This window comes from Anolis sagrei, chromosome 6 (genome assembly GCF_037176765.1).
Source record: "Anolis sagrei isolate rAnoSag1 chromosome 6, rAnoSag1.mat, whole genome shotgun sequence".
Lineage (NCBI taxonomy): Eukaryota > Metazoa > Chordata > Lepidosauria > Squamata > Dactyloidae > Anolis > Anolis sagrei.
In genome coordinates, this window is record NC_090026.1 from 29324276 (window position 1) to 29468454 (window position 144179).

Below are 144179 nucleotides of genomic sequence, written 5' to 3' on the forward strand. Positions count from 1 at the left end.
GCGCAGTGGGTTAAACTGCTGAGTTTTTGAACTTGCTAACCGAAAGTTCACAGGTTTGAATCTGGAAAGCGGGGTGAGCTTCCACTGTTAGCCCCAGCTTCTGCGAACCTATCAGTTTGAAAACATGCTAGTGTGAGATGATCAATAGATACCGTTCCGGCGGGAAGGTAATGGTGCTCCATGCAATCATGCTGGCCACATGACTTTGGAGGTGTCTATGGACAACGCTGGCTCTTCGGCTTAGAAATGGAGCTGAGCACCATCCCCAAGATATTACCTTAAATAACTTAAATATTATTATTTAAGGTAAAGGTAAAGGTAAAGGTTTTTCCATGACACAACTGGACTTAATGTCAGGGAAAAACTTTTACCTTAAATAATAAATAAATAGTTAGTTAGTCCAAGAACTGAAGAATTACCACCAAAGCAGGAAAATATCTAGGAGTCCTATTTACCTGCATATTTATTTAATTAACATCTGTTTGTGGCAACTTTGAGTACAGTACAGTTTCTATTAGTTTAGCATTTTGCAGCATGCTGCGTCACATTGAACATCTTGTATGTGCATTCTTCTTTCTCATCCCTTTATGTGTAATTTTGTAGTCTCTCACTATTGTGGTGTTTGTGTGATGATTTTGTATCCTCGGCCTTTTGTGTATCAGGATTTCATAATTGCAGAATTGATTTCAAAACTTTGCAGCATTTCAGTTGTTGTTGTGGTCAAGACAAGCCAATTATTCTGGCTCTTCCAGTTCCCTAAGTACCGTTCCATTCTCTGGCCGTGTCGATGGGGCCTGAGAGTCTACTGTACTTTCTTATGTTTATGATTCTTCAGTACTAAAAATAACAGTATCGTTTTTATAGGCTTAGCTATTTGTGTCTCTGTTTCCTGCACTGGAAACCTTCTTTTGCAGCTTTTTGCTCCAGTGTTATCAAGATAGCTCTGTTAGCGAAACTTTTTGAAGCAATCCTTTTTTGTTCCAGGCTGAACGTCAGTAGCTCTCTTGAGATTTAAATTTTTGTGGATTTTTTTCCAGACTAAAACAGCTGTTTTATGACTCCAAAGGGAAGCTTGGCTTGGGAGCTAGAAGGCAGCACCGGAGAGGACTGGGAGAGGACTGGGCGAGATTCCTCGGATCCCCAAAGACTTGCATTTCTGCAAGGGGAGGAAGGAGGGAAGGAACAAACAGTGGGTGCCTCAACTTCCTTCACACAACATTTGAAAGGAATGTAGTGGTGAGCTCATGGCCCCCTCCGCCCAGCCTCCGTTGGCGCTGGGTCTTAGCTTCCCTCTGATAGTCAAATATTTTAAATTTAACGGCCCCAAATACACTTCCTTGTGATGCCAATAACCTCGGTTGTAAGGCCAAGCCTATCCACACATCTGAAACACAGACAGTCTATCCAAGAGAGCTGTTTACAAGACTGTGGATGCTGGAAATTGATCGCTTTGAGCAGCAGATTTTTGCAGGCCTTTATTTCAGTGTTAAACTCCTTTACATCAAGGGCCATATCAGCCTTATGTTTGCCTTCAAAGGACCGTTTAATCCATGGACAGAGAAACAGTGGATACAGCGAGCCAAGTATATATATTTTTTTACATATTTACTTTGGTGATCCCTTGTTGTCTGAGTAGGATAGTCTTCCAAGATCAGTGTACTGTTGGGTCCGTAGGTGACTGTGGAGCCCTATTCTTGATCTACATCTTCTCCCGCAGTGAGGGCATTGGTTTCCAGGTGGAAGGCGGTCCCTGTCGGGGTTGGTGCCTTCCTCTTGGCATGTTTCTCTCTTTCGCCCTCCATTTGTGCCTCTTCAAATTCTACAGCAACTGCTGGTCACAGCTGACCTCCAGCTGGGGGGCTCAAGGGCCAGGGCTTCCCAGTTCTCAGTGTCTATGCCAGAGTTTGAGCTTTGAGCTCATCTTTAAATCTCTTTTCCTGCCCACCAACATTCCCTTTTCCATTCTTGAATTCGGAATAGAGCAAGTGCTTTGGGAGACGGTGGTCAGGCATCTGAACAACATGGCCGAGTTGACGGTGGAGGATCATTGCTTCAGTGCTAATGGTCTTTGCTTCTTCCAGCATGCTGACTTTTGTCCATTTGTCTTCTCAAGAGATTTGCAGGATTTTCTGGAGGCAGCACTGATGGAATCATTCCAGGAGTTGCATGTGACATCCAGGAGTTGCATGGTATATAGCAGGATTGGGAAGACAATAGCTTTATAAACAAACACCTTGGTATCCCTACGGATGTCCTGGTCCTCAAACACTCTCTGCTTCATTCGGAACAATGCTGCACTCGCAGAGCTCAGGTGGTGTTGTATTTCAGTGTCAATGTTGACTTTTGTGGAGACGTGGCTGCCAAGGTAGCAGAAATTATCAACATTTTCTAGTAGTCAGTGCTCTATAGTTTTTTTTTTTACCTAACTTGGATTCCCTGATGTTGTTGAACAACAACTCCCATCCCTTTTGATGATCCACAATGTCGGGATAATGGGAATTGCAACCCAACAATGCTTATGGCTCTGAGGGTGGGGAAAGGCTAAAGGATATTTTAAAATCAGATATACATACAAGCCTTGTATCTAAATTAAAACCTCACTATCCTGAGCCCCCAGTGGCACTGTGGGTTAAACCACTGAACTGCTGAACTTGCTGACCAAACAGTCAGTGGTTTGAATCCAGGGAGCAGGGTGAGCTCTCACTGCTAGGCCCAGCTTCTGTCAACCTAGCAGTTTGAAAACATGCAAATGTGGGTAGATTAATAGGAACCATTTCGGTGGGAAGATAATGGCGCTCCATGCAGTCATGCCGGCCACATGAACTTGGAGGTGTCTATGGACAACGCTGGCTCTTCGGCTTAGAAATGGAGATGAGCACCAACCTTTCCCTTAACATTAAGACACAACTAGACTTAATGTTAAGGGAAACATTTAGGTTTTTATCCTGACTTAATAGAACAAACTGTAGCCTTCCTGTTGCTACTGTATCACAGTTACCATCCACTCTAGTAATTATGTTTTATGATAGGAATACAGGAGTTGTAGTCCAGCATCTGGGAGAACACATAAAATTACATGGAGGGACAGATTTGGCTCGCAGGCATTGAGTTTGACACATGTGATCTACACTGTAGAACTTATACAGTTTGACATGATTTTAACTGCCAAGGCTCAATACTATGGAACCAGGGGATTTCTAAGTTGGTGAGGTACTAGTAGCAATAGTTAGAGATCTCCTAAAACTGCAACTCTCAAGATTCTATTGCATTGAGCCATGACAGTTTAAAGAGATATCAAACTGTGTTAATTCTGCAGTTTAGATTCACTCTTACTCTGCCTAATAATAGGCAGCCTGATTCTACACCGTCAGAGGGAGGTATGTGAGCAGCTAAGGTTGCAATCCTAGGCACTTTTATTTAGGAATAAGTCCCTTTGAACTCTGGAATTGGAGCCTCTGGTGATGCAGTGGGTTTATTTATTTATTTATAGTATTTATATTCTGTCCTTCTCACCCCGCAGGGGACTCAGGGCAGATTACAATGTACATATACATGGCAAACATTCAATGCCATAGATACACAACATATATAGACAGACACACAGAGGCTATTTTTTAACATTCCAGCTTTTTCATGGGGGTATTCTTGCCAACAGGGGAGCTGTCGCTTCACACACTTGTGACACTTATGGAGTACTTTCTCATTCTTTGCATGCTTGCTGGAGATTTTTATGGTGTCGTAAATTTGCCTCCCCACATAAGCGGTACCTACATTTCCTGCTTGACCAATGCAACTGCCTTTCAGGCTGCAAAGGTCAACAGCAAGCTACACAAATTGGTCGGAAGCTCACTCCGACCCAGGCTGGCTTCGAACTCATGACCTTTTGATCAGTAGTGATCTTAATGCAGCTAACTCCTAGCGAGCTGCGCCACAGTCCCAGTGCTCTGTACCAGCAGGACTGCTGACCAACAGGTCAGCAGTTTGAATCCGAGGAGAGTGCGGATGAGCTCCATCTGTCAGCTCCAGTTCCCCATGTGGGGACATGAGAGAAGCCTCCCACAAGGATGGTAAACATCAAACATCTGGGCTACCCCTGGGCAATGTTGTTGCAGACAGCCAATTCTCTCACACCAGAAGTGACTTGCAGTTTCTTAAGTTGCTCCTAACATGAAAAAAAAAACCTTTGGAATTTAGCTATCAGGATCAAGTAAAGCTGAGAAATTGATTAAAATTAAAAAAGAGAAAGGAAATAAATTTTCCAGCATTTGGATGATGCCAGCTTCAGTCTTCCACATAATGTTGCGTATCAGTCTGTCAGGACCTGTGGATATGATGGAAGTGGTTAACTTTTACCTTCCTTTGCAAGTTGAAACGAGTAAAATCACTGGTGAACAATGCTGAGTCCTACAATTAAGCAACTAATACAGATCAAATGGTATGGAAGACTACTAATCTGTCTTGGTGATAAAAAAAAATCTTAATAACACAGGAGAAGATTATGAAAGTGGGGAAAAATAGACTAAAGGAAAAGAAGGCAGTTGTGTGGTCATCCCCCCCCCCTCAAAAAAAAAGGCTTTGAAACTTGAGGGTTGGATGAGTAAATGTGCATCCAGGTTTCTCTTTCCCACTTCCTGCTTTTTCTTTTAAAGCATTGTTGAATTATCATTTCAGTACCATTCTTAGCACACAGTCCTCCATGCATTTTTTACATCTGATCTCTTATCCTTCCACCTAGCAGCCCATCGTATATCTCTACATAGTTACTGGTTATATTTTTATCCTACCTTTCCTCCAATGAGCTGCAGGTGGTATATGCAGCTCCTTTCCTCTCCAATTTATCTTCATGACAACTGTGAGGGAAATCAGGATGAACGACAGGGCTGCAGCTAGTATTTAATTACTATAACCTGGATCTCCCAGTCCAGCACTTTAACTGCTACACCACACTGATTCTTTTCTTTTTCTTCTATAGTTTGATAAAAAATTTGTTTGGTGGGTGAATCTGAGCTATAGTCACTGGACACAGGGTGCATCTACACTGTAGAAGTAATGCAGTTTGACACCGCTTTAACAATCATGGCTCAATGTGATGAAATCGGAGTATTGTTTTCTGGGGAACAAGGGCAATAAGACTGATCCTTTCATGTCCTGTTTGTGGGCTTTTCAGAGGCAGCTGCCTAACCACTGTCAAAAACAGGATGTCAGTGCTCTTTCATGGTACAAATTGTAGTAGTTTGATTCTACTGTAACTGCCATGGCTGTATCCTAGGGAATCATGGGCTTTGTAGTTTGGTGGGGCGCTTGAGCTCTATGGATGAGAATTCTAAATATCCCTCCCTAAACTGCAAATCCATAGGAGTAAATCATAGCGACAGTGGCATCATAGGCTCCATCTACATTGTTATATAATGCAGTTTGTAGTGCATTGTAATTATCAGTGCAAATTCATATAATGCAGATTGAACTGGATTATATGAGTCTACACTGCCATATCATCCAGTTCAGTGCAGGCTAGATCAACACTGCCATATAATCCAGTTTCTGGATCCAAATTATCTGATTTGAACTGGATTATATGAGTCTACACTGCCATATCATACCGTTCAGTGCGGGCTAGATCAACACTGCTATATAATCCAGTTTCTGGATCCAAATTATCTGATTTGAACTGGATCATATGAGTCTACACTGCCATATCATACCGTTCAGTGCGGGCTAGATCTACACTGCCATATAATCCAGTTTCTGGATCCAAATTATCTGATTTGAACTGGATTATATGAGTCTACACTGCCATATCATCCAGTTCAGTACGGGCTAGATCTACACTGCCATATAATCCAGTTTCTGGATCCAAATTATCTGATTTGAACTGGATTATATGAGTCTACACTGCCATATCATACAGTTCAGTGCAGGCTAGATCTACACTGCCATATAATCCAGTTTCTGGATCCAAATTATCTGATTTGAACTGGATTATATGAGTCTACACTGCCATATCATACAGTTTAGTGCAGGCTAGATCTGCATTGCCATATAATCCAGTTTCTGGATCCAAATTATCTGATTTGAACTGGATTATATGAGTCTACACTGCCATATCATCCAGTTCAGTGCAGGTTAGATCTACACTGCCATATAATCCAGTTTCTGAATCCAGATTACCTGATTTGCACTGGATTATATGAGTCTACACTGCCATATAATTCAGTTAACTGTCACCCATGGGGATTGGTAGATGCCAGATAAATGTAGTTTCTGGTTGTTTGAGACTTGCTATTTAAAATAGGTTTAACATTCTATACCCATACTATACCATACACTCTGTACTGACTTGATATTAAAAATAAAATATGGGTATTCAAAGAAAATTAAGACAAACTTAATATAATGTAAAGTTTCCACTAACATTTATTGTATTTTAATTTTTCTTTAAAGCATTATTTTTTCTAATTTTTGCCAGTTGATTGAGAGTTCTGGTTTCTTAAGTCTACTGTATTTAAAATGAAGGAATAGAAATTTATAATTTTACACTGACTTAGGGGATACTCCAGGTGTAGCATAATGCCATGCAATCACCAGGTAAGCGTCTCCTTTTGAATGCTTGCAGGCTTTTCCTCTTAGATTGTATCTCAAGACATTATGCAGATAACATCATTCCGGGAACACTTCTTCCTTGTCCCTGCTTTTTGACACATCTTTCCTGAAAGTTTCCTGAAAGTTTGCACACGTTCTGTTTGGTAGGCTACAAAATTTATTTATCTTAATACAGTTTTTGAGATCGGTCTGAGAACTAGTATTGCATGATTTTAGCTATCTGCTAAAGCTGCAGATTTGGAGTCTGGCACACTTTGCTACTCTATAGGGTTGTACAGTTGTACAGGGTTTATCAATTAATCTCAGGAAAGTGCACAAGTGGGCTCAGGAGCAGAGGAAAATCCCTTTAAATTGCTCTTTACACATAGAAAATACCAGTCTGGGGGTTGGGAGGTATGCAAACATTTCCTGTGGAGCATTTCCCTGAGACTATCCATGTATTCACAATGTTTCTGGACTGTGCAGTCAGTCAGCACTTCAACATCACAATCAATGCAAGTAGGGCAAAGAGCAGAACAGAAGGATGTCACCTTCCTGGCATTGCAAAAGTGTTTAAAAAACTAAAATTGAAGTAAACATTAATGTTTAATCAAATTGAGCTTGCATTGAGACCATACTTTAGGAGGAAGGTCTGATTTCTCAATAACACTATTACTCTTGTTCTACCTACCTATTATTATGTAATTTTGAGTCATTTCAAACTTATGGCGGCCCTATCTCAGGGCTTTCTCCACAATATTTGTTCATCAGGGTCTGGCAATGCCTTCCTCTGAGGCTGAGCGAGTGTAACTTACCAAGGTTTCAATGGGTGAGTAGAAATTTGAATCCTCAAGTCTTTCTTCAACAGTTCCCTCCATGGTTTCGATGCTGAAATTTGGAGGTTTTTCTATATCCCGTGGATAGCTGAGGAACTCCTGGCAAGCTTCACTAACCACAGATGATTAATCAGGAATCAGGAACTGAGAATCTCACCAGGTTGAAGGCAAACGACAGAGACTTTATTACATTTGCGCAAAAGGGACACTTGTACAGCATGGATGCTTGAAAGGTACAAGTGTAAAAGCATAATCATAAACATACATTTTTATAAACATAAGTTTCCATGCACTAACATTGTTTGGTTTTTGAAATTCCCTCCCCTTTCGGTGATGGGCTGATGCTGAGAATCTGGCCAATGTCCTTCTAGCCTCTGATGGAGTGGTGGAGGCGGTAGTGACGTAGCTGGAGATTTCCTTCCACCTGGATAGGGAGGCTCTGAGGCTTCCAATGGCAAGTGGAGATGGTCCAAGGGAGGGAGGGGACTCCAGAGGATGTGGCAACCCCTGGGTAGGTGGCATTGGAATGTGTAACACAAAGAGAAGTCCAAAAGCTGATCTGACAGGATTATGCAGATACCGGATCCAGTTGGAGAACACAATGGGAGTTGTCCCAAACATCTCCCCATGCCAGGAGAAAAAGGAAGAGTCCCAAAGATGTATATTTGGTGATGTTATCATAATCACAGTTTCATCCAGGACCTTTGTCTTGTGGATAGTTGAGACACCTGAAGGGGAACTGCTGGGCAGCTGGCAACTGGATTTCTACTGAGATTCAGGAAGGTCCTTTGTCCCACAGATTATGTCCCATCACTGGTTCTCACACAAGTTGAGGAAGGGGCATCTGGAGTTGCTCAAGAGAGGTGACTAGAGTTCATAGGTTCATGAACATTTGCCTTAATTTCATAGAAGAGCGTCCATGTGGTGCTTGTTATGGACTCATAGCGAGAGGGAAAGGGTGTGTATGTGTGAAGAATGAGGGTTCATGTGGTGCTTTTGCTGTACTGGTTTATATTTATCCCCTGCATTCTTGGATACATTCACAGAAGGCCAAGAATAAAAAATAATATTTTTTGTCGTGTCAGGAGCGACTTGAGAAACTGCAAGTCGCTTCTGGTGTGAGAGAATTGGCCGTCTGCAAGGACGTTTCCCAGGGGACGCCTGGATGATTTGATGTTTTATCATCCTTGTGGGAGGCTTCTCTCATGTCCCCGCATGGGGAGCTGGAGCTGATAGAGGGAGCTCATCCGCCTCTCCCCGGATTCGAACCTGTGACCTGTCGGTCCTCAGTCCTGCCAGCACAGGGGTTTAACCCACTACGAGATACATAGTATTGGGTGATTGAAGTGTTTCAGATACATTGGCTTGCGTGATGGAAGTGTTTCAGATACATTGTAACTGTCCATCTTCCTTCTAGGCTGAGAAGGAGGGAGGAATGAGCTGGGCGATCTCTGCTGAAGCCTCCAACATCCACTGGAGTGATCCAGCTTGTTGGTCAAATGGGCTTATTAACAAAAGACCCTCCCCATGAATGTATAGCAGAGTAACTTACTAGCAGCAGTTTTTAATATTTCTGTCATGGCTTGGGTTATGCTGCTGAGCTGGGGTTGTGTGCCAATGTGCGGGGGATTGGGGCCTATGGAGTGTGGGCTGCTAGTGGTCCTTGGGAGGTTCAAGGGCGGGTCATAGGGATGGAGCCCATTTCCCATTCATCTGGCCTTCTGTCCTTGGAAAACTACAATTTGTGCACCAAACTATGTCTTATTTTTATTTGGGAAGGGGTTGGGGATTTTCGATAACACTTTCAAAGTCCTTTCTTCCAGCTTTATCCAAATTTAAGACACAAATAAGGACCTCCTCCTTTTGGAAAGCCTACCGAGTCAATTTTGAACTATGAATTTTAAATCTGCATTGTATTAGTAGTGAAGGGGATATCTTTGAACTATATATTTTTAATATTGGTATATTTGTAACCATGTGTTTTTTAATTGTGTCTGGATTCACACTGCCATATACAATCCAGATTATCTAACCTGAATGGAATTATATGGCAATGTAGACTCATATAATCCAGTTTAAAATAGATCATGTGGATTATCGGCTTTGATCATCTAGATTATTTGGCAGTGTAGATCCAGCCAAAGTCAAGCACTGCCCACAAATTCTTCCAAAATGTACTTGTTTGGATTAGGATTGATTGGAATGTGATTATAGTTTGAATACAGTGTAAGATTTCCTCTTAATTGTTGATACTATAGATCAGGCATGGGCAAATTTTGGCCTTCCAGGTGTTCTGGACTCCAACTCCCACAATTCCTAACAGCCTCAGGCCCTTTCCTTTTCCCCCTCAGCCGCTTAAGGGCCTGAGGCTGTTAGGAATTGTGGGAGTTGGAGTCCAGAACACCTGGAAGGCCAAAATTTGCCCATGTCTGTGATAGATATTATTATTGCAATATTTTAAAAAAAGATATTGTGTAGATAGAACTGTAGTGATAAACATAGTATCACACAATGGCCAGTAAAGTGGGAGAGAACTACATCTCCCACCATGCCAAGAAGCAAAGAATGAATGGCATCTCTTCTCTAACAATCCCATTAGTGTCGCCCACACTCTGGGAAGTGAGTTTTGGACTTCACTTCCCAGAATCCCTGATCATCAGCCAAAGCAGCTGAGGCTTCTGGCAGTTGAAGTCCAAAACACCTGGAGGACTAGAGTTTGAGAAGCCCTGCCAGAAGAACTTGTCTCATTGCAAAGTGTAGCTTTATCCTGATGAATGACATGAAATATTGGTCAAGGGAGGCTAGAAAAAGGAGCAAAAACAGCACGACTTTATAGGCCGGAACTACAATTCACGTGATGCAGAGGTCTGAGGAAGTGATGCTCATAGTACAAAGAGATATATCAATGTGGAAGCATTTCATGCCACCTCCATTTCCGGTTTCTATTAGACATCTCAATTTACAAATTGAGCTATACCTGAAATGCTTGAGACCAGAGAGTTTTTGGATTTCCGCCCCGGATTTTGGAACATTTGCATGTATTTAATGATATAGTTTTGGAGGTGAGACCCAAGATACCTCATCAAATTAATTTATGTTTCATACATACCCCCAGTGATGCAGTGAGCTGCTGAGCTTGTTGACTGAAAGTTCACAGGTTCAATTCTGGGGAGCGGCGTGAGCTTCTGCTGTCAGCCCCAGCTTCTACCATCCTAGTAGTTCGAAAACATACAAATGTGAGTAGATCAATAGGTACTGCTCCGACGGGAAAGTAACGGCGTTCCATGCAGTCATGCCGCCACGAGTCGCCCTAGGGCTGAGAGTGGCGGTCAATAAGTGCAAAATAATGACCTTGAAGATGTCTACGGACAATGCCGGCTCTTCGGCTTGGAAATGGAGATGAGCACCACACCCCAGAGTTGGACACAACTGGACTTAGTGTCAGGGGAAAACCTTTAGCTTTACCTCATGCACACTTTATACAAGCTGCCCAACCATCATTTTATGCACATCATTTTTAATAATTTGTGAATGAAGCAAAGTTTGTGTGCATTGAACCACCAGAAAGCAAAGGTGTCACTCCTTGCAGTCATCCATGTGAACAATCTTGAATTTTGGAGTATTTTGGCTTTCTGGTTAAAGTATACGCAACTGGTATTTAAAACACTAAAACTTTTTTGGGTGGGGATTTGGAAGAGTTAAACTTTCTTTATCATTGTATATTTAAAAATAGGCCCCTTCTATACTGCCATATAAAATCTGGATTGTCTGCTTTGAAAAGGATCTTTGCCTCTAATATCCTTCCCTCCAGTAAGCAGTTGGGCTTTATTTCCTAGCGTATGGACTGGTTTGATCTTCTCACAGTCCAAGGCACTCTCAGGATTTTTCTCTCAACACCACACTTGACAATAAGTCTAGTCATGTCCGATTCTGGGAGTTGGTGTTCATCTCCATTTCTAAGCCGAAGAGCCAGCGTTGTCTGGAGATGCTCCCAAGGTCATGTGGCCGGCATGATTGCATGGAACACCATTACCTTCCTGCCTAGAGCTGTACCTATTGATCTACTCACATTTGCATGTTTTCGAACTGCTAGGTTGGCAGAAGCTGGGGCTGACAGCGTGGTTCACTCTGCTCCCTGGATTCGAACCGGTGAACTTTCAGTCAGCAAGTTCAGCAGGTCAACGGTTTAACCCGTTGTGCCACCATGGGCCCTATTGTACTATAGTGCGATATTATTAGTAATCTATATAAATAAAAATGTAATGTTTGTTTGTGGGATTAACATAACTCAAGAACCACTGGAGGAATTGACACCAAATTTGGACAAAATACATGTATCAGGCCAACAAGTGACCATCACTCATAAAAACACTGAAAAACACTGCAGAAGAGATTTTAAAAGTAAAAAAAAACCCACATTACAGCTCATGTGCATAACCATATATACATATACACATGCAAACAGACACATATACATATATACACAAATATATACACACACAAAGCACATACACACAGACTGGGCCACAGCAACGCATGGCAGGGGATGGCTAGTATAATATATAATAATTATATTATATATTATTATATTGTACTATATTATTATATTGCACTTCCCGTATGATTGAACATTAAAAGTTAAAAACAATCTATATTATTATATTGTGCTATATTATTATATTGCAGTTTCCATATTATTGAACATTAAAAGTTAAAAACAATCTATATTATTATGCTGTACTATATTATTATATTGCACTTTCTATATTATTGAACATTTAAGGTTAAAAACCATCTATATTATTATATTGTGCTATATTATTATATTGCACTTTCCTTATTACTGAACATTAAAAGTTAAAAACAACCTATATTATTATATTGTACTATATTATTATATTGCACTTTCCATATTACTGAACATTAAAAGTTAAAAACAATCTAAACTTCCCCATATGGCAGTGTAGACACAGATAATCCAGTTCAAAGCAGATCAAGTGGATTATCTGCTTTGTAGAAGGGCCTTGATCTGCATGCTGCAACTGGATGATATGGCAAGGCAGCTCCAGCCTGAAAAATTCCATCCAAACGACTGGAGACTCGGGAACCTGAAATGTCGTGAAACAACCAAACCTAGACCTAGGCTTTCCTCTTGGGCTTCGGGCGGCACTGCGGAAGCGGCCTCCTCCTCGCTCTTGGCCCCGCCCGTCTCCGGCACTCCGCCTCCCGTCGGCCCCCGCGCCGCTTCCAGGATGACGCGAAGGTCTTTCCGGGAATCGTAGTCCTCTCTCTGGCTGCGCGTCGCTAACTGCCGCCAGCGAGGGACTACATTTCCCAGAGTGCCACCGAAGTCCTGTGGCCCCGCCCTTCCCGCAGTCGGGCCGAGAGGAGTAAAATGGCCGCCGCAGAGGCCGGGCCCGGGCAGACTCGGCGGCAGTGGCCGCGCCTCCTCCTCCTCCTCCCGCTTTTCTTCCCGTTCTCCTGAAAGTGGGCGGGCGGAAGGGCCTACCACCCGGAGGAGCCGGGTAATAATGGCAGCTCTCTTTGCGGGGGAGGGAGGGAGGGAGGCCGCGGGGAGGGCGGTGCAGCTTCCCTGGGCGACGCTGGGGGTCTGGTCTTGTTTTCTCCTGAGGGGAGGCCGAGGGGGTGCGCGTAGTGCAGGCGAGAAGGCGAAACGGGGAAAGAGCGTTTCCCTGTCAGGCAAGGGGAGGGTCGGGGAGGTAAACCCGCTTGGGATCGTGGCCCCATCTGCACTGAGCAGTTAACGCAGTTTCAAAGCGGTATGGAAGAAAGTGGTTTCGCCCTGCAGTCGATTGCATAGGAAAATCCTGGAAGCACATTGACACCCCTTCTCCCCTTGCATATGATCTACGTTATGTGGATTATCTGCTTTGAACCGGATTATATGAGTTTACGTTGCCATATAATCAAGATTATCAAAGCAGATAATCCACATTGTTTGCTTTGAACCGGATTATTTGGGTCTACACTGCCATATAATGCAGATTATCAAAGCCGATAATCCACATTGTCTGCTTTGAACTGGATTATATGAGTCTACACTTCCATATAATACAGATTTAATAATCTGTATTGTATGGAAGTGTAGACTCATATAATCAACATTATATGAGATAATCTACATTGTCTGCTTTGAACTGGATTATATGACTACACTTTCATAGTCATATAATTATTAAATCTGTATTATATGGAAGTGTAGATTCATATAATCGACATTATATGAGATAATCCACACTATCTGCATTGAACCGGATTATATGAGTCTACACTGCCATGTGATCCAGATTATCAAAGCAGATAATCCACATGGTCTTCTTTGAACCGGGTTCTGTGAGTCTACACTGCCATATAATCTATGTTATCAAAACAGATAATCCACACTATTTGCATTGAACCGGATAATATGAGTCTACACTGCCATATAATCCACATTATCAAAGCAGATAATCCACATTGTCTGCTTTGAACTGGATTATATGAGTCTACACTACCTTGTAATCCACATTATCAAATCAGATAATCCACATTGTCTGCTTTGAACTGGATTATATGAGTACATACTGCCATATAATTCAGATTTTCATATCAGATAATATACACTATTTGCTTTGAACCGCATTATATAAATCTACAATGCTATATAACCCACTTCAGTGAAGATAATCTGGATTTCATATGGCAGTGTAAATGGGGCCTGAGGCCCATAAACCACAGATGCGCATTGAGGGCTTTCTTTCTTTTTGTGCTTCTGTGGGAGTTGGTGGTTTGAAGTGAGCTGCATTAATTGTTCAGTGTAGACGGGGGCCCTATGTCAGTCATGGCTTGTTACTTTGTGCCTGTGTCTCTTTGCCTCTTCTACACTGCCATATAATCCAGCAGATAATCCACATTTTCTTTTTTGAACACGATTATGTGAGTCGACATGGCCATATTAAGCAGTTCCCAAAACGGATAATCTGGATTTTATATGGCAGTGTAGAAAGGGCTTACGTGGTCCTCACTTTGGTCCATTTCAGGGATTGTGATGTCTGTGGAAGTAAAAAGGGATGAGATGTATATGGATATAACCCTTTGGAGATTTACCTGGATTTTAAATCCCAATGGAACCCATGAGATTGAATTTCCAGGTCCACAAGGCCTTTCTTATTTGAGGGTGTACCTACACTGTGGAATTAATGCCGTTTGGTACCACTTGAAGTGCCAGGGCTCAAGACTATGGAGTCTTTGGAGTTAAAGTTTTACAAGGTCTTGCACCTCCTCTGCCAAAGAGGCCTGGTTGCTCACCAAACTACACCACCCATAATTCCATAGCATTAAGCTGTGACACTGAAAGTGATGTCAAACTGTATTCGTTCATCAGTGCAGATGCACCCTTTGAAAAGGAAAGTGGGCATTTTAGGGGCTTCTAGACTGTGAACTTTGAAGTGTTTGAGGGCATAGAAATCTATAAAGGAAAAACAGGGCACCCCTTATATTTTGGATGTGATGTTTTGGAGGTGTTTGAGCAAATTATCAAGAACTTCAGGCAAGGAGTGGATTGTGGCAGTGGGATGTTAATTGGAATTGGAGGTGCAATTTTTCTGGAGGAGACAGAATTGGATCAATATAGGATAATTGAGTTGGAAGACACCCCAAGGGCCATCCAGTCCAACCCCATTCCGTCAAGCAGGAATACAGAAAGCATTCCTGGCAGATGGCCCTCCAGCCACTGCTTAAAAACCTCCAGAAAAGGAGACTCTCCCACCCTCAGAGGCAGCAGCATATTCTGCGTAAGAAACCTCCTTTTTCCAGGTCAGAATGTTTGTCCAGCAATGTCAATATTGTCTCATCAATGGATGGACAACTTGTAGGTCTTTAGATGTTGTTGACCTGGAATTCCATTAGCACTTTTGGCTGATTGGTCAAGAGTTGCTACTCTATAATATCTGGAGGGCTGCCTTTCCCCTCATCCCTGGGCTGTTCTGTTGATTCTCATACTTTTCCCACTTCCTGATCTTTTGACTGGGCGACAAAATCTTTACTGAGCTAAAGTAGTGAATAATGTAGGAGATGATATACATTGCGGGAGTTGTAGGTCTGAGAGGCAGTTTTGATGAAGGAGAATTGTGTTGACTGGATAAGGAGTGGGGAGAAAAGGTAAGGCATAAAAGCAACTCAAATTTCAAAGTGGTCAAGTTGAAAGTGACGAAGTGGCATGACGAGTATTGTTTTAAGTGTTATCAGTGTGATGATTGGAGTAAAAAGTTCAGAGTGGAACAACAACATTCAAAACAAGGGGTTAGTGGAATGGCAGATTTGCTAGTCCTGTAGTTGGGTCCTTATTATGGTATATGACAGGTGAAATGGATGATCACAATCTTTCTTTAGGGGTTTCTAAGGAGAGATTGAGAGAGCCAGTATGGTGTAGTGAAGGTATGGGCAAACCTTGGCCCTCCAGATGTTTTAGACTGCAGCTCTGGAGTTGAAGTCCAAAACACTTGGAGGGCTGAAGTTTGCCCATATCTTGTGTAGTGGCTTGAGCGTTGGAGTACGATTTGAGATCAGGGTTCAAATCCCTGCTTGGCCACAGAAAGTCGCTAGGTGAATTTGATCAAATCACACTCTCTCAGGCAAAGGAAACCCTCCTGTGAACAAATAATGCAAGCAAACCCCATAATAGGGTCACCATAAATCAGAAATGACTTTAAGGTACACAATAACAAGGAAGATAGATTGGCTGAGCACCTTTGGGGATGTTATGGTGTAAGATGATTGTGGGGTATTGAATACAGTACAGAATGTGTTTGATATCTTCTCTAGTTCAGGTAAGTGAGAATGATAAGGACAGAGAGGTTTTCCTCAACCTGATGCCTGTTGACTATTTTGAATCACAACTCCCTTAATATCCAAACATTTGTCATACTGGCTAGGACTTACGGGAGTTGCATGTGAGAGCACCAGCTTAAGGAAGATATAGGATACTGGAAGCAACTTAATTTGGTATGTGAAATATATTATGAACTGTACATAGGGAGGAGGGAGCAGGCTTATTTTCTGTTGCCTTGGAGACTAGGACGCGGAACAATGGCTTCAAACTACAGGAAACGAGATTCCACCTGAACATTAGAAAGAACTTCCTAAGTGTGAGAGCTGTTCAGCAGTGGAACTCTCTGCCACAGAGTGTGGTGGTGGCTCTTTTTTTGGAGTTTTTTAAACAGAAGCTGAATAGCCATCTCTCGGGTGCTTTGAATGTTATTTTCCTGCTTCTTGGCAGGGGGTTGGACTGGATGGCCCATGAGGTCTCTTCCAACTCTATGATTCTATATTAAGTAATCAGTTATTTCAATAAAGAGAAAATGGGTTGATTTGCTTTTCTTCTTTGTGCATTAGAAAATAAAGGCTTCAAATACTTTCATACTCCACAGATCCGTGATACCATTTTGCCAGGAACTCATCCTTCTATTGCTTTCCAGTTTGGAGTCCTGCCATTTTACCCATGATTCTGTGTCTTGGACAGCTCCAGCATCAAATGCCATTTAAGCTTTGGAACAGACTGAGGTTTACAAATGAAATTTGGGGAGGGTGCTTATTCACTGAAGAAAGGGAAATAGGTAGAGATGCTTCCTAGCAGGTCTTATATGAAACCTTGATGCAGCAGAAGAAAAGGATCTGACATATGGATAGGTTATGATGATGGGAAAGGAAAGTTGTGGTTTAGTGGATTCAGTTGCAGTTGCTGTTGAGGAGGAAATTAATAGGAGTAGGGTATGTGAATATGGAAGGACTAAACAGTCTGGACATACAACTGCCGACTTCTAGCTCAGCATTGTAATGCATTCAGGCAATTTCTCCTTTAGAAACAGAATCTCACTAATTAACTGGAGAGATTTCAGTAGGTTATTACTAAATACAATCACTGTATTCTTTCTCTATGAATCTTTTCAATGATATTACTCTCTCTCAGAGGTTTTCTAGGTATGTCCTGGGGTGCCAATAAACTGGCTGAGATTTCTGGGAGTTGCAGGCCAAAACACTTGGGGACCCACAGGTTGAGAACCACTGTGCTCCGAGTCCCCACTGGGGAGATGGTGACGGGGTATAAATAAAGATGATGATGATTATTATTATTATTATTATTTCAGAGCAGCAGTATCTGACTCTCTGCTTAGCATGAAAACCCACTAGAAAACACTAGATAGTTCACATTCTCTCAGTCTCAGAGGAAGACAAAGACAACTCCCCTCTGAACAAATCTGTGTTAGGATTGCCGTAAGACATGAAGGCACACAGGAACAGTGCTAAATCCTGGATTTTGTCCTTTTGTGTCACTGTCTTGCCTTGAATACGGCTCAGAAACTGGCCTGAGTCACTACCCTTATCCCAGATACAGCACACTAGAGATGGAGATCTGGGCATGGCATTTGACAACTCCCCCCTTCAGCTGGGCCTGAATTAGTTGGTGTCTCTCTACTTTAAGGATTCGTACTTCAAATGGCTATTATTCTGCCAGAGCAAGCTTTATCTACTTACATTTGACTGACAATTGGACATGCATCTTTAGAAGACTAAAATAGGTTTTCAGGCCAGGCAGTTGATACTTTCTCATCCCAACCCTTCCTTTGTTACCAAAATATGGATTGATGTAGACCTAATCCTGTGTTAGAGTACACGGTGCATGCATAATTTCCTGGGAAGTGGTAGGGTCTGTTACATGAATGAGCAAGCTGGGTCATTTGAGGTCTCTGGAAGGTGCGTGAGGAGGGGTGTCTTGAGTTCTGTGCAAGGGAAGTGTAGTCACTTGAGTGCAGGGATACCTTGGAGATGTTGAACTGCCACACTATTCCTATCTAGCTCCCTATTTGTTTTGCTTACCTTTCTGCTGATGGGAATTGCTGTCCAACAAAATCAACATGTCTCTTTCCGTCCTCGCATGCTATAGTATAAGATATTAGATCTAAAGTACACAGGTTGGTTAGAACCTTGGATTACTGTAAGTCACAAATGACATGAAGGCACACAAGAACAGTGCTAAATCCTGGATTTTGTCCTTTTGTGTCACTGTCTTGCCTTGAATGTGGCTCAGAAACTGGCCTGAGTCACAACCCTTATTCCAGATACAGCACACTAGTGATGGAGATGCCATTGATTCCCTCTTCTCATTGATATCCAGGATTTCAGCTCTTGCAAGCATGGAAGAAGAGGAAGAGAATCCCCCATCACCAGTAAGAGAGGATCCTGTACGAAGTGGTGAGAGGCCACCCAGTGAACCAGCTCTTGATTCGGATTGGGACCAATCAGGTGCCCTATGTGCTGGCCAAGTGATAATTTTGGTAATGTGCATTCTGTTTTTCAAGGGATTGTGGGCTGGAGCAAAGGATATAACTGTTGCTTACTAATTTCCTGTCTCAAGATTTTTTTTACCTGACACTTAGCCACTGTCCACTCAAGAATTCTGCCCTAAAAATGGCTGCATTGTGTCCTGTCAATCTAAGCTTTGTGATAAGTGTCAGTCCAAAGAACCTGAAATCTTTATTTTCCTTCTTCCAGGAGCATACCATGTCTGTAGTAGCAGGACAACAAGCACTCTGAGAATAGCAGAATGAATCAGATTTTGGAGACATTTCTATTTTCAACGATACCTCCAAGAATTTCTTAGCTGACTGGGGAATTCTAGAATATGTAGTTACGTTTCCCCCCAAGGTTTGAAATAAATGAAGGGCATACCCTGACCTTTAAGAACCCACTCAGACTGTTGTCAAAAATCTTGGATCTGTCCATCTCATCTATTTTCTGCAGCTCTAAGAGCTAAATATTTGTCACCCCCTGTGGGGCTGGCACTAGACCAGATTTTTGCACTGGAAATAATATTCTGTGCTCCCTGAAATCATGATCACAGCAGTGAAAATCCCCATCATAAACTTAACAGCTTGTCTGCAAAAGTTGGAAAATGGAAATCAAGTCTTGCAAACCTACCATATACAAAAATAGGAGCTCTTTGAATGCACTTTCCGTTTTGTTGAGTCTAAACTCTTCTAAAGAACAGTGAAATAAGATTACCTGCTGATTAAATCCTATTAAGCAGTAGTGTTCCACGGTGACTTCATTTGAGATTCAACTGAAAAGAAGCCTACATCACAGTGACAACTGAAAGCAGCCACATCAGTCATAGATGCATATGTTACTTTCACCTGATTCTTGCTTTCAAATAAAATATTTTAGTTTCAGTACCTAAAACTTGCAAAGGCATTATATTGACTGGCTAGTGCAGGGAGCCTCAAACTTTTTAAATAGAGGACCAGGTCACGGTCCCTCAAACTGTTGGAGGGCCGGATTATAATTTGAAAAAAAAATGAATTCCTATGCACACTACACTTATCTTATTTGTAGTGCAAAAAGCCCTTTAAAATAATACAATAATTTAAATGAAGAACAATTTTAACAGAATGGAAAATGTAGGACTGATTTTGGCCGATGAGATGTTGCCTGGTTTTGCATTTTCTTTGTGGTTATTTCCTTTCTTCCTCTCTTTCCCTCATACACTTTCTCTCTCCCTTTTTTCTTCCTTTCTTTCCTTCCATTGTTTTCCTTCATACACTTTTCCAGTTTTCTTATTTCTTTTCTCTTCCTTCATCCTTGCTTCTTTTTCTTCCCTTTCTTTCTCTTTCCTAATACCTTTTCCCCTTTTGTTCTTTTATATGTCTTTTCTTGGAAGTCACAGTCTCTCAGCCTCAGAGCAAAGCATAGTCACTCTCTCTCACACACACCTTTCCAAAATATTATTAAACTACTTTCTTTCTTATGGAATGGTTTCTTATTATGATCAGTTCATACCCTCAGTGTGTGTTTTAACTATTACAGTATATGTGCAGATTTTGACTCCAGTTAGATTGTTTGTCCTTCTCCAGTTGTCAGGATAGTTATGCTAGTTTCTTTTCGTCAGTTGCAATTCTTGACATTTCTCAACTGCATTTCCCGTTTTCCTTCTCATTGTAGAAAGCTTTGCAGCAGGCTGTGGACACTGGCTTGGCAGCTGAACTGCAAGAACCAGCAAGTCAGAAAGGTACTTCAGAGCCCAGAGTTAGTACTAAGATTAAAGGAACTGGTGGGATGGAATGGATGGATTGGACCTTGAGCAAAGCTTTCTTCTAGAAACATGACAAGACTGCTTATTGGTTCATGTTATATATATCCTACCTTTCTCTCAATCTGGGACCTGCCGTAGTTTACCATACAAGTTAAAACATTTCAGAATGTCTAGAGATTACAATCTTTCAAAAACAACCAAAGACACTGGCCTTAGTTGCATCCCAGCATTTGTGACCCTTCTTGCCTGTGTTATGATTTCACCTGTTTCCAGATGCTGAATGCAAGCGCCGAAGAAAATGGTGCAGGAGCTCCAGATCTGAAGGGCTTGGAGGAAGTTGGCTGGGAACTGGGGATCCTGCCTTGGCCTGTGATAGGAATGACCTGATGGGTGAGGTATGTTGCAGTCTCCCATTGCAAGCATGACTTGTTTCTAAGAGAATGTGTGGATTTACCCATTTAGTCATAGATCCTGGCAAGGGTGGGATGCTTGATATGAATTTGTCAGGTGGTTGTGTTCTCCTCTACTCCTTACAAGGAGAAATGTTAGTTCTTGGCTCGTAAGTGTTGATGTCACCTCCCTTTTTCCCCCAGGCGCTTGAGGCTCCTTCTTCTGGTTTGATGCCTGCCTTGGCTGGAGCCCTGGATTACCTGGAATGGACGTACCATCTGCCCCAAGTAGTTGAGAGCTCCATGGGGACCCAAACGGTTTAGTAAGTGACATTGTAACAGCCGTAATTTCAAGGGAATCAAGTTTAATTTATTGTGAAGAATGTCCTACTCGCTACATTAAAAGCTTTGAGTTTTTACTGCTAAGGCAAAGTATTTGAGCTGTACTGTTAAGAAAATAAGAAGGAATCCTACTAAATCAGATCAAAAGCCTATCCAGTTTTCTGTTCCCACAGTGACCATGCCCTTAAGCATGAAATTGATGCCATAGTTCTTGCACCCGAGCGATTGATGAAGAAAAGCACATTTCTTTCATCTTTGGAAGTAGTAATTAGCCAACATGCTTAGTAGGCACTGATAACCCTTTCCTGAATAAATTTGCCTAATATTCTTTTAATATCATGTAACCTAATTGACATGATATGTAATGATATTTTTTTATTTTAGAAATGTGTGTTTCATCACAAATATAAATTATCTTAAGGCAGTGGTTTTCAACCTTCCTAATGCTGCGACCCTCTAATACAGTTCCTCATGTTGTGGTGACCCTCAACCATAAAATTATTTTTGTTGTTACTTCACAGCTGTAATTTTGTGACATTTTTTCTAATAAATAGCACTACAAATTGTCTAAGCTGCGTCTGCTCCTCCTCCTCCTGATGCTTCTGCAGCACTCTCAGTCTCACGTCACGTGGGTGCTTTCCCCCCGACTTGAGGGGAGTCAACTACTGGTGCAAGCTTCCATCCAGCCTCACGCACTCTCCCTCATGCATGCACACCATGCTGCCATGTGCTGAGCACGCCTACTTCCCCCTCCCTACTTGGAGTCACAGAGAGGCCAGCTAAGAGGTCAGCCAATCACAGGGGAGGAGGGCTTTTGGTGAGAGGATTCGCCGCTTGATTCCAAAAAGGAAGAGAAGAACAGGTGGAGAGACCTTCAGCCTTCTCTGCCAAAGGGGTTCCTAAGACCATCAGAAATGTGTATTTCTGATGGTCTTGGTGACCCCTCTGAAATGCCCATTCGACCCCTCCAGGGGTCGCGACCCCCAGGTTGAGAAACACTGTCTTAAGGGCTTGGGAATTTGTGTCCTTTCCTGTATCACATGAACAGCCCTTACCAGTGGCTGATCTGGTTGAAGTTAGTAGGATTCATAACAACATCTGAAGGGCCATAGACTCCCAGATCTTGAACTGTTATTTAAAATAGAACTGGGCCCTCTGGATATTGTTGGATTACAACAACTGTCACTATTGGCAATGAGAAGATTTGTATTTCAACATCTGGAAAACCAAAAATTCTCTGCAAGGGGTAAGCAAGTGTGGCCTTTCAGTTATTTTTTTAGCCTGCAGTTCCTATCAGCCCTAGCCATCATAGCCAGTGAAAAGGCAAACGCGGTGCAAAAACATCTGGAGAGCTGCAGTTAGGTGTCATGTCTGAAAATTGGTTTTTAGGCCAGTTCCTAGGGTTATTTAGGGCGCTGATTCAGATAGGCCACATCACCTCTAGTTTCTTAAGATATGGTGTGTCAAATGAATGGAAAGCTAGTATCATAAATCTTTACTTTTAGTACAAAGTAAATAGATTTTCATGTAGTACACTTTTTTAAAATTTTAATATGCTTCCTTCGTGCTTAAAATATATTAGTTTAATTAAACACTACATTCAATTAACCTGATTTTTTATGGACGAGTAGAGAGAAGAGTGGTTTATGGCATGTGTTCTGCATCTCAAAAACTAGAGCTGATGGGGGAAAACTGGAATCAGCAGGTCAAACATGCAGGTCTAACATTTGAGGCACCACTATGTGTGTCGGCCAGTGTAATTGCTGTCTAATTCTGTTTGCGTATGTTTGTGTCCCAACAGTGAAGATGAAGAGATGGAAGAGGTGGAGCTGGTCGCTGAGGTGCGGTTGGGAGATGTTAGTGCCCTGTCAGGCATCTTTAGAAGAAACCTGTCCTGGAGGACGCAGAAGGCTGGTACGTATGTGTATGTTACTGCACATGAAAGAATGGCACAAGGAATGAAATGGATATGGGCATATTACTTTCTTAGATGAATAGATTTTGAGGTGATCCATAGGGAACGGTTCTGACCAAGGCCTCCTGCTTAAGAGATTCCTTGTCTTGCCCAGCCAAAGCCACCAAAGATGTTTATTATGAGGGGAGGGAATGGGCTGCCAGACTTACTAGTAGAATGTTACGATATTAATTTTTCTAAGACCCCTTCTACACTGCCCTATATCCCAGGATCTATTCCCCAGATTATCTGTTTTAAACTGGATTATATGAGTCTGCACTTCCAGATAATCTGGGATAAGCAAATAATCTGGAATCATTTCCTGGGATATAGGGGCAGTGTGAAAGGGGCCTAAGACAGACACGGCAATTGTAAAATAATAAAAATAATAAACTTTATTTATATCCCACCACCATCTCCCAAAAGGGACTCAGGTCGGCTTACAAGGCACCACAAGTGTAGTATATAACATAAGCAGTACATGAGTATAAAAACAATATCACATAAAAGTTATAAAAACACATCAAATAAAATCAAAACAAAAATAAAGCCACCGTTTAAAACGCAGACAATCTGTAGTTAAAACGAACTGCCTTCAAATCACAACTAAAGTGCCAAAGTGTCAACCTCATATGGGCCCATTTTAACCTACTCAAGGCCAAAAACCTGCTTAAAATCCATGTTTTTAGGCTGGATGAGAAGGAGGCAAGGGTGGGGGCTATCTCTTTTGTATTTATTTGTACAATAATTGTACTTATTACCTCTATTCATAGTTAAGTACTATATCTATTTAATGAAGTCCTTACACCCTAGCCACATTGGATTGATTAAGATGCCAAGTTCATGGCTGATTGGTTGGAAGGAATTTCACATAATTGAGTTTGGAGCTGGGTCTAGCTGATTTAAAGTTAGGAGGCATGGCATCTGAAACAATAAATGCAAGACATCTCACCTCTAGGAGTTAGAACTCTCCAGAGTGTTGGCTTTCTTCAACTCTTATTATTCTCACGTAGCCTTGCTTGTTGGGATGCCAAGAACTGCAGGGCACTAGGTCAGTAAAATGGTTGAGGCACAAATTTTTATACTCCTGACTGTTTATTTTCCTCTCTACAGCTTGCCTTGGATCATCTGCACCCTGCTGGAGAGGAAGCAGCACCTGCCCTGTTGGCCAGCCTTTACTCTCAGAGCAGTCCTACTCTTTGGACCCACACAGAACTATGCCTATCATGGACAAAGCTTCTTGGACTTCTCTTCTAAGTAGAAGCAAGGCTTTGCAGGACCCTAAAGCTGACAGGACTTCTCCTTCACCTTGCTTGGGCATGACTCTGGGCACTGGGATGGGGATATCCAGTGGGGGGCAGCAACGCCCCCAGAACGCCACTGGTCGGGAATCTGAATCCCAGCAGCGATCTCAGCCACCGCCCTCCAACTCCTTAGATAAGGCTGATTCCAGCACCTCTTCTTCATCATCCTGTTCATCATCGACCTCCTCCATGTCCCACCATCAAGATCTGCCTGGAGAAGGCGGCAGTGCCGGCTCCTTGAACCCGTGCCCCCCAATGCATTCCCCGGACTTAGATATTTATGATCCCTTTCATCCTACTGATGAGGATAACCTTAATGGTGACTTTGGCTTTGGCGACTCTCCCCACAAAGAGGCAGAGGGTGGCCGGCATGACCAGAAATACGATCCCTTTGATCCCACAGGCTCCAACCCTAGTTCCTCTGTTAGTACTCCTTCTCCTGAGGAGGATGACGATGAGGACGACGATGAGGAAGACGACCAGGACCAGCATCCTCCAGACATGTCCCATAGCATTAGTCGCATCTCAGAAACGTTGGCTGGAATCTATGATGAAAATAGCTTGAGCCAAGATTTCCCAAGTTCAGACAAAGGACAGGAAGATTCGGAGCCAGAAGCAGAGCCTGATAGGGAATATGAAAGCAAGGCAGCATGCCCTGCCGAGCCCCTTGAGGGCAAAGACCTTCCAGGCGCTGACTCCACGCTGCCCGAGGAGCTTCCCTCAGAACAGGCTGAATCCCAGGCTCCTGAGCCACGTCGCCGGGTATTTGTGGTCGACTTGGCCCCCAAAGGTCGCTTGGATGCTGAAGCCAAGACCCAGCTGGAAGGAAAGGTGTCCTTAGAAGTAGTGACAGTTGGAAATGCCAAGTTGAGGAGTGGGGAGAAAGCATCCAAAGGAGGCGGGCATCACCGAGTTGGACGCCGGTCATCAATGGATTGGGATGGGAGTGGTGGTGGCGATTCAGAAATTGAAGAAGGTGAGATTGTTCAGCCTGAAGATGAGCGGTACAGTCCCATTCGACTTTTCCGGAGCAGATGCCGGGCTCCTGAGCAGCGTACCTTGCGGGTGGTGGAAGGAGATGATTTCTTGTCGCTCCATGCAGACTCAGATGATGAAGGAGCTTTACAGATTGACTTTAGCGAAAGCCAACCCGACCCACGTTGGAAGGGGGTGGACTTGAGGCGGAAGATTCTGACTCAGCGTCGAGAGCGCTACCACCGAGCTCCATCACCCTTGCCTCCACCTCCACCACCACCCGCCCCAAAACGACCCGCCTCCAAATCTCACTCGGGCTCTAGTTCTGGCTCATGTAAGAAATCCAAACGAGAGCGCAAAAGGTCCCATGAACGCAAAGCCTCAAAAACCAAGGAGTCTTATACATCTTCATGGAACCCCAAGAAAAAATCCAAGTCACGCTCAAAATCCAAGGAGCGTCGACATTCGCATCACAGGGCTTCAAGGTCTCGCTCACATCACCGAACCTCCCGTTCCTGGTCACCATCCATTAGCACCAGTTTGTCAGCAGTTGGGTCCTCACACACTTCTGCAGAGCGACGGAAGAGCAGGAGTTCTAAGTCCAAGGAGAAGCGCCGTGGCCGGCATTCCCGGTCTCCCAGTAACAGTCGGGCTCATCGCAGTCGGCACAAAGACAAACATCGGGGAGATGGTGGCAGGAAGAAGAAGAAACGCTCCCGATCCCGCTCACGTGAGAAACATTCCTCTCATCGGTTATCCAAGGACAAGGAGCGAGAGGTCCACCTACTGGATGAACCCAAGTCTGAGAAGGCTCTGATGGAGCGTCGGAGAGACTCACGGACTGTGGTGCCTCCCTCAATCCAGGACCTCAATGACAATGACCTCTTCACCATCAAGAGGACCATCACAGTCAACCAGCAGGAGAAAATGGAGGGGCTGCTGGAGACACCAGAGAGAGCTAAGCGGGAGGTTCTTTATGATTCTGAAGGGATGAGCTTCGATGCTTGCTTCTCAGATCGTGAGCCTGCTGAAGAGTCCAAGTCCAGTGGAGTGAGGCTCACAGCCAAAGAGGATGCGGCCCCGTCCCGCAAGGACAAACGGCCTGAGGAGGACACCAAGCCGAAGATGCCCAAGGAGAAAGAGCGCAAGAGGGCCTATCTCGAGGACCGCCCTGGTACCCGGGACAAGTACAAAAAAAAGCTAAAGGAGGCACCACCTACCTCTGAACAACTAGAATTGCCTAAGGCTGAGAAAAAGGCCCGACCTGAGCGGGACAAGGCTGGGAAAAAGATCAAGGCCGGAAGTCACAAAGAGAGTGGCAAGTTAGGCTCAGGCCGGAAGGTGAAGCTCCAATCCAAGGTAGCCGTGCTGATCCGCGAAGGGGTAAGCAGCACCACCTCAGTGAAGGAGGTGGGTTCAATTGGGGTGAAGTTTAGCCGGGATAAGGAGAGCCGTTCGCCTTTCCTCAAATCAGAAGAGAAGGTGTTGATGGTTGGGGCTTCAGCAGCAGGCCAGAGTGAGATGGCTGATGTCAAGGAGCCAGGCTTCAAACCCAAGAAAGTCAAAGGACTGAAGGCTAAAATGGGTGTAAAGAAGCTGAAGGGCGTCAAGCCAAAGGGAGCTTCTGAACCCAAGAAGAAGAAGAAGCTCAAGGTGAAGACTGGGCTGAAGAAATCTAAAGCTGACAGCTGCAGCCAGGGTGCAAGCAGTCCTTTGAGAGTCAAGGAGGAGCCCTCCTGGTCTGGGTCAGAGAAATCAGAAGGCACAGCCAAGCCCCCAAGCCCTCAGCCATTGGTCCCTGAGCAGGAGCTCACTCCTGACTCCCAGACAGTGGACAGCAGCTGTAAGACACCTGATGTCTCCTTCCTCCCCGAAGCCCCTCCGGCTGAGCAGCCTAGGGAGCCAGCAGAGGAACCTGAAGCAGATAGCTTGTCTGAGACCAAAGAGGAGCAGCCACTTCAGCAGCCGTCCCATCCTCCCCGCAGCACACCCCAGCCTCCACCTGCTCCCATGTCCTGGAATCTACAAGGTGGAGTGGACTGCACCAGTGGTGTACTGGCATGTAGGTATCATGAACCAGTGATTATGTTGGCTGAAGGGATCCTTCAGGATGTAGTAAAAAAACACTTTTCTTGGCTGTGCTCTTCAGGTCTCAGCCGAAATCAGATGTAACTAAGAAGGAGCTATGTGTGCTCTCACTCAGCTTCAAATTACAGCATGTTTTTCAGATGCTATTCCCAAAGCTGAAATCTCTCCATTTTTAATGGGTTATACCACTCAAATGTGACTCTAAGCACAAAATTCCAGTTCAGATCTTCTGAGAAAAGCCCCAGTTTTCATTCTAGAAAGCAAGCAAGTTCTATATAATAATAATAATAATAATAACAACTTTTTTATATACATCTCCCCAAAGGGACTTGGGGCGCCTTACGTGGTGCCAAGCCCCATGTAATCGTAACCTACTCTTCCTTCCAAGGGGCACAAAGTAACATGACTCCATTTCAGTTATCACAAAAAACAACCTTGGAGCAGTGTTTCTCAACCTGGGAGTTGGGACCCCCAGGGGGGGTTGTGGGGAAGGTTTCAGAGGGGTCGCCAAAGACCATCAGAAAACATATTTCTGATGGTCTTAGGAACCTTTTTGGCAGAGAAGGCTGAAGATATCTCCACCTGTCTTTCGCTTTCTTTTTGGTGTTGTTGAACTACAACTCCCAGAATTCAAAAACAGCACCCCAACCCCGCCAGTATTCAATGTTGGCCATGTAGGTAGTATGCCAAGTTTGGTGCAGATCCATTGTGGTAGGGTTCAGAGTGCTTTTTGATTTTAAATTAACTATAAATCCCAGCAACTCCTAAATGTCAAGGTCTATTTTTTCCAAACTCCACTAGCGTTTACATTGGGACATATTGAGCATTTGTGCCAAGTTTGGTCCAGATCTATCATTGTTTGAGTCCACAGTACTCTGGATGTAGGTGAACTACAATTCCAAAACTCAAGGTCAATGCCCACAAAACCCTTCTAGTATTTTTTGTTGGTCATGGGAGTTCTATGTGCCAAATTTAATGCCATTCCATTGTTGGTGGAGTTGAGAATGCTCCTTGATTGTAGGTTAACGATAAATCCCAGCAACTACAACTCCCAAATGACAAAATCAATCCCCACAACCCCACCGTATTAAAATTTGGGTGTATTTGGTCAAGTGAATGAAAATACATCCTGCATATCAGAGATTTACATTACGATTAATAACATAGAAAAATTACAGTTATGAAGTAGCAACGAAAATAATTTTATGGTTGGAGGTCACTATAAAATGAGGGGTCGCAGCATTCGGAAGGTTGAGAAACACTGCCTTAAAGTTTGGTTAAGCTCAGAGGTTGCAGTTTCTAGAATCTCCCAACTTGAGGGATCTGGAAGTTACAGTCCAGACAGTTAGCTTTCCTTCGTGTTGGTTAAGCTGGAAGGTGGTGGCTCGCTCATGATCACTCATTGAACATCATAGCCAAATGGGGATTTGAACAGGCTCTTTGGCGTTTTCATCCAATGCTTTTACCACTTTTTTGGTCTTCCTGTGTCTTGGGGTTGAGGAGACAGAATTGTCTAATGAAGAGTCAGAATTTAGAGCAGGAGTAGGAATGCTTTCCAAATGTTAGATTGCAGCTCCCAACATTTCCCACTTTGGTTGTGCTGGTCAGGACTACTGGGAGTTGCAGGCATTTGAAGGAATACATGATTGTAAATACTGGTTTGAAAGATAGACTGGAGGAGGAATGTAGCAAGTAATTATCTCTTCTCAGCCACAGAAGTTCCAAAATCTTTGCACACAACCTTAACCTTAGTACAAGAGAAATTGTGTGAAGGGTGCATGCCTGCCAATGGTTACCATTTTGCCTAAATATATGTGGAATTAAGATTCCTTTGGGCAGAGTGTCTCAAACTGTGGTGCCATGGAGACCCGAGAAGCCACAAAATAGTGGCTTTCATTAATTTTGTGCATTTCTCCAGGATCTAGTGGGTTTTTTTTTATTTTGTTTCTGGCAATACAAAGAAGTTGAGTGGGTACATAGATTTGTAGAATGATGAGTGCCAGACAATAACAGCCAGCACAGTATGTTTTCCTGCTTGAAGCAGAGGTCAAAAGGACACTCCTTGCCTTTGAAATCCAGAAGCAAACTAGACTGGCGATTAGATTCTAATGCAGTTATGTATCAGAGCCCTGAAGGTAGCCAGGTAGTTTAGCGTATTTAAGACTTCTTATATGGCCATGCAGCTCTGTCAAATAGAGAATCAGGCAAAACAGAAAGGGGAATGAATGCCTTATAGGTAAAGATAAAGGTTTTCCCTGACATTAAGTCCAGTCGTGTCTGACTCTGGGGGTTGGTGCTCATCTCCATTTCTAAGCTGAAGAGCCGGCGCTGTCCGTAGACACCTCCAAGGTTATGTGGCCAGAATGACTGCATGGAGCACCGTCATCCAAAAGATGTCCTAGGGTATGGTTGGAATCAAGAGTTAACTGATAGTGGATAATGGGTTGACGGCAAGAAGTCAAACTGGTCTAGGAGCCACACCTGATTAAGAAGCTTGTTCCAGAAGGACGTAGCTTCTGGAAGACCATGGGACTTCATGAGGTAGATTTGCAAAATAGCCAGCCTAGGAGAGAGGAAGGCTTGGCCTGAGAAACAGGTGGATTATTTTTCTTTATGCCACTGCAAAACAAAATGATTAGGGTTAAACCATAGCTGTATGTAATGCGAGTGATTCACAGGTTTTTGTAGTGTGCTAAAATATTTATCTAAAAAGCAGGCTGGTAGGAATGGCAACTAGAACCAGTCTGTTATGCTGGGAAGACAATTCCTAACCCTTCCCTTGTTCTCAATTTTCTCTGCCTGCAATAGTCAGGATAGAATCACAGAATTTTGGAGGCTCTATAGTTCATTCCCTGCTTCGTGCCCAAAATTCAGGGCTAGAACATGCCAGCATCACTTGTCATATTGAAGGACTGAGTCTGGAATGGAAGAGGGCCTTAGCAGCTTGGAAAAACATTTTTATTTCTTTCTTAGTGACTGCTCTGCTCTTCAAGATGGAGGAGGCCAACCTTGCAAGTCGGGCAAAAGCCCAAGAACTTATTCAAGCAACCAATCAGGTTTGATGTTGTGAAAGCGAATGTAGAGTTTGGGCGCTGGACTGAGCATTCACTGTTTTTGCTTCCCTTAGTAAAAGGAAGTCAGTGTTGATGTTTTAAGTTTTAGATGCAGCCATCATTTTCTGCATCCCAAATCAGGAATATGGGCAAAAATATAGGGTTGTCATGGTTCTGCTTTTAAATTTGCAGAATATTTGCGTTTTATATGAAATATTTACTTCTAAGTCTAATATGGCTTTTTTAAAAGTTGTATTTGGGGAGGTTTGGGGGCTTTAAGTCTCAAATTGCTTGTGGGAAATAACTTAGTTTTTGAAAGCCTTATGCAGGAGTTTCTTTCATGGGAGGGCAAATCGTTGAATGATGTAGGACAGGTCCCTGATGATAAAAAAAAGTCCCATCTTGGCTTTCACATGCCCAGCCGTAGAAGATGAGGGGATGGTGAAATGCCAATCTAGCTTTTCCTTTTGCACATCTTTTCCTGTCTCCAGCAGCTGAACTTCACGCCTGGACAAACACTCTTCTGGCTATATGGCATGATTTCTATTAAATTTTCTTCCTGATCAGGGAAGGCCTGGGGCAGGTGGAGCATTAGGAATCTCTGCAACTGGGTTGTCGTGTTTTCTGGGCTGTATGACCATGTTACAGAAGCATTCTCCAGAATGCTTCTGGAGCATGGCCATACAGCCTGTAAAACTCACAGTAACCCAGTGATTCCGGCCATGAAAGCCTTTGACAGTACATCTCTGCAAGGATTTCTATCATTTATAAGAGCAGGGATTTTTATTTCTTCCCTCTGCCCAAAGAAAACTAGAAAGGGGCATGATGCAGGCCAAATGTTCCCTATCGCTGGTATAGTATATTCCTAAGGTGTACAAATAAGCAGTTCTAACAAACTAGCAAATTGATTACTGAATTCTGGCTGCAGTCCTGCACACAACTTCTTGGAAGTAAACCCCATGGTAGGAAACAGAACTTGCTTTCCAATGAAGCATGTGTTGGATTGGACTCTAAATTCTGTCAAGTTGCAGATGGGAGTTTACTTGATTCTGCTGACAAGCAGATTTTTCTCTTCACATTTACGTGGCATTTTGGACCATTTAGAAGTCATTTCTGTTTCCTCCAAAAGTTTGGTTATTTCCACGAAGGCCTTCGATTCAAACCACATTGAAAGCTTTTCTGTTAAATGCTGGAGCTGTTTGATAATATCAGCTAACAATCCCCCTTCTTTGTAGGATCCATTAACTTTTTCCCTTTCCAGTTGTTCTCTTAAGTTGTAGCTTTGGTTGAAAGGGGAAAAAAGCTGGGTTTTTGGAAATGAAGAAATATTGATTTGAAGTAGAGGTGTACGATTTCAGAATGCTGCGAAGCCCCATTTTGTTAACACCACACACAAGCGGTTGTACTCTATTCCCAATTCTAAATTCAGTGCTGCAGCTAAATTTCCTCATTTTATGTAAAGGAGGCATGTGACCTTTGTGTGCCTTATATATATATGTAAAAAAATAATCATTTCTTTCATGCGTTTCTGAAAGTAGCCAAAATTGCAGGGGTTTTTTTTTCCACGTGGAAGTAAAAATGAACTTCCAAGAGTATTGTCAAAGGCTTTCATGGCTGGAATCACTGGGTTGCTGTGAGTTTTCCGGTCTGTATGGCCATGTTCCAGAAGCATTCTCTCCTGACGTTTCGCCTGCATCTATGGCAGGCATCCTCCGAGGTTGTGAGACCTCACAACCTCTGAGGATGCCTGCCATAGATGCAGGTGAAATGTCAGGAGAGAATGCTTCTGGAACGTGGCCATACAGACCGGAAAACTCACATCAACCCAACTTCCAAGGGGTTTCTGAGAGTATCTTTCTGTTCAGAAAAAAGACATCCACCCTGTGTATCCAGTGATTTGCTGATAAAGCAAATTCAGACAAACCCAGCAGGGGCTGAAAAATCACCTTTAATTCACAGTATTTTCCCTCTCCCTCTTTTGTCTAAAAATCTCTTAAATTTGGCTTGCAAAGCTCATTGGTATAATTGTCCCTGCCAGTCTAAAAGACACTGGGAAAAGAGGATAGAAAGGATGTGGTCAGGGAGCAAAGCTCAGATACCAGTGATTGAAGTGACATTCCTTAGAGAGGTCAGACAGGGTAGAAATAATGGAATGGGTAACTGTTCATTAGGTGACATTTCAGGAAGAACTGGGAGCAACTGATCTCTTAACAGAAATGATAGAATAGCTCAGTTTTGCTTCTTTCCTCCTGGTTTTTTATTTATTTATTTCCAACAGTTCTACCCCGTCCTTCTCAACCCCCAAAGGGGGACTCAGGGTGACTTACAATGGCAGCAATTTGATGCCGATGGCATGCGAACATATTATATACAACATTATACAAAAGATAAAACATTAGATTAAAGTACATTTAAAACATTATTATTCCTCATATAGCCGAATCCAAGTCTGATTTAGCAACTGACGACTCAGTCCAAAGCCTGTCGTAGTCAACATTCCAACATTTTGATTACTGCCAAACCTACTGTCCAAAAACCATGTTTTGAGCTTCTTTCTAAACGAGAGGAGGGATGGAGCCAACCTAATTTTGCTAGGGAGAGCATTCCATAGGCAGGGGCCCACCACCGAGAAGGTCCTGTCCCTTGTCCCTGCCAAATGCACTTGCGAAGAGGGTAGGACTGAGAGCAGGGCCTCCCTGGATGATCTTAAATTCTAAGGTGGGTTGTAGAGGGAGATAGATAGATAGACAGACAGGTAACCAAGAGGGTGGGACCGAGAGCAAGGCCTCCCCGGACGATCTTAAATTCCGAGGCGGGACATAGAGGGAGATACGTTCAGGCAGGTAACCAAGCCATGGCCAAGTGGAGGAGTTCTAGCATTGAAAGGCGTCATAAGACGGGCCAAGGCATCACAGAAGGAGAACTAAATCATGCCCTTTACCGTAGCTTTCTTCAACTACCATTAATGTGGTTCCTACACATTCTGAAAAAAGTGTATCAGCCCTGCTTATCGAGTTTGCAATGGCACCCAGGGAAAGGAGATTTTTATTTTATTTGTTCTACTACTGCTTTGAAAAAAATCTGTTTTGGGTATTTTAGTTTCCAGAATCCTTCAGAAATCATGACCTGTTGATTGGGAGGTTCTAGCTGTAGTCACCCTAAAGCAGGCATGGGCAAACTTTGGCCCTCCAGGTATTTTGGACTTCAACTCCCACAATTCCTAACAGCCTCGGGCCCCTTCCTTTTGCCCCTCTGCCGCTTAAGCCTGGAGGGCCAAAGTTTGCCCATGCCTGCCCTAAAGTTCCCTTTGGGGTGCTATATCAGAACTTCTAGGCAGAACACTTCAGTCAACATTTTGTTTCTGAGATAAGCATTCCGACAGCTGAACTCCCCACCACTGAAGTTCTCTTCACCAACTTTTCCTTCTCTGTCTTTCCAGATTTTGACACATACCAAGCCTTCCTCTGCCTCCTTGGGCCCTCCTCAGCCACCAGCACCACCAACCCATCCACCTCCTTCACACTTGGCTGCACCACCCGTCTCCTACCTGCTTCAGGGTTCCGTGCCTCTAGGAGGATGTGGTTCAACCCCTGGCACCCCAACAGGAGTGTTGCCTGGGAATTTAAGCCAGACCTCGGCAGGCCCTCCTTCATCTGGCATCTTTGCTTCCTCATCAGCCACCGATCTGGGTAGCACCAGCTCAGAAGGCCGAGGAGACAGTGATAAGGTAAATGTCCCTGGAATTCAGAATGTTTTCATGATTTGGAGTTGGACACGCAGGCCCTGGTTTTTGCACATACTGAACCACAAATCCCAGTCTCTATCAGCATTTCATCAGTTCTAGTTTGATCTCATTTTGTATTTTTTGGCGGGGAGGGGGAAGGATGTGTGAAATTTCATTTTCTCCTGGCACAGAAATTAGTGTGTATTTTTTTCCATTTTTTTAACATATGCACTTTTCTCACTGATAAAACATGTCTATATTTTTTTTTAAAAAATTGTGTACGTCTTTTTCTCCGAAGCTGTTTGGAAGCCACAGAAATGTACAGATTTTGAGGCAGAGTATACTCTGCCAAACATAAAAGGTATAAAATGGGCATTCCCCTAGGAAAATGAGAAGCTCTCTGTGTGTGTTTCCTGTCTCTGCTGGGGACTGTGGGCATTGTAGTTCAGCACACTGGAGAGCACTAGGTTGGAGAGGCTCATTTAACACTTTTTGTAAATTTCTATTAAGGACATAGGACATAATATTGGGGAAGGGAGCTGGTAGTTGGATGGCTGTCCTGTCCCCCAAATTCTAATTAAATGTTGCAATGGGTTAAACCGCTGAGCTGCTGAACTTGCTGACCAGGGAGTTGGCGATTTGAATCCGCAGGATGGGATGAGCTCCCCTTGCTAGCCACAGCTTTTGCCAACCTAGCAGTTGAAAAACATGCAAATGTGAGTAGATCAGTAGGTACCGCCTTGGCGGGAAGATAAACAGTGCTCCATGCAGTCATGCCAGCCACATGACCTAGGAGGTATCTGTGGAAAACGCAGGCTTTTCGGTTTAGAAATGGAAATGGGTACCATCCTTCAGAGCCAGAAGAGGAAGCCTTTACCTTTATCTGCGTTTTGTTGTTTCTAGGCATTTGCCTTAGTGTTTGTGTATGCTGGAACCTGCCCCGAGCCTCCTCAGGGAGATAGGGTGGAATACAAATAAATTATTATTGTTATTGTAAACATCTGGAATTAAAACTGTCCTGGCTTCCTAATTTGAGAGAGCCATAATCACATCATGGGGCCAGATGCTTTCAACCAGAAGTCCGTAATCTAGACTTTTTCAGATTCCTTTTTGGACTGTAATTCTCAGCATTGCTAAACCCTTGTATTTCCGATTGATCAAGCTGGCTGTGGCTAATGCAAATTGTCAGATTTGGAGGGCTAGTTGCTAATTGTACTTGAAAGAGGTTCAGTAGCTTCTGAAGAACAAAGTCAAGATAAAATAAGATTACTGAACCAGTGATTCAAATCAAAAGAATTAAAATAACCAGTTTGGTTGAAGGCTGGAAGATCTTAGATTATGGATTTGGCAGAAGTCTGAAGGGTGATCTGTTCCAAGTCCTTGCCAGTGCATGAATCAACAGTTAAAAGAACACTACCAGTTGGCCAGTCACCTTCTGTTTAAAGGAGACTCCCATCTATTGAGATATTTAGTCCTGCTGTCAGAAAGCGCTTATCGGTAAATTCTCATTTTAGGTGGGATCTCTTGGAATGAGTTCCTTCTGGAGCAGCAGAAAACATGTTTGCTCCATTTGTTGCATAACGGTCCATCAAATATTAGAAAATGGTTATCATTTCACCGATCTGTTATTTTTTTTTCCGGGCTTAATCATACCACGTTCTCTCAGCTGGTTTTCAAAGAACCAAGTTCGTTTTGGTTTCCAGATCCCTTTTCCGTTTTGGTCACTCTGTGGTGTTGTTGTTTCACTTCATGCTGCCACCAGAGCCTCTAATACAGGGATCTTCAAACTTTTTAAACAGAGGGCCAGGTCAAAGTCCCTCAAACTGTTGGAGGGTCGGATTATAATTTGAAATAAGCGTGAATGAATTCCTATGCACACTGCACATATCTTATTTGTAGTGCAAAAACACTTTAAACAATATAGTAATTAAAATGAAGAACAATTTTAACAAATATAAACTTCTTAGTATCTCAATGGGAAGTGTGGGCCTGCTTTTGGCTGATGAGATAGGGTTGTTGTTGTTGTTGTTGTGTGCTTTCAAGTTGTTTCAGACTTAGGTTGACCCTGAGCGAGGGCCGGGTAAATGACCTGGGGGGGGGGGGCGCGTATCTGGCCCCTAGGCCTTAGTTTGAGGACCCCTGCTCTAATAAGTTAGGGTTGGTTTTTGCAGAACCCTTCAGCCAACAACAGGGATATTCTGAGGGCTGTGGTTCATCAAGTTCTTCAAGCACTGGCCATCACCTTTAGATCAGCTTGACCGCTTGCATTGTGCCCAGCTCGTGCCAACTGCCCTGCCTCTGTTCCCATTTCAGTATCTGAAGAAACTTCATACACAGGAGCGAGCCGTAGAGGAAGTAAAGCTGGCTATCAAGCCCTATTACCAGAAGAAGGAGATCACCAAGGAAGAGTACAAGGACATTCTGCGCAAAGCCGTCCACAAGGTAGAAAGGAGGACGGGTTGGTAGGAAAGCAGTCTAGAGGAGTGGATGTGCAAGGAAGGCTACAGTGAAAGAGGATGAAAGCCTAACTTTGTTGTTTCTTTCCCCTTTCCTCCCTTTAGATCTGCCACAGCAAAAGTGGAGAAATTAATCCCGTCAAGGTGAACAACCTTGTCAAGGCTTATGTCCAGCGATACAAATACTTTCGAAAACATGGACGCAAGATGGATGATGAGCCAGGTCCCCCCAAGGAAATAGGGGGTCTTGACAAGTCTGGCCTGCCTATGCCCCCGCTCTGATCTTCTCTGACTGGGCGGAGGGGAGGGGAATCAAAATGGCCCTTTATGCAAGTAGGCTTGGCTGCAGTCCCTCCTGCGCCCCTCCTATACAGTGTGGGGGATGTGGAAGGGGAGTAGAGCAACCCTGTTTTGTTTGGCAAGAGTAGCACTTCGAGAGTGCAGCTGCCTACTTGCCCTGGGCACCCCCTCCCCACAAATACTTTTCATGGTTTTAGCCACAAATCGACTGGTGTTTTGCCCTGTAAATACAGATGGAAGAGGATGGGGCTAAGCTTTAGTTTCATCCCTCTTGAGCACCCGTGATACTGTGGGTGGACACTATTCCTCCTCTGCCCTCCCCATGTGTAGTTTTTACTCATTTAGCATGTTTTTAATTTGATGGTTTCTTCTTACCCCTCCTATCAGCAGTCAGGACACAGCAGTACTATAATTGACCTAGAAATGGCAGCTTCTTGCTGCTGCGCTGGGTGGGTTACACACCCTTCATATCCGCCGCCGCCCAGCTGTAAGTTTTGTCTGTCATACTCTTCCCCACCTTCTTTCTCTTCATAAAACTGCATTTACCCATCTAAACTGGGCTCTGCTTCCATGGTGTTTTAGTGACAGTGTGGATATGCTTTAGGGTGGGAGTTGGCACCTCTTTGTCGGGAGGTTGGAATATCAGCCCTACTGCCTCAGCACAGAGCTATTATAGTTACCGTATTTAGAGATCTGCCTCTCCGTTTTGTTTCTCACAGAAGCAGTCACATCACACTCTTATAAGAAGGCCCTGAATTAAGCACACATCTCAAGACTGGGGCTCACACCCAACTTGGCCTAATAGTCACCAAAACAAGTATGTTCTCTGATGGAGTTTCACAAATATTCCATGACACAGTGAGATCAAGTAGTACATGCACCACTGGGATCCATCAACACTTCTATGGACTCGCACATCGCCCAATATTTGGAAGTTCTTGCAGAAATCCTATACTCTTCTGAAATTGGAACAAACTATAAGAATGGTCAGGAAGGGCAAATCAAATTTTGGATTTTTTTCCTGGAGAAGAAAGCTGATACATGTCTTTCCAAGACTTCAAATAACTCAGATCTCCCGTGAAAGAGATTATGAGATTTAGAAACATGCAAGAAACAACACTTGTCATGTAATCTGCAGTGACTGGCATATGCATGCATAAGTTAAACTTATATCTGTAAATGTCTGTTTCAGAAGTTGATATGCCTTTCTTCCCACTGCCGCAATTGGAACCACTTCCAGCACCACCTGCCCTTCAGCCATCCATGCCTGAAGGAGAGTAATAGGTCTGGGTAGGTCCCAGTAGGCCAGTGGTTCACAACTTGTGAGTCCCTAGGTGTTTTGGCCTACAACTCCCAGAAATTCCAGTCATTTTACCCACTGTTAGGATTTCTGGGAGTTGAAGGCCAAAACACTTGGGGACCCACAGGTTGAGAACCACTCTGGGTAGGCAGTTGTGAAAGTATTATCTCAGCCAATTATGTAATTGTTTCACATCTGGCTACCTAGTTGCTTTAAGCCAGTTATTTCTCTAATCTACCCTCCCCAAGAGATGAAGAGGACGACTTAAGTGGCAATATGATAGGTCTAGATGAGCCATGGGCAAACTTGGGGCCCTGCAGGCGTTTTGGACTTCAACTCCCAGAATTCCTAACAGCCTCAGGCCCCTTCCCTTCCTTTCCGCTTAAGCGGCTGAGGGGGGAAAGGAAAGGGCCTGAGGCTGTTAGGAATTCTGGGAGTTGAATTCCAAAACACCTGTAGGACCCAAGTTTGCCCATGACTGGTCTAGAGAGTGGGGGTGGTAAATGGCTTTGTAACATAGTTCTGCATGTGGAACTATTACACTGCCATGCAGTATGTGCTAATGCACTTATATGTAAGTACATTGGTATTTGCAGCCAGAAGATGTGGCTATTGCCTTAAGTGACTTTAAAAGAGGAGGTTAGACAAATCCACAATGGATCAGACTGTATCCATTTACTATTCCGGATGGATACACTGAATCTCCAATCTTCTGAGATAATTACGGCTCTTGGCATCAGATGTCAGACAAAGGCTGTTTTTATCTTACGCACACCCACCCCTTTCAGTTCTGTTCCTCCTGGCTCTGACGTCGTGGTAGGGTTGTGGGCTGAAACAGATATTTGTCTCTTCCTCCCTGTTTTGTTCATGAAACTACAAGGCATTGTACAGTAAACTTTGCAAAGATTGTCATGGTCAAAATCTGACGGTGATTGCAGTCACACAGACAAAATTCAGATGGAAATCCCGTCTTTGTAAATCACAATACACACAAATGTTCTGCAGCAAAAGCTCAAGTTTGTGGTTAGCAGTGGCCAACAAAACCAAGACTATAAATCAGCTTTAAAGCAGGGTTTGGCATGAGTTTGTGAATTCTCTTAGGCATGTGGAACCATCATTCTGGGTTTATACAAAATTCATATTTCTGTGACTCATACATATAGAATTAAATCAATTTCTTTTTGGGGCACAGCTCTTCTGATTTCAGGTACTCCTCTTTGGCCTGTGAAGCTATAGCACAAGAGTGACTTTGAAATCAACCTGTGTGCGTAAAATTAACCAGCTCAAAAAACAAGCAATCGGGTCTTATTTTTGGCCTTAACTGTGGTTTGGGAGTTCTTAACTTACCTATGCAAGTGAATTAGTCCTTCATATTATGGTACTAAGTTTTAATTCCTGCCCTAGCATAATGTGAACACGGCCAATAACAGGAAACACAAGAAACCAGATGGAGAAGGAAGAAACCAAAAGGAAATTGGAACCAAAATGTAAGAAGTTTCAAAGTTTACAGAAACAAAATGCAGTATAAAGGGGAAAATCAGGCTATGAATACAGACACTTGGGAGTAAATTGCACTGAATTTCATGGGAGTTTTAAATGGGTATGTTTAGGACTGCTCTGCTTAAAATAAGCAGAGACACAAAAGCAAATCACTGCACACAGTGCAGAAGAGAAGGTAGATATAACCTACGGTTTAGGATTTTATGTTTTCAAATAAAGCATGTGTTACTTACTTAAAAAATTAAGCTAGCACATCACTGTCTTACAGGAAAGCTCTGATATAAGTGACAATCTTAAGAAAATTTGGGTATGAGCCCTATTCTTGAAATGGCTACTTATGTCAGTCAATCATTACTTTTAAAGAGGCACATATGGTAACATTACTGACATGCTTTCCCTTAATTACAATTGCTGGAATCCTGTTGGTGATATATGAAGGGACAATACAATAATTACAGAAGAAATTATATCTCCAAGAATGTATGGATGACAAGTTATTGTTATTTGGAACAGTTTACTTCAGATGTAATTAGAGTATTGGAGGTGGGCAAAAGGAAGATTTTGCATCAAATCGGCAGTATTTTGACTTTCATCTAACACGAATAGTATAATTCCTCTTCCATTTTAAATTATATTGTAAAGCAGAGTTTTAGGGCAAGAAGGAAGCAATTTAATGTCATTTTATGCTATTTTCTAGTTTGGTCAAAGCATAGTATAATCAGAACAGGATCCAAGGCTTAGAATTCTTCAGTCCTAAGTTTTCTGAATTAAGACAGTGGCTTAAAAATCACATGCTGAACTGCAAGGGAAGTCTGGTTCGTCACCATTGGCTTTGTAAGCAGGGCTTCTGGGAGCTGCAGTCCAACAATTCCCACTCCTGCCCTATGGTTTTTTTGGGGAGATCCCAAAACAGATTTAGTGCTCTTGTCCTCATAGGTTTTCTGTGAGGAAGCAGTCTGGGCCTATACTATGAGACTTCTGAGTAATGACAAGTAAAAATATGTGCAGACGGAAACAATTTAAAATAGTTTAAATAGACTACAAATATTTAGAACATGACAAGTCAACAACAGGTTAAGAAGTATACTTAAAGTATACTTAAAAGTATGTGCATTAACCTTTTTAAATAAATCAGTGAGGCCCCAAGATATTAGTGGGCAGAAATGTTTTTACTTGGCGCATAAATAAAGCCAATAAGTCATCTGGGAAGAAGGCATTCCATAATCAGTGCCAGAGCTGCTTAAATCTAACAAAAGGGAAAAAAATGAGTATGACCAGAAGAATCTACAACTAAGAACTTGGATAAGTTGGTATTCTGAACATTTTCAACTCCCCAAATATCTCTACATCAGTTACACTGGCTGGTGGATTCTGGAAGTTGTAAGCCAAATATCTACCTTTTCAAGTTGGTGAAAATATATTTACAGATAATATATATCCAAACTGTGTTGTTTATAAATATAGAGAAAGGGCGACCAATACAAAAAGTATGATCTGCATTGGAATGAGAGCAATCCAAAATTTGGATTATTCTCAATGTCATCACAAGCAAGGAGGCAAATGCAAGAAATAGAACATGTTTATATTGAAAATAAAACCCAGCAAGACTTTGCATCAGCACTGTTGTGGTTAAGAGACCACAGTCATGTAATGCATCAAGACTGTGAAAGAGTTGAAGAAAGTTACAAGCAGATTCCAGAAGTGGACTGTTATGATGGGAATTATCAGTTAATATCAAAAGTGCTGCTAGACCTATCCTTTGCCTCCAATTATTATGGTTGACTCCCTGGAAATAATAAAATATATTGTTAAATGTTGCATGCTAAATGGTAGACTAGGATTATCCAGATGTGTGAATTCAGTTTTATCCATCTTGAGCTCCAGACTTTGAGATGACTTCTCACTGCATTAACATAAGCAGAAAACACGGGAATATATTATGTTTCAATAACTTCAGCAGGTAAAAATGGCAATGCAAACCTGCAGTTTCTTCAGACATTCAGTATAGGACACATCAACACTGGCCATGTATCCCAAAGGGTGGATGAATCAGTTCCATGGTGGCAAAATGCTCATAGAGTTGATTTGTGCTAATGTGGCCAAGGCCACCTTAAACTTGAGAATTGAGCAAACTGACTTTGGACCCATATAAACAGTAGGGCTGGATCCGAAGTGGAACTACCTGCAACTGACTACACAGCCATCCCATATTCCATGGGCTTGGGTGGTTCTGTTGCCAAATTTTTGTGACTTCAGCACTGAGCTAAGGGGCCCCTATTTGGGGTAGGAATCGACAATTTAAGAAGCAGTGGTCTATCCTAGGACCCTGGGATAAGTGGTCAGTGTAGATCCAACCATAGAGGATGTGTGGTGTGTTTACTGACCTGCTCTATCATCACTGTGTGTGAGGGCTTTCCTTACAAGGCAGGAGAGTCTTGCAAGATGGAAAAATGTGACTGTTTTGGACTACAATGGCCAAGCTGGCTGTGAAATACTGGGAATTCTAGTCCAAAGTGTTCAAGCTTTAGAGAATACAGTTCTTAGTTGCAAAATGAGCCCTCATAGATAGCAGGTGTTCTTTTTTACAGTCCCTAGTAGAGTGATAATGGAACAGATCCCCTCTGATTTAACCCTGTGGTTCCCAAATTGTAGTCCCCCAGATATTTTGGAATTCTACTCCCAAAAGCCCCAGCCAGCTTGCCCAATTGCCAGAAATTCTGGGAGCTGAAGTCCAAAATATCTGGAAGACCAAAATTTAGGAAAGTGATCGCTCTTAATGCAGACTGCCTGATTAAGGCTCGAGTCAACCAGTTATCAACCAGATATATTGAAGGCAACCTTGAATGTAGAAGGAGCTACTTTTCACCTCGAAGCATGCACCTTTTGGGGGGAAAGGCCTAACTAAGGTCATCCATTGCAGATATGAAGAATTCAGATGACTGGGGAAGATTGATAGATCTACCTGTTTGCAAAATGGGGCAACAAGGTATAGCTAGCTACATTGTACATCCATCTTCTCTTCCCAACTTCGCAACTGTTCCAAAAAACAGGGTTCCTGCGATGCGTCTGATATCCTAAGATCTGGTTCACCCAATGATGATGCTCCTCTGGCCTTGCTTAGCTCATGGAGTAGTTCAAAAACTTTGGGAATGACCTGGAAATGGGAGACAGGAGAGAGAAAAACAGCTGCTGTTTATGTCAGCTCTTTCTTTTTTCTTTTCTATTACCACAGCTTGTATTCTTCCGTCAAATATAGGGAAGTTGGTGCCTTCCAGGTCTTGTTGGATTCTAGTTCTAACCAGCATGGCTTATGATCCGGGATGATAAGAGATGCACTCAAGCCAAACCTGGACAGTTGCAAGTTTGGTCTACTCCTGGGGTATACAACTCGTGGCTTGGAGAACTGTGTGCAGTTTGCCATTTTTTAAATGAGAACCTGAGAATCTGGAGCAAACTGATTTTGGACCCATGTAAACAACTGGGCTGGTTCCAAGATGGAACTATCCGCAGCTAGCAAGATCCCACTTAATTTTTCTCACAGTGGAATTGGGAATTGGCAGGAAAAGGGAGACTGGGAGAAAGGAACTATTGTTTCCTGGCACCAACATAAATGTATATCCAGGCATGTGGACCCTCAAGCCTTGTGTCATAATCTGGCTCTCGTGTGATGCACCCCCCTTAGGGAACCACATGTCCTAAGTTTTTGGATACAAGTATCTCACCAAAAAAGCAAAGGGCTCTCCTCATATTTAGTTATTTGCAGTAACCACTTTAAGCTGAACTGTGCTGGTCTTATCTTTTGGTCATATCACCAAGAAATGCCTGAAAATGACACTGAATTCAGCCCTGGCTGGAAAAGGATCTCCCCTCTTGGCCTACCCACTGCTTGCCATGGAAGGTAAAAACCCTTCTCACTGAATGTTGCTGAGGAGAGGTGGAAGTGTATGGAAATTTTGATGGGATTGTTGTAAGGAGGGAAAATGTGCTTGTGTAGAGATGTGGATGAAGGGAGTCTAGAAGCATGTGCATGTACATTCTCTGGCTAATGGCAGATCTTCTGGACTGAACAGGTAAATTTGGGCTGCAATTCTCAGAGAGATCTGATGTCTGGGTATTCCATTCTGAAATAACAATAGTTCCAAGCTCTGGTTTTCCATCCCCTGTGTACAGTATTTCAGTGTGTGTCCACACTCAGATGGCACAACATTGGGGAAGTCTACTAGAAGCTAACTGCGGTATCTGACCTGCTATAAATTAGAAGTAGATTTTGTTGAGAGAAAAAGGCAAGCTGCTACAACAATTCACAGCAAATACAAGAACAGAAACAGATCCTAGAGTAGGGGTGGGGAACTCTTTTGACCCTCCCATTACTTTTGGATTTTCACCATCAATAGCAAACAAACTAATGATATGAGTGGGGGGGATGGGAGCCAGGACACAATGCCATCAAGAGGAGCAAATATTCTTAAATAGATTAGAAATAGGTACATAGAAACATATAAGTGCTGTGTAATGTTCAGGGGAGAAGAATGATACTCATAATGATATATAGCAAATTTTGTTTACATAATACTAACTTACTAACAGACTATCTTGAACTTTTAGATTCCTTAGGTAATAATTAGAATTAACTAAAGATCTAAAAGAAACAGTCTGACAAGAATAATCAAGATGAACTTTTACAGAAGAAGGCTGGAAAAGAAAAAAGAGCCAAATGAGAAAATGCAAGAAGACATCAGCGGACATGATTATCAGATTTAAAACTAACTGATAATATCACTTCTTTCTTTGTTATAGAGGATGTACATGAACTTTTAAATACTTTTTAAACACTTTAGTGAAAATAAATGCAAAGAAAACAAAAAAAAAAGATGTAACAGATATAAGTATGTACATTGTATTTTTCCCACCTCCACACCCCTCCCTTGTGAAGTATTAGATATTGGTCAAGACTTAATTTACTAACAATGACACCATTATCCTCCCCCCTCTCTTTTTCCCCAACCTCCATACCTCTCCTTTATATGTGTGTAAAAAAAGAGAGAGAGATGTCATTCATACACACACATACACACAACTGAGAGAGAGAGAGAGAGAGAGAGGAGCAAAGATCCCTCATTCTCACTATGAAGAAAGTTGTGTAGTTCTTCCAAATGAGTAGCCGTTTCTCCCTCTCTAAGCCTTGGGCCATCATGTGGGGACTAAAAAGAATTGACACAGGAGAGGGTAACTTGGGACCTTCCTGCTATTCTTGGATGGAAACCTCAAACAGTACCAGTCAATAAACATAGCCAATAGTGAGAGATGATGGAAGACAGAGTCTTGCAGCATCTGTTTTTTGCTAAAGGGGCCTGGCCTCAAGACTATGAGGGTGATCAGGAAACAAACACTTAGAATCATAGAATCATAGAGTTGGAAGAGACCTCTTGGGCCATCCAGTTCAACCCTCTGCCAAGAAGGAAAACTGCATTCAAAGCACCCCCGACAGATGGCCATCCAGCCTCTTTTTAAAAGCCTCCAAAGAAGAAGCCTCCACCACACTCCAGGGCAGAAATTTCCACTGCTGAACAGCTCTCACAGCCAGGAAGTTCTTCCTAATGTTCAGATGGAATCTCCTTTATTGAAGTTGGAAACCATTGTTCCACCTCCTAGTCTCCAGGGCAGCAGAAAACAAGCCTGCTCCCTCCTCCCTATGACTTCCCCTCACATATTTATACATGGCTATCATGTCTCCTCTCAGTCTTCTTTACTGCAGGCTAAACATGCCCAGCACTTTAAGCCACTCCTCATGGGGCTTGTTCTCCAGACCCTTGATCATTTTAGTCGCCCTCCTCTAGACACATTTCAGCTTGTCATCATCTCCCTTAAATTGCTTTGCCCAGAATTGGACACAGTGTGATTCCAGGAGTGGTCTGACCAAGGCAGCATAGAGGGGTAGCATGACTTCCCTGAATCTAGACATTATACTCCTATTGATGCAGGCCAAAACCCCATTGGCTTTTTTAGATGCAGCGTCACATTGTTGGTTCATGTTTAGCTTATTATCCACAAGGACCCCAAGATCTTTTCACATATTTCACCAATTCAGAGAGCAAAGAGACACAACTTTGGATGTACACACAGATTCAAAACATTGCTCTTTTCAACTTCCAACATAATTTCATTCTTTGCCATTTTAATTGTATCGATGGCTACAATAACTGGTTACCTATAGGTCTGATTCTAAGTAAAGTGCTGTGGTATTGTCCTTTTGTCAGTCTACTAAGCACACATCCAAATCAACTGATGATACAGAAGTCAGGTCCCAAACAATCACCACAGAAGTAGAATTTACCTTCAAAGTCTTCTTTCTCTCTGCTCCAGCTCATGGATCATAAGAACCAGATCTGATTCATCTTCCCAACAGTTACAGAGCAATTTTAAATCATTTCATAGTTACACATGCATATATTTGCTTATAAGGTAGAAAAATATAGGAAGCATACTGGAGGAGAGGTGTTTGTGGTCAACTTGGAGGAAATAGGAGTCACTTACTTCTACCATAATCAATTTCTTCTTCCAGGGACGGTTGGTATCAGGCCACTGCTCCCCAAAGCATAACCATAGCGAATAATTAGGGGATCCATTTCGTCCTTCCATGAATCCAATTAATTCTAAGAGAGAAAGAGAGCATTCTTTAAATGGTGTTGAACCATTAGGGAATGATATAGTGAAGACTTCTCTTGTAAACAACAGGTAGGTCTTGACTATTTCGATGACCACTTCTTAATCTGATTGGTCAGAGTCTGGAAGTGTTTCCTTTGGGACCAAGTATAAATGATGGAAATAATGTAATGATTAGGAATGATGGCATTTTGGACAGGTATGAGAATTCTTTTAATTTATCAATGAAGTTATTGTTTAAAGAGGAATTTTAGGTTGGCCTTAAATTGTAAACCATTCTCTTATCAGATGCTGCCCACCCAAAGCTATGAATAATGCCTACGGCACATGTTCCATGGTGACAAGAGAAGGAAATGGAGTAAGCAAAGCCCTTGCACTGGGCCCTACAAGGTATAAACAAAGATAAAATTGGCATACCGTGCACAAACTGCTGGAGGCTGTACATAGGGCCAAGCTGTTCCTTTGGCAGCTCCCCATGAAGCATCCCCTCTGTAGGAAACTCTGACTGGCCCCAGTAGATACGGCAACGGCCCCGGCGCATACCACACAGCGACTGACCCTCGGTGCCGAGAAATACTCCTGGAGCCACCTCTTGTATGAGGCGCTGAGAGTATGAGACTTGCAGGTGGTCATTCAAGTTCTCTGGGCTGGGGAATATCACATCTGCGAAATCGGGATTGGATCCAGAGCAGCCAGGAGGCAGAAAGCACAGACCTCTCACGTTACTGAACACTTCGTTGAGGACCTGCCGACCTCGATAATAAATCCGTACCTCAAAATCTGTGGCTGGAGGGAAGAGAAGAGAGCTCGTGGCATCTGTGTTCAGCAGTTTGTCTGGCCTGTCTTGGCTGCTGCTGGGGGCAAGCCTTGGGAGAGGTTAATCTGACCTCCTCAAGGAAAGCATCACAGACCTCTGGGATTATCTGTGAAAGCTTGCTGAAATGAGCAGCAGCTGAGATCTCTGGATAAAGAGGGGTCTGGAAGGCATTACTCTTTGATAGTGGATAACAATAGAACTTCGTCTTGGATCTTGGTTCTGCTGCTCCTGGGTAAGAATTCTGGACCCTGATCTTGCTCCTGTAATCCTGTTCTGGACTCTATTGCATCCTGAAATCTTGACTCTACATTTGGACTAAGGTTTTAATTTATGGACTTCAGTTTGACCCCTGATTATATGACTTGCCTTAGGAACTCTGACTTTGGATTGTACTCTTGAGTTCTTGAACGTTACTCTAAGAACTCTAATAAATGAACTCCTGGTATCTGACTACTGGACTGCAACTTTGGCTATTGTTTATCCTTGCTTCTGAAATGGCTTGTCTACATTAACTGGGCCTAGATTTGTGTTCATTGTTGTAACAACAACAACAACAACAACTTTATTCTTATATTTTATTTATTTATTTACAGTATTTGTATACCGCTTTTCGCACCTCGAGGTGGACTCAAAGTGGTTATATCCCACCACCATCTCCCCAAAGGGATTAGGGGTGGCTTAAAGACTGCACAAAGTGCCTAAAAACAAGCATTAAAGTGAACATAATATGAAGTACAATAAAATAAAACATCAATGTTACTCTGGCTGTGGGATGCAATTTTTTTTATTGGCCAACTCTTGCATTTGTTTAATAAATCTCAGCCCCTGATACTTGGTGAGCCCCAGCACATGACACCAGGTATAAATGGTTCCGTTCATATCTGTCAGTATGGTAGTATTCTTTGTTGTTTTCCCTGTAGATATAACTTGGGTTGCCAGAGTCAAAATTGGAGATGCCTCCAATATTTGTGTAAAAGCTATAACCTATAAAGGGACAGGAATCCTCTCCAGATTTCACTCTGGAAACTTTAGCCACAGCTGTTCATACAAACTTGTACAATAGCAAAGTTTAGAAAAGTCATTTCTTTATATTGCAGCTAGCTAGGCTGAAAGGAAGTCTGGAAGAAATAGCCCAAAATGGTCACTTTCCCAAGCATTGTATAATAAGGCTGTCAAGAAATGCGGTTGGCAACTAGGGCTAAAAATAGGGAAATTCTTAGGCAGGTTGATTGTCCTTTAGCCTCCTCAGTTTACTCTCATTGTGCCTAGAAGATTTAAAAAAAAAATCCAAATGTGAGCATTGGTCCCTCTAAAAAGACCTGACCACCCCTCAGAAAGTATTAAATAAAGATGAACCAATGTTCTGATCACACAACGCAAAGAAGACCACTACACTTTCTAAGCTCTTTGTGATCTGAACCTTGTAATTCCTCCGTTGTGAGGCACTTAAGAAGAAAATAAATATAATTTTGCCAAGAAAATCCCCAAAAAGAAGTTGGGTAAAGACCCAACTGGGTAATGTAGAGTTGTTTGGTCTATGAGCACTGCGGCCCATTTATGTATTTAATTAATTAAATTATGGAGAAACGTTAATGCTGAAATTACTTAAGTAAATCACCTTTGTGCATTTTTTATCTAATTAAGTTATCCCTTTTTATTGGCCAATTTTCAGCTTAAGTCATACTTCAGTTTATTTTAGTTTGCTAGTTCTTTCACTGCTCTGTTTCCCAGAATCTTACCAAGTGTTGGGGCTTCCAAGATTTGCTGCAATGGTTGTACCATGACAGTTTGTTGAGTCAAATCCAAGCTCGGTTGAGACAGGCTTCCAGAGCAAACTGGATATTCTGTTCCAACTACTGCATGGAAGATATGAAAAGGATAAAAGAGATCTGTGATGCTCAGTATGGACACACACACAGCCAGATACACAATGAAAGCCAAGGACATTAAGCATTGTTTATCTGGGTGCAGAATCAGGCTCCTTGATTATCTGAGAAGCTGAGGACAATGGATCATTTGAGAGGACAACTAAGCTATTGGTGGAGAAGGACTAGGAACAAATCTGATTGAATACAGCCACATTGATGAGGCTTCAAACACTATCTCTAGAGAATTTGTTTTATGAACTTCTATGTATGGAGGAAGACCATCTTACTCGTCCAACGAGGGATCGCCTAAGTAAGTAATGTATGGAGGAGGGCTCCTCAGGTAATTGAGACACCTAGTGAGAAGTTTTAACAGATGAATTTCAATTTGATGTGAGTTGCTTGGACACATGAGGCCTACCAACCGATTATTACACTATGTAACAATTTAAAAAAAAAAACAACATTCCTGGTTTGAAAGTGTTATTTCCTGTTTAATTGTGTGGTCCTTACTTTGAAAATAGTTGTTATACTCTAGAAACATTGTTTCTGTGCTTGCCACAAATTATGTTGAATTGGCTGAGACTCAATGAGATATTCATTGAAAAACTACAACAAAATGTGCTGCAGGATGTCCCACAAAAACAAACTTTTTGCAGTTTAATAAACTTTTTCCATGTTATTATGATAGTGCCAATTACAAAATGACATTTATAACCCAGGAACAAAAATTGTGTTACACGGTGTTATAAATGGCACATTGGGTAGTGGCAGTAGTAAACCTTTTTTTAAAAAAGAAGTGGTTGTAAGACCAATCGATCTTTACTGGACTCCACCACTCTAAATTACTATTGGCCAGTTTCCAACCTTAGAATGAGAGATTGCCAAAATGCCAGTCTTTCTTGGATCAAAATTAGATGGAAATTAACTAGAACAGTTCCAGTTTGACTTCAGACAGAAACAATTCTGATCTCTTTCATGGAACAGAAACAATCCTCTTCTCTGATGATGTACACTGGGAACTGATGGAATTGCGAAAATACATCCTTGTTGGTTCTGCTGGATCTTTCAGTGGTATATGATTCTGGGTTGACAGATGATTTGTTTTTAATTTATTCTTGTCCTATGGAGGAATGGATATTTTCAAGCTGTTGGGGAAGGGTAGTACAACTGAGGGGTTCCAGAAGGCCTTATCCCAGTAGTTCTCAACCTGTGGGTCCCCAGATGTTTTAGCCTTCAACTCCCAGAAATCCTAACAGCTGGTAAACTGGCTGGGATTTCTGGGAGTTGTAGGCCAAAACACCGGGGATACACAGGTTGAGAACCACTGCCTTATCCTGTCCCCGATGTTTTTTTAAAATATATACATGAAGCTTTTGAAGAAGACATATAGAGCTTTGATTTAATCAATATTCTGATGGCACTCAGGTCTGAAGAGGCAGCTTATGGTCTGGAGTCAACAAGGCAAAATTAGTTGCCTACTTAGAACAGTTTTCTCCATTCTGCCACTCCTCAACCTGCATCATCTTCAAGCAGCGTTGTCATGGAGAGGCTGCCCTAGTTAAAACAAGGAAGTTCAACAAGGTTATGGGTTGCAAGCCTAGCTTGGGTTGCAAGATGAATACATAATTTTGATGTATTTTATGTGTTATATGGCATTATTGTGTGCTGTTCTGTAAGCCACACTAGTCCCCTTTGGGAGATGGTGGCGGGATATAAATAAAGTAGTAGTAGTATTTGTTGTTTTGTTATTATTATTATTATTTTCCACAGAGATCGGATCATCTCACCAAATGCACTGGCCCCCAACACCTGCTCAAATGGGCCTGCAGAGTGTGATGGCTCCACGGCAGTAGGAGACAGGATTCCACACCAGTTAGGATCTTCTGGCCCAAATGTCATGGAAGAGAAAAAGAATTTAAAAAAAACTCACACCTGATTTACAAGTTAATGGACCTTGAAGATGCCCACATTGTAGATCTATGAGAGTATTTCTTAGACAATACGTGGTGTTGTGATTAAGGTGTTGGAGAGGGACTTGAGAGAGCCAATTTTGAACGTCTGTTGAGTCATGAAATCTACTGGGTCCAGTCATTTTCTTTCAGCCAAAACTATCTCACAGGAGATGAAGAGTGGTTTCATGTGTTCTCATACATGCACACTATCACAGTACCTAGAGTAGAACCTATTTAAATTAAGGCTTCTACCCCAACCCGTTAAAATGCATACAAGCAGTGAGTGCAAAACAGAATAAGGTTCTTTGAGAGGGGCAGAGTTTATCTGGTGTGTAGGACGATTTGTCTGCAGCCAGACCTATGAAGATCTAAAGAGCCTTTTCTCCCCATAGGGTTGAGTGTTGCAGAAATATCAGATAATTTTTTCTCCAGGCTTTGATGTCTTTTTCCCATCACTTTTAAAAACCCCATACAAATACCACAAACAGAAAATATGATAATTGTTCACTTGTATATAAAACAAGTACTATATGACTCCCATATCCATGGGGATAGGTTCCAGTACTTAATGTGGATATGTGAAATGGCAGGTAATAGCAAATGTTACTGAACCAATGACTTCTAGTAGAAAATGGGCTTTTCAGGTCTGTCAGGAGAATTGGCCCTTCATTAAAATCCCATTTACTTTTCTTGGTTGTTACTTTCTCCCAGCATCTTACCTGATCTTTTCCCAGATTCATTTCTGATGTCCATCACTCACCTTCCTGGGAACTGAGGAGATCCAGGCCACTTAACACATTGTTCTGTAATTCATCCTAAATAACAGAACAGTACAGCCTTAGCATTTTTCCTTCCTTCCTTCCTTTGTTCTTCTAGTATTTCACAATCCTGATTACTTAATTCATCCCACGTCTGCTCCCTCAGACTACTCAAAACATTCATTGATTTATTCGCACCTCACCTTTATACCACCAAAGGTTTATCTGGGAAGCGAAAATCTAATCGAATTAAATTGGTTGCGGGGGGGGGGGGGGGGGGAGGGGACTCCACAGCTAACCCACTTGCATTAGAACGGCATATCTTTAGTCTGACAGTTACATTTTATTTATTTACAGTATTTATATTCCGCCCTTCACACATCGCAGGGGACTCAGGGTGGATTACAATGTACACATACATGGCAAACGTTCAATGCCATAGACACACAACATATATAGACAGACACACAGAGGCTATTCATGAGGGTATTCTGGCCACCAGGGGAGCTGTCGCTTCACCATCCATTTGTGACACTGGTGAAGTACTTCCTCATTCTTTGCATGCTTGCTGGAGATTTTTATGGCGTTGTAAATAGCCTCCCCACATAAGCAGTACCTAAATTTCCTACTTGACAAATGCAACTGTCTTTCGGGCTGCAAAGGTCGACAGCAAGCTACACAAATTGGTCAGAAGCTCACTCTGACCCAGGCTGGCTTTGAACTCATGATCTTTTGGTCAGTAGTGATCTTAATGCCGCTGACTCCCAGCCAGCTGCGCCACAGTCCCAGTGCTTTTTGTGGAATCCATGAAAGAGTAGACCTCCCAGAGAGAAATTTTATAACACTGCCACCTATAAATAATGGTCAACTTCTAAGCACAGAAAACCTAGAAAATAACATAGGTAAATGAAACAGGTTCTGCTCCCTGCAAAAAATGTTCCACATTCTGGTCGCATGCTATGTACAATATTTCCCCCTTATAATCAACACATGACTAAGAGTTATACAACATATCTAGACTGGGTTGCCAGTGCTACAGCCGCACTTAGTCCATTAGCAGCACCAGGTGCTAATGCAGAACAGTTTGTTGGATTTAGATGAAAAAGACACACAGGGAGAGGAAAGGCAAGGGTTCTTGCTTGAGTTCTTTTTGCTGTTTCTGTTGTTCCATATTGTTGTTTTGTGAGACTGGGAAGGATGGAATACACTGACCTGACTACATGAAGAAAAGTCTCCAGGCACTGATGTGCTTCCTGATGCAACAGAGGATATATCACTGGCTGCTGTATTCACTGTTCCTCCAGCAGAGTCGCTTTGACCTATGAAAGAAGTTTGTATTCAGTCTAATCACAGAAAGTTATAATAATAACAATAATGATAACTTTATTTTTATACCTCGCCAACCATCTCCTCGAAGGGACTCGGGGTGGCTTACAAGGGGCAAGCCCAAAAATTACCGATAAAACCCAACCAATTAAAGACATCAGATAAAATATAAAACAGTCACAATTGTAAACAAACATCAAAACAATATGGCTGAGAAAAAGAACATAGATGAGGTACAGATTCAATGAGTGCAATACATTCTGAAGGAGTGCAAGGAAAGTGCAACAAATAAGTAGGCAGGGCTGGAGATACTATCATCAAAAGTGCTAAGGTGGATGATAAGAGGGCCGACGTAAAGTGCTAAACTTAAAGTAGGAGCAGGAAAATTAGTGGACTGCTTGATCAAAAGCACACCGGAACATCCAGGTTTTTAGTTGTCTCCGGAAAGAGGGCAAAGTAGGAGCCTGTCTGATCTCCCTAGGGAGGGAGTTCCAGAGCTGGGGGGCCACCATCAAGAAGGCTCTCTCCCTCGTCCCCACCAACTGTGCTTGAGACGGCAGGGGAGAGCAAGCAGTGCCTCCCCGGATGATCTCAAGGTACGTTCTGGTTCATAGGGGAAGAGGTGATCCCGAAGATAAGTTCTTATTTTGGATGACAATTCCCAGACTCTCCCAGCCTATCACAACTATTCCAGGTGTTATAGTAAAAATAAAACCCCCCCAAAAAAAACCAAGAGAGGGTGGTTTCCAAGTACTGTATTCAACAGCAGACCTCCTCCTCCTCCTTCATCCTGCATCCTTTGCATCTAAACCAGAGACCCACTTTAGGACGCTGGTTTCTTCCATCTTAACTCCTTACTTGCACCATTAGGCTGCTTGATCTCAAACACTACGTGCGGATCTTCAGAGTCTGTGCTGTTATCCTGTATCTTTTCAATCCCGTCCTTTCGGTTCAAGGCAGCACGGAAGTTTCTTTTCCATTCGGAAGGAGTCCGCCTATCGATGCCTGGACGGTACCGGCCTCTGGCAATGGCCCAGTCCTAGAAGGAAAGGAGGGAGAGAAATGTGTAAGTACTGTATTTCTTCAATTCTAAGACACACTTTTTCCTATATAAACATCTATAAAAATGAGGTATGTCTTAGAATCGCAGGTGTATCTTCTGTATGGTGATGGTAATGAAATGAGGTCTTACAATTGATGGCATCTTACACTTGAAGAAATACAGCAGTTTATCCATGGCAAATTTAGAAACCTACAAGGTAACCAAAGGTGCTGTCAACTTGCACTTGTTTTTTGCCGCCCAGAGAGTGATGCTGAACCTAAACATCACAGAGTCACAGAGCTCCTTTAAAGTCTGGAACAAAATCCATGATGGATTCATTTCACCCGATATGGCAGCCACTGGCAGAGCCTTACTTTCCTCTCATTCTTCCTATCAAGCGATCCTGTATGACTGGGGTCCTCAAACTAAGGCCCGGGGGCTGGATACGGCCCTCCAAAGTAATTTGCCCGGCTCTTGCTCATGGTCAACCTAAGTCTGAAACCACTTGAAAGCACACAACAACAACCATCCTATCTCATCAGCCAAAAGCAGGCCCACACTTCCCATTGAAATACTAATAAGTTTATATTTGTTAAAATTGTTCTTCATTTTAATTATTGTATCATTTTTAAGTGTCTTTTGCACTACAAATAAGATATGTGCAGCGTGCATAGGAATTCATTCATTTTTTTTCCAAATTATAATCAGTTTGAGGGACTGCGACCTGGCCCTCTGTTTAAAAAGTTTGAGGACCCTTGCTGTATGATATAAACAAATAGGATATACAGGAAGCTACTTTTCTCTCTTAGGTTTGCACTATCTGGAAAACACTGATTAGCTGTCCCAAACTCTTTTTCTGGATACATAAAGGCACGCAGAAGAGGCATGGGGAAGCAGAGGAGGTGGAGACCACCCTCCTGACAGAGCAAGGAAAGAGAAGGGGCTCTATGTGGCAAGCCTCCACCTCCACTTCCACGGTGCCCACTCTTGCTTGTGTGTGTGCGCACCTGGCTCCCAATGCTTTAACAGCTGGCTTTTTCCCCACGTGGAGGAGGGGGCATGGCCATGGGTGTCTTTGTGGACATGCACTGTTTCTCCCCATAGGAATATTGGGTTTAGAAGTCCTTTCTGCTTTTTTTCATTGTTTTTTTTTTTAGCTGTATGTTGAAATGTAGCTGTATGTAAATTTGGACAGAATACACCAAATTTGTGTAAGCTGTCCAAATTTGGTGTCAATTTGTCCATTGGTTTTTGAGTTATGTTAATCCCACAAACGAACATTACATTTTTATTTATATAGATATCTGTGTTTTCTCTTTCTATCAATTATATAGCCCACAAGGACAATATTTGGGAGTGTTGGGTTTCATCCCTGGATTGCACAAGTCTTTGTTTCATCAAGTTTCTAGTCCTCAATGAGTAGCTAAAGACAGAGCCAAACTCAGGGATTCCTTTCCTCACATTCCTGTGCATATTTTTAAAGGGCTTGTCTTTGTCATTACTGCTAGCCATGGTCTCCCCCCCCCCCCCCCCGCTTTGATGATATAGTAATGGTATTCTGTGAAGGAACTTCCTTTTAAACTTAAATTGCCCCGAGAAGGCCATGCGGTGTCCACCATTGTTACTTCTGCTTTTTCTTTCTCCCTGTGAGGATGCATTTTGCTCCTCTGTAGGCAAAATGTAGCTGCATTGACTTTTTACCTTTTACTTTCTTTGGAAGATGAGTAAGCTCCAAGGCTTTTGTATCAAGAATGTATTTCTTTTTTACTTTTAATAAATCTCTTGAACCTAAAGATTGACTCTGCAATCCTCAGCCATCCTAAAGGTTAAAAGGCTATTCCAGCTCCCCACACGTACGTTTCTGCTGATAATAATAATAATAATAATACTTTATTTATAACCCATCCAATCTCCCGAAGGGACTCAGATAAATTTACAAAATAAAAATAAAATGGCAAACATTCAACGCCCAAAAACAAATTGACAATCAAAGCAAAACATAAAATAACATAAACTCAATATAACTTATTAACTAACTTCTAATACTTTGTATACATTGTTGTTGAATACTGTCATGAATTATGGTCTGGAATTCTTGATTGCATAAGGGAACCTTTCCAGTGTTGAAGAGATCTTCTACATTCCAAATTTCTGGCATGCCACAGCCAGGCTTAGATCTCTTTAGACACCAGGATTCTTCTAGAATGTAGTAATTCACTCCCATCTTCACCAATTCCCTTTTAACCTCTTTTGTTGGTTTTCTGCTATACGTGGAATAAACTATCTTGGTTCTTGCCCATAAACCTGCATCTTCATAATAAGGGTGATTCACAATAGGTCAAAGAGTAAGCAGTTTTACACTTGCAATTGGATACATTACACTAGCAAAAATAGTATCTTGTTTAGTGTTTGCTTTTATCATTAACAACACTTGGTTATGAAGTTTACTCTTGGTACTTTGCTATATTTTGTGGAATTGCCCTAACAGGGGGTTATTTCTGAGCGTAACAGCTCAGATTCCCCAACATGGAGCATGCACAGGCCAAGAATTGGTATTTTTCACCAGCAAAATATTGAGATGTAACTCCAAGTTCTTCTAAGGATCATGTTGCATGTGCTACAAATTTTACTTCCTACAATTTATTTGACATTTTAGGCTACAATAAAAATATAATTGCATGCCACATCTCCTCCCTTTCTGGCAGTAACAGCCAAATAACAACAACAACAACAACAACAACAACAATTTATTTTTGTACCCCGTGTACGTCTCCTCGAAGGGACTCGAGGTGGCTTACACGGAGACAAGCCCAAGATTCAACATGGCTAAAATATAACACAATACAATCCATAAAAACAACCATACATAATTCAATATATAGCGACTATCTAACAACCATCAGTGATCTGAGTAGTGCACAATTCTGAGCTCGGGTAGGCGGGTTGGCAGAATAACTTGCAAAGGACGGGGCTGATGGATAAAGTGCTGAAGGCAGATGCCAAAATTCGAGACTTGGGGGGGGGGGTTTATATAAAGAGAGCACTATATTTCTAATTAAGGAATAATAGTAAGGTGCAAGAGCTGGTTAGTAATAAACTAAATAAATATCAATTTATTGCCTTTTCACAGGACCCCTAAATAATAATTATTTATTTATTATCCACCTTTCTTTTTGGCTCAGGCAGGGTACAACATAGTTAAATACATCTAAAATTGGTTTCCTGGAACAATTAGCTCACTGTGCATAAAGGTAGGGCTGGCCCTGACCTGCCTAAAGATAAGATATAAACCAGCTGTGTCTTGATACATTTCCACTGTAGAATTAATAGTTTGACACACTTGAACTGCCTTGGCTCAATGCTATGGAATTATGGGACTTGTGGTTTGATGAGACACTAGAACAAACTATAATATCTTGTATAAATACAACTACCATTATTCCATAGCATTGAACCATACATTTCAAAGTGCTGTCAAAGTGCATTGATTCAAAAGTAGCACCCCCTGGATATAGGATGGGACGTGCATTTATATACACCACACAAAACCTTGAAAGTTTACCTCAAAGAGCTGGAAGTCCTCATCACTAATGTTCTGCCGTCCCCCATGCTTCCATGGTACTCGAAACTGAGTCCGCTCTGGGTTCAGCCATGAGACTCCTGGGTATCGCTGGGCATCCAGCTGCTCAATTAACCAGGGTACAATGAGAGGCCTCTGAGCACCCATTGAGAAGCAAAAGACGGGGTATTATAATTCACCCTGCTGTGGAGAGAGAACCACATGATGAAATAATGAGTCACAGTTGAATGGAAGGAGAATAACACAATCCGTCCTCTTGTCTTTAGAAATATAGGTATCTATGGCTGGATGGACACTGCCATATTGAATCTTGAGATCTATGGTCAGTGTAGACCAGTGTTTCTCAAACTCTGCTCCTCCAGGCGTTTTGGACTTCAGCTCCCACAATTCCTAACAGCTGGTAAGCTGTCTGGGATTTCTGGGAGTTGAAGTTCAAAACACCTGGAGAAGCACACTGGTGCAGACCCACACAACACAGTTTAACTGCATTGAACTGCATTGCATGGATTTACACTGACCACATCAAGCAGAATCAATCTGCATGATATGGCAGTGTAGATCCATCCTCTGACTACATTTAGAAGCCAGAGTGGTGACATTGATTAAATGTGAGATGACGGGTACATCTACATTGCAGACTTAGAGCAGTTTGACACCACTTTATCTGTCACAGCTCAATGCTATGGAATTCTGGGAGTCGTCATTTGATGAGGCATCAGCATTGCTTGAGAGGTTAAACCCTTGTGCCAGCAGGACTGAAGACCAACAGGTCAGAGGTTCGAATCCAGGGAGAGCATGGATGAGCTTCCTCTGTCAGCTCCAGCTCCCTATGTGGGGACATGAGAGAAGCCTCCCACAAGGATGGTAAAACATCAAAACATCCAGGAGTTCCCTGGGCAACATCCTTGCAGATGGCCAGTTCTCTCACACCAGAAGCGACTTGCAGCTTCTCAAATTGCTTCTAACATGGAAAAAATTGCTTGAGAGAGAATGCTAACAACTTCCATGATTCTCTAGCATTCAGCATTGGCAGTTAAAGTGAAGTCCGACATAAACAGGCCAGCAGAATGGAGAGTTGGGGGACTCTCCTTTAATTGAAGGGGAAATGCTGGAGGAGAAGGGGGGAATTGAATAAGAGTATCAGATAAGATAGAATGTCAAATAAGTAAATGTTGGATAAGCGAGACTCTATAGTGTTGATGCACCCTAGGACTCTGGGAAACCTTACAGCACTCATTTACATTTCTTATTTGACAGGCAGGCCAATTGAGACTTGGGGGGTTGAGGGTGAATTCACATTGCATAAATAATAATTTTTATCAACATTGTATTATTATATTTATTTATATTCTTGTTCCTTGCACCTTGCACCTTCTTCTTACTCCCTTTTACTTTTTCCTTTATTTCAACTCCTTCTCAGCACTGGGTAACTCTCACAACAAACAAACGGCAGTGTTTTAAACTGCAGCCACAGGGTTAGGAATGCAGGCAGGGAGATGAAATCACAGCCTTCCACCCTGTAGTAGAAAAACCATAGTAGAATGGTGCTTTGCCGAAACCACAACAATGATTGTAGGACAAGTTATAAACCATGAAAATGAACAAAATCTGGCTACCAGTATTAAAAAACTCTAAAATTAGAACAGCACAACAACAGAGAGGAAACAAACAAGGACAAAAGTTTGATCCAGGCACTGTCAGGCCATTATATGCTAATCAAGGTGGTCAGTTGAAACATTCACACCTAGCTCCAGCAGACAAGAGTCCTTTGTCTCACTCTGGTCATCCACAAATATATAAACCCTTTTTCCTAGTTCCAACAGACCTCACTACCTCTGAGGATGCTTGTCATAGATGCAGGCGAAATGTCAGGAGAGAATGCCTCTAGACCAGTGTTTCTCAACCTGGGGGTTGGGACCCCTGGGTGGGTCGCGAGGGGGTGTCAGAGGAGTCACTAAAGACCATCAGGAAACAATTTTTTTCTGTTAGTCATGGGTGTTCTGTGTGGGAAGTTTGGACCAATTCTATCATTGGTGGGGTACAGAATGCTCATTTATTGCCTATTTTCCCCAAACTCCACCAGTGTTCATATTTGGGCATATTGAGTTTGGTCCAGATCTCTGGATGTAGGTGAACTACAACTTTAAAACTCAAGGTCAATGCCCACTAAACGCTTCCAGTATTTTCTGTTGGTCATGGGAATTCTGTGTGCCAAGTTTGGTTCAATTCCATCATTGGTGGTGTCCAGAATGCTCTTTGATTGTAGGTGAACTATAAATCCCAGCAACTACAACTCCCAAATGACAAAATCAACCCCCCCCCCCCAAACACATACCAGTATAAATTTGGACGTATCGGGTATTTGTGTCAAATTTGATCCAATGAATGAAAATACATCCTGCATATCAGATATTTACATTACGATTCGTAACAGTAGCAAAATTAGAGTTATGAAGTAGCAACGAACATAATTTTATGGTTGGGGGTCACCACAACATGAGGAACTATATTAAGGGATCGCAGCATTAGGAAGGTTGAGAAACACTGCTCTGGACCATGGCCATATAGCCCGAAAAAACTATAACAAGCCAGTGATTCCGGCCATGAAAGCCTTCGACAATACATACTTTGTTTTTTTAACACAATTGTGAGGTCAGGAGTATTGTGGTCCAAAACTCTGTCTGAATCCAGAGGTCCCAAAGTAGTAGTAGTAGTAGTAATTATTATTATTATTATTTCCCCTCTCAAATGAGAATCCAAATGTCTCACAACAGTTGAAAAAATATACAATTCATGCAGTTTGAACCTGCCACCCCTTCACTTCTATGGCTCAATGTTATGGAATCCTGAGATTTACATTTTGATGAGGAATCACTGTTAGTATTCTTAGCAGAAAATGACACCAAATTTGTAAAACTACAATTCCCATAATTTAAGCCATGGCAGTTCAAGTGGTGTCAAACTGCGTTAATTCTAAAGGCATCCTTGGCTTGGCAAGCTATTTTTAAGTCATTTTTCAAACCCCAGAGCTTAGAGAACAAGGAGGAATGAATGCATGAGAGGAATGAACCTAGTTCCTGCTCGCTAGGCCAGTGTAAAGATCCCTCTGCCACAAGATCTAGATCGGGGATGAGGAAATCCGGAGCGGAGGGAGGTAAGGAAAGCACTCTTAATGCAATGGGTTTCTCCCATCCCGCAAAACGCCTTACCTTTTTCCTTCCTAGAGTTCAACAGCAGCTTCCTTCGCCTCTGTCTGGAAAACAAGGGACTCTTCCAGACGCCCCAAGGGTCACGTGATTTCCAAAAAATACTTTCGGTTTTCAATCAAGCTAGGCGTTCTGATGTTAGACGTCTCAACAAAGATGTTTACACCCATGAACAGCGAAGAGCAGCTATGGTTTATTATCTGAAGTCGAAGTGAACACATTTACATCGAAAAAAATGTCACAGTGATTTAATTGCAAATGCGATCTTGAAAGATAGTATTATGCAAGGAGTTCAAAGCTGTGTCCACACTCTAGAATGAATGCAGTTTGACGCCGCTTTAACTGTCATGGCTCAGTGCTATGAGATCTTGGGAGTGGTGAGTCAGACTGAATCCAGATTATCTGTTTTGAACTGGATTCTATGAGTCTACACTGAGGGGGTGTCAAAGGGGTCGCCAAAGACCATCAGAAAACATATTTTTTTGTGCTGGTCATTGGGATTCTGGGTGAGAAGTTTGACCCAATTCTATTGTTGGTCGAGTTCAGAATGCTCTTTGATTGTAGGTGAACTATAAATCCCAACAAATACAACTCCCAAATGTCAAGATCTATTTTCCCAAGACTCCATCAGTGTTCACATTTGGGCATATTATTGGTGCCAAGTTTGGTCCAGATCCATCATTGCATGAATCCATAGCACTCCTCTGGATATAGGTGAACTACAACTCCCAAGCTTGAGGTCAATGCCCACCAAACCCTTCCAGTGTTTTCTGTTGGTCATGGGAGTTCTGTGTGCCAAGTTCAGTTTAAATCCAGCGCTGGTGAAGTTCAGAATGCTCTTTGATTATAAGTGAACTATAAATCCCAGCAACTACAACTCCCAAATTACAAAATCAGTCCTCCCCCCAACCCCACTAGCTTTTACATTTGGAAATATTGGGTATTTGTGCTCAATTTAGTCCAGTGAATGAAAATCCATCCTGCATATCGGATATTTACATTATGATTTATAACAGTAGTATACTGACAGGTATCAAGTAGCAACGAAAACAATATTATACTTGGGGGTCACCACAACATAGGGAACTGCATTAAGGGGTCACAGCATTAGCAAGGTTGAGAACCACTGCACTAGATGAAACCACTTACAATCCGGTTTCTGCCTCCTGCAGAATCCTGAGATTTGTAGTTTAGTGAGGCTGATAAAGGGCCTCCCTAAACTACAAACCCCAGAATTCTGCAGGAGGCAGCAACCAGATTGCAAGTGGATTCATTCCCTAGTATGACGAGGTTCTTAGTGAGGTGCCAAAGATCTGCCAGAGAAGGATAAATACCTTGGAAAGCTACAACTCCCCGGATTCCATTACATTGAGCCACAGCAATCAAAGTGGTGTCAAAATGCATTCATTTTACAATGTACATGCACGCCAGATGGCTAACAACATTTATTATCTCCTGCCACTAATCATCACGAAGTTTAAGATCTTCAGGAGAGGCCCTGCTCTCGATCCCACCACTATCGCAAACACGGTTGATGGGGATGAGAGACAGGGCCTTTTCAGCAGTGGCCTCCCACCTATGGAACGCCCTATCTAGAGATATCAGATTGGCCACCTCCCTCTTGTCTTTTAGAAGGAAAATCAAGACCTGGTTATGGGACAAAGTGTTTGATCAGTGAGCAGCAAGTGGAAGAAGATCACACAACTTATGGGAACGAATTGATCCGGACTGGTTTTTGGCTTTTGATTTTAATGGATGTGTCTTAATTGTTTTAATTGTTGTTTTAATTTTTAATATTTTGATTGTACTGTGGTTGTTTTTATGATGCTTTTGTTAGGCTGCCCTGCATCCCCTTTGGGGGGAGGGCAGGGTATAAATATAGGAAATAAATAAATAACAATACATCAGCCAAAATAGCAGTATAAACATAAGGTTTCTAAAAATTAAGGAGGTGACTGTGTGCATCAAGAGGGTTTAGATCAGGGTTTCTCAACCTTCCCAATGCCACGACCCCTTAATACAGTTCCTCATGTTGTGGTGACCCCCAACCATAAAATTATTTTCATTGCTACTTCATAATTGTAAATTTGCTACTGTCATGAATCATCATGTAAATATCTGATATGCAGGATGTATTTTCATTCAGTGGGCCAAATTTGGCACAAATACCCAATACATCCAAATTTGAATACTGGTGGGGTTGGGGGGGATTGATTGTGTCATTTGGGAGTTGTAGTCGCTGGGATTTATATTTAACCTACAATCAAAGAGCATTCTGATGAAATTTAACCAAACTTGGCACACAAAACTCCCATAACCAACAGAAAATACTGGAAGGGTTTGGTGGGCATGGACCTTGAGTTTTGGAATTGTAGTTCACCTATATCCAGAGAGCACTGTGCACTCAAACAATTATAGATCTGGACCAAACTTTGCATGAATACTCAATATGCCCAAATGTGAACACTGGCAGAGTTTGGGGAAAATAGACCTTGACATTTGGGAGTGGTAGTTTCTGGGATGTATAGTTCACCTACAATCAAAGAGCTTTCCAAACTCCACCAACAATAGAATTGGGCCAAACTTCCCATATAGAATGCCCATGCCTTGAAGCAATTGCTGGCATGAGATTCCCTCCAGCCTGGCGCACTCTCCATTTCCTGCACATGCACACCACACTGCCCTGTGCCAAGCATGCTTGCTCTTCTCTCAGAAACAGCCCTCCCTTTGGCTAAGAGGCCAGCTGAGAGGCCAATCACAGTGGAGGGGGGCTTTTGGTGGGAGGATTGGCCGCATGGTTCCAAAAAGGAAGATAAGGACAGGCAGAAAGATGTTCAGCCTTCTCTGCGAAAGGGGTCCCTAAGACCATCAGAAATATATGTTTTCTTTGGCGACCCCTCTGAAACCCCCTCACGACCCCCCCCCCCCCCGGGGTCCCAACTCCCAGGTTGAGAAATGCTGGCTTAGATTATTTATTCTGTCCATGAGAAAATCAATATAGTTTTATTAATCCTGTTGGCTGATAATAGTTGGACATCATTACTAATTTTCAGTATCAAAATGTTGTTAATGTTGATTTGCTGAGATTCCATAGCACAGAGCTATGTCAATTAAAGTGGTGTCAAACTGTATTAATTGAAAAGTGTAGGTGCTTTGTTAGACATAGTTCTAACCCTACTATTTGTCAGAATGAGTAAGAAATAATTTGTTTAGGCAGCTGTTGGCAGAATTTGCTGTGCCTCAAAGCAAAACAAATTTAGCTAGCTTTAGGTATTGTGTTTCTGAACATGTTTGTGTCCTGATGTAGGGTGAATATCACAATTTGCTGTTTTTCTTCAGGCAACAAAATGTCTTGTTTGTGAATGTTAATCAGTAGCATAAGCTTCCTTGGATCTGTATTTTAATGGAAAGGCAAGATATAAATCATCAACAAGTAGAGTTATTCTCAGTTTTGGTCTGGTTTCTATTTACTCATGTTGTCACCATTTAGGCAGTTGCCTGGAACAAAATGTAATTGAAAACACAGCTACTTGGTCTACATCTGAGCAGATGATATCAGATTGCACTCTTAATGTTATTAATAGTTGGTTAGTATTTATTTTATAATGCAGTCTTATAAAAGCTTACTCGGAAGTACATTCTGTAAGACTCAATTGAGCTTACTTTCAGGAAAATATACATAAGATTTCAGTGCTATATGCAGTTTCTCAAGAGTAAGCCATGAAATGTAATCAAATGGATTTTTGTTGTTAAAACTGACAACCTGCTGCTTCCTAGTTTTATATTACAACTCTCATCATTAATGGGTGTTTTATTTGGCGTGTCAATGGTAAAAGGTGTGGTCCAAGCAGGCATACACAGGCACAATAATGTGCTAAAACTATTTTAAATAAGCAAACAATTATCTAAAGTAAAACGTAAAACATCCTCCACAATGAATTGTTCCGTCTTGACGTACTATAGAAATCATTGTAAGTAACGTACCATATAATGTACTTTCGTTTATTGCAGGTGTCATGAAACTGACCTTTAGACCCGTCGCAAACTAGGTTCCTGCGGGAGAAAACCTTGCCAGCACGTACCTGACGTCATGAGACTCCGCCTCTCTCCCCGCCCCTTTCTCCGCCCCTTTCTCTTTGCCAGCGTGGTTTTTCCTTTGCTAGGGCAGCATTGCCAGCGTACTCTCTCAGTTGGCAAAATTCAACTGAGAGAAAATGTGGGCAATGCTGCCCTAGCAAAGGAAAAGCCACGCTGGCAAAGAGAAAGGGGCGGAGAAAGGGGCGAGGAGAGAGGCGCAGGCTCATGACGTCAGGGACGTGCTGGCAAGGTTTGCTCCCTCAGGAACCTAGTTTGCGGCGGCTCTTAGGCAGGAAGGCCGAAGCCTGGAAAGTCAGTAGCTGACATGTTCTGGGTTTGGCAAAAGAGCCAGAGGCAGGAGGGAGGAGTCAGCCAACTCCTGATTGGTTAGGACAGTAAGGGGTGGAGTTAGGATTTAGAGGGAAAAAAGGCTGCCTTATTTGACAAACTGGGGAGTTGGAGTTTAGACATCGCGGAGAAAAGAAGTATATTTTAGGGAGAGAGAGCTATAGAGATCTTAGGCAGGGAGGGAAAACTTTTGTGTGAGGCTTTAGAATTAGAGCAAGGCATAGGCAAGGGATCCTGGTTCACTGTACAGGATAGGGTCAGTGAAAGGGAAGCCTGATTTTGCTCTGGGAGGCAGTTTGGGTGCTGTGCTCCAAAGACACACTGTGTCAGTGGTGATCAGTGTGAGGACAAGTAATTCACTGAGAAACAAAAGTTGAAGCCTTTAAGTAAAACTGCCTGTTTATCCAGCTAAGCATTAAGAAACTGAACTGCATCAAGATTATTGTACCACTCTTTTTAAGAGTTGATCTGTTTATCTAGTTCTAAAATAAACCTGTTTCTTATTTCACTTTCAAATTGGTGTCTGCCTCAGTCTATCATAATCTTTACATCTCAGCTAACTTAAAGAAGATTACTTTCAGTCCAGCCAGCAAAAGTAGCAGTGGTTGAAGAAGAACAGAGAGCTTGAATACAACTTTTCCTATTTTCACACTCACACATATGGTTTTCCTCAGACCCATTTAATTGAGGTGGTGGCAGTGATTTTAACTAATTACATCGGTCTAAAACTACATCATAGCTGGTCACTTATTAGATATAATACTGAGGTGGGATAAGAAAGTCTTTCCCCCTTTGCTATAGTTAACTAACTTTATTTATGTAGTGTCCAGATGAGCAATAACCCTGTAAGCTGTTGGGCAGTGGATGGATTGCTTGTCTCCCTTGCCAATATAGCCTTGATCTTTGTCACGCTAGTGTCCAGTGGTGGGTTTGTGTTCCCCTCTGTCAGGGTTGTCGTTTCGATCTTCGCTATAGCAGGTTATTAATTTAGAAAAAAATGAAATGCAGAGACATCACACTGGCAACAAAGATCCACAAAGCAATGTAGCCTATGGATTTTTTTTCCATGTCAGGAGTGACTTGAGAAACTACAAGTCGCTTCTGGTGTGAGAGAATTGGCCGTCTGCAAGAATGCCTGAGTGTTTTCATGTTTTACCATCCTTGTGGGAGGCTTCTCTCATGTCCCCACATGGGGAGCTGGAGTTGACAGAGGGAGCTCATCCGTGCTCTCCCTGGATTTGAACCTCCGACCTGTCGGTCTTCAGTCCTGCCGGCACAAGGGTTTAACCCATTGCGCCCCCAGGGGCTCCTAACCTATGGATGTGAGAGCTGGACCATAAGGAAGGCCGAGTGAAGGAAGAGAGATATTTTTAAATTGTGGTGTTGGAGGAAAATTCTGAGAGTGCCTTGGACCGCAAGAAGATCAAACCAGGAAATAATATGCGGCTGCTCACCAGAGGGAAGGATATTAGAGGCAAAGATTAAGTACTTTGGTCTCAGGAAAGCTTGGAGGAAGATAATGATGCTGGTGAAAAAGGAAGGGAAAAGGAAGATGCGTCGACCAAAGGCAAGATGGATGGTATCCTCGAAGTGACTGACTTGACCTTGAAGGAGCTGGGGGTGGCCACGGCCAACAGGAAGCTCTGGCATGGGCTGGTCCATGAGGTCATGAAGAGCAACTGAACGAATAAACAGCAACAATTTCATCACTGACAATGCAATCTTGTCTACTTAACTATTGGGATCCATTGAGAATGATTTAATATGAGATTAAATTGCTTCTTACCCTCAGGCCCCTTTCCACACTGTTTCTATATCCCAGGATCTGATCCCAGATTATCTGTTTATCATATAATCCACTTTAAAGAAGATAATCTGGGATCAAATTCTGGGATATAGGCCAGTGTAGAAGGGGCCTCTGCCTCCCTGCAATTTTGTGATACAGAGTGAAATAATACAGGTATGCCTTGGCTAATGAAGTAGGCATGTTAAAGAGCATCTCTCCTCTTTAACAGAAAATTTAATACCAGAGTAGAAATAACACGGCAAGAACTGGATAAGTTAATTTGCCACGAAAAAGAAAGTCATTTCAAGAAACCTGAGAATATGCACTTGTGAAACAACACAAGTCAGATAAGCCTTGCGAAAATAAACAAAAACACTGCAGATTTGTAGAAAACACTATAAGTTTCTTCCAAGATACTTCCAGGGATTTTTTCCCCAATTTCCCCATTCTCTGTACTTACAGATCTGCACTTTCAGATCTATGCCTTTTTAGTATATTAGGAATAGCTAGTGAGGCAGGATTATCTGCCTTCTGCTCTTCTTTCTGTTCAGTCCATGCATGGTTTGTAAGGCATGTTGTTTACCTTGCCTGTTCTAGTCTGGCATAACTATATTAGGATCGCTAGAGTAGGATCCCATTAACTGAAGCTTTATTACATTGTTTACTGAAGGTATATGGCTGCAAACTGATAACAGATTTTTTTGTTTCTCTAGCCTATCTCACTATCCTCCTAATGGTAACATTTGCTTTAAAACTCCAGAATAAGGAGGAAAAGAATGATAGAGGCATAAAAAGACGTTGTGGAGAAAAGCTTCTGTATTAGAGGCTTTGTTAAGTGAGATGTACCTATATTTCAAAAGCTAAATTATTTATTTCCAAGCAGAGTATAGAATTACATTTACAAAATATTCTGTAGCAATCCAGAAGAGCACTGTCAAATTAATGCAGTTTGACACCACTTTGCCGTGGCTCAATGTTGTGGATTCATGTGAGCACACCAGTACTTTTTGGCAGAGAGGGCTAAAAACCTTGTAAGACTACAACTCCCATGATTCCATAGCATTGCGGCATGGCAATTAAAGTGGTGTCAAACTGCATTAATTCTGCAGTGTAGGTGCAGAAGTAGATGAACTATATTTTTTAGCCTATTTCCTGGTTTTGTACATGATTCACAGGAAGGATCTGTCTCTTGGCTTCCCCTGGCCCAGCTAAAAATAAAGAATGTTGTTTGTTGTATGCTTTCAAGTCACTTCAGAGTTAAAAAAAATCCAAATGTGAACCTATCACAGAGTTTTCTTGCCAAGATATTCTCAGAGGGAGTTTGCCTTCCTCTGAGGTTAATAGAGCATTACTTATCCAAGGTCACCCAGTGAGTTGTAGTCCAGTGCTCAAATTCCTACACTTTGCTAGTACTCAAAGAATGCTTACATATCAGAATCTCCCTCACTGGGCACCCATACTGTATATCCACATTTTGTCTGATTTTCATATTACCTGTCTACCAAGGGGAACTTGATTGTAATAAAAATAAAATAAAATACATTTTAAAAATAAAAGTTCCTCTTTTTTTCTTGCTTCAAAACATGTTAAGCATGCCCTCTGCTACCTCTGAGTGTATAGTGCCTATGAGTCACATGCACACATGCCAGACATGCCCATTGCAGAATCTCCTTGACTCTGGCAACAATGTTTAAAAACACCCTTGGATTGCTTGATATGTGTATATGATTGTATAATAATGCCCATGTGTTTACCACCAAGCAATCTAATAATATATCTGGAAGCTAATCTATGAAGCTTATCACCAAAATCTACACATGCAGCCCATCTTCTGAAATTGTGATGAGGAATGTAAGACCCACCCAGATGTTGCTTAACTACGACGCCCATAATTCTTCACTATAACCACTGGCTATGTCTGCCAGGGCCGATACGAGCTGCAGCTGAGGAACATCTACAGGACCACACATTATGCACCCCAAGATAGTTTTCATTTCTTATTGCCTTGTCCCACATCTGGGTAAATCATTCCCTCAATCCTAGCTCCCCATTTTACTTTCGAGATAATTCTATAATTTTCTGAAAGTGAAATCCTAGAGTTGTCATGCAGGCTATGACTGGGGAGATGAGAGAAGCAAGCCTACCATCTGTCCCCCTGAGAAGCCATTATAATTAGGGTCTTCCAATGAGTGCTTGGTGACATGGCAGCCCTGACACCAAGCTTCAGCAAAAGGGTGAAGAAGATAGAGCCATCACCAGCTCTTCTGAAAAAAAAAAAAGAATCATTTGATGTCTGGCTGCTGCCGAGTTTGCTCTGCCTTCTGCACAAAATGGCACAGCCTACTTCCTTTCTTGTTTCAAACCAGCGGACAATGTGCAAACAAGAAAAAAAGTTAAGGAAGGGTGCCTGCCAGGGTCATTGTATTTACAAACGAATGGAAAGAGACAATCTGATCTAGCAGCAGAAATACAAGTTTGGCTATTATGTTAATTACATAGCAAAACGAAAGGTGGGAAGAATAGTATGGTTTGACTCCTGTTTACAAACCTAACTAAAATAGACCTTCTGAATCAGCTGGATTTAAATAAAGATAGATCTACCATTCAGCAATTGATTTAATAATTAGGATTCTGGTTAGGATTAATTGACACAATTCAAGCTTACATATAAAAAACAGTTCTGATACCAATGTTGAGAATGATGAAATAAGTCTTGCTGGTACAAAATGCTGACACTGAGAAAATAATCCATCTTTTCTGATGATGCCATGTGACATTTAACTGTGGGCACCATGTGTCCACAGTGCAAGTTCCAGTTCAGGGAAGCAGAGCAACATGTATGTATTTTTAGAGAATTTATGCCCTGCTGTTTAACCAAAAAGACTCCCAGGGCAGCCTATCAATCATTAATCTGAGAGTTCCCCACCCTCAGGTTTAAGCCTAAACAAGGCAAAGGGAATTGCGGTGGAGGAGGGGAATAAATCCACCAGATTCTGGTTCCTCTTCTCTCCCTCCGATACCAGACCAATGGAAGTTGGAATATGGAGAGAGAGGGCTCTCACCAGCTGCAGTGCCAAGGCACAATGGAACTCTGACTGACTGCTGCTTCAGTCTTAGAGGCCACAGCAGTGGCATATGGAACATGAAAGAAGGGACTTGCAATAGTTCTTGGGTTGAGACAAAAATAATGTTTTTTTTTTACAAATGAAAATTCCTTCAGTGTCTAAAATGTCACCTAAAAGTTAGACCTTTTTTTAAAAAAGAAAAGAAAATAAAGTGTGGATTAAAAAATATTAAAATGCCAGTGAAACAAACATGGCAAAAAAATTCATTCATGGACTAAAAATCTATCTGGCTGCTCTCCTCCCCTCCCAAAGGCAGAGCAATGGCGACTGAAATACAGAGGGCGAGCCTCTAGCTAGCCACTAGAGTAGCTGAGGGAGCTGTGCCTGGCTGTTCATCTCTCTCTCAAAGGCCAGAGTAATGGCATCTGGAACAAGGAGAGTGGACTTCTAGTCACCCAGTTCATCCAAGTCATGATGGAGCTGTGCTTGATTGCTCTTTTCTCCCTCAGAGGCCAGAGCAATGGTAACTGGAACATGGAAGGGGCCAAGACATGATGGAGCTGTCCCTGGCTGCTCTTCTTTCTGTCAAAGGTAGGATCATGAAAGGTGGGCTTCTAGCTACCCACCATAGCCAATGCTTGATGAAGCTGTGCCTGGCTGCTCTTTTCACCCTCAAAAACCAGACCAATGGCATTTGGAAAACTGAGGGGACCAAGACATGATGAAGCTATGCTTGGGTGCTCTTCTCTCCCTCAAAGGCAGGAACATGGAGGGTAGACTTCTAGCTACTCACTTGAGCCAAGGCACAATGGTGCCTTTATCTAACTGCTCTTCTCTCTCTCAGAGGCCACAGCAGCAGCATTTGGAACCTGGAGGGACAGGTAGTAATTAGTATTATGATATTAATTAGGTAGCAGTTAGTATTATATCTAGACATATCTATTATAAGAAAATTATTATTTATTTATTTGTTTGTTTGTTTATTTATTTATTTTCAGAGCCTGGATGTTTTGGCCAGCTTTCGGGTGACAAGGCCAGACTTCAGTTTGAGATGTTATGAGATACATTTTCCTACTTTTCTCTTCTTAAAAACACACACTAAAATTTGAGCTCAAATAATATCTAATAATTATTGTATCTTTGACATTAATGCAATATAAGTGGGTAGACCAATAAAATTCAAAAGGCTGGAAAATGTGAGTCTGATAAAAGCCTAGGAATGGAAAAAAACAACTCCTTTGACACAGAAGCTAATTGTATCACTTCCTCCTCCAGGAAGAAATTCTATTATTTATTTTTAGAATATATACTGTTCAAACAGTACATTATTGTTACTCTAGATGTCTCTCATGCAAAACAGGATGGGAATGTTAGCAAATGATTTATTTCTTTAATACCAAGGTGTAACACCAGGGGGAGCAAATGTCCAACATTTGTAGATGCCAGCAGACGTTTTAATATTATTTATTAATTCTGGTTGGTTTAAATTTTTAAGAGCAAGTTGGAAACTGTCCACAACCAACTGCCTACAGAATTTTAATAACAGGCTTTGTCTCCATGTCAGATAACAAGCATCTATTTTTTTCCTGTTAAAAAACACTGGAGTAGATTTGGAGGCTTTGCTGTAAAATCAAATTTGAACTTAAGAGCTTCCTCCAGAGATCCAGAAGTATGAACATGGGACTTATGGAGCTCATTGCAAGCAAGTGGTTGGTAAATCATTCACCACTTCCTTCATTACAGAAGTCAGTGTTTGTAATGAATGGTCAGTTCACAGACAAGGCTTTTGGCAAGGCTCAAGCGTGAATCGGTCGTGGTAAATTTTCTGCCAAACAACACCCAAACCACAGAGAAAAATTATCAGAGAATATTTTTGTATGTATAAATCTTCCCATATTGCAAGAATAGTTATTTTTTTAATGACAATAGGTATACAACAACAACAACAAAGACATCACCAATATTTCTGTATGGGGTATGTCAGTTTAAGTATGGAGAGAAGAAAGTTGTTCATGGATTTTTAGTTGACAATGAAAGATGATAATTATGAGAGAGGAAATGCCTCCATGGCTACATTTACAGTGTTGGGTCAATGCAGTTTGACACCCCTTTACTTGCCATGGCTCACTGGTATGGAATCATGGCAGTTGTAGTTTCACAAGATCTTTAGCCTTCTTTCCCAAAGAGTGTCAGTGCCTCACAGAATTACAAATCCCAGGGTTCCATAGCACTGAGTCATGGCAGTTAAAGTGGTGTCAAATTTCATTAATTCTACCGTGTAGATGCAGACCACAATAGCACAGGATCCCAAGCACATTCCTTGGTCTAGTAGTGTGACTTAGACAAAAATGCCAATTCTTTACAGAGGGGGAGTGAGAGAAATATACCACAGTCAAAGCAAGATTACATCAGAAATATGGCATAGTAGCCACCCCCTGCCATGTGTTGCTGTGGCCCAGTCTGTGTATATGTGTTTTGTGTGTATATGTGGTTTTGCACATAAGTTGTAATGTATTTTTTAAATTTTGACTTTTAAAGTCCCTTCTGCTGTGCTTTTCAGTGTTTTTAATGAGTGATGGTTATTTGATAGTCAGATAGGTGTATTGTGTCCAAATTTGGTGTCAATTCATCCAGTGGTTTTTGAGTTATGTTAATCCCACAAACGAACATTTCATTTTTATTTATATAGATAAGATTACACATGAACGATGTGAAGGGTGAGCTTTAAGGCCACATATGTAAAAAAACAGGAAATAAATCTAAAGAAAATTATACCGACATCAATTATTTAATTCTTTATTCAAAGGGTTGGTTGTTTTATTTTCCCCATTTTTGTTTTCTCATGTCTGAATCTCCACTATCGTTATTATACAAAATCAGATGTCATGAGAAATTCTCTTAACGTAAACCCCCTCCCCCCAAAAAACCAAACCTTGAATATGTTTCCTACATTTAAAGATACCAAATTTCTATCTTTTTATGTGTATATATAGGTTAGCAGCTGCCATAGGGAACTCTATTTGGATTCAAGGATAAGGCAAATGGGAAAATTTCAGTCTAAAATATGATTGAAGAAAAATGGCTTGCTTAACACAGTATTATGCCTCAAGTCCAAATCATGGCCTATATACAATAGCTGTATATATATATTGCATTTATTTCAGAACTTTGACTGTGAAACATGACCGCTAAAATAGTGTCAAACTTCATTCATTCTACAGCATAGATCCATATTAAGTTTTTATTTTTACGACTTGGAAAATTCTGTGCTTGGGACCAAGAAAGGTTAGACCAGGCATTGGCAAACTTCGGCCCTCCAGGTGCTGAAGTTTGCCCATGCCTGGGTTAGAGAACATTGGGCTGGCTGTAAGGTTTGGGGAATATCATGTTTTAACTGTTAAGGGATAAAATGCTATGGGGCCCTTGGATGCCAAAATCAGTGGGTGCTCAAGTCCTATTACATACAATAATATAGTACAGTGGTGTCCATTTTATAAAATGACAGCATCAAGATTTACTTTTGGGGATTTGGTAGAAATCATTTCAAGCTGTGGATGGATACAGAGATCCAACTGACTTCTTAAAGATATTCCTTCCTTATAGAAAACAAACTCTGTTCAACAGGTTTGGGTTTTCCAATTGCTTAATTTGCTTATTGTTATTTCCCCTCCATCTTTCATGTTCTCAGGGCAGCTTACAGAAGTCCAATACAAAATGGAGTGGCAGAAAGGTACAATATACTGTATTTAAATTGGATATTGGCTGTTATCTCTGGTGCATAAAGTAATGCAACCTTTGCCTTTTGGAATGTAGTTAACATTTAGAACTTCAACAGGAAGTATGTTTTTCCCACCTGGTGAATTCTTCTCTGCTTTAAAGGCAAAGAATTTATGCCAACCAAGGGCAAACTTGGGCCCTCCCGGTGTTTTTGACTTCATCTTCCACAATTCCTAACAGCGGGAGGGCCCAAGTTTGCCATGCTTGGTCTACACAGTAGAATTAATGCATAGTAGTTTGTGCTGTCACGCACTGGGCCTGTGAAAGAGTCTGTAGACAGGATGTGTTCTGTATGCTCAACAGGACGCCGGGGGTGCCTTGGATTAGAGGCTCTTTGGATTTTCCTAAACCAAGTCTTTAGAAACTTGGAAAGTTTAACAAAGTTCTTTATTAGTGCTTAAGTCTTCAATAAATCAAACAAATACTTCAAGGCTTTGAATCAACTGGTGGCTTTCTTAATCTTGTCCACAAGGGACAGGCAACTATCTTCATGAACTGTTTCTTCACTATCAGGGAAATCCTTGACCTCTACCTGGGCAATCTGTCTTAGGCTCTGCTGGCATGGGCCCCTACACCCGGTCCAAATTGCGTTATGGCTGCCACGAGTGGTCCTTACCAAACAGAATCCTTTTGTAGATTTCCAAGAGGAAAGAGGGTCTTCAATCCCCAGCAAAGGCTGGCTGTAAAGCTGTGGGACCGGATCCCCCCAGCAAAGGCTATGCTTCTCTGTAGAGCTGTGGGACTGAATTCCCCCCAGCAAAAGCTTTAGAGCTGTGGGACTGGATCCCCCAGCAAAAGCTGTAGAGCTGTGGGACTGGATCCCCCCAGCAAAAGTTGTAAAAGACGAAGCTTTCTACAGGTGGAACTGACTCACGTCCTGTACGAAATGCTTCTCTGTGTGAACAGAACTAGAGGTCTGGTAGTATTGACAGGAGGTCGTGGTGTTTTTGTGAGGATTTCTTTCTAGTCAAACTGAATGACTGTGTCGCAAAATGATGCGTGTCGGAAAATCCTGTCAGTGACATGAATTATTTGGAAAGCTCTGGTAATTATATAGTATTGACAGGAGGTTGTTGTGTTTTCGTGAGGATTTCTTTCTAGTCGAACTGAATGGCTGTGTTGCAAAATGATGCGTGTCGGAAAATCCTGTCAGTGACATGAAATATTTGGAAAGCTCTGGTAAATATATAGTATTGACAGGAGGTTGTGGTGTTTTCGTGAGGATTTCTTTCTAGTCGAATGGAATGGCTGTGTTGCAAAATGATGCGTGTCGGAAAATCATGTCAGTGACATGAAATATTTGGAAAGCTCTGGTAAATATATAGTATTGACAGGAGGTTGTGGTGTTTTTGTGAGGATTTCTTTCTAGTCGAACTGAATGACTCTGTCGCAAAATGATGCACGTCGGAAAATCCTGTCAGTGACATGAAGTATTTGGAAAGCTCTGGTAATTATAGTATTGACAGGAGGTTGTCGTGTTTTTGTGAGGATTTCTTTCTAGTCGAACTGAATGACTGTGTCACAAAATTATGCTTGTCGGAAAATCCTGTCAGTGACATGAAATATTTGGAAAGCTCTGGTAATTCTATAGTATTGACAGGAGGTTGTGGTGTTTTTGTGAGGATTTCTTTCTAGTCGAATGGAATGACTGTGTCGCAAAATGATGCGTGTCGGAAAATCCTGTCAGTGACATGAAGTATTTGGAAAGCTCTGGTAATTATATAGTATTGACAGGAGATTGTGGTGTTTTTGTGAGGATTTCTTTCTAGTCGAATGGAATGACTGTGTTGCAAAATGATGCATGTCGGAAAATCCTGTCAGTGACATGAAGTATTTGGAAAGCTCTGGTAATTATATAGCATTGACAGGAGGTTGTGGTATTTTTGTGAGGATTTCTTTTTAGTCCAACTGAATGACTGTGTCGCAAAATGATGCGTGTCGGAAAATCATGTCAGTGACGTGAAGTATTTGGAAAACTCTGGTCATTATATAGTACTAGCCGTCCCCTGCCACGCGTTGCTGGTGATCTGGAAAATAAAGTAACGGTTTCTAATATATGTAATTCCTTTATGCTTGTGGGTAAACAGTATTTCTTGCTGTTTCTATGTCAGTGTTGATGTGGAGATTGTCTGGTTTGCCTACTCTGGGACATGCGACATATAATTGTCCTTTAGGGGTCCCTTTCAAATCTATGATACTATCTCTTTCTGTGTGTGAAACATATCTATCATCTATCTATCTATCTATCTATCTATGGCTGGATGGCTCTTTGTCAGGAGGACTTTGATTACGTTTTCTTGCCGTGATGAAGGGAGTTGGATTGGATGGCCTTAAGTATTTTCTGTTGGTCTTGGGGGTTCTGTGTGGGAAGTTTGCCCCAATTCTGTCGTTCATGAGGTTCAGAATGCTCTTTGATTGTAGGTGAACTGTGAATCCCAGTAACTACAACTCCCAAATGTCAAGGTCTATTTCCCCCAAACTCCATCTGTGTTCATATTTGGGCATATTGTGTGCTTGTGCCAAGTTTAGTCCAGATCCATCATTGTTAGAGTCCACAGTGCCCTCTGGATGTAGGTGAACTACAACTCCCAAACTCAAGGTCAATGCCCACCAAACCCTTCTAGTAGGCTTGGGCAATCCATGGTTCTAAATTATTTTCAAAACTAAAGTTCTGGTGGTGAAAATTTCAGAACTCTAACAAAACTTTCAAAATGTAACTATTATTTCATTATTGGCGATTTTTATGACAGAACCAATTAGAAACTGCCATTTATAATGAAATTTTGAGAGTTTCGTTAGAGTTTTGAAATTTTCATCACCAGAACTTTAGTTTTGTAAGTACTTTAGAACCATTTAGAACCATGGATTGCCCAAGCCTACCTTCTAGTGTTGTCTGTTGGTCATGGGAATTCTGTGTGCCAAGTTTAGTTCAATTCCATCATTGATGTAGTTCAGAATGCTCTCTGATTATAGGTGAACTATAAATCCCAGCAACTACAACTCCCAAATGACAAAATCATAATTTTTTGAGTGATGGTCACTCCTTGTGTTGTGAGACGTTTTGTTGCCAAATCTGATGTGATTTCGTTCATTGGTTCTTTTGTTTTTAAGGTACTCATTATGCACAGAGCATTTTTATATATATATATAATACATATATATGTGTGTGTGTGTAAGTATTGACAGGAATGGTGTTTCTGTGTGAGGATTTTTTATTATTATTTCTAAATGCCTTTCTCTCTTTCATTCTCTTAGCAGGAACAGGAAGCCCCTGCTGAGGAGGAGGAGAAAAAAAATACCCATGAAGAGAATGGTGATGATGTGTTAAGACAGTGTTTCTTTCCCATTTCTCTCCCTCACAAGAGCCCGCTTTTTTCCCCTCTCTCTCTCTCTCTCTCCTCACAGAGGCCTCTCCCTCCCTCCCCCCCTCCCTCTTCCTTCAACCGTTACTAGTTGCTTCAAGGGGCGCGCGCGCATAGGAACGCGCACGCGCCCCAGCCCCGCCTAGCAGCATTCCCTTTGCTCAGTGGGCCTGGCTCTAACTCCCTCCCTCCCTCGCTCCCTCGCGCGCTATTTTGCCTATATGTGAGTGAGTGAGCGAGCGCGCGCTCTCTGGGGAAAAAAAAAAGCGCGGTGGTGCGCATGCGCGCCCCGAGAAGAGCGAGACAGTGTGTGTGACTCGCCGCGCCCCTCTTCCCCTCCTTCAGTCGGGTTCCAGCCGTTGCTGAGGCGGCTTCCTGCCTCCTCTCTTCTCTCCGCGCGGGCTCAGGGCTTGCTCTTGCCGCGCCCTCAGACCCTGAGGACCAACCCCCTCCCCTTTTCCGCCTGTTGCCCCCTCCCGCCTCCTTCACACTCTTTTGGCTTCTTTCTGAAGGCGCCCCTCGCCGCCATGAACCCCAGCTGCGCCCGCTGCGGCAAGATCGTTTACCCGACCGAGAAGGTGAACTGCCTCGATAAGGTGAGAGAATAAGAAGACGCTATGTGGGTAAAATGGGAGACGAGAGCGGGAAGGGGAGATCTGTATCGATGTCACGTCGCGAAAGGCGCGGTGGGTGGGAGAGGCGCGTAGGCCCCAAAAGTGAGGAATTGCCGGAAGGAAAGTCCACGACTTGGGTGGGTGGGGAGGAAGTGGAGCGTGTCTGAGGCACAAAGGAGAGGAGTGTGTGCGTGTGTGTGTGTCAGGTTCGAGGGCACGTCCACATAGCCATATAATCCATAATATCAAGGCAGATAAGCCACAATATCTGCTTTGAAGTGGTTGAGCTGAGTCCACACTGTCATATAATCCAGTTCAATGTGGATTTTATACAGCTGTGTGGAAAGACTGAACCCTTGGAGTTTGCATACTTGGGGGGTGGGCCAAATATGTGTGTCAGGTTCGAGAGCCCATCCACATAGCCATATAATCCATAATATCAAGGCAGATCACCCACAATATCTGCTTTGAACTGGATGATCTGAGTCCATACTGCCATATAATCCAATAGCCATATAATCCATAATATCAAATCAGATAATCCACAATATCTGCTTTGAACTGGATGAGCTGAGTCCACACTACCATATAATCCAGTTCAATGTGGATTTTACACAGCTGTGTGGAAGGAGCTTGGGAGGGTGTTTCTTGAGGACTGAACCTCTGGAGAGTTTGCATACTTGGGGGGTGGGCCAGATATAAGTGTCAGGTTCGAGGGCCCATCCACATAGCTACATAATCCATAATATTGAGGCATAGAAACCACAATATCTGCTTTGAACTGGATGATCGGAGTCCACTACCATATAATCCAGTTCAGTGTGGGTTTTGTACAGCTGTGTGGAAGGAGCCTGGGAGGCTGTTTCTTGAGGAATGAACCCCTGGAGAGTTTGCATATTTGGGGGGTGGGCCATATATATGTGTCAGGTTCGAGGGCCCATCCACATAGTCATATATTCCATAATACCAAGTCAGATAAACCACAATATCTGCTTTGAACTGGATGATCTGAGTCCACACTGCCATATAATCCAATAGCCATATAATCCATAATATCAAGTCAGATAACTCACAATATCTGCTTTGAACTGGATGAGCTGAGTCCACACTGCCATATAATCCAGTTCAATGTGGATTTTATACAGCTGTGTGGAAGGAGCTTGGGAGGCTGTTCCTTGAGGACTGAACCCCTGGAGAGTTTGCATACTTGGGGGGGGGGGGGCAAATATGTGTGTCAGGTTTGAGGGCCCATCCACATAGCCATATAATCCATAATATCAAGGCAGATAACCCACAATATTTGCTTTCAGCTGAGTCCACACTGCCATATAATCCAGTTCAATGTGGATTTTATACAGCCGTGTGGAAGGGGCCTGGGAGGCTGTTTCTTGAGGAATGAACCCCTGGAGAGTTTGCATACTTGGGGGGTGGGCCAAATATATGTGTCAGGTTTGAGGGCCCATCCACATAGTCATATATTCCATAATATCAAGTCAGATAAGCCACAATATCTGCTTTGAACTGGATGATCTGAGTCCACACTGCCATATAATCCAGTTCAATGTAGATTTTATACAGCTGTGTGGAAGGAACCTGGGAGGCTGTTTCTTGAGGACTGAACCCCTGGAGAGTTTGCATACTTGGGGGGTGGGCCAAATATATGTGTCAGGTTCGAGGGCCCATCCACTTAGCCATATAATCCATAATATAAAGGCAGATAATCCACAGTATCTGCTTTGAACTGGATGATCTGAGTCCATACTGCCATATAATCCAATAGCCATATAATCCATAATATCAAGGCAGATAATCCACAATATCTGCTTTGAACTGGATGATCTGAGTCCACACTGCCATATAATCCAGTTCGATGTGGATTTTATACAGCTGTGTGGAAGGAGTTTGGGAGGCTGTTTCTTGAGGACTGAACCCCTGGAGAGTTTGCATACTTGGGGGTGGGCCAAATGTGTGTGTCAGGTTCGAGGGCCCATCCACATAGCCATATAATTCATAATATCAAGGCAGATAATCCACAGTATCTGCTTTGAACTGGATGATCTGAGTCCACACTGCCATATAATCCAGTTCAATGTTGTTTTTATAGAGCTGTGTGGAAGGAGTTTGGGAGGCTGTTTTTAGAGGACTGAACCTCTGGAGAGTTTGCATACTTGGGGGGTGGGCCAAATATGGGCGTGGGTTCTGTTTTTTTTCTTTTCCTTATAGGGCGGAGGGTCTAGAGTGGAAGTATGCTTAGCTGGCAAACGAATGGGATGTGGGTTTTGTGGAAGCCTTTACTGCAAAGTATTTGTATAATGTTTGTAAAAAGCAGTAGGCTTTTTGCATAATATTTGTAAAAAGCGATGGCTTTTCAAGAGGCAGCATAGAGTTGGAAGAGACCGCAAGGGCCAAAGGTTGTGAAAGGGATCGAGGATTCTTAGCAGACCACAAGCTGAACATGAGTTGACAGTGTGATGTGGCAGCTAAAAAAGCCAATGTGATTCTAGGCTGCATTAATAGAAATATAGTGTCTAGATCACGCATGGTCAGACTTGGGTCCTCCAGGTATTTTGGACTTCAGCACCCACAATTCCTAACAGCCGGACTAGATCAGGCATAGTCAAACTTGGGTCCTCCAGGTGTTTTGTACTTCAACTCCCACAATTCCTGACAGCTGCTTTGGTCAGAACTCATCTGGAAGGTAGCAAACAAATGGGATGTGGGTTTTGTGGAAGCCTTTAGTGCAAATCAGGAGGCTTTTCAAGAGGAATCATAAGGGTTGGAAGAGACCAAATGGGCCAAAGGCTGTGAAAGGGATTCTTAGCAGACCACAAGCCGAACATGAGTCAGCAGTATGGTACAGCAGCTCAAAAAGCCAATACGATTCTAGGCTGCGTCAATAGAAGGTGTCTAGATCAGGCATGAGCAAACTTGGGCCCTCCAGGGGTTTTGGGCTTCAACTCCCACAATTCCTAACAGCCAATATTGTTAGGAATTGTGGGAGTTGAAGTCCAAAACCACTGGAGGGCCCAAGTTTGACCATGCCTGGTCTAGATCCAGGGAAGTCATAGTCTTGCTCTGTATTCTGCTTTGGTCAGACCTCATATGAAAGGTGGCAAACAAATGGGATGTGGGTTTTGTGGAAGCCTGTAGCACAAAGCAGGAGGCTTTTCGAGAGGCACCATAAGAGTTGGAAGAGACCGAAGGGGCCAAAGGCTGTGAAAGGAATCGAGGATTCTTAGCACACTGCAAGCTGAACATGAGTTGACAGTGTGATGCGGCAACTAAAAAAGCCCATGCAATTCTAGGCTGTTCCAATAGAAATATAGTGCCTAGATCAGGCATGGGCAAACTTGGGCCCTCCAGGTGTTTTGGGCTTCAATTCCCACAATTCGTAACAGCCAGTACTGTTAGGAATTGTGGGATTTGATGTCCAAAACACCTGGACGGACCAAGCTTGCCCATGCTTGGTTTAGATCCAGGGAAGTCATAGTCTTGCTCTGTATTCTTCTTTGGTTAGACCTCATCTGGAAGGTGGCAGACGAATGGGGTGTGGGTTTTGTGGAAGCCTTTAGTGTGGAACAAGAGGCTTTTCAAAAGACAATGTAGAGTTGGAAGAGACCACATGAGCCAAAAGTTGTGAAAAAGATCCAGGATTCTTAGCAGACCACAATCAGAACATGAGTTGACACTGTGATGCAGCAGCTCAAAAAGCCAATGCGATTCTAGGCTGTGTCAATAGAAGTATAGTGTTAGATCAAGGGAAGTCAAAAGGCCCTTCCAAACAGCGCATAATATCAATGCAGATAATCCACAATATCTACTTTGAACTGAGCTATCTGAGTCCACATTGCCATATAATCCAGTTCAATGTGGATTTTATACTTCTGTGTGGAAGGGACCATAGTCCCACTCTTATTCTGCTGTGGCCAGACCTCATCTAAAATACTGTGTCCAGTACTGGACCCCACAATTCAGGAGGGATATTGACAAGCTGGAACATGTCCAGAGAAAGGTGACAAAAATGGCCACAATCTTGGAAGCCAAGCCCTGTGAGGAATGGTTTAAGATGTTGGGTATGTTTAGCTTTGAAAGGGGACGTGATGGCTAGGTTTAAATATTTGAAAGGATGTCGCATTAAGAGGGGGCAAGCTTGGATTCTGCTGCTCTAGAGACTAGGACACGGAACTATGGATTCAAATGGAAGGAAAAGACATTCCACCTAAACCTTAGGAAGAACTTCCTGACAGTAAGAACTGTTCAGCAGTTCAGAAAATATGCTGCCTCTCACTGCCTAATCACATTTGAGGATAGATCTACTTTAAATCCACTTTCTGCCTCCTGCAGAATTCTGGGGTTCGTAGTTTAGTAAGCAGTTTAAAGGCCCCTCCCTAAACTACAAGTTCATATTCTGCAGGAGACAGAAACTGGATTTAAAATGGATCTATGATCTAGTGTGATGAGGTCCTAAGTCTCCTCCTTTTGAGATATTTAAACAGAGGCTGGGTGGCTACCTGTCAGGAATGTTTCAATGGGATATTCCTGCATAGCAGGGGGTTGGGGTGGATGGCCCTTGTGGTCTATTCCAACTCTGTGATGCTATGTGTGCTATGGGTATGCAACTGCACCTCAACTTTCTGCACCTCCCTGAATGCATCTACACGGAAGAATGAATGCAGTTTGACACCACTTGTAATTTCCATGGCTCAGTTATGCAATCCAGGGATTTGTAGTTTAGACAGGCAACAGCACTCTTTGGCAGAGAAGGCTAAATTTTTGTGAAACTACAACTCTTGCGATTCCATAATATGGAGCCATGGAAGTTAAAGTGGTGCCAGACAGCATTTAATTCTACAGTGTAGATGCATCCAATGAAGTTACAGAAAGCAGAGAGGCAGGTGATAACATCACACTCATTTTATCCCCAATAATGTATTCACTCTTGAAAAGCTAATAGTAACTATGGTGATTATTCAAAGGAGAAGTGAATAGGTTTATATTGAATATAGCACTATTATGATAAAGAGGAAAGGTTCAACTATATACTGTAGAATACAGTTTGAGACTACATTAACTACCATGGCTCAATGCTGTGAAATTTGAAATTATAGTCTTTACAAGTCCATTAGTCATCTCTCCCAAAGAGTGCTGGTGCTTCACCAAACTGAAAATCTCAGGTCGGCATAGCATTGATCCGTAGCTATAAAATGGTGTCAAAGTGCATTAATTTTATAGTGTAGATCCAGCTTCCTTTTGCTCTGGCCAGGGTGGAGGGCGATGAGAAGCAGCCAGTCTTTTGCAGTGTAGAAGAGAGGCTAATGGTCTCATGGGGAGGCTGAAAGAGAGCGTAACATGCTGTTGAAGTTCAAATCTTATCTGTCATGTGTTGCACAAAAAAAAGAAAAGAAATGAAATTTGGGAGGATTATGGGAAGTAGAAAAATGTGTGGGCAGAGTAATTAAAGTACAAATATTTGATCAAATGTAGGGTTAAAATAACCTAGCGTACAATCAGTCTGACTTAAGCTAGTCACCGCTCACAAGTCCCACTGATTTCGATGGATTGATTAGGGTGTGCTACATTGTAGAAATAATACAGTTAGTCACAAATTTAACTACCATTAAATTACTCAATGATAAAAAAAATCATGGGAGCTGTAGTTCTACAAGATCTGACAAAGAGTGCTGGTATCCCATCAAACTACAACTCCCAGGATTTCAAAGCATTGAGCCATAACAGTCAAAGTGGTGTCAAACCACATTAGTTTCACACTATAGATTCATCCTTGGTGTGACTACTTCTGGATCTGACATGTGTTTAAGGTGTACTTGGAAAATGAAAAGGGATTGCATGCATGTACCTTTGGAGCCCTTCCACATCATACAATTATAGCAGTATGATTCCACTTTAATTGCCTTGCCTACGTCCTGTGGAATCTTGGTGCTTATATATTTGTAAGGGTGTTAGAACTCTCTTTTGCTTAGAATCCCAGGATTCCATAGCATGAAACCAAGGCAGTAGTTACAAAGTAGAATCACAATGGATTGTGTGATATGAAAGGGCCCCTGGTCTTGGTAATTTTGACACTTAATTTTCTCAAAATAATTATATATAAGATTGACTGTGGAGATTTTAATCTGGGGATAGACATGGAAACGCATGTTAGGCATAATAGGCATGTTCTGTTTGCAAGAAAAGTAGCTTCAGGAGATGCATTTCTTTGACCATGCATTTGATAATTCTATTTGATCACTTCCCTTTGTGACTGGCAGCTGTATGCATTGTAGCCTTTGCCCCTAAATGCAACAGTATTCGCATTTTGCAAAAGGGCGTGATGCTGAGCTAATGTAAACAAGCAAAAAACAAACCTTAAACTATATTTCTGCAGGAGAAAATGAGTTTCTCAACTACTCTTTAGAAACAAACAAAATATGGAACTGCATTTGGTGTTGGACGTATTCCAATTTTGACAAAGGTCAAAAGACAGGAATTTCAGCCATGCTGTTAACTGCTAATTTGAATCACTATTTGAAAAAACAATATAAGTGCAATAACTTCTCAGTCTTTGGGGCTTTTTTATGTTTTAAAACTGAATTCTCATGAAGTTAAGAAGAAATAACATTTTCAGTGTTTTTTTTCTTTTCTTTTGCTGCTAAAATGCAGCTGGGTGTCTGAAAAGGCATAAGGAAAGTGGACTAGCTTTCCATTAGATTATGTCTCCTGCCTACTGCCTTCAGATAGATTGTTCTGCAAAGTTTAAAATATGAAATCTTTTAAAATAAATTTCTGTAAATGGTTGGCTTGTTCCTTTTGGTCTCATCTTAAACTCTTTTCTATAAAGTATGAATCTTTTCTATTGAGTACGAATCATATGCTTTTGTCAATGGTCTGTCAATAGCATTTTTAATGTAATAGTTGCTCTCTTAGTGGAAGCTTCATACTGTTTAATTTTTTGTTCAAATTTTGGACCTTCCCATTTTCACAAAAATAGTTGTAATACATAGAATGTGGGTTTGAAAAATTCAGAATTTTCCAGTTCTTTTAAGATAATACAGGAATAATAAGCATGAGCTTCCATGGATTACAGTTCACTTCTCCAGATGGATGAACTATGATAAGGCTTCTGTGCATGTGCTTGCTTCTGAGGAAGTGGATTCTAATCAATTTAATGCTTAAGTAAATGAAGGTACAACAAGACACTTGGTGATTTTAGTGGAACAAATTAACACAATTTCTTATTTGAAAATTGTTTTTTAAAAATAAAATGCCTAATACATGGCTTCTCCTGGCCTAGTTCTGTTTTGATGAACGTTGAAGATCAGATGATATCCATCTCTTTAAAAGAGTAGTGATGTAAAGCCCCATCTTAGGTCATAGAAACCTTTCGACATATAAGTCTTGAGGCTGTCATGTAACTTTACCTTTTTTAAAACCAGGAATTGGCGCCTTCTATGACTTGGGGGGCTGCATTGGCCCCTCATGTTTTTGTGTCAGTAAATTTTAAGTGTTTATCTCCTGAGGAAGCCTCACAGCCCGAAATGCATTTTTCCATGTTTTGTAGTCCTGTGCTGTCTTTGGGAGCAAGAAAACCCTGTTTTGTTTTAAAAGGAGGCACTAAGAAAACTTGAGTTCATTTCCTGTTTTTTAAAAAAATAGTTTGTTGTTGGTCCAGAAATAGCCTGGTGATGTCCAGATATGTGGCAAAATTGTTCCACATTCCTATGGAGTATAGATATACATATTTTTGAAGGAAATACAATTGGCAGACCTCAATATGAAACAAAAATATGTGGAAGCCATAGCCTATAGTTTCTGCTTTTTCTCAGCCAGGATCATAGCTATTGAAAGAGAAAAGAAAAGGGAGAAAATTGAAGTGTAGTTAATTGTGTGCGGGAGGGGAGTTGCCTTATCTGCCTGCTCTTGTGAATTTTTTAAAATTAAAACTACAGTGTTATACACCCCACTCATTTAGTATAGACTTAGTTTTAAACAAATACAACTGTTTTATGCATCTTTTAAAACTTTGAATTCAAAGCAAGTGCTGAAAGGTTTTTAAGGCCTGATCAGTGAAAATATGGGTTGTTTCAGCTGTTAGGCAGATGCTCTAAAGCTGTGATGGTGAACCTTTCAGAGACCAAGTGCCTAAATAGTGGCGGGAGTGAGCAAGGGGGGGGGGGCAGGATGGCGAATGAACAGGTGAGTGCCTGTGTGTCAAGAGAGAAGGCACTGCGTGTCCTTTCTTGCATGTGTCCCATAGGTTCACCACCACTGCTCTAGAATGATGACTCTGATTTTAAAGAGAAGGCTGAACCAAACTAATTAAGTTTACTGTGCTATGTGAATGTAATAGTTCAATGGTATGTCACAATACATGTTTACAGATTTTTCAGGATAACATTCTTCACATAGTTCCACATTCTAGTATTTATCAGATTTTAAGATGCCTCAAAGATGTATGGCAATCAAGGTTTTTCCAGCCATGCTTGTTATCTCTTTTTTGCGGAAAGGAAATACTATTGCCACAGGCTACATACAGCAACTGATTAGATACCTGAGGCAGAAATGGTGGTATGCAGTTACTCCAGCAAGCGGTACTGGTTTTTCTTCAAGGCCTCCAGTGTCACCTTGGTAGATCCAGGTGATCATTGACAATAAGAATTGAGCTAGAGTTTGAAGCAAGAACTTTAAGAGAAAGGAGACCATGTATTTCAGCTTCATGTGCAGTAATTTGATAATAGAGAGTTCACATGAAGCCTGCTAATGTCCTGGTTCTACGTATGTGGATATAACCATTGTGTTGCTGAGTTTGAATACCACATTCAGATTGCTTTTAAAGAATGTTTTGTTGGTGATGCAAACTTAAAGGCATTAAGTATATACATTAAAACTGATTTCAATGCAGAAAGAAGTCACACATAAGAATGTGTATAACATGCGACAATACTCTTCCAACCATTTAGCCCATAATATTGAAATTATTTTGTATAATTCAGTGGTTTTCCCTGAAATGTAGACCACTTGGTATCATGGAAATTTTGTAAGAACCTCTCATTGAGATGGAAAGCAGGGCAAAAGTGGAATTCCAATGAATGTAGTAGGAACACATACTTTTTTTTTCATATCACCATGTTCACAGCATCCGTTAAGTCACAGTGGTTGTTGCATCTCATAACATTATTATAGTTTTCTTTGTTTGAACCACAATAAGTTCATAAGCATTCACATAACAGTATTAAATATATATATTGAACGTATCAAGAAACTGCTTAAGTTCTGAGCGATTCTTTCACTTGTATTTGTTGCTGTTTCTCAACTACTCTTGCATTGTACTGAGTATAGTTTTTTGGGTTTTTTTAAAGACCGCTAGTCCTCTATATTATACGGCTTAAGAAGCACTGGCTTATACCATAATTTGTTCAAGAAACGAAGGAGATTACATCTGAACACGAGGAAGAACTTCCTGACTGTGAGAGCTGTTCAGCAGTGGAACTCTCTGCCCCGGAGTGTGGTGGAGGCGCCTTCTTTGGAAGCTTTTAAACAGAGGCTGGATGGCCATCTGTCGGGTGATTTGAATGCAACATTCCTGCTTCTTGGCAGGGGGTTGGACTGGATGGGCCATGAGGTCTCTTCCAACTCTTTGATTCTATGATTCTAGGTTCTTAAAGATAATACTATATTGGGATAAACTTTTATCTGTACATATATTTTTTGGATTGTGGAGTGAACCTGCATTGACAACTAACTCTTCAGTTTTGTCATTAAATCTGTCTGTCTGAGATGAGAGTTATAAAGAATCCAAAAAAATTGATATGTGGTTGGAAAGGGAACATCCATTGTCTCAGGCTGTTATATACATGTTGAAGTATGTTTAGACACAAAGGATTCAGAATGCTTTAAGGTTGAAATGGGGTCTCATTTCTATGCATTTAAGATTATATCTGGGCAATAAAGTCAGGTCTCAAATCTGATTACATTACCAGTAGAGTGAAGAACAGACTTTGCCTGATACAACCAGAAGGGCCTTTTGGTATAAGTAAAACAAAAATGTAATCCTTCAAGAAAAAAAATCAAAGGTGCAAATACGTTGCCCTGGGCAATCAAAGTGAGGCAGTCTCCTTGTGTTTCAGCATTGCGTTATTATGTGTTCTGGGTTGTGGCTGTGTTTAAATATTGGGTGTGGCATTCTCATTCACATCAGAATTTCCATATTAGTTGGCTCCAGGTTACTAAATGTGGGTGTTCCAAAGGAGAAGTAAATTTACCCATAGATCTTGGTTAAATAGAGTTGTGGCAGTTACAGCATGTTAGACTTAGAATCATAGAGTTGATAGATACCTTGTGGGCCATCCAGCCAAAGAAGGAGTCTCCACCACACTTCGGGGCAGAGAATGCCACTGCTGAACAGCTCTCACAGTTAGGAAGTTCTTCCTAACGTTCATGTGGAATCTCCTTTCCTGTAGCTTGAAGCCATTGTTCTGCATCCTAGTCTCCAGGGCAGCAGAAAAAATGCTTTCCCCCTCCTCCCTGTGACTTCTCCTCACATATTTATACATGGCTATCCTGTCTCTTCTCGACCTTCTCTTCTGTCAGCTAACTATGCCCAGCTCTTTCAGCCGCTCCTCATAGGGATTGTTCTCCAGACCCTTGATCATTTTAGTGGCCCTCCTCTGGACACATTCCAGCTTGTCAACCTTGCTTCAATTGCAGTGCCCAGAATTGGACACAGTGGGATTGGCGACCCCCCCCCCCCCCAATGATGTTGTCTGCAAACTTGATGATCATGCCTTTTAACCCTTCATCTAAGTCTATATATATAAATCTGTTAGGTTGGTTATACCGGACAGGTAAACTCTAAACCCCCCCAACGAAACTGCACCAAAATTGCCATGGCCCTAGGACAACCCACTCGGTACAAACTAATCCACTCACAATTACAAACAACACAACAACACACTCACAAAGTGGCAAAACAACTGAGCATGCGCACTGCCGCAAAGTCCCCAGCGCGCGCGCACACATGGCCGAACGGCCAATGCGCCCTCAGCACTTCCCTCGCCCCGCCCAGCACGAACATGTCGCCGCCCACACACACACAAACAACGCAACTTCCCCCCGCCCCCTTCCCTCCACCCCCTCCTTCATCTTACCCCTCCCACGCTGCCTCCAAGCCTCGCCGCGCCGCATCCCCACCGGAAAGACACGCCTCCTCCCTTCGCCCCACCCCTTCCCTCCCTGACTCACTCCTTCCCTCCTCCCTCCCTCCCTCCCCCTCCGGAAAGACACGCCGGTGGGGATGCGGCGCGGCGAGGCAGCGGCGCTTGGAGGCAGCGTGGGAGGGGTAAGATGAAGGAGGGGGTGGAGCGAAGGGAGGGGGCGTGTAACCAGAGAGGGAGGGAGGAGGGAAGGAATGAGTCACAGAGGGAAGGGGTGGGGTGAAGGGAGGGGGAGACTTTGAAGACACGCCCCTCCGTTCGCCCCACCCCTTCCCTCCCTGACTCACTCCTTCCTCCTTCCACCCCCTCCGGAAAGACCCGCCCCCTCCCTTCGCCCCACCCCTTCCCTCCGTGACCTTGAGTATGGGAGTTGTAGTTCACCGACATCCAACTTCGCCCCGCCCCCTTCTCGCCCACACATGCACCACGCAACTTCCCCCCTCCCCCTGCTAAGCCCACCCACGCCGCTGCCAAGCCTCGCCCCTTTCTAACCCTGCCACCCTCTTCCCCCAGTCCAAGCCCCGCCACGCCGCTTCCTGCCCTGTCGAAACCATCTCTCCGCCCCCTCCTTCATCTTACCCTGCCCATGCTGCCTGCACTCCTCCTCCTCCCACCCCACTCTGCCGAAGCCCCACCCACACCCACCGACGCCCCGCCCCTGCACTCCTCCTCCTCCCACCCCCCTCCGCCGAAGCCCCGCCCACACCCACCGATGCCCCGCCCCTGCACTCCTCCTCCTCCCACCCCCCCTCCGCCCAAGCCCTGCCCACACCCACCGACGCCCCGCCCCTGCACTCCTCCTCCTCCCACCCCCCTCCACCCAAGCCCCGCCCACACCCACCGACGCCCCGCCCCTGCACTCCTCCTCCTCCCACCCCCCTCCACCCAAGCCCCGCCCACACCCACCGACGCCCCGCCCCTGCACTCCTCCTCCTCCCACCCCCCTCCGCCCAAGCCCCGGCCACACCCACTGACGCCCGGCCCCTGCACTCCTCCTCCTCCCACCACCTCCGCCCAAGCCCCGCCCACACCCACCAACGCCCCGACCCTGCACTCCTCCTCCCACCCCCTCCGCCCAAGCCCCGCCCACACCCACCGACGCCCCGCCCCTGCACTCCTCCTCCCACCCCCTCCGCCCAAGCCCCGCCCACACCCACCGACGCCCCGCCCCTGCACTCCTCCTCCCACCCCCTCCGCCCAAGCCCCGCCCACACCCACCGACGCCCCGCCCCTGCACTCCTCCTCCCACCCCCTCCGCCCAAGCCCCGCCCACACCCACCGACGCCCCGCCCCTGCACTCCTCCTCCCACCCCCTCCGCCCAAGCCCCGCCCACACCCACCGACGCCCCGCCCCTGCACTCCTCCTCCCACCCCCTCCGCCCAAGCCCCGCCCACACCCACCGACGCCCCGCCCCTGCACTCCTCCTCCCACCCCCTCCGCCCAAGCCCCGCCCACACCCACCGACGCCCCGCCCCTGCACTCCTCCTCCCACCCCCTCCGCCCAAGCCCCGCCCACACCCACCGACGCCCCGCCCCTGCACTCCTCCTCCACCCACCCCCCTCCGTTGTAGCTGCTGGGATTTATAGTTTACCTGTAATCAAAGCATTCTGAATTCCAGCAACGACGGAAATAAACCAAACGTGGCACACAGGACTCCCATGACCCAACAGAAAGCACGAGAAGGGTTGGGTAAGCCCTACTCAAAATTCAAACTGCCAAAACCATCCCTCCTCCATCTTACCCTGCCCACGCCACCTCCAAGCCCCGCCCCCTTCAAACTGCAAAAACCATCCCTCCTCCATCTTACCCTGCCCACGCCACCTCCAAGCCCCGCCCCCTTCAAACTGCAAAAACCATCCCCTGCACTCCTCCTCCCACCCCCTCCGCCCAAGCCCCGCCCACACCCACCGACGCCCCGCCCCTGCACTCCTCCTCCACCCACCCCCCTCCGTTGTAGCTGCTGGGATTTATAGTTTACCTGTAATCAAAGCATTCTGAATTCCAGCAACGATGGAAAAAAACCAAACGTGGCACACAGGACTCCCATGACCCAACAGAAAGCACGAGAAGGGTTGGGTAAGCATTGGGAAGGAAGAAAGGAAGGAGGGAAGGCAGGAAAGAAAGAGGTATCGAAGGAAGGAAAAAGAGAAAGTAGAAAGGAAAGAAAAATAAAAGGAAGGAAAGGCAGGAAAGAGGTAAAGAAGGAAGGAGAAAAGAAAATAAAAAGTGAAAGAAGGAAGGAAACATGGAGGGAAGAAAGGAGGCAAAGGAAGAAAGGGGGAGGGAATGAAGGAAAGAGAGAAGGATGAAACCAAGGAGCGAAAGAAGGAAAAAAAGAAAGAAAGAGGTAGAGAAGGAAGAAAGGAGAGAAAGGGGGAGAAAAGGGGGGAAGGAATAGGTAGGTACCTCTCTTTCATAACACTCCAGATACCTACCTCTACTTTGAAAAGTTTTACTATAGGCCACAGCAACGCGTGGCAGGGCACAGCTAGTCATTAATAAAGATGTTGAACAGAACTGGGCCCTGGATGGAACCCTGCGGCACCCCACTCATCACTTCTTTCCAGGATGAAGAGGAAGCATTAGTGAGCATCCATTGGGTTCGTTCACTTATCCAATTACAGATCCACCTAACGGTGTTCCCTGTAACTATCCAGCTTGTAACTATATTGAAAAAAGAGATCAGATTAGTCTGGCATGACTTTTTTTTGATAAATCCATGTTGATTATTAGTGATGACTGCATTCGTTTCTAAGTGTTTGCAGACCATTTCCTTAATGATCTTTTCCAGAATCTTGCCTGGTATCTACATGAGGCTGCCCAAACTGTAATTGTTTGGCTTGTCCTTTTTTCCCTTCTTGAAGATAGGGACCAGAGGCGTTGCTGTATTTCAGTGTCAGTGTTGACTTTTGTGGAGAGGTAGCTGCCAAGGTAGTGGAAATGGTCAACATTTTCTAATGGTACAGCATTAAGTTGTACTTCTGTTGTATTAAAGTCACAGTATGTAATAGTTTCAACAGAACTCTTGTTTTTTGTTTTGAGCAAATCTTTAGCCTTCATTGATTAAGGTAAGGTAACGAAGTATTGGCTGACTATGCTTTCTCTGAAATCCTTGGGACCAGAAATATCTTGGATTTTTTTTGGATTTTGAAGCAATACCGGTATATGGAATACCTGTATACATGTACATATATATTATTTATTTATATATTATTTATTTATTTAACTTGTATACCGCTACTCCCAATTTGGCTTGGAGCGATTTACAGAAGCAGATTAAAACAATACAATTAACTTTAAAAACAACAATAACAAAACAATAGGCGGTGAGAACAGGCATATAACGGGTTGTTATAAATACAGGTGTTGCAAAATCTAAAATCCAGTGAAGTATCTTGAAGATGGGGCCCAAGTTTAAATAGGAAATTCAAATATGAAACATAGTCCGAGTAATTTTATACAGTATTTCTAATTTGTTCAAAAATGATAAATTATACAAGAATTGTACACATTAAGACACCAGAAAGCAAACGTTTCTGTATCTAAACCAGTCATGTGGATAATTTTGATTTTTTAATTATTCCGGATTCTGGATAAGTGATGCTCAATTTGTATATTAATAATCAAGCTTATAAGAGGTAGTAGGTTGATTTAGAAATCCATACCTGTAGTATAATCACGGTTTCTTCTCCTGCTGGGGAAGGAGGCATTCTGAGACCTTGATCACAAATCTCTTTGTTTCGAACTTGAAGAATTAAGAGATTCTGGTTCTTCCCTGTTAATATCATAGATTGATTTTTCTCAGATAGTTATCTTATTTCTGAACCTTTCTTCTTTAAGAAAAGAAGAGATATTTTATATAAAATTATTGGTCTCTTAAAGTCATAATCTAATGCATTTTTCAAAGTATGTGTAATTCTAAATGCAAGTATAATTATACTTCGGGCATAGATACTAAACATCCCCCTTGATGCCTCATATGTTTCTTCCAACCAATGATACGAATTAGAATCTCACAAAAGGCCTGTGGAATTTAAAGTGAATTTGAGATAAAATGAGACTTTTTTTTGTTAAATACATAGTTTTCATGAAAGTTCAATCCCATGAGTAGTCTTGGCTCATTCAACAATTGCTTTCAGTTATTTGAAGTTATCAGTGGGATTCTGATGTAAACAGTTACCTTTTTAGACTGCAAAATTTGGAAGAAATTAGTGTGGATTTTCAGAATGCAGAGGTAAATCTTGCATTCTTGCTCACCAACTCCAAAGTTTTACCTTCAAAAGAATTCTCCACAGTGAAAACAGCTATGTTTTTTCCACTTGATGTCAAAATAGTTGTAGTTGTCAGTTTAGTACCACCTGTTTTTGTGTAGAATTCTTCTGTATTTTCGCATTGGATTATATAAATACTAGGCTTGTGTATTTGGGTTGTCCTCTGATTTTTAGGAATTTCTTTTCTTGCTAGAAATGAAATCTTTTAAAAATTCCCAAAAATATGTCCCCCGCTGGCCCCACCCTATAACTTCTCCAGGAGCAGCAGCAGGGCAACATTCCTTCCTGCCAAATGTCAGAGAACCACTTCCACATCACACAGCTCACTATTACACTTTCTTTACTCATAAAACACAGCAACGTCTTCTAAAACTTTTGCATTCCTTGTTCTCACAACATATTGTAAGAGGCCAGCAGCCCACCATCCACAAGCAAGCAAACAAGCAAAAAAGCAGCATGTCCCCTTAGTAGAAAAACACTCCTGTATGGTCCACTGGAGTGTATAGTACAAATAATAATAACAACAATATTTTATGTCATGCAGGTTGGAGTTAGAGACTATGGGTTCTGTTGGCTTGGGAAAGCTTCCACAGAAGCCCAATAGTTTTATTGTTATTATTAAGTGGAAGCATACAAATTATTATTATTATTAAATGAAATTAAGAAGGTAGAGTACATAGAGAAATATAAACAATTGAGAAAACTTGTGGTGAGATTACAAAAGAAAGAAATCATTATGTATTGATGGTAAGTTTCAGTAGGTAGGTTGGTAGCTTTCTCAGAATGAGGCTTTGGTGTTTGCTGGAATTCTTATAATTATTATAACAATAATCTTTTAAAAGTAGTTTCTGAAAGAGATGAAGGAGGAGAGATAATGTGAAGGCTAAAGGGTGACTCAAAGCTCAGAGCAACCCTAAAAGAAAAGCACGCCCACTCACAACTCCCCAAATGTTGCGCACCCACCCACACTTTCCAATTCCCACACCACTAAATAAGAAATCAAGAAAATAAAGGAAAATTGAGAAGTTTCAATACTAGAAGCCAAGCCAAATGCTAAAGTTGAGAGCGAGCAGCAAGGCACATAGACTGAAGCACCTCTCGCTAGAGTCAGGACACAACGGGGAAATGAAGGAGCTTGCCCCATTAAATAGACACAGCTTGCTTAAGATATGCCATGGCTTTTTTCTATTCTGATTGGCCCAACAGGCAGGGCTCACAGGGAAACCTCTCTGCATGCTGCGTGATCCCGAATAGAACAGAAGGTAGTCGTGACTGGCAACCACGTGGCCTGCCTCGGTCGGAAAAAACATGGCAGCAGAGCCCTTGCCATTACGGGTGTCTGAACAAGCCGAAGGCAAATGGCCAAAACGTATCCGTGCACAAACCTAATAAATATTCCTTTTAGAGGAATTGCTGCTTTTACAACAATCTTGCAGAACAGCCGGTCTCCAAGATCAGATGGGAAATAGAATTTGGTTTCTTCTTTGCAATGAAATAAAGATCTTCAAGGAGTATGGATTATACTTCTGTGCAGTGACAACTTTGCATTGAGGAAGAAAGCTTTTGCTGAAGCCAGATAGTGAATTACAAGCATTTCTTGTACGGTTCAGTGTGTGACGATAGGATACAATCTTGTTACCATTATCTAAATTATGTAAACTGGTAATACTTGTGTTTATCTTGCTTTAAAACCATCTTTTTGGGGTTGAGTAATTCCAATAAATTACTTTTGTTACACAGACAGCCACACAGACATGCATGGAGGATCTTGTGGGGTACAGCTGCAGAATTCTCTCCAGTGTAATTTCTAGAGACCTGCTAATTGTATTTCTGGAAATTACATTCTTTAATTGTGGATAGTCAGAATTTCATATATTAATGGTTCTTTCTTATATCTTCCCCAGTATTGGCATAAAGCATGTTTCCACTGTGAGGTCTGCAAGATGACCCTCAACATGAAGAACTACAAAGGCTATGAGAAGAAGCCATACTGCAATGCGTAAGTTGCATGTGCTCCTAGCATCTTTTTTCTGTTTTGTAGAGCTAAAAATTATGAAAGGGGGTGTCTAGCTGTCAATGCAGTTGGAAGTTGGACTTCTTCAGTAGTCAAGAGGCATGAGAAAAGAAGCTGTATATGAGATGTAAGGAAGAAATTGGAAGTACATAAAATAATAGCTATGAGTAAGAAGTAGGGAATTGTGCAGGATGCAGGCATTGCTCAATGTTAGTTGCTTCTCACAATGCTACCTATGCAACTCATAAGGTGGTGAACAGCATTTAAAATATTTGAAGATCATGTTTAGAAAACCTTTATTTAGTAGGCCTATATCTGATTTTCTGCTGGACATTTATAGGATGCAGTGAATTCATTCTCTGGATAACCTCTGACTAATCAATGCTTATTTATTTATTTATTTGCCATATTTATATCCCACCTTTCTCACCCTGGAAGGGAATCTAAGCAACTTTACAACAGGCAGCAATTTGATGCTTTTCATACATATATCAATAAACAATTACAGTTAAAACCAAACAAAACATAAATTATTAAAAAGAATAATTAAAATCACACTTATGGGATTTCCCCTCATGCTAGCCAATAAAGGTGTGAATCTAGGTATTTTTTCTTCTTCTGGAAACATTGTTCCTCTCACTAAAATAAGTTTTTAAAATCCTGTCTTGCTAGCTGGTCAAGGTTTTCTCTCTACATCTAAGATGGTTCTATATTCCAAAATTCACATAGCCAGGTATTAAAATTCAGAAATGCTATCAATATCCAGTGATGCCTTAAAGCAAAGAAAAGCTACACATGCTGATTCCAAATCAAGAGACATGCCTTTGTCCACAGAGAAAAGAATAAGCCAAACAAATGATGACCTGTCCCTTAAATGCATTGCATTAAATGCATTTTCACAGCAAGAAACTGATTAAAATAAAACTGATCAGTTGGCCACTTTCTAGTGAGTCTGTGATCAAGAGTCAGAATTGCCGTTGGGAAAAAAAAATTATTTCTTCGAATGGCAGTGAATCAGATGGACTGGTAGCACAGGAAGCACAACAATAGAATCAAAAATAAAGATTAGAACAGGTGGTAAGATGCAAGGAAAAGGGAGGAAGTACCTCGGAAGACTCAAAAAGACAAATATAAGCGATTGAGTAAATTAAATGAAGTATCAAGTCAGCTAAACATGTTGGATCAGCAGCAAAATCACCAACAGCCGTTTAAATTCATCATGTTGGAAAAATGGGTATTGAACATCTTGTGCAAGCTGTAATGGGATGGGTGCAAAAGCACTGAATGATTACATAGAACTGCATAGGCATTTCAGATCTCATTAAACAAACCTTCTGTACATTTAGATAGAGGAGATTCTCTCATCAAGTGTAACTTTCCACCCTGCAAATACAGAAAGTGAGTTTATCTCCTATTTACAAGTACTAATGGCAAACACTTTGATCACAATTCCTACAGACACAGAGAACCAGCAACAACGGCACCAACACCTGCAGACACAGCAAGACACAGCAATTACAGAGACCTGCAGTGGGAAAAATAGCAGGACAACACCAACTTAACGTACATTAGCCACAGGAAGCTAGCATATCTGGAAGACAAAAATAATTAAGTAGATTGTGTGTATATATAAAAGAAAGACTTCAGTCTAATATGAATTTCCAGCAGACAGGTTTTAAGGTCCATAGATAAACAGACTTCATCTGTGTTACAGTACATATATAAAGACTATTCTAAATTTAATACATTCAAACCTAATTAATTTAATGTATTTCTAGCAGGAGTTGGTCATAAAGTTGTTCTCTAGGACAGGTATGGGCAAACTTCAGCCCATGTTAATCAAACCTGTGAATAATCAAATCCGGAAAAAGTTAAGCCCAAAAATATAGAGGGGCTTGCTATATATTCATGATTCCCAAACACAATGGGTTCTTATAGTCCAATGCTACATTCAAAGTACCTAGATGGCTTTGCGAATTACAAGTGTTTCAAGATAGAAATTTTACAAACCACAATAGAGAATTTACAATTAAAGAACTATATGGCCTTAATAGATCTTCAGGCAGCCCATTTGCACATTCAGATGAAAAAGCATTCTAGGAATATCCTTATTGCAGTGCCACAAGGAGCATGATCAGTTCACGTCTCTTCCTTTTGGGCTGTCTTCCTTTTGGACCCAGGGTCCTCACAAAAATGTTAGTGGCATTGATAGCAAACTTAAGACAGAAGACCATTCCATTATTCCTGTGTTTAAATGACATTATGCTGAAGGCAGATGCAGGAACAAAGCCAAGGGGGATTTAGAGGAGTCACTGAGGTATTAAAGGAACACAGATTTCTAGTAAACATGAAGAAAAGCCAACTGGAGCACACCAAGAACATTTCATTAAGAAGTTCAGACAAATACAAAGAGAAACTGTGTGTCTCTCCGACAAGAGGAAGCACAAAATAAGAAAGGAAGTAAGCAACTTATTGCAACTGAGCTCTGCGGACTTAATGCAGTTAGCAAAAGCCCAAGTCCAGCCAGTATTTACCATATAGCTAATACCCTGGGCAACTAATATTACAGTCAGACCTCAAATTGCTGAGTATTGAGTGGCAGCATTTGAAGGATCAAGCATATTCTGATTCGGTAGTGAATAGCATTCTAGCATCAAGGAGGCAACTCACCAGACAGATATCTGAATGACCTGGAAGTCTTTCAAGAACTGGTACACAGAGAAGTTGGTTTCCATTCATCAGATATGAATAGGAAATCTTTTGGACTATCTTTGAGGTGCCATAGAAAAACGTTTCAGGCCACTTACCAGCATTATTGGCAGTTTTAGCATGTAAAGAAGTCTCTCCCATTATTCTTATGGTAAAAGTTTTTGAAGAGGGCTATTTTTTAAAATTCCCTCTACAGTTCACAAATTCCATTGTGAGATTTTTATTTAGTTTTAAATGCATTGAGATTACTTCAATTTCAGCTGTTGCATGAGAAATCTTAGAGGATTTGTTATTAAATGTAGCATTTTAGTAAACCTCTGAAAAAATCTTGGGAAAAAAACCTTTGGTAGGTTTGCCTAAGGCACCTTCCACACAGCTGAATAAAATCCCACATTTTCTGCTTTGAACTGGAATATATGGCAGTGTGGACGCAGATAACCCAGTTCAAAGCAGATTTTGCGGGATTTTCTGCCTAGATATTCTGGATTATATAGCAATGTGGAAGGGCCCAGAGCTCCGTTACATTCTGATAATCAGAAAAAGTCCTAGACTGAGAATCCTTTCTATCAAAGTATATATCTTTACTCCTTTGGGTTAATCTCAAGATTCTCAGCATAAAAAAGGAGATTACATAAGATCGCCGTTTGCCCAGTTGTGGGAATATGGACAACATCAAATGTTAAAAGAGGCTTCATGGAAACTTGGAATCAAAGCCCAGAAACACATATTTGTGAAGGGGCCAGTGAGAGGGTTGTTTTCTCTGCCTGACATGTGTACAAGCCAAAATGTATATGTATCAAGACTTGAATCATGAACTGTTACATCTTGACAGTGGCTTTAAAACTAAAAGACTACAAGCTATACAATTATTTTAATTGAGCATAGGCAGCTGTCACAGTGTTGAGGTAGCAGTTTCTTTTCTGGTGAGCCAATTGCTTTAGGGCCACTTTTTGTTTTTGGGTTTTTAATTAAATTTATAAAAAGTAACTGTACATATGCAAAATAGTTTAAAATTAACTGAAATTAATTACAAATTATTCATTAAATATAGTCATGAAAATGCACACACTCATTAACAGATAAAATCCCTACACATAATTGATTAATGAACTTTCAAAATACTCACACTGGCTATAATTTATAGGACATTGACTTTAGAATTGACTATTGCTACTGAGCTAAAGGGAGCTACATTGACTGCCATACTGACTGGGCTAAGGACTATCATGCATTTAAGGGTTTGTGGTCAAGTATAAGAAATAAAGTACAATGTTATTTAAAAAATAATTTCTGGAGTGTATGGTGGTCAAATAATTGAAATTTAAATTAAGTCTGGAATATTTTTTTAATATAAGTACTTCTAAAATGATAAAAGGTAAATAATGTGTTTGAGGCAATTTTCTTTCTATCACAAGGGATATAATCTTCTCAAATGGTAGTTGCTGGGATACATGCATTTTCTATGAGTTATTTAATTATTTTGCAATTTTACTCTGATGTAAACTATTAAAACCCAAATTATTATTGGCTAGGAGTTCTTTACTTAGGTGACAGACTAGTGCCAACCCTACATAGTTAGGAATTTTCAGACAGTGGAGTTATCCTTTCTTTGGCTGTGTTTCCTAAATTTGTCTCCTTTCAAAATATGGTATTTCTTGTGAAAGTGCAGATTGTAGCAAAACCTTGAACATCAGATTTGGTACATAGTATGTTAAATATTTGAGGCAAAGATCCCAGTGTTCTTTGGCATAATATTTTGGGGGGTGGGGGGCACATTGCAACTGAGATTGATGCTGGCATAATCTTGTACAAGGAAGTTTCAGTGTTGCTCACAAGGCCTTCTTTTCAAAACAGCCTCCATAAAACTAGAACTGCACAATGAATGTCCTATCATTTTCTGTGGGGTGGGGAGGGGGAAAGGCCATGTTTATACTGGCAAGAGCAAGCTTGCTTCCTCAAACATGCCTAATACAGGCTTTCCTCTGTTCATACTTTGGCTTCCTGCCAAGCTGTAAGCTTATTGCCCAGTGAGAGCAGTAGAAAGAAGGCTGGGTTTCCTCTCTGTTGTCTTGATGCCATACGGTAATCTAGCTATAGTCTTCCAATCGGGGTTTCTCCGGTTGGATTGTTTTGTCTGAAGCTTTTGGGCATCATGAGGTGAAGTGAATGGGGCATATTTGTGCTGATCTTAATAGCTTATGCCCTTGCCTCCTTAGTCAATAGTGTCTCTGAAAATAAATTAGACTGAATGATACTCATTTAGCCCAGCTGGAGAGCTGTTGTGGTGACTAAGGTGATAGCTATGTATCAGGTAATTCCTGATTTCAGTTTGTTGCTTTAATGAACACAGTTCCCAATATGTAATGTTGTAGTACGGATCTGCCTCTTTAGGATGATATATCCTAACAAAGTTCTTGTAGATAAGAAAGGGTGCCCACTTAACAGTTTGGCTATAGCTGTCAATAAGGACATTTATGGGGCATTTTTTGAAATGATTTCTTTTTTGTGCTTGAACACTTTTCCCTTGAGCTCTCATGGACATAGTTTGATTACCTTACAACTCTGTAAGGTGTACTAAATTGAGTGTCTTGGCTAAGTGACCTAGGATATCCCAGGATCTCAATTGACTTGACAACTGAATATGCAAACAATAATCTTTCTTGCCATTGATTACATGCTATTGACTCTTGACCTTTTCTATTTGAGACTTTTCCACTTCAGCATTCTGATTCATTTATTTAAGGGGAAATACCCATATAACATGTCACATTTGGTTATATTAGACTGCGAGCATCTAATCTAGATAAGAATCATGTCCCAAGTGTTGGCAATAACGTTTTTTCTCAGTCTTATTTTAGATTTGTTTTAGTAATCAGCATTTTTATTTACATGTACTCTACTCTTCAGGATTACAGATAGTGAGAGAAAGCACTTTGGGATTTATGTCATATACTTTTGATCTATTTTAAGTGTTTCTAAAAGTGTTGTAACATGTTATAATTTCATTCCTCCTTCCTCGATGACTCAATAAATCCCGTAGCATAATTATTAGGGCTGTTACTTGCTTTTTCATAAATTTATTACAGTTAAATCTCAATGCTAACAAATGTGTGCACATGTGCTCTGTAAGATATGTTCAAATATATGCAGATATTGGTGTGGTGGAGGAAAATTGTTTTATGTAAGTTATTTTATTTATTTATTTATTTTGGGCATTTATATGCCACCTTTCTCACCACCAAAGGGAGACTTAGAGCGGCTTACAATCGGCACTCATTAGATGCCACACAAACAATAGCAATAAAATCACAATTAAAACATTAACTAAACATTAAATTAAAACATTCAATTAAAATCTAACTAATCCGAGACCAGATTCAAATCCACATCCAAAGTCATAGTCCGAGGTCTGTCTGTTGTCAGTCAAGGAAATAGTATGCATTATTAATGCTGTGCCGGCTGCTCAAATGCCTGGTCCCATGATTTAAGCTTTTTTGTAAAGGACGAGAGGGAAGGGGCCGACCTAATTTCAGCGGGGAGTGTGTCCCACAGATGGGGGGCCACCACAGAGAAGGCCCTATCTCTTTCTCCACCAGTCGCGCTTGAGAGGGTGGCAGGAACGAGAGCAGGGCCTCCTCCAACGATCTTAAGCTCCAAGGTGGATCATAGAGAGAGATACATGCATTTTAAATCAGGCGCTTATAAATGCAAATACTCTTGCCTCAGAGTACCATTGATTAATTCCATGGATTTCTTCTGCTTTTGCGGCTTTATTAATTTGGGCTGTAAACTGTATTTTTGTAGAAATGCAAACAGAATATGATTTTCTGAATAGTAACTGTGGTGGATTGGCCTACCTTAAAGGGTTGGTGTAAAAGGCAGTAAACAGGCCTGGCTTGGAGAGGCTAGGGAGAGTAGAGGGGGTGGAGTAATCAGCAGCTTCATAGCTGAAAGTGCAGCCTGATTGACTGAGGAAATTGGAGGGAAACGCTTGACAGTTGGAGATGGACAGAGCCAAAAAGTGAAAGGAAGGAGCTAAGGCAGCCATCATGTTCAGTTGGGAGTTTGGAATTAGAAGGGTTGGTTAGGAGTTTTGAAGGAGAAGGAAGGAAGGAAGAGTTTTGGGAACTGTTTTTGGAAGATACCTCTTCGAGGAAAATAGGCCTCTATGGTTATAGAAGGCTGGTGTGGAAAAAGGATTCAAGAAGTTCGGATTAACCTTTTTGTATTCCTGTGTGTGGAATATTGCTTTTAAGGGAACTCAGGTCAAAAGACAATTCTCTGTAAAGTAAAGCCTCTCAGTTTATTGAAACAATTACATATCTTCACTGTTCAAGAACAAAATAAACAATATATTCTTGTTTTGTTTCACATGAAGAGTTTGTGTGGCTTCTTGGACATTCTATTGAAGGAGGTGGCCTATGAAACAGTAGAAGGTGGCAGCAAAAGAAATCCTAATAAATATTTGGTGGCAGCAAGGAAAAATATAATATACGGTGGTAGCATCCCACTGTCCTGTCTTGTGTGTGAGGGTGTGTGTTTCTCTTGTCCCTCATGGCCTTGGCAGGGCCTTTACCTGTCTGCTAGTACTACTAGTATTAGTAAGAAGAAGCAGTCCCTTTATTTCAGTTAGTGGCAGCGCTGGCCTGTCGTTTTTATTACAGTAGCCTATACTTTGTAAAGGGTCTATAATTTTTCTAAATAAATAAAGCCTCATGAGAATGTTTGAATTATTGTAATACAATGGTTGCTGATGACACGATAAATAAATAAAGCAGTACATATAGCTGTAAGTGTAAGGGAGTGAGTACTAGTATTGATTGAAACTTGAGTGTGCGCTTAATTGTGGAGGCTGTCTGACTTGCACACACCCCACTGAGCAGGCCTCTTTATTGCTTGAAATGGCAGGAAGCAAGTGGCCTAGTTGCACAGCTATTTCCTCTTCCCTATTCTTGCCTGGAAGGAAGACTGTGTTCCTTTTGCAGAACAGCTGCTTTGAAACAGTAATCTTTTTTTGCAGGAGTGGCAGTGAGACTTGCACTGGAAGACTAATGCACTTGGCTGTCTAAAATTCAGTAATTTTATTTTAATTACTGAACTTACCAGGTGAAATGTGTGTGTTGGTTTTTTTATCTTAACACAATTCTTAGGTCTTAAGGTATTTCTGGATTAGGTGTCTAAAGTGGTGTTAATTTAAGTTATGAGACAGTCCTCATCCTACTCATGTATACAGTCCACTTGGCACTTGCAATAGCTACTTGCTGATTTTTAAACTCTTTCCCATAGAGGGCATGTTCACAGAAGCACTTCTCAGTTATATGTAAAATGGGCCTCTAATTTGAACATAGGAAAGAAAAGTAGCAAGTTTCTGTATTCTAAGTTTATTCTAAAACTAGCTATCTGATGCCACGCATTGCTGTGGCTGTCTCATGATCTGGAAAATAAAGTAATGAGAAAGTGTTGGTTTCTAATATATGAAATGTCTTTATGCTTGTGGGTAAACAGTATTTCTTGCTGTTTATTTGTCAGGGTTGATGTGGAGATCGTCTGGTTTGCTACTCTGGAACATGCAACATATCATTGTCCTTCTTTAGGGGTCCCTTTTAAACCTGTGATACTATCTGTGTGTGTGTGTGAATCATATAGATTTAATGTATATCTGTGGCTGGATGGCTCTTTGTCAGGAGGGCTTTGATTACGTTTTCTTGCCCTGGTGAAGGGAGTTGGACTGGATGTCCTTAAGTATTTTCTGTTGGTCATGGGAGTTCTGTGTGTGAAGTTTGCCACAAATCTGTTGTTGGTGGGGTTCAGAATGCTCTTTGATTGTAGGTGAACTATAAATCCCAGCAACTACAACTCCCAAATGTCAAGGTCTATTTTCCCCAAACTCCACCAGTGTTCACATTTGGGCATATGGAATATTTGTGCCAAGTCCAGATCCATCATTGTTTGAGTCCACAGTGCTCTCTGGAAGTAGGTGAACTACAACTCCCAAGCTCAAGGTCAATGCCCACCAAACCCTTCTAGTGTTTTCTTTTGGTCATGGGAGTTCTGTGTGCCAAGTCTGGTTCAATTCCATCGTTGGTGGAGGTCAGAATTCTCTTTGATTGTATGTGAACTATAAATCCCAGCAACTACAACTCCCAAATGACAAAATCATTTTTTTTAGTGATGGTCACTCCTTGGGTTAGGAGGTGTCTTGTGGCCAAATTTGGTGTCAATTCGTCCAGTGGTTTTTGAGTTCTGTTAATCCCACAAACAAACATTACATTTTTATTTATATAGATAGTTCAGAAATTGAGATACAGGAAGTCCCCAAATTGCAGACATATGACTTACATGTGACTCATCAATCAGAATAAAAATGAGACAACAGGAAGTGAGGGAAATCTACTAGGAAGGGAAATGCACTCCTGAAGAAGTTATCATATGAAAAAGGTGTCTCCGGTGAAGCTTTATCAGCTTGTTTCCACAGCAAGCCAAATTTTTCAAAATCCAATTATCACAGGGACAGAAAGTGACATGAAATCTTCTGAGCAAAACAAATGCCACGGGCATTAATCCTTTCCTTTTCTATCCAAAACTAATATATACATCTTTTTGGCTGGAGTTACACCTGTCTTATCTGTAACTTGGAGACTGTCTTTATTCTACATTTGGAAAAGTTTGACTTCTGTGCTGCTATAATTCCTACTATAATTCCTCACCAACATGCACTTTACTCAGTGACGTTTTGAGTTCTGCCTGAAGTCTTTCCATTCATCAGTTTTTGATACAAATCAGTCTGCTGTGTTACTCATCTTCCTCTTCTCTTAATACTTTTCTTAAGATATACTGTCACCCAGTAGCAGACTTCATGCACATGTCAGCTTTTGCATTGCGTGGGGCTAATTACTGTCTTTCAGTAGAGTAGAATAGTTGACTAGATTTTAAATAGCTCTCCTGTATTTGTTGTGGCTGCTTCTGTGGAAGTGTAAAACAAAAATAAAAAAAACTTGTTATAAGTTCAGAACACTTTTGTGTCTCTATTTTGTCATCCATAGCCATTTCCTCTTTCTACGCAATCAATGCCACATCCACTCCCTTCCTCAAAGATTTAGGATTTGCATGCATCCTCTGGCTTTTGGATGGCTTGCAACCGACTTCTCGTGTATTATTTTGGTTTGTGTTGCTTACTTTGGAACCTGTTTTATGTTTCCAGATAAACCAGCTTAATTGGGTTTTTCTTTTTCATTTTTGTGAGATGTGAGGAAGTTCATTACTTACGGAAATAAACGGGGACGGGTATTATTTGTTTATTTACTTATTTAAAGCATTTATATTCCGCCGCCTTGAAGGTGACTCAGGGCAGAACACAACATAAAAACGGCAAACATTCAATGCCAAAACATACTAGACAAGATTATCCTGGACATTTGTAGATTTATCTTAAGGTATAATTAATACATAGTGTTATAAAGTATCAGTGGAACGGAATCCAGAAAGGCTTGCAGTCACCAACTTACTAAGTAGAAGAAATTGATTAGTAAATAGGTTCTGAAGTCAGCGTTAGTTAGTTAATAGTCAACATGGATTTAGCAAAAACAAGTCATGACGAATGAATATGATCTCTTTTTTCGATAGCGTTACATGCTGGTTAGATACAGGTAATACCGTGGATCTAGCGTATCTGGATTTCAGTAAGACCTTCGACAAGTTCATCCATGACCCTCTAGCAAACAAACTAGTTAAATGTGGGCTAGGCAAAACTACATCCTGGAAAGAAGTGATGAGTGGAGTAATAATATCTTTATTAATGACTTAGATGACTTAGATGAAGGGTTAGAAGGCATGTTCATTAAGTTTGCAGACAACACCAAATTGGGAGGGGTAGCCAATACTCCAGAAGGCAGGAACAGAATTCAAAACAATCTTAACAGATTAGAGAGATGGACCAAAACCAACAAAATGAAGTTCAATAGCGACAAATGCAAGATATTCCACTTGGGCAGAAAAAAAAAATGAAACACAAAAATACAGAATGGGGATGCCTGGCTCGACAGCAGTATGAGTGAAAAAGATCTTGGAGTCCTCATGGACAACAAGCTAAACATGATCCAAAAATGTGATGCGGCAGCTTAAAAAGCCAATGGGATTTTGGCCTTCATAAATAGCATAATGTCTAGATCCAGGGAAGTCATTGGTTAGGGTCAGACCATACCTGGAATCACACTGTGTCCAATTCTGGGCACCACAATTGAAGGGAGATGTTGACAAGCTGGAATGTGTTCAGAGAAAGGTAACTAAAATGATCAAGGGTCTGGAGAACAAACCCTATGAGGTGCGGCTTAAAGAGCTGGACATGTTTAACCTACAGAAGAGAAGGTTGAGAGGAGACATGAGAGCCATGTATACGTATGTGAGAGGAAGTCATAGGGAGGAAGGAGCAAGCTTGTTTTCTGCTGCCCTGGAGACTAGGATGCAGTACAGTGGCTTCAAGCTACAGGACAGGAGATTCCACCTGAATGTTAAGAACTTCTTACCTTGGAGAGCTGTTCAGCAGTGGAACTCTCTGCCCCGGAGTGTGGTGGAGTTTCCTTCTTTGGGGTCTATTAAACAGAGGCTGGATGGCCATCTGTCAGGGGTGCTTTGAATGCGATTTTCCTGCTTCTTGGCAGAGGTTGGTCTGTATGGTCCAGAAGGTCTCTTCCAACTCTATGATTCTAGGAGGATGTAAATATTCATTCATTGATTTGGTGGGAGGTACAGATAGATAGATAGAGGGGAGTAAGTGTGGAGGCAGTTTATATAAACAGAAGCCCTTCAGTTAACTAATTAGACTATTTAACTGTTCTCTCTTTACTGGGCCAGACATTTATATTTCTACAGGAAAGCCAAGTATGGTAAGGACTGTCTTGTTCAGATTTGGAAGGGAGATTCCTTTCTCTGCATTTGTGTTCCTTTTCTGTTTTTTGCTAAGTAATTGTGATGGTAAGAGTACAACATGCCCATATAATAGATTCAGTAGTTGAAAGTATGTGTGAGAAAATTACATCATCTTAGTCTCTTGCGAATTCTGCTCCTGATGCTTTCAAATGTGTACAAGCATCGGGATATGGAGGGCCAACTATACTTATCTTCTTTAAGTACAGTTGGCCTTCCGTATCCTGAAATTCTACACACACACACATATCCAACCATAAATGGCTTGAAAAAGTTTTTTAAAATAAATTTGTTACTTTTATACCTCACTTTGTCCCCTCCACAAGGAGATTCAAAGAAAGTAAAGCTTGATTTTGCCATTTTATATAAGGGACACTGTCTTAATAAACTGTTACTTACTAAGTATCTTTTATTTTTGTCTCAGAGACCAAACTTAGCAGATACGAAAGGCCTACTGTAGTAACCTCAAATATCACAGGAAGATGTAAACCACTGTGGGCCCTTAGGTATCCAAGCCTCATTGCAAGTAGTTCCCAAGTTATGAACAAGATAGGTTCTATAGATTTGTTTTTAAGTTGAACTTGTTTGTAAGTCAGAACAGGTACATTTTTAAAAGTGTAACTCCAGCCAAAATAGGTATTGTTGAGCTATTTTTAGGGAAGAGATAACACCTCTGTGTTTGTTTATCTGTCTGTGCCCCTGTTCAAAAGATTTCACCTCACTTTCTGTCCCTGTAATAATTGGATTTTGATAAATGTATGTTGTGAAAACAAGATTGCTAATAAAGCTTCAGTTGAGAAACCTTTTGCCCATGATATTCTTGAATGAGAGCATTTCCGTTCCGAGGGGTAGATTTCTCTCACTTTCTGTTGTCTTACCCCCATTCTTAATTATGGGCAGTTTGTAAGCCGGATGTTTATAACTCGGGGACTGCCTGTATATATAATTGTGTAGTAAAATGGTATCTCTTATAAAAATAACAAAATAATGCTTTGCTTTTTGGAATAATTTCCAGGCCTTTTTGCTTGCATTTATGACTACAAAATCCATGAATATGAAGAGCCAATTGTAGTTTGATAATTTAGAATAGTTTTACTGTTGAAGGATGCCAGTTAGTGTCTTTATTGGATCCTCTGTTCTACAAATCTCTGTATTATGGAGCATCAATTTTTTTAATGATATATGCAGGGTGTTGTTAAACCTTGGTAGAATTATGTGTATCTGTCACAGAGATGAGTTGTCCAACAATAGACTAAAAATGGTCTTTCTAATAGTCTCGTCAAAGTGTTATGACTCTAGAATAACTTTTTTCTTGTTTTGTGTTTGTAAAAGGAATAGTATTGCACTTGACACATTTCTTGAACTGCAGTACATATGCTAAGATGTTGAGATCTTCAACATGCTTTCCTAAACCCATTTTCTATAATGTTTAAAATTTTAATAGTTTACTGCTTTATGTATTTCTATTCCGTAAAAAAATAATTTATTTTCATTCCTCTGCATCAAAACTCAGAGGCCGCTGCTAGAAATTTTCAGTTTGACCATGAATACTAGTTGTTGTTGCCATGGCAAACTGAGGAACTTGAATGTCTGCAGTTGCAACATAAAGCTCATGAACCGTGACTGAACCATAAATGTGCCAGCGAGGCAGTCCATGATACATATATTGGGATGTTTTTTTAAAGAATGGCTTTAAAGGACAACCACTTTTTGTATAGAGTCTGTTTTTGTTAGCAAATAAATCCAGAGTGTATATAGCTCTAAACGGTTAAATTCTCTGATTAAACTCATGTCTGCTCTGCCCTACACTCTAGTGAACAATAAACATGCTTTGGTTTTCTTATACATCAGATCTTCTGTACTTCTGTACTACCGAACAAAGCAGATATATCTTGATCCCTAGTTCTTTGTCTCTGTTCTTGCTTGACTCTGGTCCATCTTGTTCCCCATCAAGTAAATGATTATAGTCATCTCAGTTTCCATCTGAACCCTCTCCCTCTCCACCATTTGGTCAGTACCTTGGAGTTCTGTATTGCTTCTGCACAGTTCTTCTCACCACTGGCAAAATGAACATGTTTAAAAGGCTTCTCTTAGCCTACCAGTGGGAAAACAATGCTCAGAATTATACAACAAAGACTGCTACTATATATGCAGTGAGAAAAGCCAGATGTCCATGTTAGGAAAAGGCATAAAGGCCCCTTTTGCAAATGTATACTGGTTTATGCAACCCACCATAATTTTGGAAGATGGTGTATGACATAAAAAACTGAATCAACCTCTTACTTCTCTCATGCATCCAGTAGTCTGGTGGTCACTGCAATCCCTGGTGTCCCCTCTGTTGGGTAATAGAATGCATAATGAATTTCCAGTCTGTGGGCCATTCATTTGTTTCCCATATTTGTTAACATATTTTATTTAGAATACCCTAGTCGAGACTAAAGTACTATTCAGTCCAGCAGTTCTTTTGACATGGAATTATTTTATTAGAATTTACAGAAAATTGGGTGCTGAGTGTTATTTTTGGCAGCAGCTGCATCAAATTTGGCCCAGAGGTAATTACAGAGAGAAGTGACATGGATTCAAAATGGCAGTCTTCTGCCCACATGATGATCCTGCTGTTAAGGTATTTTATTTGGGTTCTCAGCAGTCTCTTCATATGTAATATATTCCTAAAAGGGCCTAACAATGCAAAACCTTAGCATTTTAATGCTCCCATAAATTGAAAGAAGGAACCAAAATTAAACCTGTTGTATCTCAATATATTGAGATACTTTGCATTTTATTTCTTTGCTTATTTAATTGACATCCTCCCTTTCTTAAAGGCTTGTATGCAAGAAGGCATCTAATATTATTTTTAAAAGTCTAATAAAAACACAGTAAATTAAATATTTTCCAATACAGGTTAATATATTACAAAATTAGAAAAACATCAAGTTAATAATAAAAAAACAAATAAAATGTTAGTGTCTCCATTTTAAAACCTTTCAACATAATTGGCAGACAGTTACTGAATAAATACCTGAATAGAAGGGTCGTTGCTCCAGGATTTAAAGGTTAAGACCATGACATCTAAAGCATGTTTTCTATCCTAATTACATTAATCTTCAATTGTTCTTAAAATGCTGCTTATGTTTCATACCAGAGACGGAGAAACTGAGGTGGAGTGGTTTTTCCAAGGTTGTAGCTCAGGCCTGGGCAAACTTTGGCCCTCCAGGTGTTTGGACTTCAACTCCCACAATTCCTAACAGCCTGGAGGGCCAAAGTTTGCCCGTGCCTGTTGTAGCAAAGCTAAAATCAATATATTTCAATGTCTAATGCTCTTATGGCCCACCTGTTTTATGGCCATACCACACATTGATGGAATATCTTGCTGCTCTATCTATGCAGGTTATTCTGTTTTGAGATGAAGGGATCCCTTTGGAACATTGCAAAGTCTTTATTCAATGCATTACTTTGTCATGCTTACCTGTGGAAAAGGTGTTCATAGTAGCAGACTGTTCTCTATTTTATCTGCACTCATAACAGCAATGAATCATCAAAACTCCTAAATTTTAAAAATACATCTTGTCCGCCCCCTCCTTTTACCTTTTCTTAACTGAACATGGCAACAAGACTATTTATTTCTTGTTTTTTTTAATAATTGAGATCTTTCAGTAGGGTTACCACATTTACAGGTTGATCTGAAATTATTGGGACTAGAAATGTTCCACATTTCCAATGTTATCAGATTTTGGAATACTTGCATATGCATAATGATATTTTAGAGATGGAAGCCAAGTCTAAACATGAAATTCATTTATGTTTCATATGCACCTTATAGACATACCTGTAGCTTGGATGTAATTTTATACACATCATTTTAACAATGTTGTGTATAAAAACAAAGGTATAACTAGCTCAGCCACCCTTGTGGGCAATTTTAAATATTGGAGTATTTTGTATTTCCAGATAAAGGATACTCAGTATGCATTTGTAAGGAAGAGGACATATTTATCGACTGACTAATTCCAAGTCATTGTGGCAGTTCTCATTTTAAAAACTACTACTATTAAATAAACTGTGATAATACTAGAAATATTGCCAAGTTCATTGTATTTCAATAACATTTTTATTTGGTAATATATTATAAAATCAACAAGTAATTTAAATACCTCAGCTGTAAGCCAACACAACATGGGTTAGAGCCCCATCCCTCATGCTTACTTAGCTATTACAGTACTACAGGTTCTTACAAAAACCCTACAAGGATGGATGGCAGCAAGGGACAGTGTCTGAAAGACCAAAAAGAAGAGCTATAGATGAGAAAGGGGCATAAATAGAGTGTCTTGTGGAGGGAGAAACCCAGGAGGAAAGAAACATCTTGATATTCCTGAGAAGAGGGATGAACCCTACAATGATTCCGTTCAGTAGCTCCTTGGTTGTTGATTCACTTGTCAACACTATTGTTTCTTCTTATTGCCTGTCTCTGTGAGTCCCATCAACATGGCATGATGACACTAAATTCACAAGATATTATCTTTGCCATCTCTAGTTATTGTATAGTGTTTTGCTTTGCCCCATAGAGTCATAATAATTAGGGATTTACAAAGATTCCTCACTTTGAGTTTCAGAGCTGAAAGGAATCTTGAATATGAACTTAAGCGCTGGGGATAAAGACATCTCCAGGGGAAAAAGGGAGCATGAGGTAACCCTAATTAACAGTCGTACTGGGTGGTCTCTCCTGTTTCTGTGTCTTGGTCACCCCATATAGTCCACATCAGATGTCATGGAACTGCATATCCTACTCACACCCACTCGTTCATTCTTAGTGTCTCAGAGGTAATGGCATAGTCATAGAAACTGAATACTTTGTATACATACATTGGATGTGGAGGAGAGCACTCAGAGCAGTCTATACTTGTTATTTTTACTGAGCACATTTAAGCACACACTTATTCTTGGCTGATTTTTCTGAGTAGTCAAATCTATTTTTAATCTCAGATTTCCTGCCTTTCTGCAAAATTGTGGTTGTTTTTTTTTTCTTCCTCCCTTCTGTGGCTAGTTGCTCATCTATGTGTGATATTGGCGGGTAATAGTTTGTGGTAGAGGTACTGACATAGTGAATATGTGCGGATAGTAGCTGCTAGCATTTCATAATTAGTTCCTTCCCAACAGTGCTTTGAGGCAGGACTTTCTTATTCCTTTTAAGGCTACACAGGGAGATCCTGACAGTGACGGGTCTCAAAAGCAACTTTGATAGATCCAAATGTGGTTCTTTTAAGATCAATATAGATGCAATTTTGAGAAAACAAGAATAACTTACCAAGGAACGGTTGTATGTGTGGTGGGGGGTGCAGATGACTTTAAAAGTTGTAGGGTTCTGTGTGGAGTTTTGAAATCAAAGTAGGCAGAGTTCTTCCCACCCTTGTATTACGTTGTTACTGCTTTTTTATGCTTCTAGAATGTGAAAAGGGCAGGTTGTCATCTCATCAGCGGAGGCTAATTCTTCTTGGGTCAATTTAGTGAATCTTCAGATTCAAAGAAGGCAGAATCGACTTAGCTGTCAATTCTGGTTTCCTGCATCACTGATGTGGCCTAAGGGCAGAGAAGATTCTCAGACTCAGAAGATCCTGTTTCATTAGAGCTAAACAGCTCTATGTATACCATATTTTAAAATCATTTTAATTGTGTACAGTTACTACTAAAAAAAAGTAGTCATGTTATTTTTTATATTACAAAAGGCTGAAAGAGGAGGAGAATAAAAAGGGAAGCAATTACGCAGATGTGCAAACATTGGTTTCTTCTCTTTTTGCCAGCTAGAGGGAAGAGTATGGAAGTGTTTACTGTGTAGCCGTTGGACTCCTATTCATGTGGTCATGGGTTCACTGGGCATTGGCCTCATTTTCATCTTTGTCCCTAAAGGCATAAAGGCTAGAAATTTGCCTGTTTCAGTAGTAAAGATTGAAATCCTGAGGATATTGATCGTATGCCTCATTTTGGATTGTTCCAGTCCTCTTTATTCAAGTGAACCCTGGGGCTTGTCTTATAACACTGGAGAGCTTTACAGTAGACAGAGACCCATCTGAAATCCTGTGGCTGCCTCCTGAAGAATTCTGGAGCTGGTAGTTTAGTGAGACCTAGGATCTCTCTGGCTGAGCATTTCAAAGAACCCTCCCCTAAACTACAAGCCTCAGAATTATGCAGGAGGTAGATGAGAATGCATACTCTTTGCCTAATCTTTAAGCTCTAGGTTTCCTGGTACTAAAGTTGCTAAATGAGATATAAAGTAACTTTACTTCTGGCGAAAGATACAAGACTTTGTGCTCATACAAGCAAAGCTAGTGATGTAGAACTTTCCTGCAGATTTCTACTTCTTTCACTTCATCTCAAAATGTCACAAACTGAAAATGTCATGGAACTACAGAAATCACTTAAATTACCTGTTTTGGACCGTGAAGGAAACACTATGTTGTTACGGAAATTTGGAATTCGTGGATCAGGGTTGAGCTTAACCAAAGGCAAAACATAACAAACAACTTGGATTCAGGACTTAATCCTGGAGGAGCGGGCAGACCTGGCGTGCATCACGGAGACCTGGCTGGATGAAGCGGGGGGCGTAAATCTCTCCCAGCTTTGTCCTCCAGGTTTCTCCGTGCAACACCAACCTAGAGCCGGAGGACGGGGAGGCGGGGTCGCAGTGGTCTATAGAGATTCCATCCATCTAACCAGGAGCCCCATCCCGCAGACCACAAATTTTGAATGCGTCCACCTGAGGGTGGGTGACCGGGACAGAATAGGGATTCTGCTAGTGTACCGTCCACCTCGCTGCACTACAGTCTCCCTACCTGAGCTAGCGGGGGTGGTCTCGAGCTTGGCGGTGGAGTCCCAACGGCTCCTTGTGCTGGGGGACTTCAACATCCACGCCGAGGCAACCCTCACAGGTGCGGCTCAGGACTTCATGTCTGCCATGGCAACCATGGGGCTGTCCCAACAAATAACTGGCCCCACTCACTGTGCTGGACACACATTGGACTTGGTTTTCTGCCAGGGATGGGAGCAGGGTGGCGGTGTGGAGGAGTTGTCCATCTCTCCGTTGCCATGGACCGACCACTTCCTGATTAGGTTTAGGCTCACTGCGCCCCCTAACCTCCGCAAGGGTGGAGGACCCATTAAGATGGTCCGCCCCAGGAGGCTTATGGATCCGGACGGATTCCTGATGGCTCTTGGGGAGTTTCCCGCCGCCGCGGTAGGTGATAATGTCGAGGCCTTGGTCGCTCTCTGGAATGGGGAGATGACCAGGGCTATTGACAAGATCGCTCCGGAACGTCCCCTCTCAAGTAACCGAGCTAAACCAGCCCCTTGGTTTACTGAGGAGCTGGCAGCGATGAAGCGAAGGAAGAGGGTTCTAGAGAGCGTGTGGCGATCGGACCCAAGCGAGTCAAACCGAACACGGTTTGTGTCCTTTTTGAGGGCATATGCCGCGGCAATAAAAGCCGCAAAGAAAACTTTCTTTGCGGCCACTATTGCGTCTGCAAAAAACCGTCCGGCGGAGTTGTTCCGGGTTGTCAGAGGTCTTTTAACTCCCCCCATGGGTGGGAGCCCTGACAACTCGGCAGCGCGCTGCGAAGCATTTGCTCGGTTCTTTGCAGACAAAGTCGCTTTGATCCGTTCTGGGCTGGACGCCACATTAGATGCAGTCTCTGTGGATGTGACTCAAGCACCTGCTTGTCAGTGTTTGTTGGATTCCTTTCAGCTTGTGAAACCCGAGGATGTGGACAAGATACTTGGAGGAATGAGACCCACCACGTCCATCCTAGACCCCTGCCCATCCTGGCTTCTTAAGGAGGCCAGAGGGGGATTGGCCGAGTGGGTAACGGTGGTGGTTAATGCCTCCCTTCGGGAAGGCAAGATTCCAGCGAGCCTAAAACAGGCTGTTATAAAGCCGCTGTTGAAGAAACCATCACTTGACCCCACTAAATTGGACAACTTTCGGCCTGTTTCCAATCTTCCCTTTTTGGGCAAAGTCATGGAAAGCGTGGTGGCCTCACAACTCCAGGTATTCTTGGGAGACACGGATTATCTGGATCCGGCACAGTCTGGTTTCAGACCGGGACATGGTACCGAGACGGTCTTGGTCGCCTTAGTGGATGATCTGCGCCGGGAGCTAGACAGGGGGAGTGTGTCCCTGTTGGTGCTCCTGGACCTCTCAGCGGCCTTCGATACCGTCGACCACGGTATTCTTCTGGGACGCCTTGCAGAGATGGGTCTTGGGGGCACTGCTCTGCAGTGGCTCCGGTCATTTCTGGAGGGTCGCACTCAGAAGGTGTTACTGGGGGACTCCTGTTCAACGCCGCAGCCGTTGACCTGTGGCGTTCCTCAGGGTTCCATCCTGTCCCCCATGCTGTTTAACATCTACATGAAGCCGCTGGGTGAGATCATCCGGAGTTTCGGGGTGCGGTGTCATCTGTACGCAGATGATGTCCAACTCTGTCACTCCTTCCCACCTGCTACTAAGGAGGCCGTCGAAGTCCTGAACCGGTGCCTGGCCGCTGTAATGGTCTGGATGAGGGCGAACAAACTGAAATTAAATCCAGACAAGACAGAGGTACTCCTGGTCAGTCGCAAGGCCGAACAGGGTATAGGGTTACAGCCTGTGCTGGACGGGGTCGCACTCCCCTTGAAGGCGCAGGTTCGCAGCTTGGGTGTGACCCTGGACTCATCGCTGAGCCTGGAGCCCCAGGTTTCAGCGGTGACCAGGGGAGCATTTGCACAGCTTCGGCTCGTGCGCCAGCTGCGCCCGTATCTTGGGAAGTCTGACTTGGCCACGGTGGTACACGCTTTGGTCACATCCCGCCTCGACTACTGCAACGCTCTCTACGTGGGGCTGCCCTTGAAGACGGCCCGGAAGCTTCAGCTAGTTCAGCGCGCGGCAGCCATGTTGTTAACGGGGGCTGGACGCAGAGAGCATACAACGCCTCTGCTGTCCCAGCTCCACTGGCTGCCGATTTGCTACCGGGCCCAATTTAAGGTGCTGGTGTTATCCTACAAAGCCCTAAATGGTTCCGGCCCAAAATACCTTGCAGACCGCATCTCGGCCTACGAGCCCACGAGGGCCTTGAGATCATCCGGGGAGGCCCTTCTCTCGGTCCCGCCTGCCTCACAGGCACGTCTGGCGGGGACGAGGGAGCGGGCCTTCTCGGTGGTGGCCCCCCGGCTGTGGAACACTCTCCCTGCTGAAGTTAGACAGGCGCCCTCCTTGATGGCCTTTCGTAGGGGCCTAAAAACATGGCTCTTCGAACAGGCCTTCAATTGAGTGTAGTTAAATTGACAATGGAATGAACTAGGACTACGAATTTCGGCTATGACCCCAGGACTTGACGAAGCGGATTTTTAGTATAAGTATATGTTATGTTGTATCCGTCTGGTTTGTATTGTCTTTATTTACTGTACATTGTCTTCTTGTTGTTGTTCACCGCCCCGAGTCGCCTCCGGGCTGAGAGGGGCGGTCAATAAATGCAAGAAATAAAAATAAATAAATAACTATTTCTTAAATGGTCTGGCTTTCATTTGGCTCAAAGTCTCATTTGGCTGAAAGATAGACAATAAATAATGGCTTCTAAATGTAGATAAATTTCAGTTATTTAGTTTGCAAATTAGTAAATTTTAGGGAGTTTTATTCTTTAGAAAAGATGACAGGCTTCAGTTTGTGGGAGGTAATGTGAGTGTCACTATTCCAAACAGTCATGCTATTCATGAAACTGTGCGTAAATTCTCTTTGCCTACTGACATAGATTTTGGCACAATGAAACTGATACAGTTCTGTGATGTCAGAGAGGGAATGCCAGCACTTTCCTTTGAATTTTTCAATAATTTCTCACAGACTTAAACATATTGAAAACAACGAATGTTTCAATTGTGATTTTATTACTGTTGTTTGTATGGCATCTAATGGTTGCCAGTTGTGAGCCGCCCTGAGGGCCCCCCCCTCCCCCAGGGTGTGTGTGAGAAGGGATGGATGTAAATGCCTGAAATAAATAAATAAAGTAATACAAATGGAAAATATTCATTCTTTTGGTTAGACAGAGATCTCTTGTATGGCTGAGGAGGACCTTCAGTAAATCTGCTCTGTAGGGATGTTGCCTTGATTTGTGAATCCTGTGACTCATTACTGTCCAAACTAGATTAAGAGTGGTCACCATTAACACAGCCTCATTTGTTTCTGTTCCAGACACTACCCGAAGCAGTCCTTCACCATGGTGGCAGATACTCCTGAAAATCTGCGTCTTAAGCAGCAGAGTGAGCTTCAGAGTCAAGTAAGGCTACTAGTGTTTGTTCGTGTGCTATCCATTTTATTAATTTTGGATTCTTTCTCACTGGATTTCTCAAAACAACACTCAGATAGAATGTTAGTAAGAACTCAACAACTCTTAAAATAGAACTCTGTTAATTTCTTTTCAGAAAGGCAAACGACTAACATATTGCTAGAGGAAATGAAATTAACAATGCTGAAATGAAATTAACAAATTCTGACAACCATCCACTCTACAAGCAGATGACATTTATGATATAGTAATGGAGGGATGAGAACTCCAAGCACCTAGAAAGCATCTGAGGAATGTTATATTTTTTTAAAGCACCCAGTACTTATCTGCAGGGATGTGCAAGTACTAAAGACTGCAGTAAATAGGTGAATAAATAAATATGAAGAAGCAGTCAGGCAGACATCAAGCAGCATGGGGTGATAAAATCAGGAAGTTTCATACCCAGAGGGAATAACATCTGGTAGCTGCTTCCAACAGTCAGCACAAAGGGTTGGAACATGCAAGAGTTGTCCCCCCCCCCCCCCCCTTAACACTTTTCAGTAAAAGGTGCTCTGATTTTTGTTTTGTACCATTCCTCTATCATAGTGAGCATGACATATTTGAATGTATAGTGACATTTATCTTGTATCTCAGCTATAAATGAGTAGAATTACCTGTTCACTGTAAGCATTGACAAAGAGCTAAGAAGTTGAATCAGTAAAGGAAATTATATTTCTATGCCCGTGTTCTCATCCCACATAATTTGATCAGGCTTAATGTGTAGACCTTTGTTTGGGTCAGGCCAGTCACCCAGTACTATTGTGCCTGGTTTTCTAGACCTGCTACTTAAGATCATGTTAATTGGGGGAGGGGGAGTCATATCTTCCAAATGTCAGATTACAACTACCAGCAGTGCTAACCATTAGTCGGGAATCTAACAGGATTGCATAATTCCTATTACATTTTCATTGGAGACACAAGAATAAAAACTGCTGATCTGCAGAAGTAGAGCACTGCTGTGACCATCTCTCTTCAGTATAATACACAGAGAATGCTATTTCAGCATAAGGGAACAGGGAAACTGGAGGTGCAAAAATAATAAATGTAGTAGAGGGAAGCAGTTTTCTCCTAGCTTAGAATATAGCTTGTTTACTGCCTGATTTGACCCCCTTCCCACACCATGGGTAGTATTGTTGTTTCTTATTAGACAATCTTAAGTATTCTTCTGTTTTAAACAGTCATCTGGGGAGACTTCCATTGGAAAGAAAACACAAAGCAAAAAAAGTGCCTTGGTGTTGTCTTGGAGGGGGAGGTCTTAGACAACCTAACAAAATGACCCAGAAACCTCTGTGTCAAATACTGAAAACCAAGGCTTTATGAGGACAGACTTTTTTTTAATGTTGAAATCTTATCTAAAAATGTGCTCTTAGCAAATACATGGAAAGATTAACTTTTTTTCTTGCTGGACAGCATTAAGAACATATTAAAATATTTCAAATGACCACATAGCTTTGGATTGGAAAGCATTTCATATTCCCTGTCCAATTTTCTCTAACTAAAATTAAAAGCAGTAGAATTCTGCTTTTAATTACATTGCTCTCACACATAATTTTTCAGAGAACACTTTGTCAGCTGGTGGCTCTTGGCCACGATAGGGCATCTGAGGCTTTGCTGTATATACATTTGTGTGTGTGCTGAATTTGAGATAGAACTACAGGTTGAGGATTCTTTTGTCTGGAATTTCAAAGTTCTAAATACTCCAAAAACCAACATTGTTTGTATGATGGCTAAGATAATGGCAGCTTTGTTTTTTGATTGTTCAATGTACTTAATCTTTGTTTAATGCACAAAATACCATGCCCTGTTTTCAAGATACCTCATTAGATATGTATTTGCAAATACAGGAATTCTAAAATCTTTTTTAAAAATCCAAATCAATTCTAGTCCCAAGCATTTGGATAAGAGATACCTAACCTGTATTGAAATTACAACTACTATCTGTCATGCTTTATGTTGAATCTCTGTGTATGTGAGGATAGATCATAGTCCTGATATGATGAGTTTGTCAATGAAGTGATCTCCTTGTGCAAAGCCAGCATAAGAATTAGAGCAGATAGTTCTAAGTATGAGATAGGCAACCATTCTGGAAATCATGTTAGATGTTGAATTGATGTAGTTTTCACCAAGAAAGTTGAGAATGTAATTGTTGTTTTCCTGATATACCATTTGGTAGCTCCTGGAACTTCTGCTTGACCTTCTCCAAGGGCATCTATGATTGAAGCAGACATACTGAAAGCTCTCCCACAAACCTCTGTGAGGTCTTCTTATTTTGAGTAGCTGAGAAGGTGTAGCTAGTTCCGATAACATGCCAGAAACATACAATTATCTTCAGTGTGAGTAAACAAGTCCTCCAGCTGGGTTAATTTTAACGCTTGCAGCCCACAAATGACAGTGAAATGAAAGGGCTTTATTTCCTATGGGTTTGCTTTCTCAAATTATGAAAATAGCACCTTGAAAGTAAATAAGGAATACTTTGAGGGAGGATAGCATCTGAGCTTAAAAGGCTCTATATTTGCTCTGCTCCAAATTGGGATGCTCTGTTTTAAACTTCTACCCATACTTAACTGGGCACAGACTGGCTGTGTACTGTAGCCAGGCAGTATGTTTTTCACAAAGCAAATTACTGTGCTATTTTATTCCCTAGTTTCTTTCTATATTGACCAAAAACCCAGTCTTGTTCCTGAACAACTGGTTCTTCTGAAGAGTAAAGTCACGTCTTTTGCATAGTTAGTCTTTTAGAGAATTAATGCTTGTTTGTATTGGTTTTTACAAAGCAGCCACTGATAAGAATGGATGTTTATAGTTTTTGGTTTATTTATTTCATGTCAAAAGCATAGCATAAATAAATAAGTATAAAACTGATAAAATAGAGGGAACACAATGGCTAAATAATTTTAGACCAGAAACGGGCAACAGCGACCGCATTGTCTGTAGCTTTAAACAGTTCTTCCTCTGTGCATGAGGCTAGCATTGTTGGCAAGCATACAGATTCTGAGTTGTTTGTTCTGTCCCAGAATTGCACAAGGTGGAGAATTCTTCTAGGAAATGCCATTTAACCAGGTTGTCTTTTGGTCTCCCGACAGCACATCTGAGTCAAGGACTTCCAAGTTGTCCATTCTTTGTTTGTCTCTGGAGGTGGACCCTCATGGGGGGGGGGGGAGGATAAATTTGGGCTTTCTAGGTTTAGCTGGCCAGAGGGATATTCTTGCTGTTTCTAGGAGAACATTAGGAGTAGTGATGGTTCTCATGAAACTTTTTCTTGATTTAAGTCTACGGGGAGAAGGCCGATAGCCATGCAGTGGGTGGTTTTCACAGTAATCAACCTTATTTCTCTCACAGTTGGTAGCAACTTCCCATCGCACATTTGGGGTGCCAGCTAGCTTATAAAGTATCAGCGGGTGTAGGTGTAAGACATCTTGTGATTATTCTATGTGTTTCATTCAGTGCTATGATCACCTGCTTCACATGAGCAGATTTATGCCAGTTGGGGCAGCCATTCTCAGCAGTTGAGTAAGGCAAGGCCAGGGTTGATGTTCTTATTAATTTTGGGTCTGCACCCATGCACTATCAGTAAGATTCCACAGGATGTTGTTGTGTGCATCTACTTTGTGCTTAGTGTCCGCACAGTGTTTCGTAAATGTTAGTGTTTGATCTAAGGTGATGAGTTTTTGGTATAGACAAGTCTTTTATTAAATTATCAAATTAAGTTGTATATTGGTGGTAAAAGTGTTTTTTACATGGTATCATTATAATAGTTAAGTACTCAAGCTAGAGCAGAGGTGGAGAAAATGTGGAGAAAAAATGTGAACTAAAATTGGGGTTGCATCCTTGGGGACTTGAAAATAACCTCATGTTATTTGCAAGTCTCCAAGAATGCAAACCCAATTTTGGTTCACATTTTTTATTGCCACCCCCCCCCCCCCGTTCTTTTTTGGGGAACTATCTTCTCAGGCTTCCTAGACTCCCTGCACTCTTTAAAGAAAATTATTTCTAAAGTTAAGAAATAAAATAGTTATAATTGGCTAAAACACGGCAAAACCTGCCTCTGAGGATACTGGTGTGCATCATGGTTTGTTTTTTTTTAAAGGGGGCATTTTTTTTCTACACTAAACATTGTCATGAATAAGCAAAAAAAAAAAAAAAAGAAGAAGAAGAAGAAGAAGAAGAAGAAGCAGCAGCAGCAGCAGCAGCAGCAGCAGCAGCAGCAGCAGCAGCAGCAGAAGCCTTGGTTACCAATTAATTAAAAAAAAACACAGAGTTGGGCAGGCCTTGAGAGTGCTATGGGGAATGTGCAGCCACCAAACTCAGGACAATTGGTAGAGGAGAAGAAAGTCAAGTTTTTCACAGTGCTGAATTACAGTCTAGCCATTGATGGACTTGTTAGGAAGCACACAGCTGCATATGGCAAAGCATTAATTTCAGAATAGTCCTTTTCTCAGGGAAGGAATTGTGGTCTTTTAACTAGAGAAAACACTTCAAACCTTTTAGTTAATCTAGTGAACAGGCAGTGGCCACATATCCTTTTGACTCCCCTACTTAAGAGTTCCATTTAGAAGATGACAGAGGGTATAAGACCAAGGGAAAGCAATTGCACCCCCACCCCTTCTTCTTTCTACTGGGTCATAATAGCCCAGCATTGATCAGGACATGGGAAAGAACTAGCCAGCCTGCCTGACTCACACACGTCTGGCCTTCTGTGAGCGTAAGAACTAAGTTGATTCCAGCTGAGTGCCCATAAAAGGACAGAAAAAACTGAAAGCCAGCCTTGTTTGAGCACTTCCTCTGCTTGCCGCACTCAGTTGCTTCATCCTCTGGTGTGCAAGGGAAATGTGTCGTTTGCACAGTCTGCAAACTTAGTTGGACTCATATTTCACTGTTTAATTCTTCTATGCTATAATTGGTTTATTCATAGTGGTGATGAATATTTTTAGGCTACCTTTCTAAAAGCTGCACCCAGATTGCTACCTGGGGCTGGCTGCGAGATGACTCAACTCCTCCTTTTCAATAGTTTCACTGACTTTCAGTTTGTTTTTGGGCACAGTTCAAAATGCTGATTATGACCTATGAAGTTCTATATGGCCCATGGCTTTTTATCTTTTTAAAATTGCTTGATCATTTTAGTGTGTGAAGGTTTTCATATTATTATTCACTTAACTCTGTTTTAGTATTTACCGTTAAGTTTTTAATTGTATTGTTCTTTTAAAATGTGAGCTGCTTTTAATTCTAATAATAAAACAGCAGCAGCATCTGGGGTGATATGCCAAAAAGATAAAAAATAAAACACATAGACTGTAAATAGTTGAAAACTTTCAAAACATTAATAATATTGTCCCAATTTCTCAGAATTTTGGGAAATCTGATTTTTCTTTTACAGGAAAAGTAATTTTCTCAATGTTAGACTATGCCACTGCCCCCACTTTTGTACCTGAATTGTCCTTTAAAGAGAGATAATAGAATTAGAAGGACATGAGTCTTAAAGGAGAAGTTTTGCTCCCCAAAACTGATCATAGAGAAAATGAGAATTTAGAATTTAAAAAACTAGGGTGAAGAGAGAGAACCTGCAAAATATATTCAGAAGTATCTGCTAATACTTAACACAAGGGGTGTTCATTTCTGAGCTGCTTCTCTAGAAGTCTTTTTTTCCCTCCTATGCTCAGGCTATGCCATTTTGATGCTATGCCTATGGTAACATTTTGCCATCCTGTTCATATATATTACTAACTTCTGTTATTTAATGACCAAAATCATGCTTAGGGCAGTTCTGTCTGCAATTGTATAGCTAAAACTAATTACGGAAGCCAACTATTGCATTCTTCAAATACCTCAAGGGCTTTCACAGAGAAAAGGGATCAGGCCTATTATCTGCTGGCCCAGGTGGTAGGAACTGGCATAGTGGCTTGAAGTTACAGGGGTGAACATTAGAAAAAAAACCTCTTGACAGTGTTAGATGTTGAGCAGTGGAATCCATTGATTAGAGATGTAGTAGGTCTTTTTCTTTTGATGCCTTCAAAAAGAAGCTAGGCAAATACTTGCTGGGATGCTGTAGCTGGAAGTCCTGCATTGAGGAGAGGAAGGGCTCCAATTATGTGATTCTTGACTCCATGATATTACATCAAGTGCTAAATGATAAAACAACACTTGCATAAATCCCATTTATATCATAGATCTGTTCCATCTGAAACTTGGATTTAGCACAGGGTATGTTTATGGAACCAACCTATCTTCTCTTGACAGTAAATGGCTATTGCAGTGTATCAGCTATAAGTGTCTTGTAAAAGTATATTATACTAAATAGGACCAATATCTCAATGGTAGCTGGATATATTTTGTGGAACACTTTTATATTCCTTTTTATTCACCTTGACTCCTTTCCCCCTCACCATCTGCTATAGTATGTAGTTGGCATCTGTTTCAGGATATGCTGAGTTCCGAATACAGAGTGGGAAGCTCCAGAGCCCCCTGGGCCATCTTTTCCTGGATTTGAGGATTATTTCCGGTCCTGATTTCTGGAAGAATATATGGGCCAATAGGGAAGAAAATCTGTGGAATGAACATCAGATGTGCCTTGCTGACCAATAGTTGTCAAGTGTTTTACCCCTTACTGGGATGCTGGTGAACATACTTAACAATCTTGGTTTGTTTTCCTAAGAGTTCATGTGGCAAATAGAGATCCACTAATGTTGGAAACAAATGTATTAATTTGTTTCTTCAGGCTAATGTGGGGATGATGTACTAGTCTGCAGACTCTGAAGTTGTACAAAGCCCTTTATTTGGTAGAATGAAAAGGAATCAAGTTTCATCAATAAATGGAAAAACTGCATAGTTTAGGAAGTATAACACATCATAGGCATTTAAAGAAGTCTAAAAACTATATTGTGAAAATGAGTGACACTGCTAATAATATTGTCTCCTCTGCATATATATGATGGTTGTCTGAAACCTTTCTGCATTTGTTTGACAACCCAAGGAACCCATGTGCTCCACTCCATCTATCCTATGAGATGAGAACAGCATGGCAGTCACCATCAGTAAGACTTCTAACATCTGGTATATTTGGAAAAACATACCACTGGATTCCTAGCTCTCAGACATGGTTTTGACCTATCATAGTTTTCCTACTGCTGACATGTTAGGCATAGCCTCCTGTGAAATTGCAGCTGTATGTGTCTGTGTGCTTATTGTCTCCCTTCACCTAAACTGGCTTGTTTATTTGAATCATCTCAACCATTTGAGATCCAGGAACCTACTTGCAGTTGTGACTCATTAGAAATAGAAATCCAAAACTGTGGGTATGGTAATGAAGTGACAAGTTCAGTTTTAAAGGAAGATATTGCCTACAGTCAAATATAGTAGATAACCTTAGTAATGGTGTAGGGAGTTATTGGAATTTAGTATTATACTGACTGGAAATGTCAGAGATGCAATAACCTTGACAAAAGAACCTTTATGAGACTAGGATGTTAACAAGTGATAAAAAATGTGTAGTGTGCTAGGAAACCATAGTCTCTGTTCAACCCATTGTCAGTGAACTGGAGTTTGAGGATATATTCCAGTTCTGTGTTTTTTTTCTTTCCAGTTTTGTTTGTTCAAGAACTACTGCTCTAAAATCCAAGATGGAATGTTCAGGAAGACTGAAATGTTCTGTACCTGTTTTGTTTTTGTTTTTTTGTTTGTTTGTTTTTTGTATTCCCATTCCTAATGCCTGGTTTATGTCAATTTATCTCTGGATGTAGAGTACTGTAAGACATTGTTGAGAAAGAATGGCATATATTACAGAGCATGCACAAATGAAAGTATCTCTAATATTATGGGTGATGTGGTTAAGTCCTGTGGAGGCATTTCCTGAGGAGATGTCTGGTCAGAGTCAGCATCTCGGTTTGTGACAAGGTCTTGCACCTATCTCCCCATTAATGTTCCAGTAAGTAAGTACAAATTTGAAATGAAGAGGTTGTCTATAGGCAAGTAAATGCTTGCCAACAAAAGCCCTTGACAGGGAAACATTATTAGCCAGAATAGAGTGTAGTTCATCTGTCTAAATGGTCTCAGTTGGAAGCTGTATGTGACTATTGGTGGGGTCCTAACTTTAGTCTGTTTTGTAAAAGATTAGATCTAGGTATTTGTTGATCTTGTTTTTTTAACGTCATATGGGGTGAGTACTGTAGCTTAAGGAATTCTTGTTGTAGTTCCATGAATTTGGCATCCGTGTCTTGTGGATCTGAGCATGGAGAGCTTGGAAGTGTGTTCCGGGTGGAAACTAGGATCATGTAATCAATATAGTGTGATATTACATGCCCTTTGTGTAGTTACGTGTCTATACCAATATAAGTTGGATATCCCTTATCTGAAAAGCTTGAAACCAAAAGTATTTGGGATTTCATTTTGTTTTTCAAAATTTTTGAATACTTGTTTTTGCATAGAAAGATAGATAGCTTGGAAATGTGACCCAAGTCTAAACACAAAATTCATTTGTTTCTTATATACCTTACACCCATAATTTGAAGGTATTTTAATAAAATATTTTAACAATCTTGAGCAACAGACAAAGTTTATGTACATTAAATCATCAAAAAAGCAAAGGAATCATTATATCAGGAACCCATATGGATTATTTCAGAGTATTTCAGATTTCAAAAATCCAAACAAGGAATGATCTGCCTTTACCAGCAAATGAACTATCAGCATGCAGTCATAATTCAGGGTTATTTTGAGGCAATTAGTTTTCCTCATCAGTTATTGTGTGGGGATGGATATGAAATAAATATGGAAATATGAATGTTGGAGGGATTTGTCTGTCAGCATCCTCTGTGGCTTTAACTTCCCTGGTTTCTGGAAATAACTCCATGTGACTATTATCTCTACCTAATGAGGCTATAGTGACTCAGAACAAGCTCCAAAAAGGGCACATTTGGAAAATTTCATCTCATCTCCGTGAGTTGGCTCAGAGATTATAAATTGGTATTTAGACTCATGTAGAATACTTCATGAGTTCAACAACTCATAGATGTTAATTCAGATAACAGGTGTGTTTCAGACTGAGCCATGTTCTCTTATAAAATCACCTTTCTTGGGTGATATCAAGATAAGAATGAGAGCCTAAGGACTAAGATACAGAAAGTGAAGTGTGTTTTAGATCAGTTATTTCTCTATATATCAAATCTTACTGAAATGTTGAGGTCAAATAACTAAATATCTAGGATGAATATTCAAGATTACTTTATACTTAAAAATATAGATAGCAGCTTCATTCAAAGGAGGATTTCAAACCAGTCCTAACAGCATTGAAGACTGTAGGTGGATCATAGAAGCAACTATCAATTTGCCAGATTTTTGTATTGGAGGTCACAGAGCATTTGAAATGGCATATTGACAGGGTGTCAAAAGCATGTGGTGCAATTTGCTGAACTGAAATTGGGGAGAGAATATCATACTTTTATCTTCAGTATATGTGAGCATTTGTTTTCAGCTTTTCTTGCTAAACATTCTCTTCTCCCCCCCCCCTTTTTTTTTTTTTTTTTTGCTGTGACTATAGAGAGTCCAGTTCTTCTCAGACTTAAAGATGTGGGAATTCCCCTTCTAGTTATGCAGTGCTTTTGAGATACCCAGGGTATTAAAAATGTAGGCTCTAGTTCTACCCCTTTCAATGCAAGCTCATAAAAAGCTAGCTTCAAACATTTCCCAGCTACCTAAAATGCATAGTGACAAAAGATTATGAACTCAACAAGAGATGAGCTCCTACAGAGCCTTGGTGACAAAAGAGTTTTGATGGCTAGGAAGGTATGCCAGAATTGTTGGGCCTGTATATGTAAGCTATATCTTGTTACAGATTTGTCATAGAATGCGAATATTGTGCAAATTAGTCTTAAATTCGACAATTTTATTGGTGCATGGACCTGCTGTAGTAGGAGTTCTGAACAAAAGATAGATCTTGTGCTTGTATTTGCTGTTTCCTTGGCAATAGGAAAGGCAAGGCCAGCTTTTTTGAGGAAGGAAATCTATTATGCAAAAAGGGCTGAACCACTCAAAACTCTGGGACAGTTTCCTACTTGTTGCATAACCAATAAAGGGAATGTTTCTTTTCCTTTTGTCTTAACTTGAGGTTCCTATTCATTAAACCCAGAGTTTCTCAAAGTGTGCTCCTCCACATGTTTTGTACTTCAGCTCCCACAATTTCTCGTAGGTGGTAAGATGACTGGGACTTCTGGGAGCTGAAGTCCAAAACACATGGAGGAGCACACTTTGAGAAACACTGCATTAAACAAAAACAAGTTACTGCTGTAAGTACCTAGTAAGCACTTTTGAATACATCTGCAGGAAGATGAACATATATATGACTTCATGGGGATAAAAAGAGACCTGGATTAAATTGTATTCTTAATTAAAATAAAACAAAATGTAAATTAAAATTCCTTTCAGGAACTTATATGGGGGAATAGGTTATAGCCTTCATAATTCTGCAGTGAAAATAAGAAGAAAAAATCATGCATATAGTGAGGAACCAAGATAGTTGCCAAAAGGGGTACGTTGAGGACCAGGCTTGAGTTCCCCTGCCCCACGTTTTTTTATTTCATTTGATTGCTGTTTTTTCTTGGTTTCTCACATGACAACAAAGTTTTTCCAAATCACTATTTGCCATGCTGAGTATTTCAGCAAGTGCTTTTCGCTAGCAGGGCACAGTGCTCCATTTCCAGGTAATGAGCGTCAGTAAGGTTTTGGTCATGTTGTGATGGATGTCAGTGTTATTTTTAAAATATGCCTTGACATGTGGGTCTTTTTTTCTCTAAAGACAATGTGCACCATAACAACAGGCTTTAAGTTTGAAACCTTGCTGCCACAATGCCTTATTACATGTTTCTCATCCACAGTAACAATGAATTTTCTTGCCACAGGGGCTTCTGGTTAATACCTTGCTCCTTTTCACAGTAGGGCTTGTGCGTGTTGCAGGATTTGATGACACGGGGCAAATAACATCACATGTGTTTCTTCCTCTCCATGCTCAGGTCCGCTACAAGGAGGAGTTTGAAAAGAATAAAGGGAAAGGCTTCAGTGTGGTGGCTGACACCCCTGAGCTACAGCGAATCAAGAAGACTCAGGATCAAATCAGCAACGTAAGCAACTCTACTGCTTTTTCAGGTCATGTATTTGATAAACAGAAAGCTGTATTTTCCACCTTACCAGCTACCTGCTCTGTAAAATCCGATCTGGGAATTGTAATGAGAAAACTGGATCGTATTTCAGTAACTTGTTCCTTTTGTAGCACAGTCTTAGCGGGTGGAAATAATACAATTACAGGTCTCATCTAGTTTCAAATTTGGAATGCAAGTAACTGGTTAAACAGAACTCCTTTTTATTGGAATAGTATAAATCTAAACACAAAACAGCTTCATAATGTATAGTATATAATACTAAGAAGTCTATGCACTATTAACAGCATTACCTGTGAAACCTATTCCTAAAACTTGATAAAAGGAAGAGAGTCCTGTTGCACTTTAACAGCTAACAAATGGAGCCCCGGTGGTTAAACCCTTGTGCCAAATGACTGCTGATCAACAGGTCAGCAGTTCGATTCTGGGAGAGTGGATGGAGTTCCAGCTTGCGGTGCAAGGAAATGAGAGAAGCCTCCCACAAGGATGGTAAAACATCAAACATCCGGGCGTCTGCTGGGCAGTGTCCTTGCAGATGGCCAGTTCTCTCACACCAGAAGCAACTTGCAGTTTCTCAAGTTGCTCCTGATACTACAAAAAAAAAAAAAAGCTAACACATTTTATTTGACATAAATGTTTGTAGCTTTTATGGACTCAAGCCCACAAGGTATATGCCAAATAAAATGTGTAGAATCATAGAATAATAGAGTTGGAAGATCACTTGGGCCATATAGTCCAACCCCTTGCCATTTAGGAAAAGCACAATCAAAGTACCCCTGACAGATGGCCATCCAGCTTCTTTTTTTAAAAACCTTCCAAGGAAGGAGCTTCCACCACACTCTGAAGCAGAGTTCCACTTTTGGAACAGCTCATATGGTCAGGAAGTTCTTCCTAATATTCAAGTTGAATCTCCTTTCCTATAATTTGAATCCATTGCTCCCAGTCCTAGTTTCCAGAGTAGAAGAAAACAAGCCTGCTTCCTGTAGCTTATTAAAGACCACAAAAGCTGTGACTAATACAGCCACTTCTGGTTTTGTTTTATTTAAGGAACCCTTTAATGACCCATTTCACAACTGAGAATTTAGCATATATTGGCTTTTCTGAACAAATATAAAATGCTAAAACATTGATCCATGAGGTCACGAAGAGTCGGAGACGACTGAACGAATGAACAACAATTCATCATGTTTTCATTCAGAGGAGTGCTACAAAAGTAGATGAATTTAGAAATGCATACTCTTTTACAAAGTGTCCACCCTTGGTAAAGAGGCTGGATTGCAAAGTAACTCCTCCAATACAATTTAGCAAACAGTCTGCCAAGAAACATAGGCTGACATATTATGTAATGAGATAGCAATTTATATGTTCAATATCCCTCTTTCTTTGTATTGGCCTTTAGTTTAGAAGAAAAACTGCTTTCATTTTTTGCTGTGACAGAAACTTTCCACTTCTATGAATGAAATAGATAAAGACCTTAAGAATCTTCATTTTGAATTTTTTAAATCAGTAGTGTAGCCTGGAAGTGTTTACTTGTGCTTTTGCCCTCACTCCTCAAAAGAAGGAAATGTGATCAGAATCTGACTGCTCGGAAAAGCACAACCCATGGGAGCTTGACCTAGGCATTTCGTGAATGTCCAGAAATATTAACTTGTAGCCTTCCCCACTTCATTCTCCAAACTGTTGTCAGGTGAGGGTAGCAGTTGTAGCCTTACATATTGATAGGAAGCTGTGTTGGGGAGGGTGGTGCAGAGTAATGATCAAATGCAGATGGACAATCACACTGCATGAATTCAGGGTCTCCACTTTTCCCCTCAATCGGCTAAGTTGTAACAGATTAACTGTGTTGTACATCTCATATCTGGAAATTGCAACCAAATGCATTCAGATTTCTATTTCTATTACCCACTTTTCTGAGAATAATTCTATTTGTAGGCTTTGCCTGTATTGTCTTGAACTTGATATCTTACTATAACAGTTCCATTTACACAGAGGGTATTCATAGCCTGGGCAGTAAAGGATTTAAACCAGCTGTTAGCTCTTCCTTGTGTATGACATGGGCCCAGCCTTTACATCACTGACTTTTCACCGCAAACTGTGATGGAATGAAGGAGCCAATCTTGATGCTGCCTTTTTAGAGGCTCAGCTTGATTTCTGTTTCATAAATCATTTGTGTAGAAATGTGGCAAGAATAGTTTTGTGTTCATTGCTTCCATGATAATTTCTTGTACTTTTTAGCAATGGCTTACGGTTACAACCCTTCGCCCTAGCCTTTTTGAGGTTTGCGTGGGTGAATAATATACAGAGCCCTTTGGAACCTAAACGATTTGAACTATTAAGTCCAAACCCCCAGCATAATATAAGCTTGTGGCAGGAAGCATGTAAAATATCAAGACTCCAGTAGTTAAAATTCATGCCTGGTGATTTAGTATCCTCTGTGTATAATCCTAGCTGGAGAATACTTTTCTTCAGGCTTGTTGACTAATCTGTCTTTAATAATTTGCTTTGGCCATCTGGTCTAAGCTGGCGCTCTGGGAGTTAATTCTGGGGGAGCCCTGCAGGATGAATGTAATCCCTGAGGGATTCCCTTCCCAGGCCCCTTTCTCCATCAACTTTTTGCCATACACACTTTAATTTTTAACTGAAGTAACTGTCCTTATTTGTTTTGATTTACTCTGCTCAGTTACAGATTCAGCCCAATCCCTTCTTCTCTACACACTTCCCAAGACTACAGTTGCATGTGTGTTGTAGAAAAGGCCTTGCTCAATGTTTACAGTACAATCCAGTTTGGTCCAATATCCTTCAAGATATCTACACAGCCATTCTTAGAAGCTCTTTTTGATGTAGATTCCAAGATTATACATCTCTGTCCTTTAAGATCAAAGAATGTGGAAAGGACTTAAATAGTCTTTTATGTCATTTGAGGTTTGGAAAAGGCAGAGATTGCGCACTGCTTGATAAAGTAAATTAGTAAGTCAGTACATAAATCCTGACATGGCAGCAAATATGTGAGCAATGCCATAAATGGTGACTCTAAAGTGGAAAGGTTTCAATAGGAATGTATCTGTATAAGAAAACTAGAAGAATTTGCAGTGCATTACATTCCCCTCCCCTGTTTATAGTCCTTATGTCTGTCTGATCACAGGGAGGTTCCAATTATGGGCCACTGTTCAATGATGGAGAAACAGGGAGGAAGAGCTGACATTGAGGGCAAAATTGTACAAAGGCAAAATGATTTGTTAAAGTTTTATGAGAACGTATGTCCTCTCAATTGACTTATCAGTTAAGTTCACACTCTTCTTCACCCTGTTACTTTTGATACCATATTCCTAAAGAGAACAGATGAGATGTGGCACAATGTATAGTGATGGAATTGTTCTTAATTTGTGGAACTCACATAGTTTTTATTAGGTAATATATAGGGGATCAACAGGCAGACCATTCACTGAGTGAGTCCAGTTGGAGATAAGGAGTATTTGTTTATTTGCCACTGCAGTGTTCCACTATATGTACTCTGTAGTATACAGTCTGTACTATGGAATCTGTTGTCTTAGTATCCACAGTCATACTGTGGATACTCCAGCGTATATAATTTTTATACTGGGAGGGAAGCAGTTTCCTAGCCTTTGTGGTTTTTGGTAGGCAGTGCTATCTTCTAAAAATCCTAAAAACGTATGAAGGATCTGCCAGAGACTTTTAATTACTAAGATGCATGGCTTCATTTCCCTGTCCATTTCCAAGTCCCGTTCTTCTCCCCTCTCCTTGTCTCTTCACTAGTGCATTGCCCTGTGAAATTTAGTCACAAGCACATTTTTGTGTTATGCGGAGTATGCTATTTTTTTTTTTACGCCTGAGTACCAATGACCTATTTCTGGTATGTGGCAGAGGATACAACTTCCATGGAGACTTAAATGGTCAACATCTCATACTGTGTAGTTTAGAACTGCCCACTCTTTTTTAAAAAAACTGATTCTTTAATTTTGGACAAAATGCCTTATTTTGTTACGCTTCCAGATATAATGGCTTCAGGTTTGGGGGAATGTGAGCAAACTGACACCACTTTATCAGTGGCATCTGGTAATGATGGCAGCAGTGTGCTGAGCAATTTGGTCTGGTCATTAGGGCATTCTGGAAAACTTCAATAGTATCTAAACATATCCATCTAATATAGCTCAGAATAAGATTGCAAGCATCAGAGTGGACCCTGCTAAAGACCTGGAAACCTGGTAGCTGATATCAGTGCTGCATCTCTTTAGGTAGCCAGTGGTGACTTTATGTCAGCTGTAACTGTGAATCTCATTCATGTAACCAAGAGTCTCATCATTTGGCATCCCTGATTGTCAGACTCATGTTAGACATTTCTTAAGTGCTTGTCAGTCCGAAAAGTTGTGTCCAAAAATGTGGATGTACCAGTTTTTGTTCCATCTACCAACTAGAAAAAAGGTGATTTATATGTATGCAGAGGGGAGGAACTGTTTGCAATAAGTTAGTTAGTATGTACAGAACCATTCTTCTTGTGTTGTGTGTGTTTGCACTTACAGACCTCGTCAGAAGGGAGTTAACCACAGTCTGCAGTACATGCGTGTTAGCTCTCCACTGCCATCTCTTGGTGCACTACTACATATAGGGAAGGGATTTGTTAGAAAGCGGCAGTATTCAGCTTACAGGTCAAGGGCGACATTGCTGAGCTTTCTGCCCCTGAGATTATCTGTTACTTCCCCTATCTGTTCTCATGGCTGCTGACCCTCCAGTCACAGCCACTGAATGACATCTGGAGCAACAGAGAGAAGTCTGGGGGCAGGGGAGAGACGAGAGTGTGACACAATAGCTCTGAAGATGGTTCAGAGAAAAGCCACTACTGATTGTGTTGAGAGTACATTGAACATTAAATAAGCTGAATGCTTCCTACCATCTCAGAACTGTTTGTGGATATTCTTACATGCTTCTTCTTTAATCCTGTCTCTTTCTTTACATCTGTCTATCTATAGATAAAGTACCATGAAGAATTTGAGAAGAGTAGGATGGGCACACCTGGTGGGGAAGGAGGGGAGCTGGAACGCCGTAACTCCCAGGAGGGTGCCAATTACAGGAGGCCAGTGGAGCAACAGCCACAACCACACCAGCAACCTCATCATGCCCAGCCAACGGCCCCTGGTAATGAACTTTTATGGTATCGTGCTGGAGGGGGGAAATGGCTAGCAATCAAGACTAATATCCACATGAACGCCTAAGGTTTCCTTATGGAATACCACAACATTTTGTCCATCCCAAGATATTGCTCTGTTGACCCAAACTATAAGCAATACCTATGTAAGGTTTTTTGAATAGTTGTGAGCTGCATGTACTGAATAGATAACTGCCACAGCAGTTTTAGAGATAAAAGAGAGAGAGAGAGATAAATGAAGGAAAAAGAGCAATAGTAGAGTAACAAAAAAGGCATGCAGCTGAGGAGGGAGGGAGATGGTTTGAGGTTATGCCAGATAGAAGATCTGTCCATCTGCATTTCATCCAAATAGTGTACTGTGCATCCATGAATTGAAGCCATAGCTGCATATGAACAGAGTAACTGACAGTAGGCTCTAGAGTTACTGAGAACTCAGAGATGAACATGAAGGAAAGTGTATTGGACAAGGCTTGTCAGAATTTGTATCCAAAGCCCAGATGAGGGAATTTATAGATGTGTAGGAAAGAATTAGGTGAAACAAAGAATAGGGAATGACAGAAGAATGTCAAAAGGTTGGACATAATAATTAAAAGGGGAAAACATTCTGAAATTGCTTCTCTATTAACACTTTGTGGTAGATTTATTTATTAACTTATTGCTCCTTTTGTGTATTTATATTGCATATTTAGTAGCATGCAGCGAGAGCTGTTAGATTAAAAATTGTTATGTTTTTAATACAATATAGTCAAATAATATTAGATGAAAGTTGATGTGTTTTAGCATGCCTGTTTCTTTCTTGAGCAAAACATTTAAGTTCATTACCTTAATGACTTCTAAGATTTGTGCACTCTTGCTCACTTTGGAGCAAAGTGGAGGCAATGCTAGAACTTTTCTTTTTTGCATGGTGATCTAGTTTGACCAAAGAACATTAACTTTTGTTAGGCAGCTGGATGTGATTGTATGTTTAGGCACATAACAATCCACTGGTTCTTTTGGATCTGAGGATTTAAGTAAAGCTTTTCTAAGGGAAAAAAATGAATGGTTTCAAGGAAACAGAATATGAAGAGAAAGAACTGGTTTTAACGTGTATTTGTGGCTGCTAATCAAACCTGCCTGCCTTCTGGTTCACTGTATGGTTGTTGTAATCAAACTTTCCTCTTTTTTACTTGTATTTTTTAAGGGAGAATGCTTTGTTTTGAGCTATATTTGTCACCTTGCACTCCTGAGATAGGGTTATACAATTTCCTGTTAGAATAGGTACATGACTTTTTTTTTTTTTTTTTTTGCATTTCACAATTAGAGCAGTCTGTACATTCATAGCACTTTAACTGTGTTAACCAGCCTATGGAATCCTGGAATGGGTACTTTTGTGAGTTATTTAGAATACCGTATGACTACCTATACTTTGTCTCTCTCAGTTTACCACCACCAGCCACCTCAACAACCAGCCTCTCAGTCCTATGGCTACAAGGAACCAGCAGCCCCTGTCTCAATACAGCGTAATGCTCCATCTGGAGGAGGGGTAAGTGTGGTCTGGGAAAGAAGTAAGGCAAGCCATGCATTAGGGAAGAGAAAAGAAAAGAAACTGAAATATGCATGAAACTTGGCTTTTCCCAGAAATCTACTTCCTTGCATGGGCAGTGGAGGTGGTTAATGCCATTTCTTTTTGTCACTATGCCAAATTTTCACTTTGAAAACCATTACCTTGCAATTGAAGCATATACTGTCTCAAATATGGGTGAAAATGTGGGGAAATTGTCTTTCTAAGGCAGTGGTTCTCAACCTGTGGGTCCCCATATGTTTTGGCCTACAACTACCAGAAATCCCAGCCAGTTTACCAGCTGTTAGGATTTCTGGGAGTTGAAGGCCAAAACATCTGGCGACCCACAGGTTGAGAACCATTGTTCTAAGGGAAGACCACAAGCTAAAGATGAATTGGGATATTATATAATTAAGCCTGGATTTTGAACCAATATATTTATATACTGGGTCATTGTATGTAGAGTTTGAAAAGTAAACCAAATACTTTGCAGATTTGTCCTTATATATTTGCATAGCAAGCCATGTAAAGCTTAGACCAAAGTTGATAATTTTATGATTTTAGTTACCTGTTGAGACATACTTAAATTTCAAGTTCATTCTTAGTGCATGACCATCTCACAGGGTTCACTTTTGAAACAGTAATTATATTACTTTCATTAAAATATGCTAAAGTCTGCCCCTTTATCTCCAGCCAAGTTTTGTCACACATGCACACACCCCAATCCCGCTGTAGGGCATAGAGAGCATAGAGTACTAGAAACCCAGCTAAGTGTCTATGCAAGGAGAATGTTCTTGACCTTCTCTCTAGTCTTAATCACAATATTATGTTGTAATTTGTTTATAGCTTGTGAAACAGTTTAGTCTTATAAATCTTGCAAGTGATAAAACAAATAGTACTATCAAATGAGATTTTTCTCAGAGACCAGCTGTCCTTCCATCATATTTTGCATAGCAGCAAACTTACAGTACAGTTGAAAGTAACCATTGTCATAATGGGTTTAACATGAATTTACTACAGTGACATGTGAAAAAGAAACTTTGTAATGAAAATTCTGAGTTAGCAGTGGGCATGCAGGGAATTTTGAACAGGGTGTTCCAGCCAAGGCTGGCATTGTAGCCACTTCAGGTGGATAAAATAACTGTTTGATGCATTTTAAAATGAAGAGATTGTAGAGAAGAGTTTCAGTCCCATTAGATCCTGCAATTGCTCCTTGGTCAAGGTCCTTTCCTTAAATTGCTAGCTGCCACACTTACTAGATGCTTCCAAAGCCTGCTGCTATGCAAAATAGGAAAAACGGCTAAAGTAAACTTATCTTTTTTTCCTGCTTCTCCACTGCTGGCTGTTCTGTAATCCTTAACTTTCTGAGACCTGATTTGACTCTCTTGTGTCTCCCACCCCACCCCCAGAAGCGATTCCGTGCGGTCTATGATTACAATGCTGCCGACGAGGATGAAGTCTCCTTTCAGGATGGTGACACTATCATCAATGTGCAGCAGATTGATGACGGCTGGATGTATGGCACCGTTGAGCGGACCGGTGACACGGGCATGCTGCCAGCCAACTATGTGGAGGCTATATGAGTCCCACACCGGTGCCACCCTGAAAGCAAGCAGGGGAGGGGGTCTCATGTGCTTCTTGTTCCATTATCCCTTCTCTGCTGTCTCTCGTCAAACATCGTTACTTTGTTCTGAAGCTCTTACATGGTCATCATTATTCTTCTGCCAACATAGCTTTGTTTTGGAGGCATTTGAACTTGGAGTGGGTGTCTTTTTGTTATTATCAAATTAGACTTTTCTCAAAGACCAGCTGTCCTCCCATTCTCTCCTTCAGATTTCATGGAACATGGCACTCTGCCCCTCTTCTTCCCCAAGAACTACCATTTGAGGAATCGATTGGCTATAGAACAAAACTTCCTTAACCTGCTACAGCGAATGGAAGTAGTGTAGGGCTGAAGGGCAGGGACCAGTACTATACTTGCTTTTGAGGAAGTCTGGAATTGTTAATAATGTGGGAGAGTCTCCAATCCATTTCTGTTGAAAAAATTATCACAGCCCTCTCGTTGTATATTGATCTTTGTTCACTTCAATTAACCTTATTTTCTATACACTTTAAATATAAATTTTGACGAGATTGCATCATTTATTTGAAAGTAGGGAGAGCCTTTGGTAGAACTGAGGAAACAGGATATATTTAAATAGACAAAATAATTGCTAGTGTACAGGTACAGAGAAGTTTAGGAGGAATAATGATAATTCCATTGAGGACGCTCAGGCCTTAGCTCTTGGGTGCTATGGCTCGGTAAGGTTATGTATCTGCTTAGTTTTCAAGTGGAGAACATGCACCCTGTATTCCCGGGGAGATGCCATTTGAAGTACATTGTGCTCAGGACCAAAACTGCTGTCCAAGACTTTGTAGCTAATGAATTCCAGTTTGGACAGCTCAATTTTGGTGCTACCTTAAGTGTGAAGAGCAACATGCCCTAAACGTAGCTGGCCTCTCTTGCTGCAGTTCCCAAAGTCCCAAAAGTAACTTCATTGTGAACTTTTGAAGCAGCTTATGCGACATTCCCCTAGAGAATGCCAGCATATATCCCAGTTTAGAAAAAATCCCTGATATTAGTGTCTTCCTTCCTTCCTTCATTTTTTCCTTCTGAGTCCTAAGTTCTGTTGTCATCTAATGTGGGGAAATAGACAGGCACTTCCTGAATAACTAAGCAGCTCTAGGCAGAAAAGAAATCTTTGGGACCAATTTGTTCCTTTCAGATTTGTAGGAAAGGTTGACCATTGTTGAACACGTGTTTTCCTGACTTAAGTGCTGTCAGCCGAAAGGCAGGCTAGTAGATGGCTTCCTCTCCTATCTTCTTCCTTTTGAGCCAAGCAATGTTTACAATCTTTTATCCTCTGTCTACTGCCCCCATCCCCAGCCAGTCAGGCAATTGGGTGAATTGGGTTAGGGTAACAAATACCTTGCACTAGAAACATACCTCTGGTATCAAGCTGGCAGATGCTGGCGCTGGCTTGGGATAATATCATGGACCAAAAGCAATCTCTTTTAGAGTATTTGCTGTTTAAAATAGCAGGGAATTACTATATAACTGGAAAATTAACTGGGGTAGTGTGGAGGCTAGATAGATAATCTGTAGGCAAGAAGGAAAGTCTACACTTACCATTCTTTCTCTTGCTACTTTTGAAGAGTCACTTAGGTGCTGGCAAAGAAGGGCAAATCCTATTTGAGTAATAGGCAGCTGGCTCCCCATAGAAATATTTCTCAGACTTCATGTCTCTTACTAATTTCAATACAATGGAATTGCAGATCTCTCCAAATGGAAGTGATATCTGGGAAATATTTATAGTATGTTGAAATGGAACATGAGGAGTAGCTCTATGCCTCTTTATTTGGACTCTGACCTCATCAAAGCCATTTGAACAGGCTGGTGAATGGACCTGCAGAGGTGGGATTTTTAAACTTTTTGTTCATAGGCACACTTGTAGGAAGATACTTGGATCCACTGAATTTCTTCCTGTTTTTAGTTGGTACCCTCTCCAGTGCCTGGGTTATATCAGGACCAAGTGGAAACACTCATTGTCTTCTCAGACGTTCTGCCATTCTTGTGCTGCTTTATCTCCTCTGTTTCCCCCTCCTGTGTATCGAGACAGCATATCAGGGAGTAGCATTCTTTCCCCACATTATATCCACACTTTCTGTGGACTCCGTGGTGCCGAGAATAACCATAGGTAAGATGTAAAAGCACCGGCTTAGACTCTTTACAAGAGGTGCAAAATAGGCTTACATTAAGCAAGAGTTACAGAGGACATTCTCCCTCGGTGTTCAAGCCCATGTCAATTGAATGCCAAGAGATGCTTCATTTTGTCATTCCTGTAATGTTGTATCTCTTCATACCTGGTGGAGTTCAGGACAGTAGGATCTTTGTCTTAATCTCACAGGAGGAGTTTCGTGCCCTTAACAGGGTTTCCTTTCCCCAGCTTGAAAAACTCATATTCCTGCAGTTTCCCTGATCACTGGCAGAATTAGTGACCAAATAATCCTGTTCATAAGGCAGTAAAAGCACAAACATTTTATACTCTTTTTTTTCCATTGCAAAATATTCCTAGTCTCCGCTTTTTCCTTTGGACACTTGCACTACCAAAAAAACGGTGTTAAAGGGAGGAATGCTTCTATTTCCTTTTTCCCGTTTCAGCACCTCAAAAAGGACCATTTATAGAAATAGAAAGGTTCGTGGGAATGGCGATAGCTTTTCCTTATGACCTGTTTAAGAGGGATATAGGTGTCTAGGGACTAGCTAAGCTTTGTGTAAACTTTTAGATGGTGCCAATCATGGTGACTGCTGGGCAAAGAGAGATCACATTCTTTTTGGTGCTAAGATAGGAGCACGAGTCTGGCAGTGGCTATTTTCTAAATTATGAGACAGAGGCAAAATCATGTATAGACAATCCTTAAGAAGGACTGCATTTTGTGAGGAAGATACGAAGTAACATAATGTGAATAAATATTTTTAGAGGACCAAATAAAATACTCATTTTGAAGCTCTCCTAGCTTTTTCACCTCTATCCTGGGAGAAGTGGTTTCTCACTTGCTTGGTTTATTTTTTTTCCCTGCCTTCTGTGACTTATGCACTTTTGCCTTTGATTTTTTTTCCATTAGCTGAAAAGCACCTAAACCTGTATTTAAATAATTAAAATGTAAAAAAAAGAAAGAAAAGAAAGAAAAACAGCTAAATTGCATCTGTGTAGCCATTTTTATCCATGTCAATTCTCTTGTACATCTTAGCTTTTCAAGCTAGATATCAGTGTCTGTTGATTAGAATGATTTTGTTTGTTTGTTTGTTTGGAGCATATTTGGGGGGTTTCATTTGTTGTCTTTGTGCGTTTCTTCTTTATGGGCTTTCAGGCCCTTTCCAAAAGTTATTTGGCCTTTTTCAGTGGCACCATAGAATCAAACGTGGCACCAGTTCTCTTCTGGTGTTACGCCAATTTGAAAATAAAAATATAATTTTTATCTGCGGACTGATTTTGGTCTTCATTGATGGTTTTATTTTTCCTCTGTGATAAAAGTGGAAGCATAAACATACACTCCTCAATTAACCTTTGAGCATAAAAAACAAAGGAGAAAACAAGGCTTTTATTCCAGAATTAGATCTTAGAGGCCGGGTTACTTCTACCTAACTCAATTTATTTTTAAGAGCTATGAATAGGGTAATCTGGACAATGTAGCAGACTCATCCTATCTAATCCAGAGACATTTAAACTAAGGTTGGATACAAAATAGCTTTGAATTTACTGGCAGGTCTCTGAATGACTTGCACTAGATTGGCAAAGATTTCCAATAAGCTCCTTAACAACCCGGTGGCCAAGTTCAAGCACAAAAAGCTCAGGCTCACATACATTAGCTTTCCTATTTGCTCTTACTGCCTTGCTTCCCAGTCAGTAAAGCAAATCTGCTAGAAATCAACTTCACCTGAATCACAAGGACTAAGTATATGTTTGATTGTTTATTATTAATTTGCTTCATTTATACCCCACCTTTCTCACCCCTGAGGGACCTCAAGGCAGCTTACAACACCAACAAAATTCAATGCCTTATTTATTTATTTATTTATTTATTTATTTACAGTATTTATATTCCTCCCTTCTCACCCTGCAGGGGACTCAGGGCGGATTACAATCCACATAGACATGGCAAACATTCAGTGCATTCAGATATACAGCATATATAGACAGACACAGAAACATTTAACATTCCAGCTTTTCCGGTTTCATGAGGACTCGGTTCCAGCCACAGGGGGAGTTGCTGCTTCACCATCCACTTATGACACTGAGTCCTTTGATGGAGTACTTCCTCATTCTTCTGCACGCTGCTGGACGGTTTTATGTCGTAAATTAGTTAAATTAGCCTCCACACATAAAGCAGTACCTAAATTTCCTGCTTGACAGATGCAACTGTTTCGGGCTACATAGGTTGACAGCAAGCTAGAGTATTAATGACCGGGAGCTTGCTCCGACCCAGGCTGGCTTCGAACTCATGACCTCTCAGTAGTGATTTAATGCAGCTGACTACTAACTAGCTGCGCGAAAGCCATTAAAAGCAGGCGCCATCAATTATAAAACAAAACACATGGGCAAATGAACACATAGAGCAATAAACAGATGAAAAACATATAAAGTGCTTGATTCCATTCATCTGTAATCCTTGTTCATAATCTTCATTCAGACCATGTCAAATCTGTAAAGCCTTATTCTCCAAATGCCTGCATACAGAGCCAGGTTTTAACTTTTTTCCGAAGACCAGAAGGGATGGGGCCTGCCTGATGGGGAGGGAGTTCCACAGCTGAGCGGCCAACAATGAAAAGGCCCTCTCCCCCCCCCCCCAAATCATGCTTGTGAAGGGGATGGGATCGAGAGCAGGGCCTCCCCAGCAGATCTTAAGGTTCTAGTTGTCTCATAAGGGGAGATCCGTTCAGACTAGTAAGCTGGACCAGAACTGTTTAGGGCTTTATAGCAAATTGGTAGCCAGTGGAGCTGACATAACAGAGGAGTAATATGCTCCCTGTATGCTGCTTCAGTTAGAAGTCTGGCTGCTGCCCGTTGGACCAATTGAAGCTTCCAGGCTGTCTTCAAAGGCAACTCCATGTAGAGTCTTGCAATAGTCTATACAAGATGTAACAAGAGCATGGACCACCATGGTCAAGTCTTGACTTCCCAAGGTACGAGCGCAACTGGTGCACAAATTTTAATTGTGCAAAAGCTCCCCTGGCCACCGCCAAGACCTGAGGTTCCAGGCTCAGCGATGAATCCAGGATCACTCCCAAGCTGCGAACCTGCATCTTCAGGGGGAGTGTAACCCCATCCAACACAGGCCCCATCCAACTCTATACCCTGTTCAGCCTTATGACTGACCAGGAGTACCTCTTGTCTGGATTCAATTTCAATGTGTTAGTCCTCATCCAGATGGTCACTGTCAAGCACAGGTTCAGGACCTGAACAACCTCCTTAGCAGTAGGTGGAAAAGAGTGATAGAGTTGGATGCCATCTGCATACAGATGGCACAGAACTCCAAAACTCCAGATTATCTCCTCCAGTGGCTTCATGTAGATGTTAAACAACATGGGGGATAATACTGAACCCCTGCGAGACCCCGCAAGTCAGTGGTTGCAGTGCCGAGCAGGTGTCCCTCAACAACATTGAAAGCGACACTCCAGGAAGGACTGGAGCCATTACAAAACAGTGCCTCCAAGCCCTATTCCTTCAAGGCATCTCAGAAGGATACCATGGTCATTCACTAAGGTGACCAAGGTTGTTCCAGTTAGATGTCCCGGCATAAAGCCAGACTGACAGGTCTAGAAAATCAGTTTCTTGAATACATCCATTGAACACAATTGATCTTTCATTATTGAGAATGGCTCAGCATTATATCTAACCAAGAAAGATGCACTGATAATTTGTGCAAAGATATGGATCATATAAGGGATGTAGTCATTCAAGATTAGAATATGTAAGCATCCTGCTTTAGAGAGCAGACACGACAATAATGAATTACAATATTCATCTGTGTTCTGTGTGACATCTTTCAAATGTGCTAACAATTATAATGTAAAGAGGGGAAATGTGGCCCTACTGAAGTTCTTGGATTGGAGCCTGCCCCATTCTTCACAACAGGATATACTGCCAAAGACAGATGTGAGTTGAACCCAATAATGGGTGCCGTGTGTTCATAATTCTTGAACTGGAAAGAGACCAAAAATTATCTTTTCTCTCTTTCAAAAGCCAGAGCCATTCCTCCACTAGTCAATCTGTCCTGTGTTCCACAAGTAGAGGGAAAAATGTCCAGAGACTCAATCATGCTGGATTCCTCTAAAACAAGATTTTACATTGGAAAGTATGAAAACGATAGTTCTACTTCTGTTGGTTATAGCTAACCTGAACTGGGAGATAATTACATCCTGGAAACAAACATGAGGCACATTTGCATAACCTGACCAGGAGGACCTTTCTCTGAGATCTTATGTTCTATATCACTTAACAGATCTGGTTGTGGCAGAATTGCATACACAAGAGAGCATTTAAGACTAAAGACCACACAGAACACAGAAGGCACACAGACATCCTTAACAAATTTGTTATGTCTACAAAATCTGTCATTTCTTCATGCCCTGGGCTCTTGAAATGTAGGCCAATTGCACATAAGGGATGGAATCCTATTGGTAAAGGAGACTCATTTTATCACTAATTCAATGGTGAGTCAACAGAGATAAATCAATTGATTCAGTTGGTGTACTCTAGCCAGCACTACAATATAACCAGGATCCATCGGGTTTGGCCAAGCTTTAAGTGCAAATGCAGCACCTTGAGGAACAAGGTAAGTATGGAGAAGCTCTTCTCCAAAGATGTGGCACAAGGTGACAAATCATTTTTAAATTAATTGCTTCATAGATACTGTGCCTTTCTACTGGCATGGGACTCATGGCAGCTATGACAAATACGAACATAATGTGGGGCAGTTGCAGTTTGCTTCTTTTAGTAACTATCAACACAATGAAATTACAAATCTCCAAGGATTTATAAGGTTATTTTACTAGTTGTATTCCTCTTGCTTTTTCCTCCAGTGAATTCAAGATGGCATACATCTTCCTTTGCCCTTTCTTCAACCACATCCTTACTAGGTAGACTCGCCAAAGTCACCCAGTAAATTTTATAGCTTCATGTCAACCTGAATCCTAGGGA

General features: G+C 41.6%; 3 protein-coding genes and 1 pseudogene across 7 annotated transcripts; 3 read left to right on the plus strand and 1 right to left on the minus strand.

Moving 5' to 3' along the window:
- The first annotated feature begins 12699 nt into the window (after positions 1 to 12699).
- On the plus strand, positions 12700 to 37642 carry SCAF1 (SR-related CTD associated factor 1). The gene is made up of 11 exons (XM_060780775.2): positions 12700 to 12940; positions 18589 to 18748; positions 20412 to 20478; positions 20776 to 20897; positions 21096 to 21214; positions 23035 to 23147; positions 24301 to 27528; positions 30528 to 30610; positions 34047 to 34334; positions 36645 to 36773; positions 36893 to 37642. The coding sequence occupies exons 2-11, from the start codon at positions 18608 to 18610 to the stop codon at positions 37067 to 37069; spliced, it is 4467 nt and encodes a 1488-aa protein (XP_060636758.2). The 5' UTR covers positions 12700 to 12940; positions 18589 to 18607; the 3' UTR covers positions 37070 to 37642.
- A 1697-nt stretch (positions 37643 to 39339) lies between these two features.
- Positions 39340 to 61220, minus strand: IRF3 (interferon regulatory factor 3). Of its 5 annotated transcripts, XM_067469989.1 has the most exons (11): positions 61103 to 61218; positions 57876 to 58076; positions 54130 to 54310; positions 53158 to 53264; positions 51948 to 52002; positions 51023 to 51118; positions 49107 to 49223; positions 46968 to 47336; positions 46422 to 46540; positions 42850 to 43041; positions 39340 to 41790 (listed from the first exon to the last, which is right to left on the minus strand). In XM_067469989.1, exons 2-10 carry the CDS (start codon positions 58038 to 58040, stop codon positions 42880 to 42882), a joined length of 1371 nt encoding a protein of 456 aa, XP_067326090.1. In that variant the 5' UTR covers positions 58041 to 58076; positions 61103 to 61218; the 3' UTR covers positions 39340 to 41790; positions 42850 to 42879. The 5 variants fall into 5 exon arrangements, with proteins under 5 accessions (XP_067326090.1, XP_067326092.1, XP_067326093.1 ...); XM_067469991.1 differs by having other exon boundaries at positions 39340 to 43041; positions 49107 to 49220; positions 61103 to 61220; XM_067469992.1 differs by having other exon boundaries at positions 39340 to 43041; positions 49107 to 49220; positions 51023 to 51115; positions 61103 to 61217.
- Positions 61221 to 77793: 16573 nt separating this feature from the next.
- Positions 77794 to 140457, plus strand: LASP1 (LIM and SH3 protein 1). The gene is made up of 7 exons (XM_060780779.2): positions 77794 to 78110; positions 95516 to 95610; positions 117464 to 117548; positions 128594 to 128701; positions 133723 to 133888; positions 135317 to 135420; positions 136848 to 140457. The coding sequence occupies exons 1-7, from the start codon at positions 78042 to 78044 to the stop codon at positions 137019 to 137021; spliced, it is 801 nt and encodes a 266-aa protein (XP_060636762.2). The 5' UTR covers positions 77794 to 78041; the 3' UTR covers positions 137022 to 140457.
- LOC137097293 (uncharacterized) lies at positions 89986 to 92208 on the plus strand (annotated as a pseudogene).
- Positions 140458 to 144179: the final 3722 nt, after the last annotated feature.

Coding starts and splice junctions, on each gene's coding strand:
- SCAF1 (XM_060780775.2), top strand. CDS start 18,608: ATGGAAGAAGAGGAAGAGAATCCCCCATCACCAGTAAGAGAGGATCCT. Junction 20,898..21,095: donor GGAATGACCTGATGGGTGAG/GTATGTTGCAGT, acceptor TTTTTCCCCCAG/GCGCTTGAGGCTCCTTCTTC. Junction 23,148..24,300: donor CTGGAGGACGCAGAAGGCTG/GTACGTATGTGT, acceptor TCCTCTCTACAG/CTTGCCTTGGATCATCTGCA.
- LASP1 (XM_060780779.2), top strand. CDS start 78,042: ATGAACCCCAGCTGCGCCCGCTGCGGCAAGATCGTTTACCCGACCGAG. Junction 117,549..128,593: donor AGAGTGAGCTTCAGAGTCAA/GTAAGGCTACTA, acceptor CTCCATGCTCAG/GTCCGCTACAAGGAGGAGTT. Junction 135,421..136,847: donor ATGCTCCATCTGGAGGAGGG/GTAAGTGTGGTC, acceptor CCCCACCCCCAG/AAGCGATTCCGTGCGGTCTA.
- IRF3 (XM_067469989.1), bottom strand. CDS start 58,040: ATGGGTGCTCAGAGGCCTCTCATTGTACCCTGGTTAATTGAGCAGCTG. Junction 52,003..53,157: donor ACTTTTCTTCATGTAGTCAG/GTCAGTGTATTC, acceptor TCTGTTATTTAG/GATGAATTACAGAACAATGT. Junction 47,337..49,106: donor CTTGGAAGCCCCAACACTTG/GTAAGATTCTGG, acceptor TCTTCCCTCCAG/CCACAGATTTTGAGGTACGG.